The 144179-nt window shown below is 43.3% G+C and overlaps 2 protein-coding genes across 3 annotated transcripts; one reads left to right on the top strand and one right to left on the bottom strand.

The window, feature by feature from the left end:
• Positions 1-43864: 43864 nt before the first annotated feature.
• FGF20 (fibroblast growth factor 20) lies at positions 43865-49698 on the bottom strand. The gene is made up of 3 exons (XM_054990457.1): positions 49404-49698; positions 45762-45865; positions 43865-44110 (listed from the first exon to the last, which is right to left on the bottom strand). Exons 1-3 carry the CDS (start codon positions 49696-49698, stop codon positions 43865-43867), a joined length of 645 nt encoding a protein of 214 aa, XP_054846432.1.
• Positions 49699-76793: 27095 nt separating this feature from the next.
• Positions 76794-136740, top strand: MICU3 (mitochondrial calcium uptake family member 3). Of its 2 annotated transcripts, XM_054990478.1 has the most exons (15): positions 76794-77138; positions 96316-96469; positions 100832-100863; positions 101535-101613; positions 103581-103628; positions 106132-106214; positions 108938-109009; positions 111017-111055; positions 115095-115190; positions 121605-121705; positions 124569-124740; positions 130304-130412; positions 132941-133098; positions 134500-134597; positions 135563-136740. In XM_054990478.1, exons 1-14 carry the CDS (start codon positions 76794-76796, stop codon positions 134566-134568), a joined length of 1557 nt encoding a protein of 518 aa, XP_054846453.1. In that variant the 3' UTR covers positions 134569-134597; positions 135563-136740. The 2 variants fall into 2 exon arrangements, with proteins under 2 accessions (XP_054846453.1, XP_054846454.1); XM_054990479.1 differs by lacking the exon at positions 115095-115190.
• The last annotated feature ends 7439 nt before the right edge of the window (positions 136741-144179 follow it).

Here is a 144179-nt window from a genome sequence, read left to right as displayed (position 1 = left end):
CTGATCGTCCTCGTCACTCTCTTCTGCACCCTCTCAATTTTGTCCACATCCTTTTTGAAGTGAGGCCTCCAGAACTGCACACAGTACTCCAGGTGCAGCCTGACCAGGGCAGTATAGAGAGGGACTATGACCTCCTGCAATTTCGATGCAATGGCCCTTTTGATACAACCCAAGACCGAGTTTGGCTTTCTTGCCACTACTGACTGCTCATATCTAGTTTACAGTCCACTCTTACTCCAAGATCTCTTTCGCATACGCTACTACCCAGAAGTGTATCCCCTATCCAGTATTTGTGCTTCACATTTTTGTGGCCCATATGTAATGCTGTGCACTTATCTATGTTGAATTGCATCCTGTTCACAACCGCCCACTTCTCCCGAGTATTCAGGTCTTGTTGAATTTGAACTCTATCTTCTTGGGTGTTTGCCACTCCTCCCAATTTGGTATCATCAGTAAATTTAATGAGTAGCCTGTTTACCCCTTCATCCAGATCATTGATAAAAATACTGAAAAGTACCAGGCCCAAAACTGAGCCCTGTGGCACCCCAATGGATACCTCCCTCCAATCTGATAAAACGCCGTTGACCACCACTCTTTGGGTGAATCCTCTAACCAGTTCCCTGTTCACCAAACTGTCCTATAGTCCAGTCCGCAGTCTTCCAGTTTACCCATTAGAATGTCAAAATATCAAAAGCTTTGCTGAAATCCAGTTAAATCACATTGAGAGAGTTCCCACGATCCAGTAAGCTCATCACTCAATCAAAGAAAGAAACCAGGTTGGTCTGACAAGATCTGTTGGGGACAAAACCATGCTGACTTCCCCGGATCACTAAGCAGTCCTTCAGATGCTTACAGACTGATCCCTTTCAAATCTGTTCTAATATCTTCCCAGCAACAGAAGTCCAGGAGGCCTTGAAGATGATAGACAGAGGTTCTGCAAGTTCTCTTGCCAAAGAGAGAGACAAAAAGCAAGGAATGCATCACAGCAGGAATTAATATTTGAATATTATTTTAATTCTTTGCCACATAGATTTTGACACAGTTATTTAGAGAAAAATGTTTGTGACTTTTCGACAAGTTTCTGGAATTTATTCCTAAACAGAATTACTAGGCATAAAGTGTAACAGAGTCCCTGAGTCTAAACAATTCTTAGGAACAGAGTATGAGAGCAATACAGCCGTAGAAACAAATACTAACATGTACAGATTCTTTTGGGAGAAGGGAGCTCTCGGTATTGACATCGGGAATGCAAACATTACATTGACAGCTGGTTAGCATTACCACAATGAATTATAGAGTAGCAATGACAACTGGATTGCAACTAGGGAGGGCTTTAAGTAATGAAGATAATTTCCCTCCTTTCAGTGTCTCCAGCTGAATAGTAAAATGTGTCTTAATTTAACTTGACAGGTAGCAATAGTAGAACAGAAACACAATTACAGTATATACCAATGGGATTTAAGCTGACAAACGTCTCGGGAGTGACAAGTCTTCACATGTACCTGAGTCATCCACGCTGCACTATGTTTTGATGTCGTTTCTTCTAAGTTGAATGTCTTGGTTTCCAAATATTATTCACTTCCCAAAGCTTCAGAGGTTATCATCTATTGCACTTTCTTTTAAAAAAAATCTATAGGGGCTTCTTCTACCTACACAACTTGGCCCAGGAGGAGAGTTTGAGACGGTTTAGCATGTCACTTTCTATGGGGTTGTCAGCTCCAGGTTGGAAAATTCCTGGAGATCTAGGGGAGGAGACAGGGGGGCAGGTTTGGGGAAGGGAGGGACCTCAGCCAGGAGGGACCTCAACTGGATATCTGTGCCATTATGTCCACCCTGCAAGGCAAACACACTCACCGGGAGAACTGACTTCTGTAGTCTGGAGCTCAGTTGTAATTTTAGGAGATCTCCAGGTCCTACCTGAAAGTTGGCTACCCTTCTCGTCGCAATCCCCCCACCCTTCCTCTGCAAGTCTCTTCTGCATATTATGTTGCCTGCAGCATCCATTTTTTAAATATTGTTATTCAAGTAATTTTCGTTTCATCGAAGTTCACCTTCCGAAGCTGGGTGGGAGCCATAAATACACAAATAAAAATCTGAGAGATGACAATAGTATTATGGTTGTTGTGGGTTTTCCGGGCTGTATTGCCGTGGTCTTGGCATTGTAGTTCCTGACGTTTCGCCAGCAGCTGTGGCTGGCATCTTCAGAGGTGTAGCACCAAAAGACAGAGATCTCTCAGTGTCACACTGACACTCAGTGTGGACACTGAGAGATCTGTCTTTTGGTGCTACACCTCTGAAGATGCCAGCCACAGCTGCTGGCGAAACGTCAGGAACTACAATGCCAAGACCACGGCAATACAGCCCGGAAAACCCACAACAACCATCGTTCTCCGGCCGTGAAAGCCTTCGACAATACGACAATAGTATTGCCTAGCATTGTGCATTCTTCTCTCTCACCTCAGCTGGATATTGTCCTTTGTTTTCAATGACATTCCATTATAATTACATTTTTTAAAGGGTGTGCTATAAAGATGATGATTCCGGATTTTTCAAAAATTCCAGCCAGATAGTTTGCTCCAGCAAAAACTATACTGAGTTACTTCACTCCAAACCCATTGAAACCAGTAAGTTTAGACTGAAGTAACTCAGAATAGCCCTGCACTGTATGTCTTGAAAGTGCCATAAGCTTACTTTTGCATTTTTTGAAAAGATTATACTGAAAAGTCCAAAGTACCCAGAAGAAAAAACGAAATTATTTGTATTTGACCAGGGCTTTTTTTCTAGGAAAAGAGGTGGTGGAACTCAGTGGGTTGCCCTCAGAGAAAATGGCCACATGGTCACACACACACACACACACACCACATGGCTTGGAGGACAATCTAAACTCCCCTCTGTCTGGAGATCAGGGGGCAGGGCCACCATCCATGTTACCATTTTCAAGAGATGCCGGAACTCCGTTCCACTGCGTTCCTGCTGGAAAAAAGCCCTGTAATTTGACCATTTAAACCCCTACCAACAGATGCAAGATAACCGTGTTACAACATCCCAGACCTGACCTGCCTTCTCCCAATGCTTTAAGTTCTGACTAGAGATGGGCAAAAACCGAAATATGAACCAAAGTTCATCATGAACCAGGCCTTTTTTTTTTTTTTTGGTTCATGAACTGGTAGTTCGTTGGAGCTTAGTTCTGATGAACCACTATGATTTTTAGAGTGGTTTGTATGGTTTATTTTTTGGTTCATCTCTGCAGACAGCTTGGCGTCAATCAATTTGTTTCCTAGGCAATGGGGGATGGGCTTTCTCTAGACCTTCTGCAGCCCTGGAAGTGATGAACTGACGAACCAAATGAACCAGTTCGCAAACCAGGCAAGTCCATGATGGTTTGTAGTTCACCATTTTTCCAGTTCGTGTCTGCCTCTAGTCCTGACCAAATGTCTTGATTGAGAACTTAAGCACTTCACGTACATGTTTCCTTGATGCATAGCACTGAGCTTATTTGTATGCTATATCTTTTATGAGGAAACAAAGCACCCGTTAGACTCTCCTAAACATCCACATTATGAAACGGTCAGCATGAGTAAGAGAAAGGAAGAAAGTCATCAAAGGGAGTTTCATTTGGAGGGCCAAGCTTGGCTATAAATTGGGTTTATTTCATTTATTGCACCCTAAAATTTTCGTGTGCCTTTTTTATGATTTAAAATATGGTCATTGGAAGCATTCAATGAATTCTCCTTTAAGAACAAACGTTAACTGGTAATACAATTGTAGCAAACGTATTCAAATTAACATAACAATAGGCAGCTTCTATGGTGGGAGGAAGGCTTATATAGAAAGAAATCCCTAGAATGGCATAATGCATTGCTGTGTGCTCAGGTTACAGAGACACTTATATCCTTTCACAGGCCCTGAGCTGGCAAAGAAAGGGCCATCCAAATGGATGAGGTTTGCTCTCTCTCTCGCTCTCTCTCTCTCTCTCTCTCACACACACACACACAGAGAGAGAGAGAGAGAGAGAGAGAGAGAGAGAGCTTCCAAAGGCAGTCCTTTCTGTAAAAGGGTGAATGATGGCCATGCATTTATCTGCAAGAAAGCAAATCCCTCTATGCAGGGTCCTGAAGATCAAAGGCAAGGATTAAGCCTACATCTCATTGATGCTTTTCAGGTAAGAGATGGGTTTTGCCCCTTGCATTCCTGACCAAAATATATTTACTTGTTTTTGTGGTGCCCAAAAACCCCAAGCCCCATCCTGAAATGTATTTCTTGGTCTTGCTACAATGTGATATAAAGGTGTTGTCAGTTTATGGAATTCAAGTTTCTCTGATTTCATCTCCCACCCCTTGCTGCAAGAAATCCAAGGTCTCTTGGTTCAAAGGTTCTTTATTGAAAGATTACATTCAAAGTACAGGTGTCCATTAATAATCCAAAGGCATGAAAGCTTCTGGCTGACCATGAAGCTTTGTTGAGAATGACGTGTTAGTTACAAGTTGCAATATATCAAAACCTCCTTCCACTCTCTCCCCCCCCCCCCCACTGCCCAGCTACAGTAGATGCCTGGGAACACGAGGGAAGCTCCTCCAAGGTCGATCTCTAGTCCGGGTAGATAAGGCCTTCCTGGGAACACAGCTGGCTCTCTGTGAACCTGTAGGCAAATAACACTGAAAAACTACAGCATCAGAAAGCATCAGAAAACAATATGGCGTTACTGTGGATAGCAGGCCTGACAGGTGTGATGAAGCAAGGAATGCCTCCAAAATTTTCTCAACACTACTTTCTCCATGCGTTTTTCAGTTCCAAATAATCTGGTCTTGGTGCTGAACTGGAATCGGTGCATCAGAAATTCTAATAGACACACACAGGTGCGCGACCGAGGTCGAATCGGGGCTGGCTCCATGGCCACTTCTAGACCCCCCCTTCTTGCTCTCTCACTCACTTGCCCCCACCTCCCTGTGTGTCCTTCCTTTGCCCATTTGCAAGATTTCCCATCACCTGCAGTTACAACTGCCCACACGCTAGGCTTACCAGGAAGCGCCTTTGTGGTGCAAATTCACAGATTACAATTTCTTGTGCTAGATTTTTTGCAGCAGATCGTAAAATTCGTAAGGCAATATTGCAAACAGTAACTGGTTCCTAATATTAATATTATTTATTTAACCTTTAAAAATTTTACGTCAAATTATTTTAATATCTTACATTTTGTAAATTTATATTCAATTCATGTGAATTGTTCTAAATTATTAGTGCTGGTCCTTGACAGTATTAATAAAGTCATTCATTCATTCATTCACTCATTCAACAGCCCACACTGCATGCACAACCTTTCCCCAATGGTGCTAGGGGGTGGGTGCAGCTAGGAATGCCCCTGCCCTGGCCACCAGGAATGCTGATGCTTTGTGGACCATCCACATGCCCTTCTCCAGTGTACCTGGAACAAGCTGGAACAAGCATACCTGCGGGACCACCTCTCACCATACGTTCCCCGGAGGCTACTTCATTCAGCAGATAAACACTTACTGGTGGTCCTCGGCCCTAAGGAGTTTCACCTTGCCTCAGCGAGGGTCAGGGTTTTCTCAGCCTTGGCCCCAACCTGATGGAATATTCTGTCTGTGTCAACGCGGGCCCATTCAGATTTGTTATCCTTCCGTCGAGCCGGCAAAACAGAGATGATCTGCCAGGCATATGGTGGTTGAGGTAGGCGGGCCACCTAAGGTATTCTATTGGCTTCCTGCCATGGGGGGGAGTATATGCCCCCCCGGGTTCTATAACCATCTGTAACTGGCCACCTGTCAGCCCTGGCTAGGGGATTCTCTCAGACTCTCCACTTCATCAAACATGGTTGTATGAGTTACAGGTCTTTATTAGATAATGCTCCCTCGTAGTGCACAAGTACAGAGTAATTGCCTGGAGTGCCAAAGCAAAGTCTTCCCCAAGAGGTCATAACTTCAGTCCCCTCCTCCCAGTCCAAACAAGAGTCAGTTGAAGTTGGCATGAAAGTCCTGAAAGCAATGCAGAGCTGAAATTCCCAAGGTCTGTTCGCATGCAGCTCCATCTGCACTGATAACACCACTCAGCCCAAGCAAAGCAAGATACAGTGAAGGAGGAAGCTACCCCACTACCCATCCCCCAGTAGAATTACATTTACAGGTATGGCAGGCAGGTTGGCTTGCCTGCCTGACATTATCCCCCCGCCAAATTGCATCTATAAGATCATCCCTCCCTTGGTTTATCAGGATAACGGTTCTGAAAAGTTTCTATGAATCTTTTAGCTTTTACGTCACTATACGTATTTACTTCAGAAAACTGGCGTATACCAGGAGGACTGTGAATTGTATATGTCTATATTTATATTTATTATTCAAGAGATTATTATTCATATTTATAATTATTATATTTATATTATATTTATATTATATATTATATTATATTTATTATTATAGTTATTGGCATGATTATTTATGCACTATAATTTGTTTAGCACTTTGCACTTCAATATATATAAATTTTAAAAATTCTCAAATTATTGGGTGTTAATGAGCATGTACTAAGCCTTACTTCTGGAAAGTTTTTTTCCTCCACCTTAACCCAGCTGGGATCAGGAGCAGAACAGGTGGAAATGCCCATCCCCTCTTCACCCTGCTCGGATCAGGAGCAAAGCAGGTGGCAACACCCATTCCCCCCCCTTCACCTGGCCGAGATCAGGAGCAGAGCAGATGGCAATGCCCATCCCCGACTTTACCCAGCTGGGATCAGGAGTGGAGCAGGTAACAATGACTGCAGCCCTTCACCTGGCCAGAATCAGCTGCAGAGCAGGAAGAAATGCCCACCCACACCTTCACCCAGCTGGGATCAGAAGCAGAGCAGGTGGCAATGCCCACCCCCATTCACCTGGTCAGGATCAGGCAAGGAGCAGGAGACAATGCCTGCTCCCTTCATCTGGCCAGGATCAGGAGCAAAGCATGAGGCAATACCCATCCCCCTTCACCCAGCCTGGATCAGGTACAGAGCACGAGGTAATGCCTGCCCCCAACTTCACCCAGCAGGGATCAGGAGTGGAGCAGGTAGCAATGCCCACCCCCCTTCTCCCAACTGGGATCAGGAGAGGAACATGAGGCAATGCCCGCCTCCCTTCACCAGGCCTGGATCAGGCGCAGAACAGGAGGCACCCCCCCCTTTCAACCTGCCAGAATCAGATGCAGAGTAGGAGGCAATGCCCATCCCTTCTTCACCCAGCCAGGATCAGGCGCGGAGAAGGCGGCAAGGCCCACCCCTTCATCCAGCTGGGATCAGGACTGGAGCAGGTGGCAATGCCCGCCCTCCTTCACCCAGTCAGGATCAGGTGCAGAGCAGGAGTCAGTACCTGCCCCCGCATTCATCCAGCTGGGTCAGACGCAGAGCAGGTGGCAGTGCCTGCCCCCTCTTCATTGGACTGGGATCAGGTGCAGAGGTGGCGGCCAGGCCGCCCTCTGCCTTCATCTGGCCAGGATCAGTGATGGAGGAGGAGGAAATGCCCGCCTGCCCGCCTGCCCGCCCCTTTCTATAGCCCGTTGTATTTTTACTAGGTATATATATATTTACATAATGACATTTCACCCTGTACTTTTTGCATTTCACGGCCCCTTTACCATACTGTTTTTTAAAACATCTACTTTACATTGTGAGGATCTACTCACTGCATGTTACGTAGGCTCTAAAGTGCAATCCAAAGCAGTTGACTTCCATGGATCTAGAGGGGCATAACTCTGTTAAGGATTGCATTGGTAGTCCACAGCAGTTTATGCTGGAATAAAATTTTGCTAGTCTTTAAGGAGCCACAAGACTCCTACTTCTTATAAGCATTATGCTCAAGACAGGAATAAAATCTCACAAATATATATTCCTAAAACAAACCAAGGTTTATACCTGAAATGGGTGATGCATTTTGACCTGTCATCTTTTGATGCTAATAACCCAGTCATAGGATGATATAGGAGGGAATTTTCCAAACAAAGAGAGGCACCCAAAAAATGGAGTTGGTATACTTAATGAAACACAGAACTGTGGCAAATGGGAGCAGAAATCAAAGAGAACCCAGATGGAATTCACAAGTCCTTTTATAGTCTAGGATCAAGGCAATTTCAGTTTTGAAAATGCAGAGACCCCATAATGACCTGCTAATCTTTACAGAGCATTTATATGTTTTTGTTGTCATTTCTAAAAGTCTAATAAAGCTTACAGGGGAAAGGATTTTGGCCTTGGAGTTCAGATGTTACTTTCAGAGCCCACGAGCAACCTTATTGCATACTTACACGTGGCATGAGTGCAAAATGGTTTTTGGACTCTCGAAACGATAGCAAAGTTGAAAGAATGCTACTCAGTTCAGCCACAGTCTAGAAGCAGGGGGAGAAGCAGGGGAAGAAGTTGAGATGTTTCCACACTAGCAGTTTGCTCTAGCATTAACCATTTTTGTTCATTCATTCACTCCTTCAAATGCAATGGTTTGGAATGAGTGTCATTTGGATTCTAATGGGTTTTTTCCCTATTGAAGCTCTTTATTTTTCAGCATTGATTGATGATGTTGGGATTAAAATCATAGAATCATAGAACTGGAAGTATCCCCAAAGGTTATCTAGTCCAACCCCCCGCACAATGCAGGCAATTTACAGTTGCCCCCTTCATTCCCCCAGTATCCCCTTCTCAATGCCCAGAGAAAGGCAAAAAAACCCCTCTAAGATCCCTGCCCAATCTGTCCTGGAGGAAGATTCTTTCCTGACCCCAAAGTCATGAACAGCAGTGGCCTGGGCACATCAAAAAGGGCCACAAGGGCCAAGCATGGGCTCAGCCCTTCCTGCACTCGCCCTCATGATCTGTTTAAGTTCATACGTTTGATTCATGGTCTCATGATGCTGTAAGATTTCTTTCCTGTGATGTTTGTATGGTGGATCAAGTTTTCGCCCCTGAGGAGGCTACATTAACAAAACATCAGGTATCCTGCCACCCCTGTATGTTGGGCGACAAGGGAGAGTCTTCCGACGTCCTGACATCACCTGTACCACCTTGAAAGGAAAACGAAACTTATTGTAAAGGACATGTACATGCAAATATAAGAATATAGCCCTTACTTCGTTTCTGATAGTGTTATACTGTGGAAGCTTACCTGTTGGATGTCTTCCCAGCTTGAGTTGTTTACTGTACCTGTTGAACTTTCTTGTTAATAATTAATGAGGACAAAGATTTTTCAGTGAATTGTTTATTGGTTTATAATGGTCCATGTAATGTAAGTTTATGGATAGAAGGCAGTATGAACTCTATACTCTTAATATATTCAACATATACCTTCACTTTGACCTTCAATGCTTTTTTCATTTATTGGATTTATTTTTGCCTTCCTACACGTGTGGCTTTCCACCTTCTAACCGGTTGTAAGTACATACTGAGGCACAGAAGCCACATCGCTGACAGATGACCATCTAGTCTCTGCTTAAAAACCTCCATAGGAGATGCCACCACCTCCCAAGGAAACCTATTCCATTGAGGAACCACTGTAACTGTCAGGAAAGTCTTTCCTAATGCTCTGTGGAAAACTCTTTTGTTTTAATTTTAACCCATTGGTTCTGGTATGAACCTCTGGAGAAACAGAAAACAACTCCATCCTCTTGACAACCCATCACTATATCGGAAAATGACTATCATATCTTTCAGTCATCTCCTCTCCGGGCTAAACATACCCAGCTCCTTCAACCTTTCTTCATAAGACTTGGGGCCAAGCTACAAGTGACAAATGACACTTGAACGGCAAGTGGATCGAATGGAGAGCAAGTGGAGGGCAAGTGAATAGGGAGGAATACACTTGCCGTTCAAGTGTCATTCGTCACTTGTAGTTTGGCCCTTGGTCTCCAGACCCCTCTTCATCTTTGTAGCCCTTCTTCGGACACATTCCAGCCTGTCAATATTCTTCTTAAACTGAGGTACCCAAAACTGAACACAGTTCTCCCAATGATATCTAATCAGAGCACAGTAAAACAATACTATTACTTCATGTGCTCTGGACACCATACTTCAGTTGATGCAGCCCGAAATCTCATTCGTCTTTTTACCTGCAGCATCACACTGCTGACTCATGTTCAGTGTAGGGCCTACTACGACCTCGAGATCCTTTTCTCATGTACTACCGCCAAGACAAGTCTCACCCATCCTATAATTATGCATTTGATTTTTTTTAACCTAAATGCAGGGCTTTTTTCAGGGAGAACGGAGTTCTGGAACCTCTTGAAAATGGTCACATGGCTGGTGGCCCCGCCCCCTGATCTCCAGACAGAGGGGAGTTGAGATTGCCCTCTGCACTGCTGAGTGGCGCGGAGGGCAATCTCAACTCCCCTCTGTCTGGAGATCAGGGGGCAGGGCCACCGGCCATGCGACCATTTTCTCCGAGGGCAACCCACTGAGTTCCACCACCTCTTTTCCCAGAAAAAAGCCCTGCTCCCAGGAAATACTACTCTCCTACTGTGCGGGAAAAAATGTGATAAAGCATTTAAATATGGCACTTCTGAGAAACTAATTGAATCTGACCTCTCCGGGATAAATCTTTAGAGAGTATAGCAAACCAAAGTATTTAAATTTAGTTCCTTGTTCAATATTAATATTTGTTACTTGCCGTTCTTTTTTCTTTGGCCAACAGTCTCTTGAAAAGACAACGATTTTGGATTTACCTGCATCTATAATGAGTCCTTCATCTACATTGGTAGGAACCAAAACTAGCCAGCATATGTTTTAAGCTGACAGGTGTACGGAATAATAATGCTGCATCATCAACATGAAGTAAGATTGAGAGCTCTTGTCGGTTAAGGATGGGAGCATGATAGATGGATCCTGAGAGGACTTTAACAATATCCTTAATATACAAATTAAAAAAATAGGGGGAAAGAAAAGAACCTTGTTGAACACCTTGATAGGCAGGAATAGAGTCCATAATCGTAATTTCTTTCCATTCCTGCCAGCGCCAAGTTCTGGAAATATTGTCCATAAAGGTTACATATAAATGATTATTTACAGAAGACATATTTCTTTATAAGGTGGGATAAAACAAATGATCAACAGCAAAGTATCCTTGATGAAACCCACTTTGCTCCTCCCTCAAAATTTCCAACTCTTCCATCCATTCTTTCAATTTTAGACTTTAAAAGACCTGAAGAGCAATTGGGCAATACTTCTGTGGCTCTTGTCTATTCCCTTTGTTCTTATAATAGGAACTAATACAGCTTTCTTCCAAACAAGAAAGATACACTCTGAGTTGTTCACAGGCTAGTGATGATGTGGGGAAGGAAGGGTGAGGGGCACAGCAACAAAACACACCCAACGAGAGTGCTGGAGTTAAAAGAGGCCACAAATTTATTGATTTTATAGCTCAAGGAGCACTGGCACTACATGGGGCTCAGATCCGAGCATCAGCTGACAGCTGATGACACCCCCCCACACACACACACCCTCAGACCCTTGCTGGTGGGGAAACTATGGGATGAGAGTTAGAAGGATACCACAAAGATCCACGAAGAGGTGGGTGCCTCTTTGTGGATCCCCTGCCATCTGGGAGTGAGGTGGACCTGGCAGCTCTCCAAATCCCTTAAGGGGATTCCATAATAGGGAAACTGAGCTCCCAAGACCATTCCCTCCAAACAGACTGGTGCCCCATGCCTAAGCCTCCCCCACACAAAAGTTGTGACAAAGAGAAAGCAAGTACACAACATCTCTGCATGGACTCGTGACAATCCACAACCCACCCACCCCAACTGCCACAGCCATGCACAGTACAACAAGCCCCAACCCCAAAGCTAAGGGGAAGGCTGGGTAGGAAGCCGGTCATGAGCAGAATGCTGGAGGGGTGGGGCCAGCCTCCCTTAAGGCCCCTGGCAGGGAACATGAAAGGGAATCCTACCTCCCAGGTCCACCGGCCTTTCCCCACCCTGAGTGGCCAGGCCATCCAGCCCTGATTGGCTGGCCTGGGATTTCAAACCTTAACCGTGTGGGCCCCCTAGAAACAGTCACTGGGAGCCGTGCAGCCACAGACAACATGGCGACCAACATGCATAACATACTGTGATATATTGCAACTATACGTTCTGCAATATCAGAAGAGCCCCCAAAGTGCCCCAAATTAAAGGTACAGCCATTCAGTAGTGTTGAAAATATTCACCATAACTCAATTCTGCACTGATCTTCTGCTGTTTTGTTAATATACAGAACCAGTAGCATTTGGGATGAGAGTCAATGGACGGAGCAATCAGCAAACAAGGTGTGCTGGGATAAGAGCACCAAAATAGCTATACTTGCACTTATAGCTTAGGGATGAAATACCAGGTAGAACAGACACTGTATTTTGCACTCTTTGACTGTGTATGGTTTCAAAGATTAGCTTGTTCTTGAGTTTCACTGTTGCAATGCATTTCATTAGCAAAAATAACTGATGCCTTAGGAATACAAAAACATTTTATGTCCTTAGGTGACAAAGCCTGTAATACAGAATTAAAATGATAAATGCATTTTTTTCAATCTTGAACAAATCAAAAGGAACTATTAATCAATGTTGCTGTTTTGTTCACAATTATTTCACAGAAGCAAGTCTGAAAGCTCACTTTTTCCAGACGACAGTCATCAACCTGAAAAACAAATCAGCTGAACTGGCCTAAACATTGTCACGGTTCATTGCGGTTCATCAGAAATCCCCTCCGACAAACCGCTGGTTTGTGAACCAAAAAATGCCCCGGTTCATGATGAACTTTGGTTCGTATTTTGGTTCGTGCCCACCTCTAGTTCCTACTATCTCATTGCAGGCAGCTCACCAATAAGCTAAAGAGATGCATGAACTTTAGCAAAAGGGCATCAAAAACTGGTGCGTTAACTGTCAAAGAGTGTTCCCTATTCCAGGAGCTGGCAAGGTCATCTGAGTACTCCTGCAGGTCATCTGGAAAGTATCTAGACACATTAGCCTTCGGGGGAAGGGGCATTCAAACTGCAGATACAAAAAGGAGCTGTGAATCCAGCTTCAGTGAGATAATGATCCTTCCATGATGGTGGAATCAATGAATGCATTGGGAGGGGCTGTGACTCAGTAGCAAAACATGTTGCCTGAAGTCCCAATTCAATCTATGACATCTCTAGTTAAAGACTTCAAGTAGCAGGTGCTGCAACTTATGCTTCACTCTGCATGTATTTACTTACAAAATTTGTATGCTGACTCTCCAGACCTGTACCTACCAAGGCTCTGCAGAGCTGGTGCCAGATGTGCTAGGCTAGCAGGACCAATGGTCTAAGTAAGTAAGCTGGCTTCATATGTTCATTCGAAGGCTCCCCAGTTGGCAGATAATTTCCATCAGCAAAACTCAGCAAAAGACCCGGAGAAGGCAAAACTCACTAAACAGAAACTATGATAGAGAGGATAAGTACTGTGATGACCCAATCACATGGGCTTAACATACAAGCCCATCCTCTGTTCCCAGAATAACCCTTCCATACTGTATCCAAAGACTGAGCTAGACTATTGAGGTCAGCATAGCCTACTCCAACTAGCAGCAGCTTTCCAGGGTATCCGAGTCTCTCTACACAAGACTTCTGACATGTTGGGAGATGCGATGGGAGCTGGAAAGGGTAGTTTAAAAAAATAGAGCCAGCGGCAGGGCAAAAGCCTTGCTAGACACTGGAGCTGTGTGAAGGGGCTATGAAATGCCAGAAGGGAAACTTCAGCCCATTATAACCTCTCCAAGTCCAAACCTGGCTCTGGAAGGCAGCTCCAGCCCATTTCCATTCCTTGCTGCCTCTGATTGCGATCGCACACAGTTTTAGACTGGAGAGGTAAAATTAATAATAATAACAATAACAACATTCGATTTATATACCACCCTTCAGAGTGGTTCACAAAGTGTATTATTATTATCCTCACAGCAATCACCCTGTGAAGTAGGTGGGGCTGAGAGAGCTCTGAGAGAGCTGTGACTGACCCACGGTCACCCAGCTGGCTTCAAGCGGAGGGAATCAAATCTAGTTCTGACTGGGGAATCAAACCCAGTTCTCCAGATTAGACTCCTGCTGCTCTTAACCACTACACCAAACTGGCTCTTGCACAAGTACCCTACTACCAAGCCATCCAGCCGTACCCAAAGGCAATCTTCCACCAGCTTGCTGATTTTACAAGTCAGTCATATGAGGTTTATCTAGATTTGAGGGCCTGACTGAATCAAGTGAACTTCTGGATCTAAGGTGCCCATATGACTATATTTTTGAAATGCATACATTAATTTCTTTCAATTGCCTTAAATATTTGCATACCCATAGAGTATTTTCACTTCCTTAACGTTGGTCTTCTTCACCCCTTAATAAATTTTCTTTTTTAAGAAAGAATTGTACTTATAGTTCAAACAAGGCTCCTGCTTGCTGCGTTCTACAGAGGAAGCTGCCCAAGTCTTTTCAACTGATCAGAAATAGGTTTTGTTTTATCCTGTTCAGAATTAACAACAAAGCTGAAGGGGAGGGACTGCCGACTGAGCAAAAAAAAGAAGTTCCCAGCTGAAAACACAAAAGCTGAGATATCAAACAGGAGAGAAACAGCGGTAATCAACACCTGCAATGAACCAGGGGCCAAAAAGTAAGCCAGGGAGTTTGTGAACCAACACACCTGCTCAATGAGCACACTTTAAACCATTCTCATCTCCCTGATTTATGTTCCCTGTTTTGAAAAGGAGAATCCATACTTTCCAAACTTATAGAGCAGCAACAAGGAAAAAAGACTTGTTTGGCATATAACCACCAATAAAGCAAGACTTCACTGGTTTTTATCTGATAAAAATGTTGCAATCAGATGTCAAGTTGCTAAATTCTGTGCACTGATCCTTAAACTACGGGCTTTGCATTTTAAAAATTCGTAACTCTCTTTTTAATTATATCTTTTCTTTGATCAATTTGTATGCTGGTCCTAGGACCGTAATAAAACTGATGATGATGATGAACTGATGATGATCACTTGTTTTCTAGAAAGGAAAAGAAGGCAGGTTGACATGGGTTTTCTTCCCTAATAAATATTTCCTTCTCTTAGTATTTTTATGTTATTTACTTCATTTATCTTCCACTTTTCACCCCCGTAGGGACCCAAAGCAGGTTACATTGTTTTCCCCTCCTCCATGTTATCCTCACAACCATCCTCTGAGGTGGACTAGGCTGAGAGCATGAGAGTAGCCCCAGGGCTTTTTTTCTGGGAAAAGAGGTGGTGGAACTCAGTGGGTTGCCCTCGGAGAAAATGGTCACATGGCTGGTGGCCCCGCCCCCTGATCTCCAGACAGAGGGGAGTTGAGATTGCACTCCACGCTGCCAAGCAGTGTGGAGGGCAATCTCAACTCCCCTCTGTCTGGAGGGGGCGGGGCCACCAGCCATGTGACCATTTTCAAGAGGTTCCGGAACTCCGTTCCACCACGTTCCAGCTGAAAAAAAGCCCCGAGTAGCCCAAAGTTACCCAGCAAGCTTCCATGGCAGAGTGGAGGTTCAAACCTGGGACTCTCATATCCTGGTCAGACACTCTAACCACTACACCACACTGGCTCTCTCATACAATTAAGGTCAACTAGCAAAGGGGGAAATGTTCTGCCCCTCTAATGCAGCTTTTGACATGCAGAAATGGTCAGTTGACATTTTTCCAGGCATGGAACTAAACAACATCCCTCAATAATTGCTGCAAATCAAATGATATTAAAGCCACAGTTAGGGGAACCCCTTTAAAAGCTGGCAATCCTAAGGACAATGTATCCTAGTTGTGCTACACATTTTTCAGCTCTAAGACTTGTGGGCACGTGGCCATGTAGGGCTAAACATGGAGGAGGATCACATCTAGTGATCCTCTAGTGGCCCTTCCCCACTGGCAGACCTCCTGAGGACACCTGGGTTTTTGGCCACTGTGTGACACAGAGTGTTGGACTGGATGGGCCATTGGCCTGATCCAACATGGCTTCTCTTATGTCCTTATGTTCTTATCTCCTGGCTCCCCTGCCAACCACCATGCACGGATTGCATCTTCTCCGCGGAAACTGCATTGTGTACACTGAGTGCATTTACACTGTTTGTTTATAATGGCACTACGCAGAAGACCCCGATGGACAAGCTGAACCAGCATGATGATGCTCGTCCCCCCCCCAGGCATTGAATAGCCCCCCATTTTCATTATCCTCACACCATATCAAGTGACCTTAACGAGGTGGGCAGATACCATGGAGGATCAGACTCCAGACCACTAAACCTACGTCTGTAGTGGGCATAGCTGACTTACGGCAACCCCTAGTGGGGGGTTTCATGGCAAGAAGCTAACAGAGGTGGTTTGCCATTACCTGCCTCTGCAGCCCTGGCCTTCAGTGGAGGTCTCCCATCCAACTACTAGCCAAGGTTGACCCTCCTTAGCTTCTGAGATCTGACGAGATCAGGCTCACCTGAGCTATCCAGGTCAATATTTGTGTAGCGGAAGGAATTTTAGCAGATACAGCTAGTTTTACGGTGATGAGAAAAATTGCATCCATTCCCCCCTTTTCCTCCACCAGCCAAAATGGGAATCGTTCTTTAGCTACCTGAGCAGCATTTTTGCCCTTTCTACATGGTAGTGCCCCATACTTGTCCATTAATATCTAACACTGGAGAGATCGACAATAAGAAGCATTCCCATGCCAGTGACATTGACACCCTTGAAGTGACAGGCCATTGTCACTGGTTTTCGTATCATTCACAATTTCTGTGTTGCCTTCCTGTTCAATCCTTACTAGAAAAGTTGCAGGGGCAATCATGGTGGGGCAGCAACAGCCGAACTATCTTTTTTGGCACTCCACCCTTGTGTAACAAGACAGTGAGCTACCCATGAGCATCCCAATATGCACGGCTGCCATTTTGTATCACTACGGCAACATGCATATTTTCTAGCTTCGAGATACAAAAGTCCATAGCCACAAGTAATCAGGGCTTCCAATAGCACATACCAAGGTTGGAAAATATAAGATATCCTATTCGCATGAAATTGTGACCATGCATCGTAAGAGTATCATGTATAGTATACAGCTGGATCGGGGGGGAAATGATAATAACTGAAAATGGTTACTATGAAGCAGGCAGGGGGTTGGACTAGATGGTCTGTATGGCCCCTTCCAACTCTATGATTCTATGAAGCAGCATTTGTTCAAAGGGACTGGCCATTCATTTCAAAACAAAGTAAAAAATATAGTTATTTATAAGACTCAATTGTGCATTTTTCTTCCTTTTCAAAGAAATGCTAATTTGATACTCGGAGTTGATATTAAAAAATATCAGAGTCCCAGACACATTTACTTGAGGGTACCTCCCAATGATTTCAACTCACAAGCAAAGTGTCCTTTAGCATCTTCCCCTAAGAACTGAAAAAGAAGCAGCTGCATAGGAGATTGGAGTTGCTAAATGCCCTTAGCCACTCGCCTAACCTAGGCTTGAACTTTTGAAGTAGTTAAAGTTTCAATTGGCCCTATAAACACTGCACAAAAGTGCTGACAGTGTGAGGATAATGGTTTGGACACGTTAATAGGTTTTAGTGTCTGATACTTTTGATAATCTGGCCCTAAGTGTCATGGGTCTTCCAGGGGAGATTCCATCTGTCCCATAAAGTTATGTATAGAAACATGTGTCCCTTTGATCTCCTCTGTGAAGAAAATGTACCAAAAATCTTAGCCGCATGTTCATAGCTGCTGGAGTGGGGAAGAGTCTATCACGCCTCGATTGGCAACACTTGTGATGCTTGTGTGTATCAATTATTGCTCTCTTTGCCCTGAGTAAAAAAATGTACCGTGTTGCCAGTAGTATTGCTTTGCATTCTGTATTATTTGACCAAAAATATAATAAGAATGTATCATGCTTGGCATGGGGGCAGAGGTTGAGGGAGGGGAGGAACTAATTAATGTTTCATTTGAAAGTAAATACATGTAAATGGTGACCTGCCAAAAAGACAAGTCCTTTGCTCCTGTCCTTCTTTGAAGGTATCTTTTTCGTGGTCCTTTGGGGTGGGGGGAATATAACAACAACAGAATTGGACTTTCACTTAAAAATTGAAAGGCAGTATTTAAAATCCCACTCCCAAAAGTTGCATTTGGTATTATTCTAATTTTAAATACTGATTTTAAATATTTTTCAATTTAAGCATCAGCCTTCTAAAATATTTCGGTAGGGGTAGGGAGAAGAGGAGAAGGGAATTTTTTCCGCCATTCACTGTCCATTCTGCTTCCCATTTATGCTTTTGCGGCCCCGGGCACGCTGGCAGCAGAGTTCCTCGTGAAGTTCTCCTTAGTTGGATCGAGAGCTTGCAGATCAGTGTAAATCAAATTTCTTGGTATGTGTCTTGCAAGTGGGTGAGAACTGTTGTCAGGTAGGTAATGTTCACACCAAAGCACAATTTGGAAGCCGCATACCTCCACGTGTGAATTGGATACATTGCCTGGACTTGGGAATCATAGCTTGTTATTCCGGAACATATTAAAGAATGTTACGTTTCCAAGAAACTTGTATAGAAATAGAGCCCCAAATTTTGTTCCTGAAGGTAGCAGACCGTCAAAACAAAAGCAGTGAGGACAATGAGTAGGTCTACAATGGGAGGGGTGATCAGTGGAAATTGCTGCCCCCTCTTCTTAAGACTTGACATTAGCAGTGCAATCCTATGGAGAGTTACTCCAGTCTAAGCCTATTGAAGTCAATGGGATTAGACTGGAGTAACTCTCCACAGGATTGCACGGTAAGTCTTTGGAACAGTGTAGCTGGATACATATGCTCAAGTCGTTCCTAAGTTATGGTGACCCTATGAACGAAAGACCTCCAGGAATATGTCCTATTAACAGACTTGCTCAGATCCTGCAAACTGGAGGGTGTAGCTCCCTTTACTGAGTCAATTCATCTCATTTTGTGTCTTCCTCTTTTCCTATCGCCTTCATTTTTCCTAAAATTGTCTTTTTCAGTGACTCTTGTCTTCTCATAATGTGGTCAAAGTACAATAGCCTCAGTTTAATCACTTTAGCTTCTAAGAAGAATTGAGGCTTTACTTGAGCTAAAATCCACTTATTTGTCTTTTTGGCTGCCCGCTCTATCCATAAAACTTGCCTCCAGCACCACATTTCATATGAATCCATTCTCTTCCTATCTGCTTTCTTCACTGTCCAGCTTTCGTATCCATACATAGGAATGGGAACTACCATAGTATGAATTTTAACTTAATAACTGGCCAAAATTAGATGTTCAGAGGCAGCCACAGAATTCCCAATTCCATGTTTGCCTCTGGTAGCATAGAGAGCAGGTACTTGCAGTGAGAAGCAGGAGGTGGGAGGAGATATTTAGCCCTTTCCCTGTCTGCCATTTCCGCTGTATCCCTTCCCCAGCCTTTGTTTTCTCTTTGGGTGGGAAATCCTCTTAGGGCCAAGCTAGCAGTGACGAGTTACACTTGAATGGCAAGTGAACAGACTCACATGAATTCCTCCCTGTTCACTTGCACTCCACTTGATCCATGGTCGAGTGGAGTGCAAGTGGACCGCAAGCGAACAGGGAGGAATACACTGAGTCTGTTCACTTGCCAGGCAAGTGTCGTTCATCACTTCTAGCTTGGCCCTTAGAGCCAGGGAGGTAAAGAGATGACCAGAAAGTGAGAATTGCAGCACGAAAGCTGGTGAGGCAAAGGCTTAGAAACACAGAGCTGGAAGGGACCCAACGGTAATCTAGCCCAGCCCATCCAGCCTTCATTTCTTCCCTGAAGACAGCCACAAACACACTCCAGTTTTGTTCATCAGCCTTCAAATGTCTGGTTCTCTCCACAATCCATTGCAAACTTTCCCCTTCCTTTTCAGTCTTCTTCCAGGAATAGGCTGAGACATAATCACCTGTCTGTAGCCCAAACCAGAGATTTCCCAGTGAGTGAATCTTTGATGTGAATGTCCCACATCCCATTTCTCAACACTTGCTCTACACTTGCTCTTTACTGTTAGGTGTACTTCTGGGCTATCTGTCCTCCCTCAATAGCCAAACAAAAATCAGAGGGGAATTTTTCACATGTAGTTTATCATCACTGCATTAGATGGCAGTGTAGACTTCAAAGCGAAAGTTTGTGGTGGATTGCATTTGTTTTTAGCACACAAAAAATGCGTGTAATCATACAGACTTCTGCCATTCTTATACCCCTTCTGTTCTGTGTCTAAAATAGGCAATGAACTTTGGGAGAAAGTAATATTTCTTGCCATTCATATAGTGAAATTAGGTCTAAGACATCAGTGTTGAAAGGGGAGGGAGGAAAAGCCTATAAAGGAAAAATATTCAGTTGTTAAAGTGATCCATGATTAGTGTGACCAATGTAGGTAATATTATCCTTAGTCTAACTGAACTTCATGTATCTTTAGTTACATCAGAACAAACCTAAGTCTGATTGGTGGTGGTGGTGGTGGTGGTGGTGAGTGCCCTCAAGTCATAGCTAACTTACGGCGACCCCTAACAGGGTTTTCATGGCAAGAGACTTGGGCTTTTTTTCTGGGAAAAGAGGTGGTGGAACTCAGTGGTGGAACTGAAGACCGCACAATGACGTCACTTTGGGTCAGCTGGAACAAGGGGGGAGTTTTTTAAAGTTTAAATTGCCCTCTGTGAAAATGGTCACATGGCCTGTGGCCCCGCCCTCTGATCTCCAGACAGAGGGAGTTTAGATTGCCCTCTGCACCGCGGAGGGCAATCTAAACTCCCTCTGTCTGGAGATCAGGGGGCGGGGCCACAGGCCATGTGACCATTTTTAAGAGGTACCGGAACTCCTTTCCACTGCATTCCCGCTGAAAAAAAGCCCTGCAAGAGACCAACAGAGGTGGTTTGCCATTGCCTGCCTCTTCAACTCTTGCCTTCGTTGGAGGTCTCCCAACCAATTACTAACCAAGGCCGAACCTGCTCAACTTCTGAGATCTGATGAGATCAGGCTCAATTGGGCTATCCATGTCAGAACATGGGTATATAGTATCACATCATAACTGGATCCCTAACTAGGTGGGATCATTTAAAGAAGACTGAAGTTGGGGGGAGGTGTTTTTTAAGTTCCCGCAACATAAGGAGGAAATAGTTACCATTCAGAGAATATAAAGATAGGACTGAAGAATTTTAGGAGCCTCCTCTTTTCATAATTGCAACTTGGGGTCGCAAAGAGAAGTAGGCTAATTCTTAGCTCATCTCTAGGCAATGAGATGTATTATCCTTATTATGTGGGTTCTTTAATTGATTAATCATTCAGTCCACATTTTACAGCTCTATTGAATAAATATTTGCTATTAAGAAAATTGTGTATTGGAAAAATGACTTTCAATTGCAGCACTGGGAATTCCTTTTTGCAAATACAATTAAATACTGCATACCAATAATGGGGGGGGGGTAGGCTCAAGTTGATGCAAGTAGGGATCAGCCTTGCCCTCATGGACTCAAGCAACAAATACAAAGCAACTCAGAGATCAATCTAGGGGCAGGCTATGGATTCAGCCATTTACAGGTCACAGCACAGCAGGTCACATCTGGGAAGGTTAAATCCAAATCAAATTTAAGGTGGAACTCTCTAAAGCTGGGCAGAGGAAGTCAACTCCAGCACAGGCAAATCTTTCTAATTCTGTTTTGTTGACAGCTGCAACAGAACCCGTACAACTGGTCCTAGTTCTGTTGCCGCTGCTGGTTCACAACACTTGGAAGTATTGGTGTATCAGTTCGTGAATGGAGTTCTCCACACTCTTTCTTTTAGTTATTTACCTTATTTCTAGTCCTCTTTTCTGACTGAGACTCAAGGAGGATTGTACAGTGTGAGTCAGTACAGTGAGTTTCAAAGACATTTCAATAAACAATGTAATAGGATGTACAAATGCAAATTGTCAAAGCTTTAAAACTAGCAGGAATCTAATACAGAGTTGAAGAAATGCTGAACAGAGCATAAGCAATTCTAAGACTGATATATTATTAAACAATACAATATTAAACAACATATGAACTAACCAGTAGGATCATATATACAGCAACAAACAGAACACAGTAGTAAAGTCTATAGTCCCTATCCCTTTACTTTTGTATCTCTTTGAGACCACTTCCTTACAGTACAGCCCTCCTATCTGAGTAAAAAGCCCTCTTGAATAATTCAGTTTTGTATCTACTACTCTACTGTATCGAAGGCTGCAAATAGATCCAGGAGGAGCAACAAAGTATGACCTTTGGCTGCATTCAGGCGGAGATCATCAACTAAAGCTACCAGAGATGTCTCTGTCCCATAGCCTGGCCTGAACCTAGACTGAAATGGGTCCAAAGAACCAATGTTATCCAACAAGACCTAGAGTTGGTCAGCTACTGCTCTCTCAATCACTTTTCCCAGAAAGGGCAGATTAGAGATTGGGCAGTAATTGGCCACATCATTTTTGTCTAGGGATGATTGTTTAAAGTTGCGGGTAGATAACTGTGTCTTTGAGTGGCCGAGAGAAGATGCCCTGAGTTAGTGATTGGTTTATGATAGACATCAAGGTTTCATTTATGTGGTTGACTTCAACAGCCAAGATGGGCAAGGATCCAGCACACAAGTAATGGCGTTCACAAGTGCCGGGATCTTGTCAACCTTCATCATTGTAATCGGGTCAAAGTGGCCCATACATGAGCCAGACGGTGCGTGAAGCATTTCTTCCACCTTGCCTATATCACAGAGGGCCGACTTCGCCAGAAGTGCAGCGCAGGGCTGAGATCCTGAAGCTCTGCATCCCGTTGTGTTGCCTCGAATGGGAGGGCTGCATTGTAGGGAGGGGTCTCAGGTGCTTTGCTAATGAGTTAGGGACCACAGACTTCATCACTATGTTGTCTTACATATTATTTATTGCTTTAAATATGTGCTCCTATATACTACCTCTGCTTTATGTTGTCCAATGTCAATCCTAGAAGTGATTATGTTCTGTTCCAGTATTTTATTCTACTTTGTATTGGATTCTTGCTAACACGATGTCTTTTTAAACTTGTATCTATTTACCCTATGGCATTGTTTATGGAAATGTCCCTGATACTGTATGGAACTGTACTTGATAATGATTATACTAAGCTCATAGCGTGTAATCCGCCTTGCGTCTCAGTGAGAAAGGCGGACTATAAATGACATAAATAAGTAAATAAAATAAATCCCAACATATTCATGCTATTTTACCGGCAAAAACTTTGCAAAGGCATCACAGCTAATTGTCATTTCTTGAGACTGTAAAGGTCCAGATCTTGGAGTCAGAAGACGTCAAGATGCCTTGAAACAACTGAGATGGTTGTGAACTGACACAATGGTTGCAAAAAAATAGTGGTTCTTTGCAGCTCTCATGGCTGCTTCAGAGGCCTGCCAATGGACTTCGTAGCATGCTCTATCAGTTTCTGCATGAATTTTCCACCAGTGTCTTTCTAGACACCTTCCAGCCTTCTTTAGGTCACCCAGCTCTATGGTAAACCATGTGGCTGGCTTCCATCCCAAGGGTCGGAGAGGTCGGCGAGGAGCAATGTTTAGAGGTGCTATTGTATTTTGAAAGCCTGTTATACTCAAGAATCCCTGTTTCATAACCTTTTGTGAATTGCCCCCATGAGTCTTTCTTTTTGTGCTATTTGCTAGTTCCTTCCTCTTAAGGATGGAAAAAGGAAATACTTCAAGTAATTAAATTAAATAGTGAATGTGGAGGTAGCCATGAGCATCGATGGCTTTAAAGGGGTACTAGATAGATTCATAGAGGACAAGTCCACCAATGGCTACTAGACATGGTAACTAAAAGGGAGCCTCCACATTCAGGCAGTCCTGAAGAGATTTATCCCCCACCTCAACCCCTTCTCTAGGCGCTCCAGAGGTTTTTTTATCTCATAAGCTGTTGCTAATTTTTTTTTAAAGACATAGAAACCAGTATTTTGAAGAACTGTATGCACAGATGGTTAGATAGTCTCCATTTTTTCAGATGGTTTGAAATCAGACCTCTGTGGATGGAAGATACCAAAAGCTTTTTCACACGTGAGCATAATGCAAATGTTTAATGCCATAGGCAAAAAATATTATGTGGAATCATCACAGAATTCTTAAGATTTCTACCAGCATGCCAAATGCACATGTAACTGTTGTAAGAGTATATGTCACATGCAAACATAAATCTTCCCTTTCTTTCTGTATTCCCTTTTTGTTTTAATAAAATACATTTTTAAAAATAAAAAATAAAAAGATAAATCTTCCAGTATTATCATTTAGTCCAGCCTATAGAATTCATAGCAATCAGAGCTTGACTCTACATAACTAGTGTAGAGTGTAACTGTAGCCAACAATCACCCGTTATCGCTGTAGACTGAGATTGCATATCATCTGACGTCACTTCATATTTTCAATGGGAGACAATTTACACATTTAGTGGACATATAGAGTGATAAAGGACTACTTCAAGCTGGCCTTGAATACTGCAAGACATTGGGAGTTTTATACTCCTTTACGTGGGGGGTTCTGTTGAGAAGTTCCAGTTGAATCCATATTAGGAGCTTCTCTTATAGCCTCTAGCCATGTTTGAAAGGGGTTTTCCTCTGCAATCAGGAGATTACAAGTGAATTTAGCATCACATTTTCACATCTGAAATAGCTTCAACAAACAATATTCGACAGCTACCTTTGGGTGGGGGGCATTGTATGCTTCCTGTCAAAGAACCATAACTGAAGTGAGTCTACTAGTGGATGTACCACCGCATGTAGAGTGTTGCTTCACACACACACATACACACACACAAACACACTCACACCCAGTCTAAGATTTAAAAACAAAAAGTTGCTATCTTACCATTAAACCAGAATTTGGATTGTGGCTTGATAGATTCCATTTGAAGAATGAGAGTCCCTCTACACGAGACATTGACATGTGAAGAACTCACGTCAGGAGAAGCAATGGTATCCAGGAAGCATAGTTTTAAAAGACAGAGCTGTGTGAAGGGGCTGTGAAATGCCAGAAGGGAAATTTCAACCCATTATAACCTCTCCAGGTCCAAGCCCGGCTCTGGAAGGCAGCTCCAGCCCATTTCCATTCCTCGCTGCCCTCTGGTTGTGATCCCACAGAGTTTTAGACTGGAAAGGTGAAATTAACAGAGCCTTCAGGTAGGCAAAGATGAAATTAACAAACCCTCTGAGGAGCGATCTCCACCAGCTCTGTATTTTTTAAACTACACTTCCTAGCTAACATTGTGTCTTCCTACACCTGACAAAGATGCGCCAAGGCGTCTCGTGTAGAGAGGCTCTGAGAATTCATTCATTAGAATGGGAAAAATTCAGGTTTAAAAAACCTCAGTGGTGAAGACAGCTCTCCCGAAAGGACAGTTCTTGAGACTCCACCCACCTGATCCAACCATCTCTGCCCCGCCACTCTAGCTTAGGATGACTTTTTCAAAATAACTATCACCCACGTACCTAAGTGATCTCAAAACAAATTCCTCTATGACTTCGAGTGTAATAGGGTGCTTTTAAGAGGATAAGGGGCTAACTTAAGAAAGTTTTTTTATATAAGCAAGCTGTCGTTAAAAGTAAGTAAACATTTCTGGACCTCACAATCAATACTCATAAATATTTCTGATGCTGACAGTTTCATACACACTAACATATATGAAAGCCATTTGAGGTCCAGGTTACAGACATTTCTGGTAGTTATGTGAAAATCATTGATTCTCCATCAATTTCATGATAGCCCTTTTTGGAATATGGGAAGCCCCCACTGAGCAAAGAACGGTAGCAACAGCCTAGCTCCAACAAGATATTTTTTCCTTGTAGGGAGTGGGACTACTCAGCCACTTTCCTTGGTGTAAGATGGGGTAATAAAGAGTCTATGTGCATGTATTATAACCTCAACAAGATACTTTACGTGGAGTCTGAATGAATTAGCATAGGAGTAGGGGTTGGAAGTAAACAGAAAGGGCCACAAGGACAAGATCTGTAATCTGGAAATCACCTTTTGGGAATGGAACAAAGGTGTTCTAAATCCAGGGAGTTTTGGATTTCCCCTCTTAACTGCCACCACTGCACCATAACATTATATTTCCAGCTGTGTGCATGACTCATTTTTTCCAAAGGCATGTCGCTGTGAAGATGCCACACGACGTTTCTCTCAGTTGCAAACTCCCGTGGATCAGTTGTTTAAGGTTGGATCAATCTTGCCTAATTCTCCTCCTTCCGACAGGCCCCATCCCACATGGCTTTTGTCCAGGGCTTTCTTTCAGGGGGAACATGGGGGAATGGAGTTCCGGAACCTCTTGAAAATGGTCACATGGCTGGTGGCCCCGCCTCCTGATCTCCAAACAGAGGGGAGTTGAGATTGCCCTCTGTGCCGCTCGGCGGCGCGGAGGGCAATCTCAACTCCCCTCTGTCTGGAGATCAGGGGGCAGGGCCACCAGCCATGTGACCATTTTCTCTGAGGGCAACCCACTGAGTTCCACCACCTCTTTCCCCAGAAAAAAAGCCCTGCTTTTGTCCATGCAAGCCCCATGATCATCTTCAACGGTCAAAGAGGAGAGATCCAGAGGAGTTAGCCGTGTTAGTCTGTAGTAGCAAAATCAAAAAGAGTCCAGTAGCACCTTTAAGACTAACAAATTTTATTGTAGCATAAGCTTTCGAGAATCCAGTTCTCTTCGTCAGATGCATGATGCAAACTGGTCAAATACAGAAGAGGAGGGGAGAGAGGGGAGAAAGAAGGGGACATATATCACAAGGGGACAGAATGCAATTAGCGTGGAGGCAATCAAAACATTCCTTTGCTTGGAAATGTAAACATCTCCTTTTGGTGTGCAGTCAGTTTGCCGTATTAGTTTGTAGCAGTGAAAGTATCCAATTCCTATGTAGTATAAGCCTTCAATAACCACAGCTCTCCCTGCCAGCTGCATCTGACTAAGAGAACTGTGGTCCCCGAAAGCCCACACCTGGTGTCACTGGGCTCCCCCAGACCACGCCTCTGTAAAGGGAATCTGTTACCTGTGATAATGTGATAACCGTTCATAGTCTCTATTCAGTCCCAGCTTGACAGAGTCAAATTTGCATATGAATTCCAATTCAGCAGCCTCCCGTTGGATTTTGTTTTTGAAAGGTTTCTGTTGAACCACAGTGACCTTTAAGTCTTTGGTGGAATGTCCTGGTAGATTGAAGTGTTCTCCCACTGGTTTTTGGATGTTTCCATTTCTAATGTCAGATTTGTGTCCATTTATTCTTTTGCGTAGAGGTTGGCTGGTTTGTCCAATGTACAGAGCAGAAGGACATTGTTGGCACATGAGGGCATATATCAGATTGGAGGATGAGCAGCTGTAAGAGCCAGAGACAGTGTAGTTGATGCCATTGGGTCCTGTCATTGTATTCCCTGGGTAGATATAGGGGCAGAGCTGGCATCTGGGTCTGTTGCAGGGCCTGGTACCTGTGCTGGTGACGTTGTAAGTGAGAAGTCGTTTAAGATTGGGGGGCTGTCTGTAGGCAAGGAAAGGTCTTCCACCCAGGACTTCTGAGAGAGAGGTATCATTTTCCAGGATGGGTTGTAGCTCACTGATGATACGTTGGATGGGTTTGAGCTGGGAGCTACAGGTGACAACCAGTGGTGTTCTGTTGTTAGTTCCTTTAGGTTTGTCCTGGAGCAGACTGTTTCTGGGTACTAGTCTGGCCCTGTTGATTTGTTTCTTCACTTCATTTGGTGGGTACTGTAGTCTCAAAAATGCTTGTTGTAAATCTCTTAAGTGTGAGTCTCGGTCGAGAGCATTGGAGCAGATACGGTTGTAACGTAAGGCTTGGCTGTAGACAATAGACCGAGTGGTATGTTTAGGGTGGAAGCTGGAGGCATGTAGATATGAGTATCGGTCTGTTGGTTTCTGGTATAAGGTGGTATTTATTCGTCCATTATGTAGTTGTACAGTGGTGTCCAGGAAGTGTACCTGTTGTGTAGAGTGGTCCAGGCTTAGGTTGATAGTAGGGTGAAAGTTATTGAAGTCCTGATGAAATCTCTCAAGGGCTTCCTTCCCATGGGTCCAAATGATGAAGATGTCATCCAGGAATCTTAAGTATAGTAGTGGTTCCAGTGGATGGGAGCTGAGGAAGCGTTGCTCTAAGTCCGCCATGAATGTGTTAGCATATTGTGGTGCCATGCGTGTGCCCATGGCTGTGCCATTCACCTGTAGATATAAGTTGTCACCAAATTCGAAGTAATTGTGAGTGAGTACGAAGTGACAAAGTTCAGTGGCGAGGTTTGCTGTGGTTTTGTCTGGGATAATATTCCGTATGGCTTGCAGTCCATCTGCATGTGGGATATTGGTGTACAAGGCCTCCACATCCATGGTTGCTAGGATGGTGTCATCTGGTAGGTTGTCAATGGACTGTATTTTCCTGAGGAAGTCAGTGGTGTCCCGTAAGTAGCTGCGTGTGTTGGTGGCATAGGGCCTGAGGATAGAGTCCATGTATCCCGAGACTCCTACTGTGATGGTGCATTTTCCTGAAACAATTGGGCGTCCTGAGTTACCTGGTTTGTGGATTTTGGGTAGTAGGTAGAATCTTCCTGGTCGTGGTTCCTGGGGTGTGTCTGTATGGATGCATTCTTGTATGTCCATGGGGAGTGTTTTTAATATTTTATTGAGTTCCCTTTTGTATTGTTCCGTGGGGTCAGAAGGTAGTATTTTATAGAATGTTGTGTTGGAGAGTTGTCTTTCTGCTTCTTGTACATAATTTTGTTTGTCCATGATGACAACTGCTCCGCCTTTGTCAGCTTCCTTGATTACGATGCCAGAATTATTTTGGAGGCTGTTTATGGCCTCTCTTTCTCCACGGCTGAGGTTCTGCTTTAGGTGTTGTTGTTTGTCAATTATCTCAGCCTGAGCACGTCTACGGAAGCATTCAATGTAAAAGTCCAATGAAGAGTTACGGCTCTCAGGGGGTGTCCATGTGGAATTCTTTTTCCTGGAGTTTTGTAACGAAGGTTGTGTATTGCTGGGTTGGGGGGGGGGCTGCTGTGATGGTGTCTGTTCAGTGCTTTGTTCATCATTTTGTTCAGCAGAGTAGTTGAAGAATTCTTTCAGTCTTAGGCGTCTAAAATAGGCCTCCAGGTCTCCACAAAGTTGTATGGTTTGTGTGGGTCTGGCTGGGCAAAAAGATAGTCCACGTGAGAGGACTGATTCCTCTGCTGGGCTCAGCTTGTAACTGGAAAGATTGATGATGTTGCTTGGATCCAAAGTGTTTTTGCTCTGTTGCAGGCAGGAGTTTTGAGAATTTCTTCTCCTTCTTGTTCTGTAATTCAGTGAATAGATTGCAATAAATAGTTTCTCTGGTTGTGGTAAACATCTCCTAGTTCCCGGTCTGTGCAGAGGGAGTGTTTTTCATGGAAGAGTCTAGTTCAGAGATCTCTTGCTTGATCCATTGTTGCTTGCTGTACATCAGTCCAATGAGGTGAATTAAGAGTTTCCTGGATAAGGTGTTGCATAGTTTCTCACTGTAGTCTGTGTAGTAAGTGGATTTCAATGGATTCCTCACACGAAGTCCCTTGGGTAGAATGTCCAGTCTTTTGCATTTAGAAAGAAAGATGATGTCTGTTTGTATTTGTGCCAGTTTCTTCATGAGGTTGATGGATTTCCTCTCCATTCGGCTGAATGCGGTGCTTTCCATGGTCATGGATCCAGAGGAGTTAGCCGTGTTAGTCTGTAGTAGCAAAATCAAAAAGAGTCCAGTAGCACCTTTAAGACTAACCAATTTTATTGTAGCATAAGCTTTCGAGAATCAAGTTCTCTTCGTCAGATGCATGATCCGAACTAGTCAAATACAGAAGAGAAGGGGAGAGAGGGAAGAAAGAAGAGGACTATCTCCTCCCTTTTTCACTAGCCAAAAAGCTGGTTGGATCCAATCCGCACAATGCAATCCTGTGCAAAATCCATTAACTTTAATGGACTTAGACTGGGATAACTCTACACAAGATTGTACATTAGACCCAAATCACATGTGCATCATAAGGCAGAGGAAAGTTAAAATAGACTTGCTAATCAGTTTTCTTACCTGGCTGTTGATCAGTTCGGAAACATGGATCCAGTGCAGTTAAAAACTTGCTGGTTTTTGCATATCAGATACCAGATACTCATGTAGTAATTGCCTTTCTGTTTTTCCCACTAACAATGCGAAGGGGCTGGAAAGCGCTTTAGGAGGCACATGTGAATTTGGTCTCCTCTATTCTTTTGCATTTCAGTTTGAGAGGGCAATTTCTGAAACAGTACATCTCCCTGGGTCATCTAGGGAAAGGCAGATTTGTGTCTGGCACAAAGTGGGGCTTCACAAACATCCGGAAGGTCCAGCTCTCCACACAGCTTTGCTTCCTTTATAAAGGTAGGAAATTGTGTTTGCTTCTGTCTGCAGCAGCCAGCATGAAGTCAACGGCAATTATCCTGAGTTTCGACCGTTGTTTCCCTGCTCCACTTTTTAAAAATGCATTCAGTGGCTAGCAAGTCAGGCTGGACTCAGATAATGAAACTCATGAAGTGACTTTGGCCTCCGGTCACCTTCCGTCAGCCCAATCTACCTTACAGCGTTGTGAGAATAAAATGGGAGGAAAGAAGCACATTGGCCAACTTGAAGTCCTCAACAGCAGATAGAAGTAAATAGGTGCTATGTAACCTAGGGCTGCCAGACCCTCCCACCCCCGCCCCCACTTACCTGGCCAGCGGGGGCGCGCGCACCTTCCATGCGCGCCCCCCTGCAGTGCTGGGCACCCCCGCGCACAGCAGCCCCAAGATCAGGCCTGTTTTGGCCTGGATCGGGGTCCCTGTGGAGCGCAGGAGCGTTCCTGCGCTCCACAGGGGCCCACAATGGGCCCAATCCGCGCCAAAATGGGCCCAATCCACGCCCGTTTTGGCACAGATCAGGTCCGTTTTGGCACGGAGTGGGCCCGTTGTGAGCCCCTGCGGAGCGCAGGAACACTCCCACGCTCCACAGGGGTCCAAAATGGGCCCAATCCGCGTCAAAACGGACCCGATCCGTGCCAAAACAGGCACGGATTGGGCCCGTTTTGGCGTGGATTGGGCCTGTTGTGGGCCCCTGTGGGGTGTGGGAGCATTCCTGCACTCCGCAGGGGCCCACAACCGGCCCAATCAGCGCCCAAACGGGGGCTGCATGATGACGTCACTCCCAGAAGTGACGTCATCACGCTTGCAGGAGCGTGAGCTCCTCCAAGGTAAGAGCCAGGCCCCAGTCTCCCGCTGGGAGATCGAGGGGACCTGGCAACCCTAATGTAACCCCATTACAATGTATGAACGTGAAAGTTAGACAGTGAAGAAAGTTGACAGGAAAAAAAATGGATTCATTTGAAATGTGGTGCAGGAGGAGAGTTTTGAGGATACCATGGACAGCCAAAAAGACAAGTAAGTGGGTACTAGATCAAATCAAGCCTGAATTCTCCCTAGGAGCTAAAATGACAAAATCGAGGCTATTGTACTTTAGTCACATCATGAGAAGGCTCTCTGGAAAAATCAGTAATGCTAGAAAAGTGGAAGGCAATAGAAAAGAGGCAGACCTAAAACGAGATGGCTTGACTTGATAAAGGAAGCCACGTCCTCCAGTTTGCAGCATCTGAGCAAGTCTGTTAATGATAGGATGTTTTGGAGGTCTTTCATTCATACGGTCGTCATAGGTCGGGGCGACTTGACAGCACATAACACACACACACACATCCTTTCCCCATTCCAAAATACATTTTAACAGACAGAAATGTCATTATTCAGTTATTTACATAGTTATTAGGTTATTTATTGCTGTGCACAGAATCTACCAAAGTTCCATCCGCAAAAAAATAAATATTGAAAACAACATATCTCCGTCCCCAAGGAACATGCAATCTGAAATGATTATTTATTTTACTCTGAGTGAAATGAAAAACTGGTAGGAGACAATAACATAAGAGCAATGAGAGACTGTAACATTTTACAAGACCATTAATATATGTCTTAAATTGCTGCAGTTCCCAAAGTGCCTGGGGCACCTTTAAATGGCCTTCTGCAACATGCTGGCTCATGTCTCCAGACTGAAACTTCTCCTGTAAAGATCACAACGGTGGTTTTTAGCAGCTCTCTGATAGCAAGCAAAAGGGAAGGCATAAGAAACTTGTAAAAGTTAATCATAAAAGTATCTGATGAAGGGAGTTCTGACTCTCGAAAGCTCATACCCTGGAACTCTAGTTGGTTTTTAAGGTGCTACTGGGCTCAAATCTTGCTCTTCTACTACAAACCAACATGACTACCCACCTGCAACTTATAAAAGTTGCATTTTTTAGGCTATGTTCAGCCACTGCTGATTTTTCAGGATGGCCAAGTCTGCAGTGTCTTTCATGTTCTTTTATTCTTGTCTGGATGCTACGCTTTGTGGTCCCGATGTAAACTTGTCCACAGCTGCAGGTATACTCCTGCAGAGGTGAGGGGGTCTCTATTGTCTTTTGCTGAACGTAGCATCTGTTGTATTTTTCTGGTGGGTCAGAATACTGTTTGTAGGCTGTGCTTTTTCATAAGCTTTCCCATCTGATCGGTGATTCCATTGATATATGGGAAAAATAATTTTCCTGTGGGAGACTGTTTTTCCTTAGTTGAGACTAGTTTTCCTTAGTTCTTCCTTAGTTTTTCCTTATAGCCTAACTCAAACAGGACACAGTATCCTATTCCAGGACACTAAAATACTTGACAACACTTCCAACTACTTTGTCAGATTGCACAGGGAAGCCTTTGAAATTCATAAGCATAAACACAATTTCAATAGGAAAGAAGAGACTTTAAGAATGAATAGAGCATGGCTTCCAGCCCTGCAAAACACCAGGCCAACGAAATACTCCACATCCCACAATAGCTCTGCAGAGAAGATTAGCATATCAAGCACCAATCCATATGCAAAAGAACCTCCTCAGGATACAGTGACGCCTCCCTCCATTAGCATTCCACACCCTGGGAAACTCTTACAGGATGACTCAGCCCAAACCCACCTTCCTAAGTTGATATAAATGACCTGCCAACATCTTCTCCACACTGTGACACTGAGAGATCTCTGTCTTTTGGTGCTACACCTCTGAAGATGCCAGCCACAGCTGCTGGCGAAACGTCAGGAACTACAATGCCAAGACCACGGCAATACAGCCCGGAAAACCCACAACAACCAAGGGTGTTTGGGGTTTGTTGCCCTCTTCCTCCTCCTTTGCTTGGCTTCTTCATCCAGATGGGTCTCCCCATCTTCCGAATCACCTTTTCAGCATCCACAGGCAACTCCGCCGGCTGCTTGGGAAAGAGGAAAGCGGGAAAGATTTGCCTCTACCACGGCCTCCTGTTGACTCTGCAAAGGATTCCACCTGTAGCTGGACACACTGCTGAGGCTCAGAGACTGAAAGAGGGTCTCAGCTTAAATCTTGGCTGTTTCCACACAGCCAAAGCCTCCAGAAGATCACACAAAACTCACAGAATGAAGCGTCTTCCTAGCGCGATTTTCCGGCATGATCCCGTTTAATGGAGCGATTTCTGATGTCATCGCACCATTAAAGGGGATCGTGCCGGGAAATCGTGCTAGGAAGGTGCTTCGTTCCGTGAGTTTCGCACGATCTTACAGGCGCATGTGAAAACGGCCCTTATCTTCCCTCAAACTCACTAGGTAACCTCACGGAAGCTATTCTCTCTTTCAGCCTCTGCCAGGCATTGCTAACAGGCCTGGAGAAAAATGCCCCATCCCTTTAAAAGTCCCTTTAATAGAGGCTGATGTGTGGAAATGGGCAGTTGAAGCCTTTCCTGACATGGAGATAAATAACAACACTGGTAGATAACATCCCATTAACCTTCTATTAATGGGCAGAATAGTAGAGTCCAGTAGCACCTTTAAGACTAACCAACTTTATTGTAGCATAAGCTTTTGAGAGCCACAGCTCTCTTCGTCAGATGCATTGATTTGGTAACATCCGAGCAGATGCATCTGACAAAGAGAGCTGTCGAAAGCTTATGCTACAATAAAGTTGGTTAGTCTTAAAGGTGCTACTGGACTCTTTAGTATTTTGTGACTGCAGACTAAGACAGCTAAATCCTCTGGATTAACGGTCAGGGCATTTTTCTCCAAGCCAGAAGGCAACCCTACTGCCATCTGCCACAGGGGGATAATAATACACTGGCCTACTTTACAGGAGTGTTATAAGCAGGGCTTTTTTTCTGGGAAAAGAGGTGGTGGAACTCAGTGGGTTGCCCTCGGAGAAAATGGTCACATGGCTGGTGGCCCCGCCCCCTGATCTCCAGACAGAGGGGAGTTGAGATTGCCCTCCATGCCACTTGGCAGCGCGGAGGGCAATCTCAACTCCCCTCTGCCTGGAGATCAGGGGGCGGGGCCACCAGCCATGTGACCATTTTCAAGAGGTTCCAGAACTCTGTTCCACCGCGTTCCTGATGAAAAAAAGCCCTGGTTGTAAGGATTACAACCCAAAATGTTTGTGAACACTATAGCATAATATAATGCTATATTACCCTGATTCCTTCAAGTACACAACGTACAAAACTAAATAAAAGTAAATAAATTCACTGAGCTAAACTAATATCTTCCTTGTATACTTCCCAGTGACTGTTTTCTTAACTGACAAATCTCTTCTGCTGACTTTTACAGGTTATCTTGCATGATATGATGTTTAAACTCATGCATCTTCAGATCTCTGATAGGAAATCCCCTTCATGCTAATAAATATTGTGTCTGTGGCAGGCAATTGGCAAGCTGTCCTGATTGTGATAGTCCCTGGCTGACAATCACACAAAACTCAGAGCAGAGAATTTATCTTAAAACGTTTCAGCATTCGGATTTTCCTGACGACTCCTTTCAAGTCATTTATGAACAACTTGTGTATGGATCAAAACATGCTAATTTCATCACTGCTGGCCAACTTCATAAAAGAACCCCGTACAAGCATCTGCGTACACTCGGTAATGTTTGAGCAACCAAATCTTTCAGAGAGGCATTGAGGCAATTCCACTAGATAAAAGAGATCCTCTGTTGGAAACAATGGTGTCTTTTTTCACATCGGTTTTGACTTCATAACAAGGGGGATATTCGCCCAGGGCGTCGGTGCTCTGAAGGGCATCACGTGACTAGCTTCCAGGTGTTATTAACAACTGCCAGAGAAAACCATAGAAAAACCAAAACAGGGTTATCATGCCTACTGCAATCTCCATCTAGATCATAAAAACATAAAAAGATCCCTGCTGGATTAGATCTAGTCCAGCAGGTCAACAAATAGATCATAGATGCCAAGGTCTTTCCCTGATGTCGCTTCATAGCACTGGAAGTCAGAGATTAGCTTCCTCTGGGCTTGGAGGTTCCCTTTAATTACCACGGCTAGTAGCCATTACTGGTCCTATCCTTTAAGAATCTGTCTTTTACAGTCATCTAGTTAAATAGTCTAGCTCAAAGAACTACCATGTATTCAAGCTGACTGCCACTGTAATGTTGAGGGTTAGAAAGTAGTTATGATTCCTTCAGATCTTAGTTACTATATATTATTATTTAAAATATTTATATTCCACCTTTTTGTTGTTCGAAGTGCCTGGTAGAGGTATAATCTGGAGTACAAGCACAGCTGTTGTTTATATCCTGCCCTCCCCGCAAGCGGGCCCAGTGCGGGTCACAGCTATGTACATTATTTATTATTATTATTATCATTATCATTATTATCATTATCATTAAGTATCACTCATGATGAGATATGTAGGTTTCCCTTTATTTTTATGCAGATAATGACGTATCATTTGAGCTTTATGCAAATTATCTATCATCCTTTTTTCCAATTTATAAAGACGTGTTGAATTATGTATTATCAAGAATTTGTAGCACGTTATTTACTATTATGTTTATTTATTTACTTCATTTATACCCCACCTTTCTCCCCAACGGGTATGCAGAGCAGCTGATCTCATTCTCCCCTCCTCCATCTTATCCTCACAACAACCCTGCAAGATAGGTTGGGCCGTGAGTGTCTGAGTGGCAGCCAGCTTCCATGGCAGAGCAGGGATTCAAATATGGGCCTCCCAGATGCTAGTCCAGCCCTGGCTGTCTTTATGATTCTTTCTTTACACACATAAGTTCATCCACAAATGCATTCCACATCGCCATTCACTTCCTGTTTCAAAGGAAAAGCACTGCTACAGTCCCTATTTCCAAAAATCCTGAAGGTCCAAACATTCTCTAATGATACAAAGAGAGGGGCCCTAGATCAGTGATGTGGCACGTGCTTGTGTCCCGAAGGCCTGATAAAAATCTCAAAGAGCAAGGCTCTTCCAGTTGGATCAGATAGTGCAGCTCTAGCAGGGCCAGTAGCGTCACACAGCAAAAGGCGTGCGTGTTCATCAAAAGCAGTGCCAATTCAATGCACAGAGATCAAAAGCTGTTCTACCCACATGCATCTGAAGAAATAAGGTCTGATTCACAAAGCGTAGCCCAGGTGAGCCTGATCTTGTCAGATCTCAGAAGCTAAGCAGGGTCGGCCTCGGTTAGTGATTGGATGGGAGACCTCCAACTAAGGCCAGGGTTGCAGAGGCAGGCAATGGCAAACCACCTCTGTTAGTCTCTTGCCAAGGAAACCCTGCCAGGGGTTACCATATGTCAGCTATGACTTGAGGGCACTCTCCACCAGCATGCTGGAACAAATTTTGTTAGTCTTTTTTTTTTTTTTTTTTTTTTTAATATATATATATTTTTATTTCAATTATTAACAAAACTGTTTACAATATGAAATACAACATGGGTAAATTGTTAAAAACTACATAACAGAGAAGGGTAAAACATGGAAAGACAAATTCAAGTTGAATGATCTGATATATTTTGGATTATAGATTCAGGATTGTTTGGTATATTTTATTGGGAGGATATAGATTTTCTTTAGAAATGTATTCAAAAAAAGGGAACCATTTTTCCATAAAATTTGTTGTTTGGGGGAAATTTTCAGCTTGATAGATTCCATCATTGATTTTTTAAATTTTGTTAGTCTTTAAGATGGCCCTAGACTTCTGTTTTAATTACTCAGAATAAGGTGGTAGTATTTTGGACGGTTTCACTGTAAGTGGGGTTTAATAATCTTGAACTTTCCTCGGCATAAAAGAAAACTCACGCATGTAATTAGCTAGCTCGCTGATGATGAGCTAGATTGTTATATACATGGAACTTTTTACAGGCATTTTCCAAAAAACTTACACACCAACCTGACTTCATTCTGAAGTAGTACCATCCAGAATTCTTGTTATCTCAATCTGCTTCCCATCCTTGACGTGCAAGTGCAGAATTAGTTCAAATCTAGAGCATGTTTTTATTCCATCTTTCTTCAAGGAGCCCAGGATAGAATACGCTGGTCCCCGTTCCCCATTTTATCCTCACAACAATTTTGTAATAGGGAGCATGTGACTGGATTAAGGTTATCTGGCAAGCTTTGTGGCACAGAGAGAATTTGAACCTGGGAATCCCAGGCATACCACATATATACCACATTAGCTCCAGGAAAGGAAGTATGAGAATAAGCAACACATCTAACAGCCAGGGTGAGGCCAAAAGTTTTTGATGCCCTAGGCAAACGATGACTTTGGCACCAATCCACCCACCTACATTCAGTAAAGAGAAAAACATGCAGGAGCCCGCAAAAATTGGGGGGGGGGGACTCCAGTGATCGGTGTTAGGCCTCTGCCTTTCCCTTTCCCACCTCCCTTCCAAACACGGTTCCCCTTTGCACCCCTCTTCCAAAGGGAAAGGGGGCTGTAGAAGGGAGGGGGCCAAAGGAGAAGGGTGTTTGGTGGGGGCAAAGGGGAATTAAGTTTGGAAGGGTGGGTAGCAAAGGGGAAAGGCATTTGGGATGGAGATTGGCAAAGGGGAAAGGGGGGTGAGACGAGAGTAGCAAAGAAGAATGGCGAAGGAGGGAGTGTTTGGGAAGGAATTGGAAAAGGGAAAGGAGTTTGGAGTAATGGCAAAGGGGAAAGTTGGGAAGGGGGTTGCAAAGGGGAAACGTGTTTGAAAGTTTCCTTCTCAAACTCCAAAAGACCGTTCCCGCCATGCCCCCCAACCTTGGCAGAGCTGGGCGATGTCACACAAAACTCGCGCGAGAAAGCACGATCCACAACATTGCGGCATGGAGCGGCTTCAGGTAAGCCATCTGGAAACGGCCCTTGTTGCCATGGTGTTCAGGCTCTTCTGGCCTTAGGGCAGCCCAGCCCAGGGAATAGCGAGGGTTAATGCTGAAGTAAATTCTGGGGCAGCCTGCCCCCTCTCCCACACCTGTAAAGAACATTTCACTGTGCTTGCACAGTGAATAGTTCTAGGTTGGGGGGGGTTACCCCCCCCATTTCCACTCTTAGATTTTTCTGCAAGCTAGGGAGGGCCTCCCAACTTTGGAGGGAAATCTTCCTTTTGTTACAGTGGCCCCAATATGTGTATTTAAAATGGCTACTTTGGGGGGTGGGTTCTATGGAATTATGCCATGCCAAGGTCCTTTCCCTCCCCAAACCCCACTTTCTCCTGGTTTCTCCAGGTTTCACCCCCTCCCCCCCAGATCTCCAGGAATTCCCAACTTGGAGCTACCAACCCTAAGTATAGAAGATATGAGAAGTCCAAAATGTAGTATTGCCTTTATTTCTACGGTATTTGAAATGAACAATGCAGAAATAAAGATAAATATTTTCACAGGGGTTTTTTTTCAGACTTTTCATTAATCCTAGCATAATCACGAGGGGGGGGATTAATTTCTGTCTAGTCTGGCACGCCTTGAAAGCCTGCTGCACCAAGTGGCTGCCTAGTTCCCAAACTTATTTGGCCTACCGCCCCCTTTTCCAAAAAAAAAATTACTCAGCAGCCCCCTGGAAATCTACCTTCAAGAAGTGGACAAAAAGATGCAGTGACAAATTTGCACACCCCAAGCAGGCCCCCCCCAACCTAAAGTAATGGGACACTAATTTAAAAGGTCCTTTTACTAATATCTTCCTTTAAAAAAATATGTATTTCCCCCAAATCTTACCTTTTAGATGTTTTCTTCAGTCCAGGTAGAGTCCACCACAATCCACGCAGCCAGGCAGGCCAAGGCAGGCACAGAACAGCAGCAGCTGAAGGCCTGAAGCCAGAGCCCAGCAGCAATACCAGCCTTACAAGGGTGCACAGGCATTTGCAAATGCATGGCTGTGATTGGCTGTGGGGACCCCTCTCCACCTCCCCCTCCCTCCCTCCCCTGACCCCAAGGAAGACCAGGAGAAGGCAAGAAAAGGCTGCTTTAGAAAGGTTCTGGACTCTTCTTTCTTTATGCTTCCACCGCCCCCTTATTTTTATTCAACGCCCCCCAATTGCATCCAAGGCTCCTACCGCCCACCTGGATCATTCCAGCGCCCCCCAGGGGGCGGTATTGCCCACTTTGGGAACCACTGACCTACACGGTTGGGCCAGCTCTGCTGACAACTTTGGACAAAATGAAAGAAAGAGTCTTCATCTGTTGTTTCTATTGGCTGTGCTGCTAAGTTCACTCCACTTAGCATGCTGCCAAAGTTTGGCAAGCTCTCCAGAATGTTTTCCCCGGTCCATCGCTATCGCCACCATCTTGCTCATACTGAACTAAAGCCAACTGGCCTCTCTCCAGCACCTGAGAGTTGAGAAGCAAGCAAATGACACGTCTGGCCCCAATATAAAGAAGACTGGTGAGTGAACAGGCTCCTGTTTTTGATAAGTCAGGGGTGGCTTCGTGAACTCTCTTTGAGAAATTAGTTTAGACCTTGATAATGGCGACAAAAGACACCAGCAGCTCCTTAGAACTCCACAGCTCACAGGTGTTAGTTGTATGTACAACTGCCGCACTGCTTTCCTCTTGTGTATAGATGATCAGAATCAGGGCTTTTTTTCTGGGAAAAGAGGTGGTGGAACTCAGTGGGTTGCCCTCGGAGAAAATGATCACATGGCTGGTGGCCCCGCCCCCTGATCTCCAGACAGAGGGGAGTTGAGATTGCCCTCCGCGCCGCTTGCGGCGCGGAGGGCAATCTCAACTCCCCTCTGTCTGGAGATCAGGGGGCGGGGCCACCGGCCATGTGACCATTTTCAAGAGGTGCCGGAACTCCGTTCCCCCGCGTTCCTGCTGAAAAAAAGCCCTGGTCAGAATTAACCTAAAGCTTTTTTTTCAGAGTCCAGACACAATTGTATTTTGAGAGTGTGGGGAGGGTTTTTCCCCATAACAACCTTCTGTGGATATGTATTCGGGTTCAAAAATGCCATGTGAGAATTAAGGACTGCATAGGATAGTCACTTGCAATTTTCAGGAAGGCAGAAGCTGAAAAAAAACGCTTTAATGGCACGGTCACGGGAATTGCTGCTGTCAGGGCTGCCTTAAACAGAGTTACATCCTAACAACAACTGTGTTTATATACCATTCATCTGTAAATATGGCCATTTCCTAAGACTAGCAAAGGGCCCACTTTTCTAATAGCATCAGCCTTCTCACTTTGTGAGGAACAAGCACGACGCAGTGCGGAGGTCCCATCAACACCTTTCCTGGCACCCGCCAAATGTTTTTCAAAAGCAGAACCGATGGGGGGGTTTGCCCAGCAGGGCTTCTGGTTGGTCACTAAAGATCTGATCTTTGAGAGATTAAAATGCATGAAGAACTGTAGCTTTACTATTGTTAGGCTGCAGTTTTACAAATCAAAATAAATTTAACAGCTGAATACTAAAAATTCAGACACAGGAACCAGTCTCATTGAGTTCACTGCAACTCATTCCCTAGTAAATGTGAATGCAGGAGTACCATTTCGTATTTTTATAGCAAGGATGCAGATTTCAGGGGAAAGAACATGCCTAGCCTTACTCAGTAGGCAAGACTGCTGTATTTCCAAGAAGGTCTTCTAAGATATGAGTGGAAAGCCAGTATTTTCCCTATCAGAAACTTTTTCAGGCCTAAATGTCAGTGCATATATTAGTGACAATGAATTGTTACTGTAAGAAATATGCAGGTGGAATAAAAACAGCCATTTTAAAGTTCAGAAGCTTTTATCCACTTATTTATTTTATTATACTGGCTAGCAACAAAGCCTGTTGTGGGAAAAAATACAATGGGCTCTAGAAAGGGGAGGGGACAGGCGGGCATTGCCTCCTCCTCTGTGCCTGATCCCAGCCAGGTGAAGGCACAGGGTGGGCATTGTCACCTGCTCCCCTCTTGATCCTGGCTGGGTGAAGGCGGGGAGTGGGCATTGCCACCTGCTCTGCTCCTGATCCTGGCCACGTGAAGGTGGGTGTTGGACATTGCCACCTACTCTGCTCCTGATCCCATCCGGGTAAAAGTGTGGGGTGGGCATTGTCTCCTGCTCGGTGCCTGATCCCAGCCTGGGTTTCCCGCCGCAGCACCCCCCTCTGGGGGTGCACCAGGGTAAGAAGTGAGTTGACTGGAACACGCTTACTCTTTTATATAGTAGGATGGTCTACCTTTCCTCCATCACTGAGTTCAAGGCACTGACTAGACCCAAACCTGCTTAGCTTAAACAAAGTATTTTGATCATGTGCCTTCCCCCCATACCAAGAGCCCTTATAAGGATTATCTTCCTGGAATCAAGAACTTTCTTCTTGCCCTTTCTAATTAAGCAGTTCCATGCACATTTTAAAAAATATCCTTTTGAAATGAGATTTTCTAGGAAGATAAAGGAGCCATGGTGGATAAGCTTCACCAACAACATAGATGCCTGTACTGACACTTTTGTATTCTGGTCATTCGTTTGTGTTTCATATTGTCACATTGAGTATGGCTGTTTCCGCATGCTCTTAAAGGGATAGCACACTAACATAATGCTGGCAGCTTTTCCTCATGAATCTAGAAGTGTTTGCGAAATGGATGCGGGCCATTTGGCTTCCCCTTTTTCAGCGCCTTTTCTGGGACTGTGGAAAGTGTGTTCCCCAAAAAGGCACAGAAAAAAACAGTAGCCAAACAGCCCACAACTGTTTTGCAAATGGAGACATGAGGAAAAGCTGCCAGCATTCAGTGAGCGGGGCCGTCCCTTTAAGGGCATGTGGAAACGGCCTATGTATTGAGAATTGGCTTGGATCCTATTATAATTCCCACTGAAGAAGGAGACTTCCACCATTGACACAGCTCTTGCCCACTTTTCCCCTTCTCACTGATGCCCAAACACTGCTTAAATGCTGGTATTGGGAGAAAGGAGACCCCCCACACACACACACACACAACAGCAACAACATAAGGTGTGAAGCGGAAGTCTGCAGCAGGAGACAGGTACCAGCAAAAATTTCCTGCTCCCATTTCCATTTGTTCAAGCCTCTCTGGGGTCCCAGCCATTTTTCCCCTCTCAGAATAAATGGTGCAATTTGGTCCATGATCTTTTCCTTAGGGATTTATACATTTTGCATGCATACCTAACTCAAAATAGTAAAGAGTCCAGTAGCACCTTTAAGACTAACCAACTTTATGGTAGCATAAGCTTTCGAGAACCACAGCTCTCGTCAGATTCATCTGACGAAGAGAGCTGTGGTTCTCGAAAGCTTATGCTACCACAAGGTTGGTTAGTCTTAAAGGTGCTACTGGACTCTTTAGTATTTTGTGACTACAGACTAACACAGCTAACTCCTCTGGATCTATTCCTAACTCAGAAAGCGATTTAATTGTCTCTCACAGCAATCATATGCAGAATCAGTGTGAGGGGGAATGAACCCAGATGTAGATTCCTCTGAATAACAACTCCATCTGATCTGAAATGTGAGTGTTTTTGTTTTTGTTTTGGCCATCAAGTCACAACAGTCACAATCCCATAGGGTTTGCAGGGGAAGAAACATTCAGAGGTAGTTTTGCCATCGCTTGCCTCTACATAGCAGCCGTAGACTTCCTCCTGTTCGGAAACCTGACAAGATTGGGCTAGCCTAGGTTATCCCAGGCTTAATTAGCCTGAGCTAATTAAGGAGGAAGTAACTTTCCTCCTGAAATAATTACATTGTCATATTATTCTTTAAAGAACAACTGCAAAACAGACCAAATAGAATTATATCTTTCATTCCCTTTTTAATGTGCATTTTTAATTCAATACAAATATATAAGAGACAGTCATCGTAAGGCAACTGGCATTGTTTTCCTGTTTGTGACTATTAATCAGGCAATAGTGTGCACATAAAATATAACCCCAAACTATTATCTCGTCATAATGATCTTTCAAGAGATGTTACTCCATTTGTAGTGTTTTCTGATGAAACGTCCCTTTCCTTTGTGCACCGTGAGACTAGCTCATAATAAAATTGGCACCATAAATGGTTTTGGTCGGGGTAAAGGGTTGTACTCTCTTCATAGCCCAGTAAAAAATAAACTCTGTAATAAATAAATACTTAAAATAAATATCTGCAATCTGAAAATGTATAAATTAGGTCCATCCCGAAGGAAAAATATTCTGAAAGAATTTCTTTTCCAAGTTAGCACAGTCACTAGAACTTCATGTGACCAGTCCACTCAAGAGTTCTTTTTATTTTCCCTATCAGCTTGCTATTTCTTCCTTTTAAAAACTATTTCTTCCCGTTTTATATAGTCCAGCTCCACACACTTTATGTAGGTAGTTATTCATGTTCTACAGCAGGAAGGAAATAATCCAAGTAGTTGAGCTCCATTCTGGTACATAAAATTGTCCGGTTTCAACTTTCCCTCATCTACTTGACCAGCACAATGGCGAATACACCTAAAAGACATTGGAACCACTTCACCGTATGGTTCATTCTCCTAAATCCAGGCATTAGGAAATGAAGACTTGTCTACTGCTAAACGGCTTCTTCAAGCCCAGCTTCCTAGATCTCCTCGGCAGTCCAAAGTTCTTTGGGTCGAGACTAAGATTCCATACCCCTTTTATGTTCCACTTCAACTGAATACTAGAACGTCCTTGTAGAGTTCTGGCACTCTTTCAGGATCCACAGGTCTGGGCAAGAAATGAGTGAATTTCTGGTGTCTTTTGGACCGTGCTCCATCTCTGGGGCTGCCATCTTTGTTAAGTGCCACAAAATACCTCCGGCCTGAGTCACCATGCTTGTACACATTGGAGGAGTAAGTGTTATACCAGTTCTCTTCAAATTGTTCTCTGAAGACACATTCAGGGGTGAGCTTCTCCTGTAGAAAATAAATAAAAGGTTAGAAAAGGGAATCAATAAATGGACATCACCTACTCAGCATAAATTTTTTTTTAAGTCCAATATCAGCATTTTACTTCAAAAGCTACTTTTCTTCCAACGAACAGACTAAAAATTAACTGCTTCTGTCAGGTTAATACATCTTCTATACTTCCAGAACAGCAGTGGTATATAAGTAAAGCCATTGCTTTGATAAAAGATTCTCCTTTTACTGAGGATTATTTAGCAGCAAAGAAAGTAGATACCCTAGAACTCCACCTGCTGAATCATAAAGGAGACGCCAGCCCCGTTACCATTGCCTGCATTTATTTATATAGCTCCTTTCTTTTTTCTTTCTCTCTTCCTGAAATTCAGTAAGTGAGCTTAAGGTGTGACTTGTATTTAAAGCTGATATATGAAGAGAGTAGTTACTAAATAACTATACGGTAGAGATATTTGGGGGCTTTGAAATTAATCATAACAAATGTTGCTTCTCTTTCCCACCCCACCCCAAGACTGAACCCATTTTCCTCCTCCAAACTGTCAAAATGTTTTATATCAAATACTGAATGGTATGTGGTGGTAGAGTATGCCCTCAAATCATAGATAACTTATGGCGACCCCTGGTGGGGTTTTCATAGCAAAAGCCTAACAGAGGTGGTTCGCCATTGCTTGACTCTACAACCCTGGTCTTCTTTGGGGGTCTCCCATCCAATTACTAACCAAGGCCAACTCTGCTTAGCTTCTGACATCTCACAAGAGCAGGCTAGCCTGGACCATTCAGGCTCAGGGAAGTTTTGTGTTTTCTTTCTGGCCTTAAACTGATTTTTTTCTGCATCCAGGCAACTCTTTCCAGGTTGACTTCCCTGCAGAGGAACCCCTGTGCATTGGAGGGGATCCCAGGGTTTGTTTTAAGGCAGATGCCCAACTCCCATATCACAAGCTAGAATTTCAGTGTTTGCCCACATCAACGCAGGAGTCAGGATGGAGCACATTTAAGAATATAAACAGTGGATGGGCAACTGTTCTCTGCAGGGAAAGATCCAGGGCTTTTTTTCAGCAGGAATGCGGTGGAACAGAGTTCCGGCACCTCTTGAAAATGGTCACATGGCCGGTGGCCCCGCCCCCTGATCTCCAGGCAGAGGGGAGTTTAGATTGACAATCTAAACTCCCCTCTGTCTGGAGATCAGGGGGCGGGGCCACCGGCCATGTGACCATTTTCTCCCAGGGCAATTTAAACTTTCAAAAACTCCCCCCCTTGCTCCAGCTGACCCAAAGTGATGTCACTGTGCAGTCTTGAGTTCCACCACTGAGTTCCACCGCCTCTTTTCCCAGAAAAAAAGCCCTGGAAATATCCATCGTGGTGGATAAGCTGCGTTTCAGGTAGGCTATCCTTTCACTGATATACTCCTAGTAAACTCCAAACCCGGCTTGAAAATTATTGGAAAATGGCATCAGTGGAACAGATTATTTCAAATAATTAACACCTTCAGTCATTTCACTGGCCAGATGAGTCATCTACTGGCTCCAGGTAAATAATAAAAGAGATGCAATATACTTCTCATTCAAGCCAGTGGCAAAAGTCCCAAGGTCCATAATAAGGCATCAGCTACAACATTCAACACAAGATCTGTAATGATGGCGATACTTACAGAGCCATAGAGGTCTCCTTTCTCATTCATTCCAAGGTAAAGACCGCTGTCCACCCCTCGAATACTGACTAATCCCACCGCCACACTGATGAATTCAAGGATACCTGCATTGAGACAAAAATCAGAGGTTTCGCGTTGTTATCTATGTATGCAGACATCAAGACTCACGTCTGAAGAAAGGAGCTCTGACTCTCGAAAGCTTACACTCTGAAAATCTTGTTGGTCTCTTAGGTGCCACTGTGCTCAAGTCCTGCTGTTCTACTGCAGACCAACACGGCTATCTACCTATTATCAAGACTGGTGTATAAAACACAGTGAAAAACTAATAGTTCATCTGCTAAATACAACCTAATTTCAATATTATAGCAACATCCTCAACATTTATATCTTCCAGTAACAATTATTTCTAGTAATATATTTTAACATCTGATTGATCTGAGGATATAGACCGAAGACTCTTGATCTGCAACTTTGCTTACGCTAAGTTTGCCTGGGTGTGAGTAATGAGTGGATCCGAAACTTTCTGGGAATCCCATTTGTGCTGCTTCCACATAGGAAGGCAGGACATACATATGACTAGTAAATGGAGTGGAGAGTGCCCTCAAGTCACAGCTGACTTACGGCAACCCCTGGCGGGGTTTTCACGGCAAGAGACTAACAGAGGTGGTTCACCATTGCCTGCCTCTACAACCTTGGTCTTTGCTGGAGGTCTCCCATCCAATTACTAACCAAGGCCGGCCCTGCTTGGCTTTTTGAATCTGATGAGATCAGACTCATCTGGGCTATCCAGGTCAGGGCCTGACTAGTAAATAAAACTCTAAAAATTAAGCATGTGCTTAAGTATCTTGGGATAAAATCAAGGGAGGTTAACATTGCTTAACTTTGGCAGGTTCACGCCCATTCTTAAACCATAATAATGATAGATGGATAGATGGGGGGGCATCATTTGTTGATTCTATTAACTATGTGTACTACTCATTGTTATCTTTCAATGGATTGTAGCCATAGCTTTGAATCTCTCATACCTTTATCAATTTTTTAAAAAAATTCTGAACTGCTTTCCATCTAAAGAAAAATAACATATATGCAACTGAGTGCAATTTCTGGAGTTTCAACTAAAAATAATTAGGTTTCTGATGTGCAATGCCTAGACCATTCTTTTGCCAATAACAAATGTTCAGTCTTTCTGTTGCAAATAAATCATCAGAAATTTCTAATATTCAAAGTTCCACTGAAACACACGGGAGGTATTCTGTCTTTCTGATATCATTTTCAAAGACACTCCTCCCCCCCCACCCCCGCAATGATAATAAGCAGGTGATTCAACCCACAAAGAAACCACATCAGACGCATTTACTGAGAATGGAGATAGAATAAAGAAGCCCCTGAAATGTTTGATCTCAATTTCAAACTTTTAAAAAAGTAATTGCTTCATGTTTACATGCTAGAAATTTCCCTTCTGCGCAGGACTTTGTGTTGAACTTAAATGTTCCCTTCCCTCAGAAAAACATCGGCATTTCAAATGTGTTGTAAATCAGTTAAGAGCCTTTTGCCGGGGATTGTTTTGACTATAGGAAACCTGATAGAAAACCTCTTCAATCGCCTATTGTGGCTGTTAATTCACAAAGCACTCGATGATTGCCAACAATGGCAGGTTTCTTTAGATAAGGCCGGCCTACCCTACATTCAGCTCTGTTTGTTTGCCTTTCCAATTCAAGTAACCTTTCCCATTCTCAGGGAAGTCTTCTTTCTTGGTTATTAGTTGCGCAGCTATATTCTAAAGCAGAGTGGCAGATTTTTGAATTTGGGAGGCTAGCCTTGGGTCGCTGTCTCTCTGCTTCTTGACACTGCCAATGCAAGGCCCAAGTGGCTGCTCTGGGCACCACAGCCCACCGAGAGCAACAACACACAACTTGGGTTGGTCTTGTTCCCAGCAAGGCCCAGCATAGGAGGTGGTGCGAGGCATAGCTTAACACTGGTCATCTCCTTCCAGTCCCACATCACTGCATTGTCACAAAGATGTTCTGCAGATATAATATTAGTGAAGCTGACGCTAACTAGCAGTCACTCTGGCTATTGATGGATGCTTAGTTCAATTCAATTGCACTTGACACACGCCAAAATTCTCCTTATGGTTGCAATTCTTGCAAACATTCATATATGCATAAATCCCATTAAAATGCGTGGGGCAGCTGAACAGGCAGCTGAAACTGACGAGCCCTCTTCCTTCCTCAGCCAGAGCGATAAAATCACACATTTCGACAGGATACGCACGCTTTCATACAGTTCTGCTTAGCCTGACCCCTGACTCAGCAAATATGCAAGGCTTCATTCATTAAGTGAGAGGGGCCAGAACTCAGCCCCTTCTGACGCAGAAGCCTTCTCTTCTAATCTGCCTCATACATGACGTATTTCCATGTGGATGACATGTGATAACTGAGGCAGATGTGCATTAGACAGAGCTGTTTGCAAGCCATGGCCAGTCTTAGCTCCCAAAGACATGTATTATTTTTATTATTTTTATTATTATTATTATTATTATTATTATTATTACTGTGCTTATATACCACTCTTCTAGACAGATTAGTGCTGCACCCAGAGCAGTGAACAAGTTAGTGTTGTTATTATCCCCACAATACAGCTGGGGAGCTGGGGCTGGGAGGAGTGGCTCACCCAGGGCCACCTGCTGAGCTCGTGGCAGGAGTGGGAGGCGAACCAGCAGAGTGCTGATCTGCATCCCAACCACCACTACTACTACTATTACTAATAATAATAGTAATAAACTGTGCTTATATACTCGCTCTTCTGGACCAATTAGTGCCCACTCAGAGTGGTGAACAGAGTCATTGTTATTAATATCCCCACAATACAGCTGGGGAGCTGGGGCTGAGAAAAGTGGCTTACCCAAGGCCACCTACTGAGCTCATGGTAGTAGTGGGATGCAAACCAGCAGCCTGCTGATTTGCAGCCCAATCTTTTAACCACTATGCTACAGTAAGCAAGCAGCTCAATGTATATGTGCATGTGGTGGAGAGTGCCATCAAGTCATAGGTGACTTATGGTGATCCTTGGTGGGGTTTTCACAGCAAGAGAATAACAGAGGTGGTTTGCCATTGCCTGGCTCTGCAACCCTGGTCTTTGTTGGAGGTCTCCCATCCAATTTAAGGCCAACTCTGCTTAGCTTTTGAGATCTGACAGATCCGGCTCCACTGGGCTATCCAAGTCAGGGCAATGTGCCTGCAACACCTACATAAGCATTGTATGTCATTTCTGGCGTGGGTGCAAGGGCTACAATGGGAAGTGGCTCTCGGTGGTGCGGGTCAGACGCGCCCCCCCCCCCCTCCCGGTCCAAAGGCCCCCTTTACTTCCCGGAGGCCAGAGCCTTCAAGCCTCGCCTCCGATCCAGTCCCGCCAATCTCGGCCGTTCGGACTGATGCCCCCAGAACCGGAGCTGCCCACGGCCCCTTCTCCCAGCCCGGTCCTGCTCGGGATCACTCCGGTTGTTTTGCCATTCCCCGCTGGACGAGCCGCGTTGCTATACCATCGGTTGCTAGAGGAGGCTTCCGTCGCAGGCGGAGGGGGTGAGGGAGCCGCCGCGGGGAGCGAGGGGAAGGGGAGGAGGGAGGCCGGCGCGAAGCTTACCGAAGAGGCTGTGGTCCTGCCGGGTGCCCTGGACGCTGCCGTCGGGCAGGATCTGCAGGTGGAAGCCGGTCCGGCAGTAGAGCTGCCTCCGGCGCAGGATGCCCTGCAAGTGGGCTAGATCCGGGGCGCCGGGCGCGACGCCCCCTCGGGGGGAGCCTCTCTCCGCCGCGGCCAGGCGCTCGCCGAGCAGGGCCGGCCTCTCCCCGGCGGGGGGCAGCAGGAAGTGGGAGCCCACCTGCTGGCCCAAGCCCTCCAGGCCGCCCAGGAAGCCCCCGACCTCGGCCAGGGGAGCCATGGAGGAGCTGCGCGGAGGGCGAGGCGAGGCGCTACAGGCTCATTCAGATAGCCGCCGCCTGTCTGGGGAGTCTCTCCTCTCCCCGGGCCCCGGGGTGGCGGCGCAGAACAACATCGGCGGCAGGTGCCGGGGCGTCGGCGTCGGGGAAACGGCCGGGCGCGGCGCGAGGCGGCTCTCGCAGGGCGCGCGGGGCGGCCGGCTATATAGGCGCGCGTGCCTGGGCCGGGCGTCTTCCCCCCTGACATATGCTAATGCCCGGGGTGGCTGGCGGGCCGGGAGCGCGCCGTTTGAAACCTTAAACCCGGCCGGCCGCGCTCGCCCGCCTCCTCCTGGGCGCGAGGGGACGGGGGAGTTCCTCCTGCCTTGGAAACACCCGCCGCGCCCTCCGCGACGGGGAAGCGGCGGCCCTTTGATGTGCGCCGGGGACTCGCCGCGCGCCCAGAGCCCCGTTTGGAAGCGGGAGGGCCGGGCTCGCGCGGCGCGGGGCGCGGACAGGTGCAGGGGAAGGGAGGCGGAGGAAGGGCGTCACCCGAGGGCGAGACCTGCTCAGACACACATGAAAGGGGAGCGCGCGGAGCGGAGATCTGACGCTTGGACGCCTCGGCTTTCGGAGCGACTCATGAAAGTGTTACAGCCATTACCCCTCCCCCCCCCTTTGCCTTTTATCACGTTGCTTCCAAGAGGGGTTTTCCCCCCTCCCCCAAATGAACAGGCATCCTCCCCTGGGTTTCCCCCTTCTTTTAAGATTTTTTTTTTTTGGCGTGCATGCTTCATTTATCACAGACAATATGACACATCGGGATCGTGCTGTGTGCAGGAACATCAACATTTAACAATATTGTATATCATGCAATAGGATGGAAGCCTTTTTGGAGCTGTGTCAGGTTCTGGGTTAAGCAATGATGTTTATTGGTAATAGATCAAGATGGGTAGCCCTGTTAGTCTGTCTATAGCAGTAGAAAAGCAAGAGCCCAGTGACACCTATAAGACTAACCAAATTTGTGGCAGAATATGAGCTTTCATGAGTCACAACTCACTTATTCAGACCCTGTGAGATGGACTCACGTTCTAGCTGTATTTGAAGAAGCGACCTGTGACTCACGAAAGCTCATACCCTGCCACGAATTCTGTTAGTCTTATCAGTGCTGTTGGACTCTTGCTTATTTATTGGTAAGTCTGACAATCTGATAAGCCCCAAAGGGCTGGTAAATATCAGGGCAGAGCACCTTGGATAAGTGCCGAAAGATCTCATCCATTTCCATCTTCTACCATGACACAGGCGTGGATATCAGGAAGTAGCCTCAAGACACTAAGATGTCTGACATTTCCTGCTGGGCCTTATAAACCCTTACCAGCTGACCAAGAGAGCTGTGGTTATGCTACAGTAAAATTGGTTAGTCTTAAAGGTGCTACTGGACTCTTTACTATTTTGCTACTACAGACTAGCACGGCTAACTCCTCTGGCTCTACTGTATTCCAGCGACTTCCCTTCCCTGCATACGCTGTAAGGAACGGAAACTAGAAGGTGTTTTCTGCTTTCCGAATAAGGCCTCCGGAGACCGAGGCTGATTGCACACATGCCATTTCAAGTGGGTTTTTTTTTCATCCTCTTTCCCGCTGTGTGTTGAGGTGCATGAGTGAGAGACAGTCTTAAATGTGCTTCTTCCAGGTTTTAAGAACTGGTTGATAATCATGGAGGAAGGTAGAATAATAACCTTTCTCCAGTTTTCCCATTACCCGTGAACAGGAATGTTTTAGCTGATGTGCGTTTTAGCCCTTCATCCGCCATTGTTTCCATAGGGTTGTACACTTTTGGAAAAGTCTTTTTCCTCCACTTTTTAAAATCTCCCCTTCCTTGACAGAAGTGTTCTTTTAGCCATGATCAGGAGTCTTTGTAGAAAAAAAGCTGGGGGAACTCATTAGCATAACTCATTTGCATATGCCACACCCCTTGACACCACCAGAAATGTGTCATTAGCATAACTGATTTGCATATGTCACACCCGCTGACATCACTTATGTCAGCTGTTTTGGACCCAATCCTGGCCATTCAGGGCCAAAATTGGGCTCAAAATGGCAAAAAGGGGCTGAAAATGGCCAAAAAGGGGCCCAAAATGGTCAGGATCGGGCCACTGCTGAGCGGGAGAGTGATCCACCGATCCAGGCTGTTTCGGCCCCAATCCAGGCCAAAAAGGGCCCAAAATGGCCGAGAGTCAGATGGGTGGGGCCACCTGACATGTGACCTCTTTGGGGAACTACTGGAACTACGTTCCTGCGCATTCCCCCTCAAAATAAGCCCTGGCCATGATTAACCAGTGCTGTAATCTCAAGGTTCAAAAATGAAATTTTCGCCTCCCTAAAAGAGATTCCATTGCAACCACTCTGGTTTTGCATAGCACTGGATTTCCTTGCTCAAATAACTTTCTTCACTAACTGCACACAACACGTAAGAGGGGGGGATGGGGGGAAAGTCCCTGCTGGTGCCAGGCAAGAGTTATCACAGGAAAGAGGAAGGAAGACCTAATTGTCAGCCAATTTTTTTCTGCCTTAGGTGAAAAGGAGAGGTAGGCATAGGCACACTCAAGCACTACCGGTGCCGTTTGCATTGTGATTTCAGGTTGTCAACACAGTGCAGCTGAACAGTCCCCAGGCTTGGGGGGTTGTATATGATCAGGGCTTTTTTTCAGGGGGAACGTGGGGGAACAGAGTTCCGGCACCTCTTGAAAATGGTCACATGGCCAGTGGCCCCGCCCCCTGATCTCCAGACGGAGGGGAGTTGAGATTGCCCTCTGCACCACTGAGCGGCATGGAGGGCAATCTAAACTCCCCTCTGTCTGGAGATCAGGAGGCGGGACCACCAGCCATGTGACCATTTTCACCAAGGGTGATTTAAACTTTTAAAAACTCCCCCCTTGTTCCAGCTCACCCAAAGTGACGTCATTGTGCGGTCCTGGGAGCATGCATGCACTTCGTGTGCACGCATGTGGTACCGGGGCACCACCTCCCGCCAAGAGTTGTCCCCTGTGCTGGCAACCCACCGAGTTCCACCATCTCTTTTCCCAGAAAAAAAGGCCTGTATATGAGAGTGTATGACTAACCCAAGGTTATCCAGCAAGTATCCATGGCAGAGCCGGGATACAAACCTGGGTCTCCCACATCTCCAAACTGTCCCGCAGAAGGTTACTGTGGCTGTGCATGTTCAAACGTATAATAATCTCCCTTGCAACCCACTGTTTAAATAAATGAATATTAAGGATTTCATGGAGGGGAAGAAAACCTTTCACGCTTTTAAATTTTAAAAGCATAACTTGTATGTATTTAAAAATTTTAAAAAGACACTGACAAAGCACAAAAGTGAAATTGGGAAGAATGCTTGTCTTATAGGCAATTGTTCTGCACTGCTAGCACAGAGCAGACGGTCGGACAAGCCGGTTTGGGAACATAAAGTCAAAGCAGGCATGCTGGATCAGACCAGTAGTCCATCTATTCCTGCATCTTGTTTCCAACAGTAGCCTGAGGACACAGGGAAGCCCATGCACAGGGTCACCTGTTGGGAGCTCCCCATCATCTGATAATCCCTGTGAACCTGATTATCCATTCAGCTATCATGGATAATGCCTGGCCATAGACCAATTCACCATATATCTGTCCAACCCCGTTTTACATACATTTCAGCCAGCTAGACAGATTTATGGAAAGGCAGGGGTAACTCACTCAAACTGCATTTGAATTATTATTATTATTATTATTATTATTATTACGCGTATATACTGCTCTTTTAGACAGAGCAGTGAACAAAGACAGTGTTATTATTATCCCCACAATACAGCTGGGGAGCTGGGGCTGAGAGGAGTGGCTCACCCAAGGCCACTTGCTAAGCTCATGGCACTGAGTGGAGAGTGCCCTCAAGTCATAGCTGACTTATGGCAACCCCTGGCAGGGTTTTCATGGCAAGAGCCTAACAGAGGTGGTTTGCCATTGCCTGCCTCTGCAGCTCTGGTCTTCGTTGGAGGTCTCTCATCCAATTACTAACCAAGGCCAACCCTGCTTAGCTTCTGAGATCTGGTGAGATCAGGCTCACCTGGGCTATCCAGGTCAGGGCAGTACTGGGATACAAACCAGCAGAGTGCTGGTTCGCAGCCTAGGTATTTAACCACTATGCTACAGCAGCTCTTAGTCTTGGTACTATAAAGCCAACATTTGGGGTAGATAAATGTGGAAGGGTGGTTTCTGCTGCGCTAGCAGAGGGACATGGTAATGTTTAGGCTGGAATTAGCATTCTTTGCAAAGGGTGGTAATGCACAATGGGGATAATTCTCAAGCAATAATTGAGAAACTCTTTAAAATGCACATCGTTCAGCCTCAGTATTCCTCTGGAAAAGAGAGTCCTGGGAATGTTCCCAGTAATCCCATTTTTGTAGCCCTGCTTGTTCCCTTAATAATGAAAAACAGGCAGATTGACACAGATCTATTAATATTAGATCAGAATTACATACCGGGTTACACCAATACTAGGCTGTTATATTGGGTCACACGTTTAACTCAGCGCTTTAGGAAAAGGAGAACTAAGATACTGATATGCATCTATTATTCTCGACACATGGTAATCATGCTTCCATTGAAGATAGAAAATAGAGTAGATATGTGCCTAGGTGTCTAGATATTGTATACAAATTTATATATAGGTATATAATTCTATAGGTAGGAAGCTGTTGAAAAGTCCATGTTGAAAAGTCCATGAGTCTTACTGAGAATCAAGGCAGTTTATACAGTGTGAGATAAGAACAGTCAGTGAAGAAGAGTGGAGAGTGCCCTCAGGTCAGAGTTGACTTATGGTGATCCCTGGTGGGGTTTTCATGGCAAGAGACTAACAGAGGTGGTTTGCCATTGCCTGCCTCTGCAACCCTGGTCTTTGTTGGAGATCTTCCATCTCAAGGACATTTCCATGGGGTAAATAAATACACGTTTACAAAGACATAGCATTAGCAAGAATCCAATACAGAGTTGAGGAAATGCTGAAACAGAACGTAAGCAATTCTAGGACTGACATTAGACAACACGAAGCACAGGTAGTACATAGGAGCACATATTTAAAGCAACAGATAGTATGTAAGGCAACACAGTGGTGAAGTCTAAGGTCCCTAACTCATTAGTGAAGCCTCTGAGACCCCCTCCCTACAATACAGCCCTCCTGTCTGAGTAAAAAGCCTTTTTTGGGATGCTTTTTGCGTCGTTTGCAGAAAGCCAGGAGAGTGGGGGCTCTCCTGAGCTGCTCAGGCAGGCGGTTCCACAGAGTAGGGGCCACCACAGAGAAAGCCTGTGTGTGGGTTGCAGTTGATTTTGCCCATGTGCACTCATCCTTCTGCCTTACTTGAAGGTAAGTATAAGAATATCCCCTTTACTGAAAGGCTTTGTACTTGCCAGTCAAGGGAGGTGGACACCATGGAACATATGTTTTTTTCATGCTTGCACTATAAGGTGGCACGCAGTGAGTTAATCACCCCGTTGTTCAGAAAAAAACTGGATCTCTCAAGAAAACTTAAACTTGAGTTTCTTTTAGCAGACAAAGATCCAAACATCATTTATCAAGTAGCCACTTTCTGTATGGAAATACTCAGTTTAAGAAAATTTCATGATACTTAGATGTTATATCAATTTTAAACTGTTTTAAAATCTTTTTATTCAAATTGTGAAATTTCTTAAATATATATGTTTCCTGTATGTCTGGTCTAAGGACCGCAATAATAAAATCATCAATCATTGCCCATATGCAGGGTGGTACCTGCAGGAGACCCTGTTCAGATGAGCAAAGTTGCTGTGGAGGAACACAGGGAGGGAGGCGGTCCCGTAGGTATGCCGGGCCAAGGCCATGAAGGGCTTTGTATGCGATAACCAATATCTTGAACTGAGCACCCTAACTGATAGGTAGCCAATGGAGTAACTGCAGGATGGGAGTGATGTTCAAGCTCCTGCTCGCTCCTGACAATAGAGCCACAGCGTTTTGCACTAACTGGAGTCTCCTAGTGCCCAATTTCATTCATGTATTTATTTATTTATTTTTATGTCGTTTATTGACATAATGACATGTATTGACATGTCACTGAGTCTACTGCCAATGAGGCCCATACAACTTTTTATATATAAATATACCTGAGTGTCAAGGGTTGACTTCCAAAAACATGCAGTGTGCTTCAAGCAAAAGATGGCCCATTCCAGCAACACATGAGTCCTAAGATATATATATAATTTGAGATTCACTTCATTGAAATGAAAAATATATTAATATACAAATACATAAAGCATGTTGCCATTGTTAACAAAATGTCCATGCGCAAGACGGATTACAATTCTTACTGGATTCCTCTTCACAACTCTATGGAGTAAGTTGTTACTATACCCAGGGCTTTTTTTCAGCAGGAACGCAGTGGAATGGAGTTCCATAACCTCTTGAAAATGGTCACATGGCTGGTGGCCCCACCCCCTGATCTCCAGAGGGGAGTTGAGATCGCCCTCTGCACTGCTCCAGCGGCGTGGAGGGCAATCTCAACTCCCCTCTGGAGATCAGGGGGCAGGGCCACCAGCCATGTGACCGTTTTCTCCGAGGGCAACCCACTTAGTTCCACCACCTCTTTCCCCAGAAAAAAAGCCCTGACTATACCCATTTTACAAATGGGGGAAGTAAGGTGGTAAGAAAGTGATGCTACAGGCCATTTCACGGATCCGTGGAAGTTTGACCCAAACCAGTACTGTCCTTTGAACCATACTGGCTCCCTTGACATGGACTCAAGTACTGTAACACGTATGCTTACCAGCTTCAATGCACTGTATATTGTCATCTAAATGAATGTTTATTTCCCTATCAAAGATTTTACAGTATTAAATCTTGAAAGAGTTGAAGGAAAAAAATCACTCCGTGGGATAATAGTTTTGTTTAACTAACAAGAACACTCTAGAGCAATAGGAAAGAACAGGAGTTCTTTTTTTTTTCATTCGCTTTCCATGTGTCTTTTCAGTCACCATGTAAATCTGAGAGATCAAATGGATTTGGCTCCTTTGCTTTATTTGCTGGAGAGCATTTGGGGCTAATTAATTGGCAGGTGGCTTGAAGCAGGTAATGCTACACCTTTTCATCACAGCAGTCCTAAGTATTGCCCTGTGTGCACCTGAGTGATTAAAAAAAAAAGTTTGTTGAAAGCAAGTGATTTATTATGGAAGGATTTAAAACCCCAAATTGAAAATAATGTTAAATACAATGATCAGATAAATCATCTCCAAAGGAGAGAGAGAGAGAGAGAGAGAACTGGCGGACTTGTTGGAAAAGCTGTTGCACATAGATGTTATATAAGTTTACCTTTCAAACAACGGGGGCCTGTCATGTGGCTGGACCCAAAAAATCCACCATAATCGAGCTTTCAAAGCACATCTGTGTAAACATTATCACGTCAATGTAAAACATCAACCAATGGGCTTTTTCTTTGAACCAAATCTTCTTAATTGCAGGGCTAAATCAAAGAACCAGATCAAAGATGCAGAATCCAAAGAAGAAGCAGTGGTGCAAGTAGCCTGCACACTTATGTCTTAGAGATAGCCTTTTAAAAGTCTGAAACACAGATCTAGTCTTTTTTTTTCATGTAATTGACACAAATATTGGGCGGGGCACAAGCAGCACCAGTGCAGCAGCATAGTACAAAACACTGGGTATGTAAACTGAACCAAACTTGAGAAGAGCAAGAGTCCAGTAGCACCTATAAGACTAATAAAATTTGTGGTAGGGTATGAGGTATCCGAGGATATGAAGTATCCAAAGCTGTGACTCATGTAAGTTTATATCCTACCACAAAATTTGTTAGTCTTGTAGGTGCCACTGGACTCTTGCTCTTTTCTACTGCTACAGACAAACATGGCTACCCATCTTGAATTAAGAGAGAGATTATCAGATACAGAGTGTGCAAATATTTTCCAAGTTTGCAACAGAAGTTTATTTATGTAGATATTTATAGCTGACGTCTCCTCAGTGAGGACCACAATGGCTTGGAGATGGGCACAAACCTAAATATGACCCAAAAAAACCCATGAACCAGGCCAGTTCGGGGTTTGCGAACCAGGGTTCGTGGAAGTTCCTTTTCATGGAACTTCCATGAACTGTATACTGGTTCGTTGGGTCGTATTTACAGGGGCAGTTTAAATAGCCATTTCCCCAGGGAAGTGGCCATTTAAACTGCCCCTTTAAGGGACTTGCAAGGGCAGGTCCCTTTAAACTGCCCAAACCCCAGCCCCCCTATCTGCCTACCCCCCCAGCCCCAGCCCCACACTTCCCTTCCCCTGTGGTGCGGTGTCCTTTGTCTCCTCCCAGGAGGGGCGAGAAGGCCATTTTCAACCACCCTAGGAGGTGGAGGAGGCCAAAAACGGGTTGCCCCTCCCGGGAGAAGAGGAAGGATGCCGTGCCGCAGGGGAAGGTAAGTGTGGGGCTGGGGTTGGGGGGTAGAGGGGCTGGAGTTTGGGCAGTTTAAAGGGCCCTGCCACCGGCAGGTCCCTTTAAACTATCAGCTGGCAGGTGGCGAGGGGGGATCCCCCCTGCCGCCTGCCAGCTGATAGTTTAAAAGGACCTGCTGCTTGCAAGGCAGGAAAGGGCCCTTTAAACTGTTAAAAGCCCCTTTCCCTGCCGCTGTTAAGGCCAGAAAGGGGCATTTAAACCCCACGAACCACAAACTGGTTCATAACTGGTCCAGTTCTGTGGTTCATGAAACCCACAAACCTCCTGGTTTGTTTTGTTCCGTGCCCATCTCTAGTTGCAACCTCAATTTCCTCCCCTTCATTTTTATCATCACAGCAACCCTGTGAGGTAGGTTAGGATGAAAAAGTGACTGTCCCAAGGTCCCCCAGGGAGCTTCCATGGTAGAGCAGGGATTTGAACCTGGGGCTTTCAGATCCTACTCTGACATTCTTAACTATTATGTTTTGGTGGTGGCAGTGCCTTGATCCCAAGAAAAAGCGCAAGCTGAATCCACCATTTATCTTGAGAGTCAGTTTGGTGTAGTGGTTAAGAGCAACAGGACTCTAATCTGGCAAACCGAGTTTGATGCCCCACTCTTCCACATGAAGCCAGCTGGTTCACCGTGGGTCAGTCACAGCTCTTTCAGAGTTCTCTCTGCCCCAGCTCACAGGGTGATTGTCGTGAGGATAATAATAACACTCTTTGTCAACCACTCTGAGTGGGCATTAAGTTGTCCTGAATGGCAGTATATAAATTGAATGTTGTTGTTGTTATCATCATTTACCTGCTGTGCCAGCCAAGTGATCAGAAACACAGAACCCATAGCTGAAAAAGCTTAAAATCTTTCCCACTTAGGACTAAAACAGAATTCATGAGGAAGACCTCCAGATAACTATGAGCGGGACCACAAGTGACGCCTGACACAGGTTGGACACTTGTCAGCTTCCCTCAAGTTTTGATGGGAAATGTAGGCAGCTTGGCGGAATGTTGGACAAGTGACAGCTGAAAAGTCCATTGGACAGCAGTCGGAGAGCCAAGCTGCGAGACCAGGACGCCTACATTTCCCATCAAAACTTGAGGGAAGCTGACTAGTGTCCAACCTGTGTCAGGCGTCACTTGTGGTCCTGCTCTGAGTCTTCTAATTAGCCATGTGGAGCTGCTCATTTTAAAAGGAAGCGGAGTCAATGTAAATTGCTCTCCCCTCAAGCTGTTATTAAATCCAGCTGGAGAATATCTAGTCACCATGAGGTAGACTGCAAAGTCTTTATGGCAGAGGGGGCTACCTTGTGCAACTTGCTCTGTGAAGTGTCATATATGTTGTGGGAAAAGTAGGGCTAGTGCCAGAGTTTCTGGCGCCTGAGGCCGGGGGCAGCTTCAGGGCTGTTGCAGCCCCCATGCGCGCGCAAAGCACACGCGCGCACCCGGACTGCGTGATGATGTCACTGCGTGTGACATCATCACGCAGCATGCTGCTGTGAGCCGGCCCCATTGGTGCAGCAGGCAGCTGGGATGGAGTGTGGGAGGGCTGGGAGACTGCCCACTCAGACTGCCCAGCACTGCCGCTGCCAGCACACACTCCTGCCTGGGTATAGCAGCTGCTGGCCAGGCGCTGCAGACAGCCAGAGTGGCGTGCATAGGTCCTCCCAGCCCTCCCGTTCAGCCACCAGCGCGGTGCACACCCCTGCCCCAGTGCCCCCTCCGGTGCCTCAGTGCTCGAAGCGGCTGCTGGACCCACCTCCATGGACGCATCAGCCATGGGGAAAAGATAATCCAGGTTATAACTGGTGATGTGGCCTAATAATGGATAACAATTTTAAAATACATAGGAAATGTGCAACTAAAAACGAGACTTGGGGGGAAAAAGAAATATCTTCGGGATAGGGTTGCCAGCTCCAAGTTGGGAAATTCCTGGAGATCTGGGGGGTGAAACCCGGAGAAACCTGGAGAAAGTGGGTTTTGGGTAGGGAAAAGACTTGGCATGGCATAATTCCATAGAGACCACCCCCCAAAGTAGCCATTTTCTCCAGGTGAATTGATGTCTGTGACCTGGAGACCAGTTGTAATTCCTGGAGATCTTCAGCCACTACCTAGAGGCTGGCAACCCTACTTCGGGGACACTTTGAACAATGGAGTCCTGCCTCTTGTGACCCTTCACAAACAGGAACAGGCTCAAGCTAAGGCCTGTCTTCAGAAGGTGCCATTGATTTCCAAACTGAGGGCATGAATAAGAACGCTTTCTTAGTAGGTTCAGTCTAAGACATTGTGGGTGGGACAGGTGAAGAAGCAGGCATGCTGGGCCAAAAGCATTCAGCTAACCGCTTGGATTGATCCTGGATCACAATCAGAGAACTAATGAGGTTATCATCACAGCATCCATATTCCATTCCAGCTGAAGCGCCCAATAATCTTCAAGGTCAGCTTTCTGTGGGTATCATTCAAAACAGTCCGAATCCTATCTACACCATTCCCAGGGCTTTTTTTCAGCAGGAATGCAGTGGAACGGAGTTCTGGAACCTCTTGAAAATGGTCACATGGCTGGTGGCCCCGCCCCCTGATCTCCAGACAGAGGGGGGTTGAGATTGCTCTCCGCGCCACTTGGCAGCGCGGAGGGCCATCTCAACTCCCCTCTGTCTGGAGATCAGGAGGCGGGGCCACCAGCCATGTGACCATTTTCTCTGAGGGCAACCCACTGAGTTCCACCACCTCTTTTCCCAGAAAAAAAGCCCTGACCATTCCTAATAAGAAACTTTTCCTTAACCATAGATTTGCAGGTTTGACGGAATTTGGAGATTAACGAATCCTCTCTTCTTATTGGATAATAAGCAGCTGGAACATTACAGTGTGTAATTAATACAATACACCAATACAATGCTTCTAAAATTGCTGTCAGTCAGATTTACGGCAATCATGCCAAAATATTCTATGAAATTAGTATCAGTATGTTTGGAACAGAGCAAAAGGTGGTGGGGGGGGGAACCATGCAAAACAACCTGGCCTCTTCCAGGCACAGCCTTTCATGTCTGAGTTCAGAAGCAGTTATACTGTTTTATCAAGTACCGGGAAAAACACGATAAGGACCTTTTTTCACCTGTTTGCACTAATCACGTGACAGGAAAAGATAACTCCAAAGTTTTGCTAGTCCTTCTCTGATTCTATTATAGAAAGTTAAATACATTTTAAGAGTTTTTTTCCCCCCAAGAACACATTATTCTACTTTAAGCATACATTGCAATCTAATCATTTCCCTTTTACTTCCTAGAACGGCATTTTCAATGGTGTTGAATAAATATATAGGTAATCCAAGTTTTTTTTAAAAATTTAAAATACACTCCCAAAGCAAAAGACTATTATGATTTGCACAGGCAATGCAATTTCGTGCCAGTTTTCTAAGAACTGCATATGCTCTTGAAGATTGTTCAGCAGTTTACTTCAGTCCAGAAAAAGGAAATATTTACGGTTTTCCATAGAAAAGGAGTTCCTTGTTTGTGGAGTGGCAGGACTCTGTCATATAGTAACAACAGAGTGTCCTCAGGTGGTATCAGAGATCATAGGGGAACAAAGGGAATGTGACCGTTTTCTTTACTGGAAAATCGACATATACCTTTAAGAGGTTGAATGTGCCCACCCTAATATCAGTATTATTTCTTTCTCCTTTTATTTTTACCCAGAGGCTCTGAACAGATCTTCCATGCTCACATTCAGGTATTTCCTCACACGTATATACATCCTTGACATATAGTGCTATGCCTTCATCCTTCCTTATTGGTCTATTTCTTTGAAACAAGTTGTACCCCTCAATCCTAATATTCCAGTTGTGTGTCTCATCCCACCAAAGTCATAGATCCAGAGGAGTTAGCCGTGTTAGTCTGTAGTAGCAAAATTGAAAAGAGTCCAGTAGCACGTTTAAGACTAACCAACTTTACTGTAGCCTAAGCTTTTGAGAACCACAGTTCTCTTCGTCAGATGCACGAAGAGGCGAAGAGAACTGTGATTCTCGAAAGCTTATGCTACAGTAAAGTTGGTTAGTCTTAAAGGTGCTACTGGACTCTTTTCGATCATCCCACCAAGTTTCAGTAATGCCTATTAGGTCATCGTTCCCTTCCTGTGTTAAGACTTCAAGTTCCCCTTGTTCATTTCCCATACTCTGCGCATTAGTGTAGAGACATCAGAATCTGTGGTTGATGTGCCTGGAATGCTTCATGTTTGTCTTTACCTGAAAATTAGTGGGGCTCTGCACACCATTAGCACACTTCTCACCAGTGATTGTTTTCTTTCTAGTTTTGGATTTTTTTCTCCTTCCCCACAGGATTTAGTTTAAAGCCCTAATCAGATTTGTGAGGCTCCTGCCAAACTCATCTTTTCCTATCCTCGTGAGGTGCAAACCATCTCCCGACTGAGGAGCTTTATCTCTAAAGTGTAGTCCATGGCCCAGGAAACCAAGCCTTTCCTGATGACTCCATCTTCATAGCCAGATATTTACTTCCAGTATTCTGCTCTCCCCTCCTAAACCATGGCCCTCAACAGGAAGAAGTGACAAAATCGCAACCTGGGGTCCCAGATCCTTCAGTTTTCTACCCAAGACCTCATAGTCTCTTAATACATTCTGGACTGTGCTGGGCAGTCATTTGTTCCAACACGGATGAGCAAGAAGGGATAAAAATCTGAGGGTCTGAGTCTGTCCAGCCTTTCTGTCATAACCTGGATACATGCACCTGGTACACAACATACCTCTTGAGATGACAGGTCTAGTGGGTACACTTCAGCCTCTAGCCCTCTCAGCACCACCACACATCTCCTGATTTGGGAGGCAGAAGCACAAGCCCTCTCATCCACAGGGGCCTGAGAAACCTCTTTTTCACTCTATGGAGCCTTGGATAGCAGTTCTTGTTCCAGTAGTCCAGACTCCAGAGTCATTCTCTATGGGGAATCTGGAATCGATTGCTCAGTAATAAAGGATCAGAATGCCTCCTGATTTTCTTGCTTCTGTGGGTCACATTCTTCCATTTGCCCCCTTCCTGTTGTCGGTGCTCTCCCTTTTTCTGAGATACCTACTATTGCTCTTCCTGTTGTCCTCCTAAGAGTGCTTCATGTGTTTTTTCCCAAAAACCCTTCACCTTCCCTGAGAAGCTGGAGTGCAGATAGGCATGTCTCAGGCCCTTGTATCTTCTCCAGTAGAACTATCAGCTTACATTTGATACAAGGGTAATTTCCATTGCCCGCTGGTAAAAAGACGAACGTGGCACAGATTTTGCAGGTTCCTATGTCAGCTTCCTCATTAGCCATGTTGCTTGGATCCATATAAGCAAGGCTTTTGTTCAGCAGGAACGTGGTGGAACAGAGTTCCGGCACCTCTTTAAAATGGTCACATGGCCAGTGGCCCCACCCCCTGATCTCCAGACAGAGGGGAGTTTAGATTGCCCTCCGTGCCACCGGCCATGTGACCATTTTCACTGAGGGTGATTCAAACTTTAAAAAACTACCCCCTTGTTCCAGCTGACCCAAAATGACATCATTGTGTGGTCTTGAGTTCCACCACTGAGTTCCACCACCTCTTTTCCCAGAAAAAAAGCCCTGCATATAAGAAGTGGGCCAGACTTTCCTGCACTCCCCTCAAACTCCCCTGCCAAACTCCCAGACAAAATGTTAACCTATGTTTTATTTCTATTCCATTGTGCAGCAAACAATTACTTTATTTACTTTTTAAATAAAACAAGACTTGCAGAAGAGTGACTTGGCTGGTAGTTACATGGCTGAACTCTACTTTGAACATAAAATTTTCTAGCAATTTTTAGTAAGAAGGCAGTTTTATTACTTTATTACCCTTTACACTTTAGCTGTTTCAGAGTTATAAAACCAAATATTTAACTGTAGAGTCAAATCATCAAAGAAATGATTCCTTCCATGGTCCAATACAGAAAAGATTGTCTCAAGTTATAAAATCTTTGTCTGCTGCTATTCATATTCTATCATGGTGTTTTGCAAAACTATGGCAATTATTGATCTGTCCCAGTGTCTCCTTATCAGACCACTCATTCAGAAAGCAAACTTGGGAGGGAAGGTTCAACTCAAACTGTGTTGGATACATACGTTACATCAGGAACTCATAGATATTTTGAAAGCAATAATGTGATCTCTTTCTAAATGAAACATTACATAAGAATCAACTATTCAGTTTTTGCAGAGCTATAGCAAGGGATAAGCCCCAACTGAAATCTGGGGTCCTTCATGAACCCATCAAGAAAATGTTGAGGTTAAGCAAGCCTGTATAATGTTGTGACCTACCCAGTGAATGCAGGTGGCCCTGAGCTATGTAGTATAATCTGCTAGTACCTGCCAAATATCCTGGTTTTTTGTATCCCAGAAAAGCAGCATAAACCTAATCAAGCCCCAGAGGAGCTATCATACATATCTGGTGTGTTCCAATCAGACTGGAGGGTTACAAATTATATAAGCCTATTAGGTAACATTTCTACGTGGACACACTTACCCATCTTTTTAAAAAAAATCTATCAGAGAATTCCAAACCGATCCTATCCAAGCCACACAGTTACGTCTGACCCTCGGCTACTCCTTAGATCGTCCCCCTCCAGGCCTTTCTGTCCTATAGCGCGTCAAGAGAGATCCGCAGAGACTCGCAGTGAAGTTTTTACAGGGTAGTTCACCATTGCTTTCCCCAACCCAACACACTTAGCCGTATGACAGCCATGAATGGTAAGTCATACGTTGCCACCCCCTTGGCACTTTGAGCCTGTGTGGGATAAGGGGGGAATTCCAAACATTGCATCAGAAAAGGCTACTTTTTAATGGAACCAGTAAATATCCACATTACAGGTGACTCAAACAGTCCTCTTAAAGAAGGAATGTTAGAACATAAATAGAACATAGAACATGTTTAAATAAATACATTTACATCCAAAAACATCACTTCTTTCTAACACAAAAGGATTTCCCCCCCAAATGTGTCTAGATGCAAGGTAACTCCTGTATGTGCAAAATTATATGGGAAAGTGTTTATCCTGAGAGTTCATGACTACATTCAAAAGAAAGCTACCTACCTCTTCTGGAATTACCTCAACAAATATATGGAAGTGAACCTGTGAGCTTTATTCTGTAAACAGCATCTCCTTTCTATAGCACAAACCAAGATCTATGCTAACAAGATAGGTCCTCTGTGACAGGCCTTTTCTTCAAACTAAGAAGATCTACACTGTCTCCTATAATTTTGGGGAACCAGGTTTGTTTTGAAATGGGAACTTTTCCCTCAGTTACTAAATTTTCTGATGGTAGTAGTATGAAGGCTTTAAATTCACCGCTGTGAGGTGATTTTTATATCATGACTGAAGACTACAGAGATCACTGAGGCAGGAGGTTCAACAAAACAACAAAGAAAATGTATTCGTGTACAGGTGGTTTTTAAAGAACAACAATCCAGATAATCACAGGAGACGCCTGGTGAGGCACTTAAACTCAAGCTAGCAACAGCTTCAGGTTGTGATTGAAATTCCTTTTAATGCTTGTGGTTACAAATAGGCTTACACTGCCTCATCGCCAGAGACAGGCCTCACAACTTTGTCCTCTTCCTGAGGTAGAGGGTTGCCAGCCTCCACATGGTGGCTGGAGATTTCCCAGAATCACAACTGATCTCCAGGCCATACAGATCAGTTCCCCTGGAGAAAATGGCAGCTTTGAATAATGGACTCTATGGCATTATATTAGGGATCCCAGACCCCTGGTGGGGGCGGGGAATCCCCCACTCCCCACACCCCGCCCCCACTTACCTGAGCAGCAGGGTGTGTGCGCACCTTCCTTGCGTGCTCCCCTGCGGCGCAGCACGCTCCTGGGAGCCACAGCCGCCGGGATCGGGCCCGTTTTGGCCCAGATCAGGGCCGCTCTGGAGCACGGGAGTGCTCATGCGCTCTGCAGTGCTCAAAATGGACCCGATCCATGGCAAACCGGGTCCATTTTCAGCAGCTGCAGAGCGCAGGAGTGCTCCTGCGCTCTGCAGCGCCCCAAAACAGGCCCATTTCAGTGCAGATCGGGCCCGTTTTGAGGCACTACGGAGCACAGGAATGCTCCTGTACGCCGCAGCGCCCAAAACGGGCCTGTTCTGCCGTAGATTGGGCCTGTTTTGAGGCACTTCAGAGCGCAGGAATGCTCCTGCACTCCGCAGCACCCCAAATGGGCCTGTTCTGCCGCAGATCGGGTCCATTTTGAGGTGCTGCAGGGCGCAGGAATGCTCCTGCACTCCGCAGTGCCTCAAAAATGGGCCTGATGTGCAGCAGAACGGCCTGTTTTTGGCACTGTGGAGCTCTGCAGTGCCCGAAAACGGGCCTGCCCAGGGGTCGCGTGATTACTTCACTCCTGAAGTGACGTCATCGTGCCTGTGGGGGGGGGGCATGTGCACTTTGCGTGCGTTCACCCCCCTCTCCCAAAAGGTAAGTGCCAGGCTCCTGTCCCCCGCCGGGAGGTTGAGGGAGCCTGGCAACCCTACATTGCTGAGGACACTCCCCTCCCCAAATCCCACCTCTCCAGGCTCCACCCACAAAATCTCCAGGACTTTCCCAACCTGGAGCTAGCAACCCTACTGAGGCAGAATTAAACCACCCTGTCCCAGTACCAGGCAGAGCTATACATAAAACTGTCCACTTTCTTGTTGAGCCAGATCTGAACTAATAGCCACTGTATTTCCCTCCAACATTCAATACTCCCTCTGAAAGGTGACTGGATGCTGGGGTAGGGATGAAACAGCTGAGTGATTTGTTCTACCTTTCAGGGGCAGGACAGCCTCCTGTCCATCATATCTACGGGACTGTCTCTCCCTGTACATTCCCCAGAGGCCTTTACGCTCTACAGACCAACATCTGCTGGTGATCCCTGGCCCCAAGGATATTCACCTGGCCTCGACCAGAGCCAGGGTCTTCTCAGCTCTAGCTCTGGCCTGGTGGAACATTCTCCCACCTGAGATCCAGGCCCTGCGTTACTTACTACAGTTCCACCAGGCCTGCAAAATGGAGATGTTCTGCTAGGCCTATGAAAATGGTTGAGGAGCTGGTGAACTGTCCTGATGGTCCCTTGCCTAGTCTGTTCCATTTCTAAAGCCTGAGATCTGTTGTGCCTACCCAGGGTGATAGGTACTTAAGTTACTTCTCTGCCACATTTGAGAGGTCCTTGTTGGACTGTATTTTATTGTTTTACTGTTTTATATGGTTTTTAATGGTATTTTGTAGTATTTTGTGGTATTTATACATTGTGATTGTTGTAGTATGATGTTGTGTGACCCGCCTTGAGCCTGCTTACAGGGAGCACAGGATATAAATCCAATACATATATAAATAAATAAAAATGTTTAAAATACCCTCATATCCACTAGTTCTCCACTGAAATCTCCCTGAGGAGATTAGCTGCATTTCCCATGCAGTTCTAATGCTAGTGGATACGTAACTATCTTTAAATGTATTGTTTATCTCCTTTCTCATACTACAGTTCTGAGGATATTAGATGATGAAAAACATTAGCTGTTAACACAGCATCATTTCCACTGGATTTGGCTAAGGTTTGTTCATATAATCAATGGGTATGTAGCTTGAGATTAATGTAACTAGCAAGACAGCTTTATACTTAATTTTATTTAATTTTTTCACTTTTTAAACAAATTGTATAGAGATCTAGAATATATCTTAATGCTGTTTTCGCTATACTGTAGAGACTGAAATAGAAACAGATATGTTACATAAAGTAATTGTTGGTTCATTAAAGAAGTTTCTGACAGTGATACTGGAACATTCACTTCGTTTCATGAGAGTTTGAGTGTTGGCACATAATATCTTCAACCAACCTGGAATCTTAAACTTACTGTGCAATTAAAATGAACTTGTGTTCTTAAACAAACATCTCAATGGGAGGGTCTGATGAACATATCGACTTAAGTAGTTACAGATGTGCATTTTTTTTTCAATTGAACAAAAGCTTAGCCTCAAGGTGCTACTGAAAAGTCATTAAATTCATGACTGAAGACTCAAACTTCAAGGAAACATTCAGCACAGATATCTTTTCATTTGTACATGATTAGAAATGATAAATACAGATCTCAATTTGAGATTTTAAAAATAGCCAATAGGAACTATGAAAAATAATGTACCTATATTTAAAAAATCCAAAAATACCACAAGGTAGGTGGCCATTTCATGAACGACAGCAGTTGTCACTGAGAACCAATGTCCATCTTCAAACATTCCTCCAGCTACCATGAGCTCCCCATCTTAATTGCATGGCTACAGAACATCAAAACAGTGGTGAAAAAGACCAGTGCTCCCATTTAAGATCCCTAGTAGCAGGGCTTTTTTTCAGGGGGAATGCGGGGGAACGGAGATCCGGCACCTCTTGAAAATGGTCACATGGCTGGTGGCCCCGCCCCCTGATCTCCAGACAGAGGGGAGTTGAGATTGCCCTCTGCGCCGCTTAGCGGCGCGTAGGGCCATCTCAACTCCCCTCTGTCTGGAGATCAGGGGACGGGGCCACCAGCCAAGTGACCATTTTCTCCAAGGGCAACCCACTGAGTTCCATTACCTCTTTTCCCAGAAAAAAATCCCTGCCTAGTAGTGATCACAGATCACAGAACAACAATGCTGATATCATCCAACCTGGCTGAAGCTCTGAAGAGGACAAAAGCCAATGACGCTTCTGCTGCTTAGTTGTGTAATAATCCATTCTTTGGACACAGCATAATTACTTGGATAGAGGGAGCCTATATAGATAAAGGGCAGTTCCTAATTTAGGGACTTCCCATTCTCAAATTCTGCCCAAGAGTCAGTGTGGTTACAGTTACAGTGTTGGACTAGAGCTGAGGATAGCTGGGTTCAAATCTCCAATAAGCCATGAAGTTTACTGGGTGACCTTGAGTCAGTCACGCTCTCAACCTAATCTGCCTCAGAAGTTATTGTGAAGATTTATGGTGTGAGTGTTTTTTCCCTTCTTAATCTAGTGTTTTTTCCCTTCTTAATCTAGTTAGCCAGCTGCAGTCTTTCCTGTGTAGAAAGATGTGGCTGCTATGATGCATGCCCTGGTTACATCTAGATTAGATTACTACACTGCATTCTACATTTGGTGTAGAGGTTAAGAGCACAGGACTCTAATCTGGAGAGTCCACTGCTGGCTGCCCCGAAAAGGGGTACAGTAATCTATCTGTCCTCTACTACCTCCCCTTTTTGTATGCTGATAGGCAGGAGTGAACGAAGCACTCTCTGGGGCACATACAGGGAGAGATGGTCCCTTAGGTATGCTGGTCCCAGTCCGTTTAGGGCTTTATAGGTCAGAACCAACACCTTGAACCGGATTCGGAATTCTACTGGGAGCCAGTGAAGCTGCTGCAAAATAGGCGTAATGTGTGTCCTACACAAAGTTCCAGTTAGGACACGCGCAGCAGCATTCTGGACCCGTTGAAGTCTCCGGATCAAGCCCAAGGGCAGCCCTGCAGAGAGCAAATTACAGTAGTCCAATCTGGAGATGACCATTGCATGCATCACTGTTGTTAGGCCCTAGGCCAAGAGGTAGGGCGCAAGTTGCCGGGCCTGACAAAGGTGGAAAAAGGCCGCCCAAGCCACAGCCACGATCTGGCCCTCCATAGACAAGGAGGAGTCCTGAATCATGCCCAAACTCCTAACCGATGGTACGGGCACAAGTGGTGCCCCCACTCCCAAGATCGGGAGAAGGATCCCCGCCTCCGACAGCCCACGGCCCAAGTACAGGACCTCTGTCCTCGCAGGATTCACCTTCAGCCTACTCTGTTCTACCCACCCAGACATGGCCTCCAGAGCTCTCAACAGGGTGTTGGGGCAGAGTCAGGTCGGCCGCCCATCAACAGATAAAACTGGGTGTCATCTTTATGTTGATAACAACCCAGTCCGAAACTCCACACCAACTGGACGAGGGGGCGCATATAAAGATTGAACAACAGGGGAGATAGTATCTTCCCCTGTGGGACACCGCACTCCAAAGGATGGCGTGCAGACAGTCTCTCCCCCCACACCACCCTCTGTCCCCGACTGCGGAGAAAAGAGACAAGCCACCGCAAGGCTGTCCCACGAATCCCCACATCAGCAAGGCAGTGGGCCAACAACTCATGGTCAACCGTGTCGAACGCTGCTGAAACATCTAACAAAATGAGCAGCGCTGACCCGCCCCAATCCAGGTGCCTACAGAGATCGTCCGCAACACTGTCTCATCCCATGGCCCGAACGGAACCCAGACTGGCATGGGTCCAGGACAGAGGTCTTTTCCAGGAACACCTGTAGCTGATCCACCACCACCCACTCAATCACCTTTCCCAGGAACAGGAGGTTCAATACTGGGCAGTAACTGGACAGGTCAGTGGGGTCCAAAGATGGTTTTTTCAAAAGAAGGCTCCCTATGGTGTCCTTTATTACTCTGGGAAAAACCCTAGAGCTCAATGATGTATTAATAATGACCTTCAATTGGGACCCCAACCCATTGGCACTGGCTTTCACCAGCCACGACGGGCAGGGTTCCAGGGAGCACGTAGTGGGCCTCACCAGCCGCAGGATCCTGTCCACCTCCTCCCGGGAGACTAGGCTGAAGTGATCCAAAAATGGGCTGGAAGACGGCCAAGGGGCCTCCAATTCCCTTACTGTACCAATCGTGGCCAGCAGATCGTGATGGAAAGATGAGATTTTATCTGCAAAAAAGCTCCCAAAAGCCTCACAGCTAATACCTGAATTTCCAATTTGACGGTCTCCCTGCGATAGGGAGACCAATGACCAAACTACCTGAAACAATTTTGCTGGCGTGAGCTTGCAGACGCTATGGACGTGGCAAAGTATTCCTTCTTTGTCACCTTCACCGCCACCTCATAGGCTTGCATAAACACTCTATAAGATGTTCTTGCCTCTTCGCCCCGATTCTGCCGCCACGCTCACTCTAGCCATCTCAGTTCCAGCTTCATCAAACGTAGCTCCTTTGTATACCAGGGAGCCAGTCTGATGTGGGGATGGAGAGGACAACGGAGAGTGATTTCATCGATGACTTTCAAGAGTCGGTCATGCCAGTCCCCCACCAGCTCATCCAACGAACCACCAGGGGGCATCAGATCCCGCAGGGCATTCTGGAAGCCAATTGGATCCATAAGTCTCCGCAGGCGAGGATAAATCCGCTCATCGCCCATGCAGGAGGGGGCCAGCACACGCAGACGAGACCTCAGGACATGGTGGTCCGACCATGGCACCATTTCAATAGTGTCCAGGTCCACCTGAATCCCTGCCCCAAAGATCAAATCCAGCGTGTGGCCTGCTTGATGAATAGGAACTGAAACAAACTGGGAGAGTCCCAGTGCTGCCATGGAAGACACCAGGTCCGTAGCTTGAGAAGAGGCGGCATCATCAACATGGACGCTGAAATCACCCAGGACCAACAGTCTAGGATGATCCAACGCCCACCCCAATACCACCTCTAACAAGCTCGACAGGGTAGCTACTGGTGCGCTAGGTGATCGGTACACCAAGTAGATAGCCAAACTCTCCTCAGCATCCCATGCCAGGCCAACACAATCAACTCTAATCTTTGGAGCAGGGAGTGTCCTGAAGGAGAAAGACTCTCAAATGAGTATTGCCACCCCACCCACCCCAACCATCCATCTGGTACTGATAAAGGACCGAGAACCCTGGGGGAGCCAGCTCTTTCAAGGCGACCGTCTCGCCCTCCCTCACCCAGGTCTTGGTCACGCACACCTGGTCCACTCCTTCCGCTGCAATAAAATCTTGCGCCGTTTTGGTCTTATTATTAATGGACCTGGCATTGCACAATATCAGTGCCAGAGGGGGGCTACACCTCCTAGCCCCAACTACCAGCATGCCTTGGGATGGGACACAAGTTGGAAGGGCACCGAGCCCTACCATGTCTCCGTGACCTTCCTTTCCACCCTTGCGTCTCACCGCCATACCTCCCTCAACCCCAGAGCGCTGGGATCCCCAGCCCCACCCCAGTCTCCTCCCTCATATCCACCACCCTCCACAAATCCAACCTCACCCTTCACAAATCCTTGCTTTGTAAACCGCTCTGAGTGGGCATTAAGTTGTCCTGAAGGGCGGTATATAAATCTATCATCATCATCATCATCATCATACGTGGGGCTGCCCTTGAGAAGCATTTGGGAACTTCATTTGGTGCAGACTGCTGCAACTAGGAGTAGACTGTAAGGACTATATTACTCCAAACTTGGCCCATCTACACTGGCTCTTGTTTCCAGGCACAATTTAAGGTGCTGGTGTTAACCTCCAAAGGCTCACATGGTTTGGGACCAACATATCTGAAAGACTGCCTACTCCCTTATGAACCTACCCAACCACTGCAGTCATCTTTGGAGACCCTGCTTTGCGTGCTTCTGCTTTCTGAGACCTGGAAGGCCTTCTCCGTCATGGTATCCAAACTTTGGAACTCTCTCGACAGGGAGATTCATCTGTCCCCTTCTGTTGCCATCTTCCACCAGCAGATGAAGACTTCTTTGTTTCATTTGGAATTCCCTCCGTGATTTGTCCTTAATGCCCAACGTTTTGTTTGAATCATTGTTTTTATGTCTTTGTTATGTTTTTCAGCTCTGATTTTAGTGTGTTTTCGCTGTTATCATTTTGGTATGTTTTAATCATTTTAAAATGTGGTTTTATTATGTAGATTTTAAGTTACTAGCCACCTTGGAAGCCCTCATGTGGGCAGGAAGGTGGGGTATAAATTGTATTAAATAAATATTGCAAATTCTGTGCTAGGATCTTAATCTCAGGCACATGTGGGCTTGATTAGGATTGGGACCACAACACATGAGGGGAAGGGGGCTTCAGTCTTCCCTTTGCACTGTTTTCCTGACCTGAAATGGCCCTGGGGCTGCAATTTGCCCTTTCATGGGATCCAAATTGCCTTAATCAGATGATCTAGATTTCCCCAATGGGAAAAACAGTGCCCTCTAGGAGCCAATTCATGTCAGGAAAATGGCACAGGAGGAGACTTAAGCAGGGCTTTTTTTCAGCCGGAACACGGTAGAACGGAGTTCCGGCACCTCTTGAAAATGGTCACATGGCCGGTGGCCCCACCCCCTGATCTCCAGACAGAGGGGAGTTTAGATCGCCCTCTGCGCTGGCACTCTGCACTGGCCAGCGCAGAGGGCGATCTAAACTCCCCTCTGTCTGGAGATCAGGGGGCGGGGCCACCGGCCATGTGACCATTTTCACCTGGGGCAATTTCAACTTTTAAAAACTCTCCCCTTGTTCCAGCTGACCCAAACTGACATCATTGTTTAGTCCTGAGTTCCACCACCTCTTTTCCCAGAAAAAAAGCCCTGGACTTAAGCCCCCGCCCTCACACACCATCATCCCAGTCCAAATCAGGCCTGCACATGCGTCAGATTAAGTCCCCAGCATGGAACTTTCACTTACCAGGGAAGACCTGAGGGAAATGTAACATGCAGTTAAGCTATTATAGACTACACTGCAGTCAATCCAGGCCTTGTTCTGAACCAGCAAGACAATTCTTCGACTCTAATAGGGTCAGATAGCATAGCACACCAGGAGAAGGAAACAATGGTGATTGCATACTATCTGTGAAACTTAATCTCCCTCCCCTTCCTCCATGGAGCTCCAGTGTCAGGGCAGCATATATTGTTCTCCCTCCATTTTATCATCACAACCATAGGAAGCAGTATAAGGTGGAAAGGGTGTGACTGGCCCAAGTTTACTGAATGACTTGATGAATGAGTTGGGATTTGCACCTGGGTGTCCCAAACCTCCCAACATTTCTAAAATGAAAACAAGGAAAGGCTTTTCATCGCCCCAGTTCTTATACTAAGAGCCATATCCTCAGAAAGGCAACAAATAGCCCATCCAGCTCAACAGCTCCTGCCCTGTGTGAAATAGCAAGCTGTTTGCTACATGGTTCGTTAGTGTTCATGAACCTGCATTTATATGGGGGTATACTAAAGACAGGTATTCGTTCTGCTTGCTAAGATTTTAGTAGCTTGAAAAGTTGATGGAAGGATCTCAAAGTATAACTAACAACACACACTATACATTTTAAAAGGGCATCCCCAAAGAGCAAAAACAGGGACAAAATATGGTCAAGTGCTTAATAGTAGGTAAAAAAGGTAAAGTCATTACTGACCCATGGGGGAATGTCACATCTCGACATTTTCTTGGCAGCAGCAGCGGCACCAGGGTTTTCGGCGCCTGCGGCTGGCCGGCCAGCCGAACACCCGCACCCGCGCACATGCACCGGCCTACATGATGACGTCACGTGTGATGCATCCCAGGGCGCACGTGTGCACCGCCAGCCTGATTGCTGTGGTGGGCAGCTGGGAGGGTGCGCAGGTGGCCTCCAAGCTCTCCTGTTCGGTTTCCCTGCGCTGCCGCAGATGCCTTCCCGCCGCTGCTGAGCCCGGCTGGGGGAGTGTTCTGGTGGCGCCGGCGGCTCGGAGCAGGAGGGCTAGGAGGCAGCAGGTCTGTGGCGCACACTGTCGCCCCCCACACCTCCTCCGGCGCCCTCTCCAGCACCATGCGCCCTGAGGCCACCACCTACCAGGCCTCAATGGGCGCGCCGGCCCTGCTTGGCAGACTGTTTGTTATGGGGTAGTTTGCCATAGCCTTCCCCAGTCATCTACACTTTACCCCCAGGAAACTGGGTACTCATTTTACCGACCTCGGAAGGATGGAAGGCTGGGTCAACCTTGAGCTGGCTACCTGAACCCCACTTCCGCCGGGATCAAACTCAGGTCGTGAGCAGAGCTTGGGCTGCAGTACTGCAGCTTACCATAGTAGAAAGAGAAAATGAGGAAACTGCTTTACACTGAAGGACTGATTCACATGTGACAAAGTCATGTGGCCACCACAAGGACTTTGGATCAGTTCCCAAGGACATGGGGGGGGGCTTATTTGGATCAAGACCATGGTGCATGGAAAGGAGGAGCTTAAGCCTTCAATTTTTCTCAAATGAGATAGTCTGGAGGAGCCATTATCTGCCTCATTGGGGAAATGTATATGTACTCAGAGAGCAAATAGTGGCTCCCAGAGCTGTTTCACATCAGGAAAGTGGCACACAGGGGACAGCTTAAACTCCCTTCTCTTGTGTGCTCTGGTCTCCATCCAATTTGGGTCCCTACACAAGTGGGAATAGAGTTCCCAGAATACAACTCTAGACATACATCTGTTGACGGTTCAAGCATCTGGCATACGGAGTTTGTAATGTATGCATCTGCCGAGAGTCAGGCCATTAGTATATCAAGGCCAATATTCCAACCAATGTCCTTCCCTGGATAGCCCAGGTGGACCTGATCTCATCAGATCTCAGGAGGACTTGAGGGCAGGATGTCATTTCATTTGCCCTGACCTGGATAAGCCCAGGTGAGCCTGATCTCATCAGGGAAGCTAAACAGGATTGGCCTTGGTTACTAATTGAATGGGAGACCTCCAATGAAGACCAGCGTTGCAGAAGCAGGCAATGGCAAACCACCTCTGTTAGTCTTCTGCCATGAAAACCCCACCAGGGGTTGCTGTAAGTCAGCTATGACTTGAGGGTACCTTCCACCACCATTCTGACAAACAGCACCTCTCCTGTCGAGGTCCTGCACGTGAACACATGTTGAGTCAGTTTGGTGTAGTGGTTAAGAGCGGCGGGACTCTAATCTGGAGAATTGGGTTTGATTCCCCAGTCCTCCGTTTGGGTGACCTTGGTTCAGTAACAGCTCTCTCAGCCCCACCCGCCTCACAGGGTGATTGTTGTGAGGACACACTGTAAACAGCACAGACTGGGTGTTAAGTTGTCCTTAAGGGTGGTATATAAATTGAATGTTATTGAGTTAAACTGAGTCAGACCTCTCCATTGTCACCTCCTACCTGCATCGTTTTAATTGGAGAGTCCACCTATGACCTTCTGCATGCTCTTTCATGGTCAGTGTTGTCTGCTCGGACTGCCAGCAGCCCTGAGGGGGTCTCAGAAATAGGAGTCTCCCATCCCTTTTGAACTGAAGACATTCTTATACACATCTTATACACATCGTGTTGCTTCAGTGAAGTACATAAGGAGTACATATTTGCTTCATGTTGTCTAATGTCAGTCCTAGAATTGCTTATGCTCTGTTTCAGCATTTCCTCAACTCTGCATTGGATCCCTGTGGATGCTATGTCTTTGTAAACTTGTATTTACCCTTTGGCATTGTTTATGGACATGTCCTTGACACTAATTGTACTAATCTCACACGGTGTAATCCGCCTTGAGTCTCAGTGAGCAAGGTGGACTAGAAATGACATAAATAACAATTCTGCCTGAAACAGATGCTCTAACCACTAAACATCCGCTGCTTCTCGGACTAAACCCTGGAAAGAAGAAGGGGGGGAATACACGTGAGGGTGAGGCGACGCCGAGGGAAACAGGCCAACGCGCCGTCAATAAATGTCAAGTTTAAATAGTGACAAAATCTGCCAGCGCGGAGGCTGGGCGGGCAGCGGCGCGAGAGGGCGGCGGGTTGGCAGCCCGGCCTCTCCTCTCGCGAGACTTGGCCGCCGCCGCTTCGCTTTGGCTCGGGCTCTGGCTCTGGCTGCGCCGGGCCGGCGCGATGGCCGCGCTGCGAGGTCTCCTGCGGGGTCGGCGCTGCAGCCTGCCCGGCTTCGGCGAGCCTGCGAGCGGCCGGCGGGCGCGGGGCTTCGGGGCCGGCGGCGGGCGCGGCGGGGCGCCGAGCGGGCTGGGCGTGGCGGCGGCGGGGGCTGCCGGCGGGGCGCTCGCCTGGTTCCTCTGCCGGCGCTTCCACGGACGGCCCGGCGAGCGGGGCTCGGAGGAGCGGCGGCCGGCGCTGGGCGGCGGGGCCTGCCGGGCGCGAGGAGGAGGAGGAGGAGCCGGGGAGGCCGCCCGGGGCCGAGGGCTGCTGCCCATCCCCGTGGCGGCGGCTGCCAAGGAGACGGCGGTAGGTGGACGGGAGGGGCCCCGCCTCGGCCTGCCCCTTCTCCTCACCCTCCCCAAGGGCGGGACTGAAGAGGCGGGCGGCCTCTGGGGAGGCTCCCCGGGAACGGTCGCCGGTTACCTCAAGGTTACCAGTGTGAGGGGTCCTGCGCCTTGGACAGGCAGGAATGTGGCGGGGTTTAAGCGAACATAATTTAATTTATTTTCAGTTTATCTTCCGCCCTCCCCACATTTCGAGCAGGCTCAGGGCGGATGAGTGGTGGGTAATTAGTAGTGGGTAATTAGTAGTGGGCTGCTGTTGAATTTCTCGCTGCCGTGCCAGGGTTCAAAGGGGTGCCTTCCATGGCGATACATCAAAATAGGTAGCAAGGTTAGTGGAAAAAAGCAGGAGTCCGGCAGCACCTGTAAGACTAACAAGATTTGTGGCAAGGACGAGTTTTTGTAAGTCACCCATAAGACTTAACAAGATTTGTGGCAGGGGATAAGCTTTTGTGAGTCACAGCTCACAAAGATAATTAATTGCAATTATTTTCTTTTCTACTGTTGTTTGAAAGATGAAGGGAGCTGTGACTCGCAAAAGCGCATACCTCGCCACAAATTTTGTCAGTCTTGTAGGTAATGAGTAGTAGGTTGAAGATTTGTGGAATTTCTTTCTGCAGTGCAACTGTTAAAAGTGGTGCCTTCCATGGAGATAGATCAAGATGGGTAGCTGTGTAGCAGTAGAAAAGAGCCAGAGTCCAGTTGCACCACTAAGACTAACAAAATTTAAGGTAGGGTATGAGCTTTCATGAGTCACAGCTCACCTATAACACTAACAAAATGTGTGGCAAGGTATGAAGCTTTCGGGAGTCAAAGCTCACTTCTTCAGATATCAGTATCTGAAGAAGTGAGCCGTGACTCACGAAAGCTCATACCCTGCTACAAATTTTGTTAGTCTTATAGGTGCAACTGGACTCTTGCTCTTTTCAGCTGTTAAAAGTGCATCTCTATCAGCATATAAAGCATCAAGCATCCTTTTGTAGAAACAGCAGTGATTGCAGAGCTAAGCCTCTTGTAGGGCAATCCCCTCCTTTTCTGCCAGACAGCCGGCACATTGCTTGAATCAGCATTTTGGAAGAGCTTACCTTTCCTTTTATTCCCTTAGAAGCTCATTGATTCATAAATCTTGAGCAGCAGAAAATACTTATTCTTTATTTTTGGGGCTGCATGGTCTAAAAGGACTGAGACATATTTTTCAATTGTTAAGGTGAATTTAGGTTCCTTATTGTTTAACCAAAGCACCAGGATTTCTGGAGTATAAAGGGACGGTTGGTTAATTAAAGGTTTAATATCATGAGGATCAGCACCTTGAATCATAGCTGTTGTTGGGGAAGGGGTACCAGATGAGCGGAGAAAACTCCCATCCCTACGTGCAGTAGCCTTGAGTGTCATTTCTCTGCCTGACTTTCCTCCCTCTCTCTTGTTTCTTCTGTTCTTCGCAAATCACTTGTTTTTCATAATCTGTTAAATAGGTTACTTCAAGCTTTATCATTTTCCCATGTGGGAATTATTTCAGTATAGGAAAATAAAAAACAAAGCTTGCATATGATGCTCAAGTTGCGCAAGTCCTTATATCTACCCAGGCTGGAACGTCATGAATGGCTAAAGCATCCTAATGTATTTATACTGCATGCATAGAAAACTAGATGTGTGTGATGGTTGTATATAGTTAACTATGTGCAGTTGTCACGCTTATTCTAACATGAGACTTCCATGTGGAAAATTCAGTATATGGTCCCAAGTGTACAGAGTTAAAATAAAATTTAAAAAAGAAAACTTCATCTGCCATTATTTCTTTTCACATTGAGATATCATCAGATTTTTAACATATTTTGTACAGCAGTTTACATAATGTAAAAGAAGCTTGCCTGTCTCCAGGGGTGGCGGGCCTATTGAGGCCAGGTAGGCAGTGGCTGCAGGCGCGGGGTGCCGGAGGGAGCGCCAGAGGAGGCTCGGCGGGCGGGAGCGCGCGCCACAAAGCACCAGCCTCCTATCCCTCCCACCCCGCGCCGCTGCCGCCACCAGCACAAGCCCCTGGCCAGGCGCAGCCACCGTGGGCAGGCATCTGCGGCGGTGCAGGCAACCGAGCGGGAGAGCTCGGAGGCCACCCGCCACAGCAATCGGGCCGGCGGTGGTGCGTGCGCTCCCGTGATAACGTCACACGTGATGTCATCACGCAGGCCGGTGCGCGCGCACGCTCGTGCGCGCGTGGGGGCACCCGGCCAGCCGGCCGCGAGCGAGGTAAACCCTTGCTCCGCCCCTGCCTGTCTCAGAGCTATGAAGCAAGTCATCTAGTGGTCCTTTAATTTTTAAAGTGGTTTATAACACCTTGACTGAATGGCCCAGGTAGCCCAGTTTTATCAGATTTTGGCTGCTATGAAGAGTCAGCCCTGGTTAGTACTTGGACAGGAGACCACCAAGGAAAACTGAGGTTGCTATGCAGAGGCAAGCAACGGCAAAACCACCTCTGCCCATCTCTTGCCTTGAAAATCCTGTGGGGTTGTCTTAAGTCGGCTGTGACTTGACATACCTCCCACTCACTGCTGGTAACAGTGTGTCCACGTTTTTGTTCATAATAATAAACATGATAATGAATATCTCTGGCAGTTAGGAAGAGGCCTGATTTTCCATGTTATAATAATAACATTTGATTTATATACCGCCCTTCAGGATGACTTAACACCCACTCAGAGCGCTTTACAAAGTATGTTATTATTATCCCCACAACAAAACACCCTGTGAAGTGGATGGAGCTGAGAGAGCTAGAAGCTGTGACTGACCCAAGGTCGCCCAGCTGGCTTCAAGTGGAGGAGTGGGGAATCAAACACGGCTCTCCAGTTTAGAGTCCCACGCTCTTAACCACTACACCAAACTGGCTTATGATTCTTACTGTGAAATATTAACATGTTTACATTACAGATATCCAGTAGTGGAGATAATTGCTTGTCAAAAGAACTGTATTCATAACTCTGCATAGGTAAATGCATGTCAAAACAGGCTGCAGTATAGGCAACTGCAAATCCCAGCCTTGCCTGATTTAGGTTATTCCACAGCTTTGGATACATTTTGCAGATCTTTATCATTGTTTGCTGATTTGTCTAGAAGCAGTCTATGTGGAGTACTAAACTGTGGTAACTTAATCTGGGGAAAATGTTGTGTTCTACAGTTAACAGATTAATTATAATAAAGGAAAAAGCAGGGATTGTCTCATTTAGATTGTCCACCTTTATGGTGGGGATGATTTCAGCTCTACCAACTGTGTTGATACCTTGTCCATCAAAAAGCAGATTGAGATGGACAGGAGTAAAATTTAGTAAAAAATGAGTTAAAGTTATGTCAAAGCTGAGTTACATTACAATAAACGATCACATCTCAGAACTGACTACTATCAGATTCTGTTAAAATAGAAAAAGAGGATTCCAAAGAAACTTCAGCGAAACAGAAATGTTGCATTGGAAGGAAGCCCCACTCTCTCCCCTGAATAAATGCTCCTCTTCAGCACTATCCCTCCTTGTTCAGCTCTGTAGTGTGCTGAAGAGACCAAAGTGTAGCTGTAGAAGACGCTTGGGATGCTTCCCCAGGCCCAAGCACAATTTCACTTCCCTCCCATCCCCGATTAATAGAATAAGGATCACTTTAGCAAGGCTAGGAAGGAATATTTGTCCTCTGTTTCTCTGCCTTCAGCAGAGAAACTGTATGTGCAAAAATGTTTGCAGGTTCGTGTTTGTTTAAAGTTCACAAGCAGTGGTGCACATTTGTTGCAACAGACTAACATGGCTACTTCTGTGTCTCATGAAACTGTACAGGCTTGGTAGTTTACTCCAAGAAGGCTACTTTGTGTTCTGCTGGGCTCTCTTATTAGCAGAGCCACTGTAATGTAGTGGTTAAGTGGTTGGGTTGCGAATCAGTACTTTGCTGGTTTGAATCCTGCTGCCGCTGCTATGAGCTCAGCAGGTGGCCTTGTGTAAGCCACTCTTCTCAGTCCCAGCCCCACAGCTGTATTGTGGGGGTAATAACACTGACTTTGTTCACTGCTCTGAGTGGGCACTAATCCATCTAGAATAGGAGTATGTAAGTGCATCATCATCATCATTTATATTTCTAATCCGCTCTCCCTGCAAATGGGCTCAGAGCCGAATACAACATATATAAAATATATAAACATGTTAATTTATTATTATTATTAAATGCTTGTCTCAGACGGAAGGGAAAAGTGATAATAATATGACACAATTAGAATCAGCATAAGTAATAATTCAGATTGTAGGTTTTCTACATTCTGCAGAAAATTAACTGAGGCTGCGGGAAGAGATACCCTGGGAAATGTGAGAGCGTAGGACTCTGATGATGTCAGCAGTTCTGTGAATAGTCTCAGGTGACCAATGTACTAATATGGCAAGGGGGCATTCTAGATTTCACACAGTCCAAAACAGTCCAAAGCTCCTGTTGTTCTTAGATGAAAAGCAAACAAAAGAGCCAGCCCCAGGAGTTAGTATCAAAAGATAGAATGGCAATGCATTAGGGTCTACTTAGGTGGTGGTTTGTTCTTAGATGAAAGCATCGGCCTGTATAGTACAGTATTTAGATTGCTGGACCAGGACACAAGACAGCTGGGTTCAAATCCCCACATGCAGTTCACTGCATGGCCCAGGGCCAGTCACCCTCTGTCTGCCTCATCTCCTTCTCAGAATTGCTTTGAGAATAAGATGGAGAAGGGGAGAATTATTTATGCTGCCACAATCTCTTTGGAGGAGGAATAGACTAAAAAAGTAATAGATACCTTCGGCATTTATGTTTATAGATTTTTTTTTTGAAAAAATTAATTTATTTGTACAAAGCAACACCCCCAACTCTAGTAAATCTATACATAAACTTCTATAAAAGGTCTCCAGATATCTAAAAACAAGTCCATATGTAATTGCCATCTATATGCGATATGTTCAAATGTTGACAAGTTCATAAGAGAAAAGAGTCCAGTAGCACCTTTAAGACTAACCAACTAAGACTAAGTTCATATGGTTCTCAATCCAATGAGTTATGGGAAGTGGGCTTTTGTCTTTCCAGTGTTGTAGTGTAAGTCTTTTAACGACTGTAAGGGCACAGAGGGTCCATTTCCATTGACCATTGGTTAGGTTCCATGAGGTAGGCAAATATTTGAAAAATGCATAAACATCCTCAAAAATAAATAAATGTTTTAATACAAAATGAATAAGAGTAATGACTTCCTTCCAAAAGGACCAAATAACTGATCACATCCAAAGTGTATGCTTATGATGCGCATCTTGTAACATACAGTGCCAACAATTGGACACTGTATTTAACCCTTTACTAAAAAGGCGCTGTGGAGTCCAGTATATACTCTAAACATATTTTTTTGCTGAATAAGTCACAACTTAAGATCCATAGAAGCAACAGGTATAAGACTTAAAGCCATGTCCCATTACTTTGGCAGAATTGAACAATCTAGCTCACTATTCCATTGATCTTTGAGACTCTGCATATTGTATTTATCAACCAGCATCAAATATTTATGAACAAACATGGTTTTCTGTGTTGATTCAATAAAAGTTTCTGGGTTGAGGGAGATTCTGAAACATTCAAAGCTGAAGGACTATATTTAAACACCAACAAATGTTGCAATTGTAAATATTTCCTTTCAGCAAAAAGTGGCAAATCATATCAAGACCTCAGCTGAGAAAATGACAAGAAATCATCATTGTCTATTAGTTGATCTAAAGTAAAAATCCCCCTGTCTGTCCAAGCCTTCCATAAAGAAGATTTCCTCCCAATTCTTATATCTGGATTGGCCCATAAGAATGAGAATGGGTCAAACTGATATTGTCATGATGTTATGTGCCATACTTCTCTAACTGCAGAAATTGCAGGAGGAGCAGGATCCATTTTAACATAAGTAGATCCGAATGCATTCCATTTTAAGAGTGGCTCCAAACAAGAAACCTCCAACAGAGCCCAAGATGGATAATCCAATTTAGAGCAATCCTAGTAATTTGTATAAATTAACAGATATACCAAGGGATTTTTTTTCAGCAGGAATGCGGTGAAACGGAGTTCCGGCCCCTCTTAAAAATGGTCACATGGCCAGTGGCCCCGCCCCCTGATCTCCACCGACCATGTGACCATTTTCACCGAGGGCAATTTAAACTTTAAAAAACTCCCCCTTTGTTCCAGCTGACCCAAAGTGATGTCGTTGTGCAGTCTTGAGTTCCACCACTGAGTTCCACCACCTCTTTTCCCAGGAAAAAAGCCTTGAAAATACCTAATGCTATAAGATCAAGAAAGTTGCATCCCCTTTAAAGAAATCCAAGGTGGTGATGAACCCCCCCCCCCCTTAAATTCTGAAACAAAGTATTCGTTTTATGACTATACCTACAGGGTATATGGAACCGGATTGCACTCAAAACATATATAATCCAAGGTACAATATTCATTTTGAGTGTATTTACTTTACCCCTTAATGACAGGTTTAAAGTTGCCCATCTGCCCAAATCCAAGGATATATCAGCAATCATCCTGATGGAATTCAGCATAACCATGTAGTTAATATTTCTTGGAATCAATATTCCAAGATAAGTAATGGCATCTTGGCACCATTGAAAATGTCCATCAGCAAATACATTCTGTGATATATTGTCTCTCCATGGCATCAACTTTGATTTTGTCCAGTTAATTGAATAACCAGACAAATTACCAAAATCAAACTCATTAATATGGGAATGGAAGACTGAACCCAACAAATAATGAAAGGGCCAGTTTGGTTTAGTGGTTAAGAGTGCTGGGACTCTAATCTGGAGATTAGACTCCTCCACTTGAAGCCAGCTGGGTGACCTTGGGTCAGTCACAGCTCTTCCAGAGCTCTCTCAGCCCCACCTACCTCACAGGGTGTTTGTTGTGGGGATAATAATAACATACTTTGTAAACCGCTCTGAGTGGATGTTAAGTAGTCTTGAAGGGTGGTATTTAAATCAAATGTTATTATATAACATAAACATAGCTTTGGGGATATGTTTATGGAGGCACTGTATTAGTAATGCTGGAACAAAATAAAGATCACAGCTGGTCTGTGACACGGTAATATTGGCAGGTTCAGATGTAAATCAATATAGTATCTCATGATTTAATTTAAGATGATGAACTTGTTTTGGTTCTTCTATGCTTTTGCGATGAAGTTGGTAGAAACAAACACAAATTCTTGGGTCATTTTAAGCATATATATTGAGAGAGGTTGTAAAAAAAAGTCCCTAATTAAGTGGATTTCTGACACTAGTTTAAATTACCTTGGTAACAAATATATTGTGTTTGAGTAAACCTAAGCAACGAATAGTGCAAGGATTGTGAAATAACTTTGACTCTGAAGGCACTAATGTGCTACGGTACTTGTTTACACATCATGTCTACTGGTATTTGAATGAAATTCCTTTATTGGATTGGGAAAATGCACTCCTCTGGAAACAATGTGAACATTCAGAATTTCTTGACATATTAAAGGAAAAAAGTTTGTTCATAAAGGAGAAGAAGATAGATGATCAAAAGTGTACCTGATGTCTTAAAATGTTGCTTGGTTTCTAGCAGTATTAATGTAATATTATATGCTGTGGATAAATCTGAGATTCTCTAGTGTGCAGCTGTAGGCCATCTTTTTCCCCCTGGAATTCGTAGATCTTTATGTGAATATGTTGTCAAGGCCTATTACATTTTGGGATGCGTAGTAGCTTCAGTGTGGGATGTTTGAATCACTGTAATATAAACATTTGTACTTATATACTACATGAGTTAGTTGGGGTGAAAGAACTAACAACTGCAACATTACAAGTATTACATAATATTGCATAATAACGTGACCAATATTACATAATAATGTGACCAAAATACAAACTTAATAGTGCATGCTGAGCATGTAAATATGTAGAAAACATACCAGGATTTGATATGACTGTCATTTTTGGAGATAGATTCAGAGTCTATCAGTAATCTGATATTTGACTGAAATTCCTCTCTCGTTCAAATCACAGCAGCAAGTGTAAGGTTAAATTTATTTCTACTTGCTGTATTTCAGAATATTTATGTAAAATCTTAGAGCTAAGGAGGATCAAATAGCAGGACTGCTGGTACTCTGTATATACTTCAGAGTTTGCTAAGCGCCAAAACAGTTTTGTCTGCTTTGGGATTTTCCCACACTAAGAATTTAATGTTTAACCTCTTGGCCACCCAGGAAGCAAACAAAATTATACCACTTTTATCTACTTGGGAGCATATTATGTTAGCCTGGGGCCAAGTAAAACACAACTTTTAAACTGCTTTCTTTTCCTTCAGTTGTATAAAATCACACTAATTTCAAACAAACTTACTTGGCATCAAGGAATGTGAAAATTGCTCATTTAAAATAAAAATCTCTTACAACATTGTTAGATAAAAGCAATCTGAATTTGGCATGAATATGAATATACTGTATCTTTTTGTTAACTTCCTATGGACTTCTTGGAAAATGTATTATCAGTGCTTAAATTCTTAATTGAGGTATAAAGCTGGCTTGTCTCTTCACTATTGAACTATAACTCTTTGTACCCTATAATTTGGATCTGTGCAGTAATATATTTATCCAAAATGGAGTGCCAAACTGTAGTTGCAGCTAGTACCTTCGTAATATGTCAAGTTTATCCATGGTTCACAATGGTTTAATCTGAACCTTAATTGAATTATTGATCCAATATAGAAGTAATGCATGATGATGTGATTAATTTTGGATAGTAAATGTTTGATACAATCATATGCTAGTGTTTATAGAGGAATCAAAAGGAGTATATTGTTTAGACTATTAATAATGGGTATAATTGTGGAGTTACCTCTTTAGGGCATCTTGGCATCGGTTTGCATGCAGTAGATCTTTTGTCTGATGTTCAGCCTTTTCTCCATGGGAAAATCACTCTTTTTCCCCTTTAGAGCGGAAGCTTCTGTATTGCTGACCTTAAGGAAACATGAGACCAATTCTTGGCAATGAACCATTTGTTTCTTCTTTAAAAAAACAAAAACCTAGGGATTAAGTGATGTCATGCTTTACTTGAATTTAACTGAAAATGAGGCAAGGCTGTTGTTTTAAATGATACTTTAAAATGTATAGGAAAGAGTTTCTGACAGTATCTACTTAATGAGAACAGAGTTTAGTTGTGTTTAATCTAGCAATATACATATTAAGAATATATAAAATCTTGCTTAATTGGTAAAATTTCACAAAGTGTGTTAAACATTCAAATTTTAATAACTGCATGATCTTTTTCTGGACCCAGGTCCACAGTCCTCATCCAAGGATGAGCAGGGTGAGTCAGAGACCACTCTGAGGGAAGATCTGGATTCCCTGGGGGGACCTGACACCACCAAGACCCCCTCTAGATCTAGTGCCCCTGGATCCGGGGCATCAGTTAAAGGATGTACCCCTGCTTAGCTCCAGGCAATACTGCCAATGCTACAGACTCTGGTGTAGCCAGCCCCTGTCATTTAGGGCCAGATCCCAGACCACCATCCTCCATGTCCTCCCCTCATCCAGCGAGAGCTGTAGAGATGGTGGGCCCATAAGGAGGCAGTTCAATATTGATGAAGCACTAAACATACAGTGCTTTGCAAGATTGGGGCTGTTAGCCGAGGCTCTGGAATGGCCAGCAGCCCCACTGTTACCAGGTCAGGATGAGAAGGAGCTGATGCCACCCTCCAGAGGTGGCTGCACCATGAAGCTAGATTGAAGGAACTGGAGTTGCAAGCTCTCTCTTTACAGCTGCAGGAAAACAAAGCCAGAAGAGCTCACTCTGCAAGGCAGTCAGGGGGAGAGGCTGCCCAGCCCACTGCACCTCAGCCTGGCACTGGTAAAGTGGTCTTTAAGCAATTACCTCAAGTTTTGGATCAGTTAGATGTGGGATTTTTTGTGTGTGTCATTTGAGATGGCTTGTACTGAGCAGAATATTCCAAAATCGGACTTCTTACGCATGTTGAAACCCCAAGCGAGTGGAAAGCTGTTAGAGCTCTTAGCTCCTGCTCAGCTTGGTTACTTTGATCAGAGCTAAAGCTACTGTGCACTTTGGACTGTCCCCTGAACTCTGTAGGCTATTGGTTGGGCAGATACAATGAGACCAAGGGGAGGCTTGGGGAGGCTTTGTAGATCACTCTAGATGCCTCCTCAAGAGGTGGCTGGAGGACACAGGCGCTCAGGATCCTGACACCATTATTGACTTGCTTTCATGGGAGAAACTGCATGATGCTTTACAGAGCTCTTTAGGGAGAGAGTGGAGGCAAAGAACCCCCATGATGCGTTGGCAGCCTTGGAGCTGGCTGACCAGATAGTGATGAGTTGGAATTTGGAGGGCTGGGAGGAAAGGCTTGTCTCGGGCAGACCGAGGCAGCAGCGATATTTGCACCCCTCAGAAGCTTCCAGCCCAACCCCAGCGCACTCCACTCCAGCAAGCAGCAAATCTGTCAGCTTGGAAAGGGAGAGGACACTGCTGACTGTTTTGGCTGTGGGAAGGAGGGACACCTTAAGAGAGACTGCCTTGTGAAGGTGTATCCGGGAGCAGCCCCAAACCAGCCAGCAGCAAACGGCATTCTCCTTTGTACATAGGGAGGCAGCCAGCTAGAGAGGAGAAAATTTCCTCCCCAGTAGAAGAGGAAATTGTGATGAGAGGCAGGGTTGTAATGGCCAAGAGAGATACCTGTCCTGATCTCAATCCATGAAAGCCATGTTCCGCCAGATTAATATCTGACAAATGAATGTGTGTATGCACAACCTTTTGAGAGTGAAGTACACAAGCTCTGGAAGGCCGGAATGGGATGGTGGGATGTTGCAGTTCACATCCACCATCCTGCACCATTCCTACAGGGAGGCGACCTGACTATCACCAGGCGTCAATGCTATCAGCAGGCGTAAAGCTGCAGCTGGGGAAGGTGAACAAGGGGACCCATTGGCAAGGGAAGTGGAGGAGCAGGACCTGTGCACTGTGTTGTTATTATTTATATATTTATTTAATTTATAGCCCGCCCTCCTAGTAAGTGAGCTCAGGGCAGGTTACAACGAGAACCAGTTTGGTGTAGTGGTTAAGAATGTGGGTCTCTAATCTGGAGAACTGGGTTTGATTCCTCACTCCTCGACTTGTAGCCAGCTGAGTGATCTTGGATCAGTCACAGCTTCTAGGAGCTCTCTTAGCCCCACCCACCTCACAGGGTGTTTTGTTGTGGGGATAATAATAGCATACTTTGTAAACTGCTCTGAGTGGGTGTTAAGTCATCCTGAAGGGCGGTATATAAATCGAATGTTGTTGTTGTTATAACAAAAACACAGGCATAACAATAAAATCACAAATCTTACAAAACATTTCAACAATTTACCTGCTCAAAGGGTGAAGGTATGGGTTGATATCCTGTGGCTGCTCATGTGTGGGAGGCAGATATAGTCTGCCCACAGGTGGGAGGCTGGCAAGGAGACTCATTTGATGGATTTAATATTGGCCTCAACCTAATGCCTGGTGGAACATCTCCGTCTTGCAGGCCTGCCAAAAAGATGGAAGATCTTGGTGGGCCCGAGTGTCTTCCAACAGAGAGTTCCACCAGGTCAGGGCCAGGACTGAGAATGCCCTGGCCCTGGTTGAGGCCAGTCGAGCCTCCCTGGGGCCAGGGACCACCATGTGACTAAGCATTCACTACTACAAGACAAACAAGTTAAGGCAGCCACAAAAAATGCTTTCTGCAACCTCTCTTTAGCCTGGAAGATGGCTTCTTATGTCAACATGGCCAACCTGGCCACCTGGATCCATGCTATGGTAACATCAAGACTTGACTATTGTAATGCATAATTCATAGGTCTCCTGTCTAAGTTAACTAGGAGACTCCAATTGGTGCAAAACCCTGCAGCTCTGCTGTTATCAGGAATGATCAGGAGCATGAACATCACTCCCATCCTGCAGTCACTCCATTGGCTACCTTTCAGTTACCATTCTCAGTTCAAGATATTGTTATCACATATAAAGCTTTTCATGGCCTGGGTCTGGCATACCTATGGGACCACCTCTCTCCCTGTGCTCCTCCATGGCAGCTTCACTTATCTGAACAAGGTCTTCTGCAGTGCCACCCTGCACATGGGCGAAATCAACAGCAGCCTGCACATGGGCTTTCTCTGTGATGGCCCCTGTCCTCTGGAACGGCCTGCCTGAGGAGGTCAGGAGAACCCCCACCCTCCTGGCTTTCTGCAAATGATGTAAAACCGAATTATTCAAAAAGGCTTTTTCCTCAGGAGGGCTATATTAGAGAGGGGTCTCAGATGCTTTGCTAATGAGTTAGGGACCATACACTTCACCGCTATATTGCCTTACATGCTATCTGCTGCCTTAAGTATGCACTCCTGTGTTGAAGCATAAGCTGCCTGTGCTTCAGGTCTTATCCTACTGCATAGTTATATGTTGTCTAATGCCAGTCCTAGAATTGCTTATGCTCTGTTTCAGGTAATGCTATGTCTTTGTAAACTTGTATTTATTTACCCTATGGCATTGTTTATGGAAATGTCCTTGATATTGGCTGTACTAATCTCGAATTGTGTGATCCACCTTGAGTCTCAGTGAGAAAGGCAGACCATAAATGACACTAACTAACTAACTAACTAACTAACTAAATAAATAAATAAATAAATAAATAAATAAAATGGCGGTGGTCGGGAGAGAGGAGCAACTGGCATGCCCTCAGCAGCCTGCAGTTCAAAGCACCCACCAACCCTCCACAGATGAACCCACTCCAGGAGAGGAGCTAGCGGTGAAAGTGACCTCTGGTGTGGAAAGGAAAGTGGGTGAGGATCACAGGGTTGAGGAACCTGCCAGCACTATCCCAGTGAAGCCAAGTGCACTCCCTTCCACAGAATCCAGTCCAGACTTTGCACAGCAGCAGAGAGCTCATCCAGGCTGTGATTTGGAGCATCTTTTCAGCCAGCGCCTGCAGAGCTGTCCGAGGTACTTCGGACCAGTTTTCTGATTAGCAAAGGGCTTCTTTACCCTGAAGAGTCACGACACCAGCTTGTTGTGCCAGCTGTTTACAAACAGAAAGGTCAGAGCAACCCCTGCCAGACTTCGCTGTCTTCACCACTCCTTTCAAAAGGGTGGCCACTGATGTGTTTGGCTGTCTCCCACAGGCTACCCAGAGAGGGAATAAATTTCTTATGGTTCTGGTGGATCGTGCTACTCGTTACCCCAAGATGGTTCCCCTGGACAGGATCGACACTAATTCTGTGACAGTTGCCTTCATTTCCATATTTGGTCACCTGGATTGTCCTAGAGATAGTGTGATGGACATGGGGCCATCGCTAGTGCCAGGCTCTGTGGAGAAGCTTTGGCAGAAATGGGGAGTCAGGCATCTAACCTCTGTTCCCTACCTTCACCACACAAATGGCATCCCTGAGACTTTGGGGGCTATGCTGCAGAAATATGCTGACATGCACCCTAATGAGTGGGGCAACAGCCGCTCCTTTTTGCTTGTCCCTCCATGCTCCAGGCCAGTTTAGGCTTCCCCCCTTTGAACTGCTCTTTGGGAGTGAATGCTGGAGTTGCTCAGGGATCAGTGGAAAAATGCTCCAGTGAGGGAGCCTACTTCCATGGCATTCTGTGTTGATTAGTTGCAAAGCTCTCACAGAGAGGTATTAGTTTGGCCTATGAACATTTGGCCTCTGCTCAGTGGGACCAGAAAGTCTGTTACTCTTAAAGGGCAAGGGATCATTCTTTTAAAACTGGTGACTCAGTAATGGTGCTAAAGCCTCTTAAGGCTAATAAAATGGAGGCTTCCTTGTTTGGCCCCTGCAAGCTTGCAAAAAAGGTGGGCCAGGTTACCTATCTTATTTCTTCCTCTGAGGGAGAGGGCCCCCACAGACTTTGTCTTGTCAACATCCTGAAGCCGTTTTTTTGAGAGGGAGCTGCCTGCTTCCTCCTCTCTCCTAAGTGAAGCTGATGGGAGGGAGCAACTGCTGTCCAAGGTGATGTGTTGTTTTAACCGTGTAATTGCCTAACTGCTTTATGTACTCTGTATTACCAATGACTTGTATACTGCAATGTATCTCTGAATTGTGCTGAGGAAACATGCTGCTCTTAAAATCAGACCCAGCCTCCGGCTGCTGCACAAATTCCTGTTCCCGGGGAGTTTGTAACTGCCAAAACCCAGAATAATATCTTAAAAAATGAAGCATAGTTGTATTTAAACCCTACTTTAAAAGATATAGCTGTGATCTTGTGGCTAGAGGGGAACAGGCCCTTCCAGACTACTGACTGAGTGTTATTGCTGGAGAAGTTAGTGAATGCCGCTGTAAAAAATGCTTTCTCTGCTGAGCATGTAGTTTGGCTCACTGCCCAGCTGATTTAGCTCTGTGGATTCAGACAACTTGAAAATATCAATTGGTGCATAATGTTTACTGTTGGAAGCTAGGCAAAATTAACACATTCCACTGATCTTACAGCAATTCCATTCATTTCAGATTAGTTTCAGGGCTCAGTTCAAGATGAAGATTATTTCCTATAAAGCACTTCATAGTCTGAGACTTCACAAATTTGCAGGATCTGCCTCTCCTGATGTGCTCTATTGCAATTGCTCCATTCCTCTGATCAAGGCAGGTAACACTGGTATCTGCCCATACTCAACCGTTCTCTGTAATAGCCCCTACTTGGTGGAATGGCTTGCCTGATGCCATTGGGAAGAATTCCACATTGTTGTCATCCCAAAGATTATGTAAAACAGTTATTTAGGAGCTGTATTTATTTATTTATTTTTACATTATTTATGGTCTGATTTTCTCACTGAGACACACTGAGTATGACAATACAGTCAGTTTAAAAGCCATTTCAATAAACAATATAATAAGGCATATAAATGCACATTTGCAAAGATTTAAAACTAGCAAGAATCTAGTACAGAGTCAAAGCAATGCTAAAACAGAGCACAAGCAATTCTAAGAATGACATATTTAAAAACTATCCAGTAAGATCATGCCCCTAGCACAAAAGTTTAGGGACCGGATGCATCCGTAACAAATGCAATATTTTCAGTGTCATGTGAGTTGCCTTGAGCAGGTCTCTGGAGAGGCAGCTTCTATAGCTCCTGCTGTTTGCTTCATTATATGCTTATAAACAATCTTACACAATCTTTTTTGGCTGCATATGTGTAAAACAATACAGTTAAACACCTACAGATACTTACTTTAGAACTATTATTAGCTGTTACAAAATTAAGCATCTTTCTAAACATATCACAGAGCTATCAGTTTTTTGGTAGAAAGATTGCATTCTTTTGTGAAAACTTCTAAAATGGATAGGTTTGTTTACAGTTTTATTTATAGCTTCGTGTCACCTTTGTAAATGAATATTAAACAAAAGTTAAAACCTGTACATCAAAAGCTTTTAAAAGCTTTTTTAAAAAGTGAAACAGCATCAACACAGTTCTAAATACAGAAAGAAAGACAGCTCACAATTTACTGGCTTGCAGCAAAATTGATCCAAAAGGTTTTAAAAAAACCACAAAACCATAAGAAATAAGAAACCCATATAAAAATAAGTATCAATTTTATGAATATATCTACAAGATATATGGAAAGGAATTGCATATAAAATAGATGTAATTTGAGGTACAATATTCATTTTGAGTTAATTTACCCCATAATGAAAGGTTTAAAGTTGTCCATCTAACCAAACCCAAGGATATATCAGAAGTCAACTTGTTAAAACTCAGCATAATCATGTACTTAATATTTCCTCAAATCAATAATCCAAGATAAGTAATGACATCCTGACCATATCAAAAACCTCCATCAGCAAATACATTCTGTGATATATTGTCTCCTGGTGGCATCAACTCTGATTCTGCCCAATTAATTTAAGAAACGGACAAATCACCAAAATTATTAATCAAGCTCATTAATATGAGGCTGAGACTCTGAAATAAATAATAAATGATAATCTGCATATAACATAATCTTGAATTTTAAAGAGTTAGGTATAAAGCCTAATAGCACACGTCAGAGGTGCCAAACATCTTGAATAAACGGTATCAATTATACTGCTGTGATGTTATTTGTAGTTTAGTGCTTCAATCTGAATCCTGTACTTTGGCCCATTTTTTGTCACAGCAACCCAAATAGATGTTGTGTGGAACTCAATCTGCAGGTGTTGTAGCTTGCAGTTGTTTTTCCTGTTTAAAACCTGGTAGCACTGGGAACTTGTCTCTCGGTTCCACAGCTGAGGGTTTAGTTAAGAGAGACTGGTGGAGGCATGTTGCCCTGAGTAGGGGGGTTTCACTCTCTAGTTTGGGTGTTTTGCTTCTGACCTCCCACTCAGGCTCAGTAACTAAAGGAAGTTCCTCAACTACTCCATTGTTACCTGTTTTTTGCCAGTGCTTGCTTGGAGTTGTAGTAAATGTACAGGGCCATTACCGTGTTCTCTAAGATCGCATACTAGAAGCTGTACAGTATTTACTCAAATGCAAGATTAGGGGTTTTTTCCACTGATATGCCATCAAAAACAAGAGGGGGTGAGCTTATGTTTGAATGCATGTTACAGTTATGTCCAGTAATAATCTTTTGTGTTTGTTTAATGTTTTTAAGGGGGTTGTCTTTCTTTTGAGCCAAAACGGTAGATAGCATTTCCCTGCACATCTCCCCTACATGACGGTACCCTTTGGCCTCTACCAATTGCTGCAGGAGCGCACAAGGTCTCCTCTTATATTGGCACAGGGAGTTAATTGCCTACTTCTGTGCTGCCAATTTTGAATTTTGTGTTGTTGGATATCTACTGCCGTAGTCCTCTTGAGAAGAAAACTTGAAAATGTGTGTGTCACCAGACTTAAGTAGTTCAGAAACTTTGTAACCAATTTTAGCCCACTTTCCTTCAGGCAAAAGATGGTAGTAGAAGTAAAACTAGCAGCTGTCTTCTACCAATTTCTAGTATTTTATTAATAGTGCAGTACAACAGAACTTCATTTAAATCATATTTGTTTTAAAAAGTTATAGAGCTGAAATTGCTGTCGATGCAAATACACAGATTAGTAAGGAAGGAGATTGTATCAGCTGATCAAAATTCCTTGTTCCAAATGTATGAAAAAAGGCCACACTCTTTTCACGCATAGGAGATATTCCTTGCCTTTGGATTCCTTTTCCTGAGAGATTTCTCCTTGCTCAATTCCCACAAGTTTATTTCATCTGAAGTAGTTTCAATCAGAAAGAGAATGGATTGCATATAATGGAATATTAGGGAGTTGGTTTGGTGGTCACCTGCTGAAAGGAAGGAAGGAAGTTGAAGGATGCTTCTTTCCAGGGCTTTTTTTCTGGGAAAAGAGGTGGTGGAACTCAGTGGTGGAACTCAAGACCGCACAATGACATCACTTCAGGTCAGCTGAAACAAGGGGGGGAGTTTTTAAAAGTTTAAATTGCCCTCAGCGAAAATGGTCACATGGCCGGTGCCCCCGCCCCCTGATCTTCAGACAGAGGGGAGTTTAGATTGCCCTCCGCGCCGCCCTTGGAGGCACAGAGGGCAACTTAAACTCCCCTCTGTCTGGAGATCAGGGGGCGGGGCCACTGGCCATGTGGCCATTTTCAAGAGGTGCCGGAGCTCCGTTCCACCACGTTCTGGCTGAAAAAAAGCCCTGTTTCTTTCTCTCTTTAAATAGCTTCCCACTTGGTTGAGTTTTGTATTTTGAAGACTGATGATGTAATTGCATAAAACATTTTCTCAGAGGCACTTAGACCACTGAAAATTAAATGCATTTGAAAGTTGCTGTTGAAAAACCTGATATATGAAAGTTTCAGTGGAGCTTTGTTAAATAATTGCAAATAGTATTAGTGTTTTAACAACTTTGTACTCCTAAAGATCTAAATAACCGTTGCCACTTGATTGTGAGAGCAGATTAGCTGAAGATACAATGATTGATGTTATTTTATACACTGAAGAGCTTTCAGAAGTGCAATTTCTGAACAGCTTATTCAAGAAGATCCATTTGATTTCCATAGGATTGGTTTGGGGAAAGTGGTTTGATTTAGTCTGAATACTCTATCCTTATAATGATGATTAAATAGGTGGAAAGTTCTTAAACATGAATGCATTAGTTTCAAAGCTTTTTATTGAGGGAGGCTTGCTTATTTTAAAGAGAAATTAATTCTGAAAGAAAATGGCTGTAGTTGCCAGGCTATGTTACATTAGTTTTTGGAAAATCCTGTTAAGCAACCTAGTTCTGAAGACTTATACAGGTGAACTAAGATCTGTTGTTCATAACAACAAGATAATGGCTTTAATCGGAGATTCGTGACAGCGTGCTCGAGAGAAATGGCTGTGTCCAGTTTTGTAAAGGTGCTGAGCTATAACATGATACAAGATCACTGTAAGATTGCCAAGAAGATTAGTAAACAAAAGTCTTAAAATCTTTTGATAGGGATATGCTTTCATGAAAGTTTTTGAGGTTTGCCGCTAATTACTAAAAGATTTGGATCAGATAATCTCCAAAAGTAAGAATAGAAATTGAACACTTATTGACTCTTACCCATTACCTCACTGATGCTTTTGTCCTTTCCTGGATCTCATTGCATGGTCTGTCGGGTGTGATTTCCATTTTGTTTCACACAAAAAACCTTTGAATGTGCATAGCTTGGGCACACTTTTGCCATCTTTGTTCCCAAGCAGCACGCATTTCTAGCAGCCCTAATTCTGATACTTGGTGGGAGCAAGTTAGTAAATCCTTTCTGTTTCCTATTTCATATGCTGGTCTAGGCTACTTCCTTTTAAGTTCTTTCCTGGCCAACAGGACATGGGCAAGTTTTAAAAATGTAACTAAACTACACATCCTTAACGATAGATGACACCTAATATCTTTTGTCACTCAGGCTATGTATACTGTGAAACAGACTACATATACACCACTAGCATATGTTTCTTGAATCTAAATACACTAAATGTAATATGCAAGAGGGAGCCCAGGGAAAAGAATTACATGATTAAAGAATCAGGTTGTGGCACTGGAGGTAAAGAGAAGGTGAGTATGAGATAGGAGAAGGTTATTGGGGAGAGCTAAAAGAAACACAATCATTATAAATCAACAGCTTATACTCTCTTTTTATTATTTGTTTTGTCTTTTAAAAGGGCACAGAGAACAGATCAGATTATGAAGATTTAGGTCTTTATGCAACATCCCGGGAGCAGCGGTTTCGTATGTTTGCTAGCTTAGAATTTGAAGGGCAGCTGTTCATGACACCGTATGATTTCATTCAGTCTGTTACAAATGATGAACCAAGAGGTAAGTATACTTGTCCACCCCCTTGCACATCAATGTGGCTGCTACTGGGTATGTTCATTAAATGCCGTACATTTGCTTTATTTAATTTACAGCTTACCTCTTTATATGGGCTCAGTTAAGCTGTCATACATTTGTACAATGAATACAGGAGTCCTTAAGATTTTAGATACTGAGCCCTGATGAATTAAGGATTATGTAAAATAGAAATAATGTTGGTTTCATGATTCTTGGGAGGCTCACTTAGATTAGCTCTCTAAAATACTTTAGAATCTTATGTGCAAAATAAATTATTATGCTAATGCATACAATTCTGCCATTTCCGTCCTCTGCCGTTATAGATGTTTTCATAACTTTATCTGTGATGCTGTCAGAATTGTTTTGGTATTGTGAAGATACATCCTTTTTGAATCATGTGTCTTAATAAATTGCACCTTATAAAATGAGTGAGTCACTTTGAGCATCTTTTACAAAGAAATAAAAATGAAATAGTGAGAAATAACTATTATTCTGTTAAATGGTTAAGTTATCTGCAGAGATAAGCAGATTCCCACAGTTCCATTTCAGCCAAAGATCTTTTGAAATATACAAACTTCAGCAAAGCAAATATTCAAGAAGTAGAGGGGTAACAATCTACCCTTCCCCCCCCCCCATTTTTTTCTCCCTGGCATTTTCGGACAGTGGACACTGAAGGGAAAAATTTCTAATCCAGGCACTTAGACATGGCCTTAGCCCCATGGCACAGAGTGGTAAGCTGCAGTACTGCAGCCCAAGCTCTGCTCATGACCTGAGTTTGATCCTGGCAGAAGCTAGGTTCAGGTAGCCGGCTCCAGGTTGACTCAGCCTTCCATCCTTCTGAGGTCGGTAAAATGAGTACCCAGTTTCCTGGGGGTAAAGTGTAGAGGACTGGGGAAGGCAATGGCAAACCACCCCGTAAAAAGTCTGCCAAGAAAATGTCGTGATGCAACATCCCCCGTGGGTCAGTAATGACTCGGTGCTTGCACAGGGGACTACCTTTACCTTTTCAGCCTTAACCATACTGCTCATTGAGAGTTCCTTGTAATGTGATTCAATCTGATGAGCAGTGTGAGGGCGTGGGGAACTTGTTTTGATTTCAGAATCCAGTCTAATCAAATTCGCAATCACCTCCACTTTCCTGTTTGCATTATGAATCACAAAAATCAGGACCAACCTAGAACAATGGATTTGCTTTTTCCCCAATATTTTTCCATTTTTAAAAATATTATATTGGGAGTTGAACATTTGAGTTGCTTGAGACTGTAGAACCAGTATTTTTACAAAGGTTGAACTGTCATAAGAATTCTGTGAGCTAAACTATACGAGACGTATTACAAGAGGATGCTCAAGTGAAGGGAGACACAATGTTAGCTGGGAAGCATAGTTTGAATTTCACCTCTCTCTACAGAGCCAGGAAATACCTCTCCTCATAGGGTTTGTTAATTTCCTCTTTGCCTCCCCAAAGGCTCTGTTTGTCAGTTATTAACAAACCCTCTGAAAAGTTATCTTTAAGGGCTCTATAGAGAAGTGAAATTAACATACCCTCTGAGGAGCTATCTTTGCCGGTTCTGTCGAGAGATGTGAAATTCAAATTATGCTTCCCAGCTAACATTGTGTCTCCTTTCACTTGAGTGTCCTCATGTAATTTGTCTTGCGTAGTTCAGCTCTGAGTGAAGACGGACCTCCAGAAGGCTTTCAGGTTTTCTCTGAAATCAAAAAGCCCTGTGGTAGCCCTTCTACTGCTGTATTAAAAAGCTTCTGAGGTTTGTTCTGGACATATTTTAGGCAAATATAGATACATCTGTTGTGGGGGAGGAATTTCCTCTCTTAAAACCAGCTTCTTCTATCCTCCATGGCTAGCTAGCCCTTTGTCACATTGGCCGCATCTCTCATGCCTCTGGTTTTATCATGGTACCCAAAGGTAGAACAACACCCTTTTACCCATCCCTGGATGTCAGTTTATAACAAACAGCCCAGGAAAGTGTAAGTTTATAACAAACAGCCCAGGGAAGTGCAAATGGTTTCCTGCCCTACTGAAACAAGAGATTTTCTCAGGCTGGCTTTGAAAAGGTGAATTACAGGCCATCTTAACATCTAAAAAGCCTGCCAACATATGCCCTCATCATAACAATGTTAATTTTTGAATATAGGATTTTCCGCACAGGTTTTTCCATTAATTCTAGCACTATACTGCTTTGATTTATCCCCTAGTTTCCACATGCATTTTTTGCCTTTAGTTTTCACTTTGGATTTTTTGTTTTTTCCTTATTTTTTTACCCCAATCTTTTCCGGAAGCTGATTTTGAGTAATTTTTCCCCTCATGTGTAATGTTTTGTTCAGTTTTGTTTGTTTTGCACACTCCCACCCACCTCCCACCCACTTTCTGATGATTAGATGTTCATCATAGTCAAGCCACTTCTCTCTCTTGCCTTCCTTTCCCCTCTGCTAGTTTTTTCTTTTTAAAATTGACATTTCACAGCATTATATCATCCTACCATTGTAACAATACATGCAACAGATTATCTGAATTCCAATCTTTCAATTTTTTTAAAAAGTAAGTCACCATTTCTACTATGGAGATACGCCTTTTCCTTTATATTTCTGCAAGGGAAGGGGCTAGAGAGTTCTTTAAAAAATGAAACCTGGGCATTGAGTGAATCCTCTGAATGGATTGTTACAATGGCAGGTCAGTGTAATACTATGAAAATGGTTACAAAAGCCCTGGGGGCACAGGGGTGGCCACTTTTGGTGCCAGAAAAGCAGTGTGGTTTGAAAAAACAGGACTTCTGTTGCTCTGGACTGAGTCCCAGCAGAGGTCGGTTTGCCTCATCGGTGTCAGCCTCCGCCTCCTAGCTCTGGATCAGGCCCAGGCAGGGCTCTCCGGTTTTGTCGCCAGAGGGGAAACTTAGGTAAGGGTGGCGGAGCTGCTCCCCTTTTAGGCTTCCCTGTGTAAAGACTTCCCCATGTGTTCATTTTTGATCTCTTTAAAAAAACTAGTCCTTATATTGATAAAAGCCCATGCAAAAAAAGAGTGGTGGCGCTGTGCAGTCACTGATGATGCTACCAATGATGACAGCTGTTTTAGCAGTTGGAGCTGTATTTCATAACATCACCAAACTAGAACTGTGGATTAAGATTAAGATGTCCTGCTTGTGCATCAGTGTCAGTTTCAGAGGAAAGGGTACAACAATATAAGGGCAGAAGTGACATGGCCTCCCTCTTCATTCCTCATGCCCGTCTTTCTTGTCACCAAACGTCACGTTATGATTTTTAACTTGTAGTGGTCTGCGTTCCCTTGTCCTGACTTTGACTTAGAGTCACACTTCAGATATGAGGAACATATTTCTAAGAGGCCCCAGTTTGGATCGGGGCCTCTCGGGGAAGGGTCTCCCCCCAACACCATTTTCCTGACCCAAAACGGATTCAGGGAGCGGTATTTGCCCCGTTAAAGACCTACATATGTCCCATCAGTACATCTGCATCCTCTCAACAGGAAGGCTGAAGCCCCTCCCTCAGTACTAGAGCCTGATCTGAGTCAAGGCCCGGAGCGCCCAGGAAACAAATTCCTCACACCTGGCATGTGACTTTGTGAATCAAAGTAACACATAGTTAGCCTCAAGAACTGTGCGCTCGGAGGGATATTGATAACAGTTTCAAATTACAATAACTGTATTGCAGGGTGAGCTCAAGATCATGTTGCAGACTTGTTGCTTCCTTTACTGTGGCAGTTAACGGCTCCATTTATATGTTTTTCCACCTTCAATTGAGTGATGTCAAAATTCTGCATGTTCTGCTGTCCATATCCAACTGGTTGAATTTTAGCATAGATTTTATTAAAGCTTCAGTATTGAACAGGGTAGTTTTACGTAAGCCAGGCAATAATCAGTGATGCACTTTTGTAATCACGTCATGCATTTTTGGACTTTGTGGGCAATCCAGACTCCTTTCAGATACGTATCCTCATGGACAAACTGAATAGTAAACCTGAGAGCCTATGAATAAAGTCTGCTCTAGTTGGCGGTCACTTTTCTCTGACATGCTCCATATGAAGTGAAACGAAAACTAGACACGCTCCTGCCCCTGAGGAGTATATTTTCTGGTAGTTCCTACTTAAATTATATTCATTTCAAGTAGATATTCCTAGGACTGTTAGTTCAAATGACATTTGACAGACTGATATTTTGTCCGAAATATTCATGAAGTCCTGCTGAGTACTATTCGCTTATGAATGATGCCTAAATTTATTCAAATCCAAGTCTTAACTAATTTCAAAGACAGATTATAAAAGATAAATAGAGGTAGGAGCATAGTGTTTTGTGTAAATAGTTATTTTTGTCTTCCTTTTAGGAAAAAACCAATGGAAGTCCCTTTCAAAACAGGTGAGTTTCAGGTCCCTTTTGTACAGCAGGAAATTAATACAAGTACCCCTAAAAATACAACAGCCTCTGTTTTAGAGGTCCCCAATGTGATGCCTGTTGACATCTTACCTGTTGCCTGCGAAGTGTTTTTAGAAGTGGGTGGGGCTTTTACCCAGTAGAGTTTTTGACTGGCCACTGGAAATCTGATTGGCTGTGCAGATATTTTGAAATGTTGCTTTGACAGGAGCTGCCACCACCGCACAAGGATCTTCACTGTGTGACTGAAGATAAGTTGTGTGCATGTAAGAAAATACTTTAAAACAATGAGTTCTGTTAAGCAGAGTTTTTGCCTGATTTGAAATGTCAAAGGGTAACTGTGTTAGAGTTATGCATAACCTCACACCTTTACTCTGCAGCCTGTAGCAGCCATATTGTGGTTGTGCCCATCACTCTGCCTCAGAAAAAAGGTTGGAGGCCCCTGCTGTGCTTGGCTGGTGGGTAATGCTCTGCTGCTTAACTTGGGACTGATGAATTGTTTGCTGGTATTTTGAAGTGTACATTTCAGCCATCTTGTAGTATTAGAGTAAATCTGACTTCTGTCCTGGTTGTTGTGATCTCCACCTCATCTTTAATCTAACCGAATCTTTATTATATACTTAATGCCATCTTCTTTTTTTAATTAATATTTTTAGGAATTGAATCAAATACTTATAGAAACTCCACCAGTTTGGAAAGGATCATCAAAGCTCTTTCGGAATCTTCAGGAGAAAGGTATTGAAGTGTATTTGTTTTGTAATATCTTTGCTACAAATCCGTTTGGCTGTGGAAATGGTACTTTCAGTTTTAGTTAAATTCTTTTTTCTTCTCTGTCATTCTGATTATCGTAAGTGTGGTGCAGCTGCCAGGTTCCCAGTATCATAACCATGGCTGGCTTGCACCTTCCCCCTGATGAATCCCTTTCTGGAGTCAAAGGCACCTGCCCCAGAAGCCTGGAAGTGCGGCCTGACGGAGCCCTTGGTTCTGAGGCTCTTTCCCAAAGGCTTTCTCTCCATGCCGGGCTGAATAAAGGCTCCTCCCCTTCCTTGGCTGTGTCAGGAAGTGCTGCTTAACAGAGCCCTTGGTTCTGAGACTGAGGGGCGTTTTCCCTAAAGGCTTTGGCTGCCTCCCAGCCTGAATAGGTCCCTCTTCTCCCTTGGCTGTGTTAGCTCTGAGGGGAGACACCCGGAGGCATAGCTTAACAGAGGCCTGGGACCTGAGGCTGAGAGGCTTTTCCCCAAGGCCTTTGGAAACATGCCTGCTTGCCTCAAGGAATCCCTCCTCCTCCTCCCAGGCCGTCCCTGGTTCCCAGGTGAGGTCCCAGGAGGCAGGAGTGAATGCAGCTTCTAGAAAGCTGTGGAAATTTTTTTCACGGCTGGCCTGAACATGTGCAGTGCCAGTGTGTGCCTGCACAGAAGACCACTCAGTGAACAACAGTTAACAGGCAAGTGCAACCCTGTTTTCCAACTCATTCAACTGCAAATTGCCTACAGACTTTAGGTTTTTCTGTGCTGCAAGGCAGCATTTCCAAAATCTTTCCCATAACACTGAAACCGGTTGTCCAGAACGATCAGTCTATAGGATGTATGTAGTAATATAGACAAAAACAGGAATGCATTCAAGATTTTCTAGATACCTGCTTTACTGCATGAAAACTCTTTTTGATGTTCCTTTGCTTTACAATGTAGAGCGTGAAGCTCAAACAATTATCTTAAGCTGAAGATGTAGAGGTTAACTTATTGTCTGCATAAAGATTTCTTATATCTTTTTCTGTGGCTTATCAGTCATTTTATAAAAGAAAAAACTACATTTTGAAGACAAATGACTTGAAATAATGGTATGGCATAAGAAAGAAATATAATGAGTTAAGCAAAGCAGGGAAAGATGCGTGATTTAGCTTACCTGAATGAAACATTTAATGCAGAACATTAAAATCTTGGATGCTGTAGAATAGAGACAAACAAAAAAAATGCAGGTCCAGTTTGCCACATTTGTGTGGTTGTGCTATAGAGGAGAAAAAGAACGAAGCTTTGTCAAGTAGTCTCCTGTGCTGTGGATTTCTGTAGCTTTTTGGACGTACAGTTCTTAGTTCATGCTTCTGTTGAATCCCGGTATTAAATGTTTCACAAATCTGGAATGTGTCCCTGCTCAGGATTTCCAAATAAAAGGACTGAAAGGTCCTTACGAGAAAATATGGTAAAGGCATTTATTTACAAATATTATAAATAATAAAATGTTGAACTCAGGCTAATGGAATTTGTAGTATTTGTTTATCAGAGAAACGTATCTTAGAACTACACTGCTAGGCACTTTTACATTATGCTCTTTAAGCTAATTTTTGACACAAATTCTAGAGAAGGGCTAAGATTTCTCCCGTAACATTAACTTCTACTACTACTACATTAGTAGAGTTACAGCTTTAGTAATTATAACCTATTGGTCTTGAAAGATATTTTTTTATGAATATGGGAACTCTGCTGGGGTGCGTAGAGTGCCCGTTCACATGGGAAGGAAGAGTTCTACGCGCCTACTTCTGTTGGGAGCTGGACAGTCATCCATCTGCAGCCTGACTCTTGCTTTGTAGTCTTTTGTATTACCTTTAAGCAAACTATAAATTATATATTTAATATACCTTCAAAAATTCATTTTTAATGTTTGACTGAAGAAAAATATCAGTTAACTTGTTGACTTACTTTTTTCAGGTGTGATTTCTTATACAGAATATTTGTTTTTGTTATGTATCTTAACAAGTAAGTACTCAGAATTTTTAAAAAGTTGCATCGATTCCTACATATCGAGCTATTGTATGTTTATTAACGCTTGCTTCAAGATTTGGGGGGATGGGAAATTTTCACAATTTGTAATTTGTAGTTTATCTTCCCCTGTTGAAGTAACTGAATGGGAAAGTTCACTTTGATGGATATCCTAGAAGAAGTACTAAAAAGTCCTTGATTCACAATCTAATTTACATGTTTATTATTTTGAAGGAAATGTAGTATGCTACAGTGACTCTTGCCCTTTCTCTCTTGCTGCCCATTTTGCCTGGGACCACCAGTATGATTCCCCTCCCAATTTCCTTCAAATCCTTCCTCAAAATCCATGTTTTCTGCCAAGCTTTCAGAAAGTCGCTCCAACCTTCTGCAGAAACTAAGCCTATGTTCATGCAACTAAATAAAAATCTGTTTCCCCCTGCTTATCCCTGCCTCCACCACTACCCCCTTCCCTCCTTGTATTGTTTCTCTTGTCTTAAGTTTTAGATTGCAAGCTCCTTGGAGTAGGGACTTGTTTTCTTACATTTCATGAAATGCCAGGCACATTGATGGTGTAACAGAAATAAAAATGAAACTGGCTCTGTGCTGTCATTTTTATGTGGCAGGATGAAATAGCAAAATGGGTTCCAGGCTTTCTCATTCCCAAGTTACAGGTTGGTCGAGATGTATGTTTGGTGCAGTCATCTCTATGGGCCTACTGCTTCACAAAGCAGGTGGGAAATTCAATTTCTGAAAGTTTGCTTACTTTTATTTAAAGAACTTATACTGCACCTTTCTGACTAATCAGGGCCACCAAAGCAGCTGATAATTAAAACAGACCATAAAACTCAAACCAAAACAAAAATATATGTGTAAAAATGAAGATACAATATTTAAAATGCATGGCAGAAAATGTTCTCTCTATTCAGAATCTTTTCATATATGGACAACGACACCTACCCAACTCTGAGTAAAGATTGCTGATTAAGACAATTCTTCTGCAGAAGATTCTCTTCCTAGCAGGCCAGGTCAGGGGAAAGCAATTCTAGCCCCAATTAGTCAATTCCATTTCAGCCATTTCTTTATGAAGAATCAGAAGGGAAAGTACGCCAGCTGTCCATAGAAAGATTGTGGATGGGGCTGTTCAGGACAGCTGCCTGATTATGGAAATTCCTGAAATTCCTACAGCTAAGATGGTACTTCCACTATACGCAGGGACCCGCCAGAACCCAGCCTTTCATCAAGAACTGATAAGAAACCACTGAGCAGGTATGGAGTGGCTTAGTGGCTATAGTTTTGCCTATAGAAAATTGATATTCCAATCCCATGTAGCTCTAGGCTGATTCTGGTGTCCTGTTTCCCCACTGCTTTGCTCTGGCCCACTAGAGTGTCTTATGCCAATCCAGTCCAAATTAGAAATAGTTGTGATCGTTCCATTAAGCAATCACCGATCTATGTTTGATGCTCTTTTAAATGGTTTTATTACATTTATCTCTCCTGCTGCTGCTGTTTTGTTGTTTCACTATTAGGGGGGGGGGATTTTTTTTACATTGTTACAAGTTGCCTTGCAGATAATCCTGTGGAAAGGTGGGCTATAACTAAACTGCCTCAGTTGCACAGGGGATGGGTGGCAAAGGTCTGATTGTAGTAGCACACGTGGCTTGTGGATAAGATGTGCATCTCCTTCTCCATCCATGGCTTATCTACAGCTTCTTTCCTTGAGTATTTTTTTCTCAGTTGAGCTCTGCTGGAAGTAACCCAGGCTGCATGCATAATGTTTGAGGATAGAAACGTGCTTTCCAGAATTCCTGAGATGAAAATATACACAAAAAATGCTGTTTGGGGTTGTTAATGTGGTTTTCTAGAATGTTGCACAAATTTGGGATTCTTAGGCGTTACAAAACACACACCAAAAAATCCATGCAGTTTTTTGTGTTCAGATGCTAACCATTGGCAACAGTAGGCATCTGGTTTTTCTTTGGTTCTCTCTATTTCTCGGGCAGTGGCCCAGGGCAGGTGGCTCCTGGTTGGCGCAAGTCAGGTGCAGGGTCAGGCAGAGCTGCAGTTCTGGCTCACTCCTTCTCCTTTCCTCCCTCCTTTGTGGGGGTGGGGCCCTTTTTCCCTCTAAAAGTAGGGTGGCTGGGAGCACCTTGTTCAGGGGCCCTTAGAATGGGATTCCTTGGTCCAGTTTGCTTGAAATTTGGGGGGGGGGTGGTCTTCAGTAGACAAGTAACACTAGTTCCATTGGGATTTTGGTATCATTTGGTTTGGTATAATTTATGCCCTTCTCGAAATCTAAAAAATGCCATGCTGTGGAAAGATAAATAGCAGACGTGGGGGGGATTCAGTGCCTTGCACTTACATGCCTCTTTTATTATTTGAAATCCAATGACTGGGGCAGTTTCATGTTTTAACATAAGGAACTGCTGCCTTTATGTCTACTTTGATCCTCAGTGTATGGGTTCAAAAAAATCATCATATCTTTTTCTTTATTCCTTGGCAGAGCCACATGCTGGTTTTAGAATAGCTTTCAACATGTTTGATACAGATGGAAATGAGATGGTGGATAAAAAAGAATTCTTGGTGGTAAGTGTATCAGAACTTGTTTTGTGCAGTGGTTAAGAGTGGCAGAACTCTAATCTGGAGAACCAGGTTTGATTCCCCACTCCTCTTGAAGCCAGCTGGGTGACTGGGTCAGTCACAGCTCTCTCAGAGCTCTCTCAGCCCCACCCACCTCACAAGGTGATTGTCCTGAGGATACTTTGTAATAAGACACTTTGTAAACTGCTCTGAGTAGGGTTAAGTTGTCCTGAAGGGCAGTATATAAATCTATTATTATTATTATTATTATTATTATTATTAACTCACCCTTGTATCCGTTTCTTCACTTTTTTAATTATTGGTGTCTTATGATTAGTGGTTTGCTAAGCAAATTGGATTTTATTGTAGTATTCTTATAATCATGTGCTGCGTTTTTGTTTTTTACCTTAGAGAAGTTCATGAAAAAGCTGTAAAAGTCCTCATACAATTTATTGCTGGTAGATAAACTGTCTGAACAGGTTCTGGATCCCAGCACCCGAAGCACCCACAACTTCTTTATTCTCATTTGCACACTTCCCCAGCTTTTCTGTTTGGATCCCCCGAGTGCTGCTTAGGTGGCTTCATGAAATTAGAAATATAAGGGTGGCTAGCTAACAGCAACATGGATGCGAAATATCAGGATTGCAGCAATGAAGTCTTGCTGCCACAAACAATGTGTACATCAGGAAGGAGGCAGTTGGAGAGACGGGAGAGTAAGAAGCAGGGCAGACGGAGGCAGCCCAGAAGGATTTCCCATGATCCATTGGGAGACTAGCTGGCAGGGGTGTTAGGTTAGAATTAAACATCTAAAATGTAGGCAGCTTATAGATTAAAGTAAAAAAAAAAAAGAAGGAACTTAAGGAGTTGCCTAGCAAAACTATCCAAGAGAGTCTCCCAATGTCTCTCTTCTGTTTCTGGAAGACGCCTCTTTTCTTTGCATTGGCTGAGAAGGTTCACCACCAGTATTGACCACAGGCCAGAGGCTGTTGACGTGAACAAGGGCTTCTGTTTTAAAAGCATAAGACATTAGATGGGGCTTCTGCTCCACGTTACTGCCATCAGGAACAGAGAAGTCCTGGGCTGTTCCCTGTCTGACATTAAAGACCTGAGAACAAATATATTGGGCATTCGTAGGGGAGAAAAAAGGAGGACATAAGTGTAATAAATAAATAATAGATTATTTCATGGTCGGTATGATAACTTCTAATGTCTTTTAATCTCTATGGTCACTGACATTTTGAATTTTTTTTCTCACAGAAATGGTTAAAAAAATCTAAAATATGTATTAAAAAACCCAAATACTTAAACACGTCATAAATTAACAATATTAATTTTATTCTGTAATTTAGATGACAATAGGACTTTAAAGCTGTGCCTTTGTATAAATAAAACTAGTATAATCACGTCAGTAGCAGTGCCCTTAGCATTCCTTTTTATTAGACTTTCTCACATAAAGAACTTGAAACATGACAAATACAACACCCATTTTTTATGTATGCAGTACCGCATCCAAATTATTTAACCTATGTCGTCAAATCAGATACTTTACAGATTTAGTTTTTTATCCTATTTTATTTGCTTATGTCATAGGTTTGAGGTCAGAAAACAGAAGGATTTTGTTCCCTTGATACAAAAGATGTTGTTTTGTCCTTTCTGCTTTCAACAATCAATCCCATTATTTTGTTTCAGACAATGTTCCTATGAAAAGTGCTCTCAGATTAATTCATGTTCGCTGCTGTGCTCATTGGTATCCCATAGCACTTCTTTTATACAAAAGGTTCGTTTCCAGAAGTTCAAATGAGCCTTATTGATGAGAGCAACCAGATCTTCCTCCCCATATCTGGTGAAAAGGAAAATCAAAGCATGAATTAGGGTTTTTTTAAAAATATCTTTTTTTTTTGCTTTTTCAGTTACCATCACTCTTGTTGCCGTTACTTGATGGCTTGACCTTTTTGCTATAGATTTACACTGAAGTCAGCCATTTCAAACATTTTAAAAGATGTGGTACTGCCCTCCTGGGACTTTGCTGCTTCAAAATGTGAAGTGGGGGAAGGTTACATATTTGAAGATTCCTTATGTCAAAAGAAACCCCTCTACACCTGGAAAACTAATATGCTAAGGAGGATTGTAGGCCAGAACTATTCTCCTTGAGGAGATAGCTTCTCGAGTGTCATAAATTCTTGAGGAAGTAACAGTGAAATATACAACCCCATCTACCATTCAGAAGCGGTACTCTTCCAGGAGAACCGTCCAGCATTAGTGGGAGTGGGGGTAGGGTAAATATTTAAATCAGCTCCAAGGCTTGTTGTCTGTCATAGAAGTTGAACATGTAATGGACTTTCTGAATCAGTAATGCTGTGGTTCATTTCCGCATGTCCAGTTGGCTCTTGAATTGGGGATCAGGTATGCAAGAAGCTACTGATCAAAGTAGTTGAGGTTGTTGCTTTTGTTCATACAGCGTATAAATGCTGCTGAAGATGGATCCAACAGTGATTTCTGCCGACCCTGAAACACTGCTCCTGGGAAACAGGGAGCCCCCGTGAACAACATGCAGGGGGAATTGGAGGGCCACGAACTTTGCTGTTTGTCTTAAGCCAAATGCAGTGAAATCCTAAGCAGAGTTACTTTGCTGAGGATATCACTGTCAGTTCATCAGCCCATGTCTATAACAACAGGCATAAGTTACATACACAAAACAACTATAGAAGATGCAATTGATTTTGTTGTAGTTACAAGAGATATTCAGGAAGAAAAATGAGAAGAAAGAAAGAAAAGGAGATGAAGAGAAATGCGCCATGCTGGTGGGTATCACTCAAACAAGTTGAAGGTACAGTCGTGAGTTTCTGGCTCTCTGCCCCAGATTGCTCGAGGCCTGTTTTCAAAGAGATGAGAGTTGTTAAGCTGCCATTGATAACTGCAAGTAAGCATCTTCTCTTCTGAGGAACATGAAGCTGTGCTCTCATGCTTTAAATAAGAAGGAAGTACTTGGGAGGAAACTAGGATGCCTTGGCCAAAGAAATGCACCATGATGCATAAGGAAGGGCAGATCCACTGGGTTCTGCTCAGCCAAGTTCTGCCACCAATATGGATAACTGGAGTTGTTTGGACCTCCCTTGTATATTTCATTCCAGCAAGAGGTAGGTAATAAACAGTGCAATCCTAAGAAGAAAAGTTACTTCAATCTAAGCCCATTGACGTAAATGCTTCAACTCTGCTTAGCATTGCACTGAAAAGCTCGCCCTGTGCTGGATGCGAAGGTAGTGCTGTGTTAAAGCCCCACCTCTCGTAATCCATGGGAAAGTGTGGAAGGTAAAATCATACTTCTCTGTTTCCCAGAAGGTTTCCTCTACCTCTGAAGTCCAGAGCCCGCCAGAAAACAGCAGGAACTGAGAAATGGCTGCCCTGGTTGTAAACCGTGGTTTCTGCATGGATCCAAATCCATGTTGAATGTTACTGTTACAGTGTCCATCAGATCAATCCTAGGCAGAATTATATCCTTTTAAGTCAATTGAAATTAGTAGGTTTAGAAAGGAATAACTATGTTTAGGATTGCACTGAATGAGATTTAAATGAGTAGTATATAATTGAGTATATAATTCTCAACACAGGCAGATCTGTGGATACTTAAATCCAGAGACCTGAGCCATGAATAGACAGATCTTACCACGAAGCTGAAAAATGCCTCAGATTTGCAGAAAAATCTGAAATCTAAAAGAAAAAAATATATACTGGGGGATTAAAATGCTGCAAAATGATAGAAGCAGCACCTGTAGCTTTAAGAAGCATTTGCTCTCCGTGTCTGTTGCTAGATGGCTGCAATATTATTGCCGACCTTCAAAGTTTGGTTTTTCTGTGTAAAAGCCGGGGGGAGGGGACCCTTTCAAAGCCTGTTTTGCCCTTTGAGGAAGGACTCATCAGGGCCAGGCCCGGCAGCAACCAGTGGGCAACTTGCTACCTACCGGGCCTGGCTGCTAGCTACTCTCCAACAGCAGCCACCCCATGAAAGCCAGTGTGGGGTAATGGTTAGAGTTTCAGACGAGGATTTGGGGGATACCTGTGTTCATTCTGCCATGGAGGCCAATTGCTCACTCTCAGTCTAATCTACCTCACAGAGCCGAGGTTAGGATGAAATGGAGAAGAATGATGGTAAGCTGCTTTGGTTCTCCATTGTACAGAAAGGCGGGGTATAAATGAAATGATAAATATAGCTGAAGGTGAATGGCGGATAAGCAGGTGGGAAGGGGAGAAGGAAACTGAAAGATGGGAAGATACGAGGATTTCCAGGAGCAGGGAAAGAGAAAATAGTGTGGGGAGGGGGATACAGGGGGAAATGTCCCTCCCTCCGGAAGTCCTTGTGGGTTCCCCACCATGCAGTTTGGTCCAGCCAGGTGCCCAGCACCATACAACTAGGCCATGGTTTTCCTGAGTAGAGGCTGCTAGAGGGAGAGAAGGAGGTTAAAGCTGAAGACAAGGACAGATAAAGGTAGTTTGGCTGGTAGGTGGGAAGGAGAGAAGGAAGTGGAAAAGGGAAGAATCCACAGGTGGTTCAGGGAAGGGAAACCGAGATTGTAGGGGAGGGGAAATTAGAAGCCCACCACAAGTACTTGCTGGTCCCTCACCTGTTAAAATATGAATGTTAAGGCTTAATATCAATGTTAAGGCTTTAGTATAAACTAAGCAACTTTATTTTGAAACTATTTTATAACATAAAATGAAGGCTGATATATCTTAATCTAAAATGTTGTCTTCTTTCTCTTGTTATCTTGTGAAATGAAATTCTTCACTTTACCCTTACTTCCATGTATCAGCGTCTTCAGCTATATGGATATCACACTTCTACTAATACCGTATGTACTATGGCTTTTTTAACTGTATGAAGTATATTAATCTATATGATAAAAACTTTAATAATGACTCACGGTATTCACTTAAAACAAAACTTTCCAGTTATGACGTTCCCTCCTCCTCTTTCCCTCTCCTTTGACCTTAAACAGCAGAAATGGCATCAGAAGCTTTTCTTAAAATTAAAAAGTAACTATTTTATTTATTTTAGAGGGGAACGGTCAGGTGAAATCAGAGGTTGAAAATTTCTGAGGTAATTCAACATAGAAATCTGTGAAGGAAAATCAGAACATGCACAGACTTCAGTTCTTATGCTCTTCACACATACTTAAAGGCTTCTCTTTTGAAGCTTTGGTTCCCTTGTTTCCCTCCAAACATTCTAGTATACTTCCTTTTAGTATTCTCTGTCTCGTCTGGAGTTAGGAATGCTCGTACCCACTTTCTGGTACCCCAAGCCCCCTTTCTTCACACACCAGTGCTTTCCTTCAGTCATTAACTAAATCTGAAGGTCTCCACAGTCAGTTTCCAACCACACCCGACCAGGGAACTCTCCACTCTCCAGAGCTACCTCCCTGTTTGACTGGGATCTTCTCCTTAGAAGATCTATCCCCTTTCTTTGGTCCATTTGAGAGTCTGCACCTGCCTCCCAAACTTTCTTGCCAACTTTTCCCCAGTTCTCCTGTCAGTGTTAAAACTGCTTTCAGTTAGGACTCTGTCTCCTAACTCTTCACACTTGATTTCTCTCAGGTAGGGCTGAAAAAAGCCCCCTCCTCTTTCCAGCTCATGCTACCTAATCTGGTTCCTTGGAGTAGCCTGTCTGTGAAGGATTAACCCTTAACAGTCCTTCAGCTGTTTGTACAACACTTCCAGGCTTTTAAAAAGTACAGTCCGTCACACCAGTATAGGTAAAGGAGATTTTATATTGCAATTTAAAAGATCCATTCTTTTTCTGTAAAAAATTTGAGACTGCAGGAGAGAATATATACACTATCCTTTCTAGCCAGTTTTTCCACCAAACAAAATTCTACTTTTACCCCATAACTAGAACAAATTTCTACTATTGGTGATTTAATCCTTTAATATCACAATTTCTTCCTCAAATCTATGTGAACTAATGATTATTTGATCTGTGCTAATACTATACCATATAGGACACAACATGCTTACTTATGAGTTACAGTTAGAACAGGGACACTCCTTTCTCATTCTTCGTATTGTACTTTAAAGAACTGCTCGGTGAATGCAGCTGGCATGTGATGACTGTTTTTTATGACTGGCTAAACTGAAAATGTGTCATAGCTAATTACTGTAATATAATCTATATGCAAGTAAAGCATGCATAACTGAAAAATACTAACAAAGTAGTATTGATTTGAACAAAATCAAATATTGAAAGAGTTGATATGGATATTATTGCTGATGTGTTGGTTTTCTCTGCAAAGAATGATTCCTCTGGTTGGACTTCCGTACAAATGCATTCTGAGGGTGGTTTAGTCAGATGAACTGCTTCTCTGTAAAATGCAATGCATTTGCCTGCGAATTCTGTGATGAGAATTTCAGCAGTGCATGCTTCTACAGCAAACAGATAATGGCATCTATCCAGCCGTGCAGGTCCTCCAGTGACATTTCTGTTCACAGAACAGGGCCAGTAGTTTCCACCAGTTCGCCCCTCCCATTGCAGACCTTCACTTTCCCCCCCCATGTTGTTCTTGAGGATTTACTGATCCCCCAGGAACAAAAATTTTAGTGTGATGAGGGGGCTGCAACAGCAGGGCACGGCACTCGTTTTTCTGTATGAAGTCTGTAGACACTTGGAGAGATACCATTTTGTGCCACTGAAATCAGCCAGGTTCAAACACAGGATTACATGGCAAATCAAAGATGTTTTCCTTTAACAAAATAATTGCTGTGGTAGGATTCTGAGGCTTATATAGACAGAAGAACTGCTTCTCTGTTCATACAACACATTTGCCTGAGAATTCTGTGATGAATTATTATGGCACTGAGCGCCTCAACAGGAAAAAGAACCATGCAGTTCCTCCATCTTTTCTGTTTATGGATCAGGGGCAGAAATCTTCATCAGTCCCCCCCCTCCCCTTCCACTGCAGGCCTTCACTTTCATCTTGGGTCCACACCGCACTGAACCAGATCCTTATTTTTCATAAAATAGTTCATAAGTAATGAATTGTTGTACTATTCTTATACTAGTATACCCAGTGATAGAAGTTTGCAGGGACTTCCTGACCACAACCAAAAAACCATTCTTTACAGAGGGAAGTTGTCTGGTCCAGGACTTGGTCTCTGTTGGGCAAGTGATCTACATGGTCATCTGTTACACAGGTGATCCTGAAGCTTTCTCTGGAGCCATCTCGAGGGGAGGGGAGGGGAGGGATTCATGAGCACAGCTGTGAACGTACAGCTCCCCAGCATTCTCCCAGTTCTTTGCTTCAGGGCGATCGTCTCTCCCTCCCCTCCCTTTTGGTCACAGTCATAGCTGAAGGATCTGGCCTAGTGCCAGACTGACTCTGCTTTAATCTTTCCAAAGATATATACTCTAAGTAGAAAAATAGGTCCAAAATTGCAGCAAGGACTTCATACCGTATGGGTTAATACAGCCAGTGATGTCATTTTGTGCACACACGGTTGGAGTTTCTATTGAAATTAATGGTGCTTATCAGTTCATATAATATAAATTTGGAAATTTTCAGGAGAGTGACACAGTGTGGGAACATGTACATCAGTAGCTTCACTCTGTGTCATCTAACATGTCACTACAGAAAACCTAAAATAAGAATATCTTTTCTTAGCATGTAATGAAAGATAGCTTTCTTGCCTGAAGAAAAATATCTACATTAGCTAGAAATTTTTGTGCAGTATGTATAATATTAAAATATTCTTTTTATCTGTTTTTTGAGATAATTTGTTGGCTTCTGATGAAAACATTGAGCACAATCCAGCCCAAATTAAACACAATTACATTCTTTTGATTTTGAAAGAGAAAGTTAAACATGGGCTTCGCTCCTTGCCATAGAACTTAAGGCACTTAGACTTGAGTATACCATGCGCATAGATATTTTTAGTGAACAAGTGTAACATTCCATGCAGTGACTCCAATCCAGAGAAAGTTAATTGTACTTAAGTTACTTTGAAATCAGAGAGACAGGTTAGTCAGACTATCATACTTTGTAAACCGCTCTGAGTGGGTGTTAAGTTGTCCTGAAGGGCGGTATATAAATCGAATGTTATTATTGTTATTATTAATTACAATGAAAATTATATGATGCCTGTAGCTGAATTGGGTCCACAATATGAACTTCGATGTATTGTCGAAGGCTTTCACGGCCGGAGAACGATGGTTGTTTTGGCTTTTCCGGGCTGTATTGCCGTGGTCTTGGCATTGTAGTTCCTGACGTTTCGCCAGCAGCTGTGGCTGGCATCTTCAGAGGTGTAGCACCAAAAGACAGAGATCTCTCAGTGTCTCCCATCCAATTACTAACCAAGGCTGAATCCTGCTTAGCTTCTGAGATCTCTCTGAGAGATCTCTGTCTTTTGGTGCTACACCTCTGAAGATGCCAGCCACAGCTGCTGGCGAAACGTCAGGAACTACAATGCCAAGACCACGGCAATACAGCCCGGAAAAGCCACAACAACCAATATGAACTTCACTGAAAAAGTTCTGGTCCATACATGGTCTTATTGGTCATTGAGGTATGAAAGTGAGATCCAAAAATCAAATACGCTTTATTAAATACTTAAGTGTTTAATTCAGTATTGTAATTCCACATGCAAAGATATATTAACAACCACTTTGAGTGATCTTTCTTACAAATTCACATCACGATGAATAAGTGGGGACATTGCTGCTTTGGAAATGGCACTGTTACATAATATTCTTTGTGCAGGAAGAAAGGAAAAGGTAATCTTATATGTCTTTCTTCTTTCTAAAGATTAGTTAGCAAAGATATACAAATGTATGAGCTGTTCTTAGTAATTACTCCTTGATTTCCCTCTCCCCCAACACCTATGCTTTTTAAAATTCTGCAGGTGCTTAAAACAGAAGGAGAGAACCTTGTTCCAAGAAGCTATTGGGATACTCTGAGACGTAGCACCAGCCAGGCGCTTTTTTCGGACCTAGCAGAGGTATAATAAAACCTCTGTGTGGTCTATAAGCATTTATGTCCACTTACCTTTTTCATGTTCCTTCCTTTGTTTTTCTCCATGTCAACTGTTCTTCTTTCTTTCTAACTTGTTTTCCTGTAGCAATTCTGGTCTTTTGTTGTTCATTTATTTCTTCTGTTGTTCATTTATTCATTCATTTCTTGTTTGTTTGTTTATAAGTGTTGTCATAAGTTTGTAAGCAACATTACTTTCAGCTGCTAGTTTTGTTTTTTTAGTTTAGTAGATGTGGAAGAATGAAGTGTTATGTTCCCCATCCTTTAGATATTTGACTACTCATTTTTATAAAAATTATTTCTTCATTGTCAAAGAAGTCCTACTGGATGTAGACATTAAAAGAATGTCTAGAAGTTTATACTAGAAAAGTCTGAATTGAACTCCATACATTCCCTTTACTGAAGCATCCATTGACAAAGCGCTCTGATGAAATTAGCACCTTTCCCTGCTAATACTAATTTTTCACTGGATTAGCTCACACCGAGGATGATCAGCATAGAACTCTTTGTTTAGGAGGTACTGAGCTGTTTTAATCCTCAGCCTTTTTTTGGACCTGGATTGTATTTAGTCTTGAGATGTTTATTGGGTTGGATACAACCCGTTTTTCCATGGATAAAAAGGAGATGAGCATGCAAAAAGACTAAGATGAGTATTACGGGACGTGCACGGATAACAGCCGTTGTGGAATGCAGACTGTAGTAAGGAGAATTGGACAAGATAGAGTGAAAAAGCTGATTGGATCCAACCCATTATTTTATTATTGGTGTTTTAATATAATTGAATTTATAAGCAAGATATTTTTTTCTTAAAAATAAGTACATAAAAGAGATAGTTAAGGCACATACAGCTATTTTTAATCCAGCCTTTCTTAACATTCCCTCTTGTACTCAACTGTTGAAGCAGAAAACAGCAGCAGTTGAATGTGGGGATCCCCACAATGGATTGGAAATGTGTTTGAAATTAGCTTTGACTCTTAACTGCTGATAGGTTAAAACTCTGCTTAGTGAATCTGCAGAGCTCCCAGCTAGAAGCAAGGTAATTTATATTTCATCACTGTCTCTTCTTGTGCAGGCCCAGATGGGACTGTGCACGTGCAGGCCAGTCACAGTGAAAAGGTTACAAGCTTTTGAGCTGTGTAAGGGGGCACCTCCTCCTCTCTGTGCAAGCATGATACATTTCCCACCAAACAACATGTGCCTAGAGGGGAGGCGCCTACCTATTCCCTCCGTTCTCTTTTACTGTCGTCGAAAGAGGTTCTTTTGTTGGTAGCCAAGTTCTCACCGTTGAGATACTCCTCTTCAATTAATCTATAATTGAAAGTATGTCTCAAAAATGACTATTTAGGAAATGCTTGCAGTGTGACACTAAGATGCCATATACCGATGAACATAATTTGTGTTTACTCCGTCTGGTTGAGTCCCACAATATGGTAGGATATAGACACTGCCAGCAATTTACACCCAAGGCCAGAAGCAACAGAGCATCTAGACTCAAAGCAGCCCTCTGGGAGAAGGTCTTTTCTGGCTCTGATACTCCAGCGGGCAAGTTATCTGCTGTGCTGGAGCCGCACCCAAGGTCCAAGGTAAACTCCTCCTCAGTTCTATCCACAGCGCTGGACGGCTCCAAGGGCCAATTACCAGTTCTGATGCAAGATCAGTCTTGGAATTGGTCACTGGTTCCATTAGTCTTAGCTCCTCCTTGGAGCCACCTCTTAGGAAATCTAACAGCAAGGCTAAGCATCCTAAAAGATCAGCTTCCTCCTCATCCTCCTCATCCTGCCACAAGTAGAGATGTCATTCGGTCTTGGCCCCACTCCTGCCTGCTGTGGGGAGGAGGCAGTCAAGCTCTGTAGTACGCCTTTTCTGCCTCCAACACCTTTGCCCCATGAAGGTGAGGAGAACCTCTTCTTGGCTGAGGACATCATCCATGACACACCTCCAGCTCCACCCTTGATTCTGAGCACTTTTAATATCTTAGCTGTTCAAAAATAACTATCATTAAAAGCATCAGCTGCTTAGCCTTTTCAACCAATACTGCCTACCTTGGTTCCTTGGCTGCCCTGCATAACCTCGTCTTCTACCCAGATGGTTTCACGGCAGGATTTTATGACTTAGCTCTAGTATATGATGACTGCTTTTCCCAGCTCCGACACCAGTACTGACCAAGTCCTTGGTTCCAGCATTGGATCCAACACCTCGGATCCAGCCTGCCTTAGCCTTCTTTTCTGAATCAGAAGTCGCCTCTCACTCAGACTTCACTGAACTGGCACTGGACCCTCCACCAGAGGATTCACTAGGAGACATCTTCATTGCCTACTGTGGAACAAGTTAGCCAAATGTCCAGAGCTCCAGAGCAAGACATTTCTGCATCAAAACCGAAACCTAAAATCAAGGTACTTCATGCCTTGTATTTGGACATCCCTGCAACTATGGCCACCTCAGCTGTGGAAGGCTTGCTTGACATTGTGTGGAAGAAGCCCACTTTGATACCAGCTACATCTAAAAAAGTGAATATCTGTACAAAATGAAGCAGCAGGACTGTGGACACTTTCTAGGTGGATGGTGGCAACCATCAAGCTCTTCTACAATCAAGCTGAAGTTCCATGCCCACTTGACCAGAGCGCAAGCTTCTTCAGTGGCCTTTTTGTGCGCTCCCCCACTACATGAGCATCTTGCAATGATATGGTGGGAAGCCCCTTGCGAGCAATTATTAACTGTTCCCTCCTGTTGGGCCAATTTCCTAGCTCCCACAAGCAGACAGTAGTGAGACCTCTGTTGAAAAAGCGTTCCTTTGATAAAGGAGAGCCAGCAAATTACCTCCCATTATCAAATTTGCCTTTCCTGGGTAAGGTCATTGAGAGGGCAGTGTCTAACCAGCTTCAGTGGGTTTTGAATGATATATCAGCTCTTGATCCATTCCAGTCTGGCTTCAGGCCAGGCTTTGGGACTGAGACTGCTTTAATAGCTCTGGTTGATGATATCCAACTTCAGCTAGATAAGAGCACTTGTGCTGATTTTATTAGATCTGTCAGCAGCATTTGATACAATTGACCATTTGGTCCTGGTCGACCACCGAGCCTCACTGAGTAAGAGCTACTGCCTTGCAATGGTTTGCCTCTTTCTTCCAGGGACGCTCAATGAGGGTGGTCGTTAGGGATGAGGGTTCATCTTGACAGGAGCTACACTGTGGGGTTCTCGCAGGGATTGATTAATCCAGCGGATGTTGTTAGGAGGTTTGAGACTGGAAGCCACCAGTATGCTGATGACACCCAACTCTACCTTCTACTTGATAAGCAGCCAGAAGCAGATCTCTCTTCCTTGGCCCAGTGGCTTGATGCCATAGAGGAGTGGTTGAGGGGTAGCTGGCTGAAGTTAAATCCTTTGAAAACTGAGTTCCAGTGGCTAGGAATGACTTTGGCTGTGGGGAATTTGTCACTTCCATTACTTGATGGATCCCAGCTTTCTACTGTGGACTCTGTGAAGAGTGTAAGGGTTTGGCTTGATTCTAAGGTGTCCAATGGTGGCTAAAACAGCATTTTTCCATCTTCACCAGGTCTGACAACTTTCCTCATATCTTTCTCAATCCAACCATACCACATTGATCCATGTGACAGTCACTTCTCATTTAGACAATTGCAACACGCTCTACATAGGGCTACCCTTGAAGACACTCCAGAGACTTCAAGTGTTGCAGAATGCAGTTACTAGGCTGCTGAGGAAGACACCATGGTCAGCTCATATAACACCGATTTTGAAGCAGCTGCTCTGGTTACCGATTAGCTTCCAGGTGCAATTCTAGGTGTTGGTCCTCACCTTTAAAGCCCTTCATGGTCAGGGACCCTCAAACTTTCAGGTCTGCCTCCCCCATTATGATCACACACACTCCTGCCCACTTCATTCATCTTCGCAGGACTGTCTGGTGGTTCCTGGCCCAAGGAAGGCACAGATCCAGAGGAGTCAGCCGTGTTAGTCTGTAGTAGCAAAATCAAAAAGAGTCCAGTAGCACCTTTAAGACTAACCAACTTTACTGTAGCATAAGCTTTCGGGAATCACAGTTCTCTTCGTCAGATGCATGGAGGGCAAGAGGAAACTGGTCAGATATATACCCTCCCTTCTCCACCTATATATCTGACAAGTTTCTTCTTGCCCTCCATGCATCTGATGAAGAGAACTGTGGTTCTCGAAAGCTTATGCTACAATAAAGTTGGTTAGTCTCAAGGATGGCATGACATTCTTCCACCAGAAAGAGGGCCTTTATGATGGCGGTGCCCCCCCCCTTTGAAATGCACCATCAGAAGGCACTCGTGCTCAGCAGGACCTGTTGTTGTTTTGGAAACTCTGTAAGGCAGAACTATTCCGATGTGCCTTTGCTATCTAATGCTCTTTTGTGAAGTGGAGCAAATTGCTGTGCTATGGTTAAGAGCTGTGGGACTGTAATATGGAGAGCCGGGTTTGATTCCCCACTCCTCCCCTTGAAGCCAGCTGGGTGACCTTGGGTCAGTCACAGCTTCTCGGAGCTCTCTCAGCCCCACCCACCTCACAGGGTGATTGTCGTGAGGATAATAATAACATACTTTGTAAACCACTCTGAGTGGGCGTTAGGTCGTCCTGAAGGGTGATATATAAATCAAATGTTGTTGTTATCATCTGCCTACAATTTTTGTCTTAATTGCAGGGTTTTATAGACTGGGGTTGGGACTAGAGTAGTTTTTAATGATTTGTATTAGGCTGTTTTATTGTGATTTTATCAAATATGCTATTTTTGCTTTTAACTGTTGTAATTGTGAACCACTTTGAGATCTTATGAAGAGAAGTTGTATAAAAGTATCCCTTGTTAAAACTGTTGTTCACAAGTATCCTTTTTCACCCCATTTGTCTGGTGATTGCCTATCTTGTTCAATAAAACAGTTTGTTTTACTCTAGCCCAACGGGTTATATGGCCACATCCTCCCCAATAAAGGGATGCTTCTTGGAAGGGTGAAGGAAGGAAAAGATACTCTGGGCCTTCCTTAGCTGAGCTCCCAGCCCAGTGGTGGCAATTGGTATAAGGCCCTTGGCTGCTCCAAGGCTAAAGGGGGGAGATTGCAAAGGGGTATATTTGTGGGGCTAGAGGGCTCCCCAGAAGGGATGCTTTTATTAGCTAGGCTCCCACAAGGCCCTCCCCCCCATGATACCTTCATATCTTGAACTCTCAAGAACGATCACTCACTTTAAATAGCTTTTCAGAATGGCTAGGTATATTAACATATTTATTTCATTTCCCCATATTTAGACCTTTGAATTGACAAGATAGATGTTCTGCCTTTTCAGATGCTCTTTATTGTTACTACTTTTCACAGACATATAAAAGCTTAACTTAACTCACCTTTCTGAGGCAGATGAGTATCACTTAAAAATGCTTAGAACTCTGTTGTGAATATTAGTATTGTAGGGATGTGAAATGCATTCCTGACGATTCGGAAATTTTGAAGATCAAAAGAAATTGCCTTAGTCACCCAGGATGACCCAGGATAATACAAGTCTTAGCATGCACCATACATCTGCCTTGTAAATTGACTTCACACCACTCCAGGAATGTGCCCAACTGCACTCAAAGGGTTTTGAAAGCTATAGCTGTAATGGTCATCTGTCAGTTTTATTTGCCTGAATCAAATGTGACCTTACTTCAAAATCTTTTAGGCCCTGATTATTTAAATGCCCAGTAGATTGAACTTGCATCTTTAGGAGGACAATATTTTATTAGTTAAATAAGAAAAATACATATACTTTGAAGGCATTGGGATGGTTTTTGACTCTGTCCAACAGTTAATTTCACCCTTACTCTGTTCATTCGTGGGTTTTTTCCTCATAGAAAGTGGAAATTTTGACATTTTTGCATGGACAGGTTTTTGCAGAGAGATAACAGCACGGTGTTGAAACCAAATATGCCACTAGCAAGCTGAGGTAGGCTTCCATTGTTTTATTTTCCCCATTAAAATATTGCCTTCAGCTTTTTTGACGTTAAAGGTGTTAGGAGAAAAAAGCAGCTGCAAAGATGTTTTGACTTTCCGTTGTAAGAATGCTTTTAAAAATATATACACTTATTTTCACTGCCTTAATTTTTTTCTTATTCATTTCATTTATCATCAAAATCTCTGCTTTAGTTTATCACCCTTGATCATATCATGTCATAGCATTTTTAAAAATTTTGTTGAGCTAAACCATAATTCACAGTTGACTTGTATATTATATAACCTGACTAATATACTACTAACTAATTTTGCAGATAGCATGAATGCATTCAGTCTTGAAAGCATTTTTTCAAAGCAAAATATTTATGAACTTTGTTTTTTCTGCTAAATTAACTGCAGCTTTAACTGAATTTTACTTTGGTAATTTTAAGCGTGCAGATGACATCGCCAGTTTACTGTCTGATACTACACTGCTGATACACTTTTTTGGCAAGAAAGGAAAGGCTGAACTTAACTTTGAAGACTTTTATAGGTGATCCTTGTTTTTATATTTTGCGCATCTAAAAATGTTTGTGTATGGAATATGAGAAATACTGCATACTCATATATTGTCTGAATGTGTTATCATTTTTTTCCAGTCATTAAATAGTTTCTGAAAGTATTTTTCTAGTCTTACTGTGCTTCAGCGGAATACAACACTGCTAATGGTACATTCAGGTGTTAACTTAACCAGTTATTAATGTGCCTGGAAACATGAATGAGTGTGGGATACACAACATGAATCCTTGCAAACTGTTTTCTGAATGACACTTAAAACCTTCAGGTACTGTTAACAGGTACACATTATGAAGGAAAGCAAATTTGGATGTATCGCACAAGGTGTTTTTGCAAGTATTTAGATAATACATAAATTGCTCCTGCAAGGAGATCTAGCTGAAAAATGTGATAGTGGAATAATATTTCTGTCTTTGAAATACTATTGCCACTAATGCTCTTTTACATTATGTCAAGAAGAAGACTGTTGGCAGTGTACCAGTGGTAGGGAAAGAAAGGGCAAGACAGATTATGGGTATAGTGGGGGAGGGAGGAAACAAGTCTCTATTTCACATTCTCTTTATGTCAGATATGTTGGAAAGGGAACCTTCAGGGCAGGCTTTTGTGATCCCCCCCCCACCCACATGCAGTGTTGCCTTTGCACTGCTCTTCATTTTTTTCTGTCATATATTTCTAGATAGTAAGCAGTTTGATACATAGATTCTAAATAGGGTACTAGAATTCAACTATTTTAGTTTTTTGTAGACTTTGTCACCTCACAAAGCAGTCGTCTCTGTAAGTAGGTAAGTATTAGAGATGGGCACGAACCGGGAAAATGGCAGTTTGTTGCGGTTCGTGGTTCATTGCATTTCACGAACCACAAACCAGCATGAAATTGCCCAATCGTGAACCAGTTCATTTGGTTCGTTAATACATCACTTCCAGGGCATCAGAAGGTCTACAGAAAGCCCCTCCCCCTGTTGCCTAGGAAACTGATTGGCGCCCAGGCTGTCTGCAGTGATAAACCGAAAAGCGAACCAAATGAAGCGGCCTAAAAATCATTGCGGTTCATTAGAAATGCCTTCTGAAAAACCATCGGTTTGTGAACCAAAAAACGGCCTGGTACGTGACGCACTTTGGTTCGTATTTCAGTTCGTGCCCATCTCTAGTGGGTATATATTTCATGAATACAGAGCAGGAATAGTTGAGTGACATAGCCAGATGGCCAAGCTACAGAGGAGATTGTTAAGCAGAGCACAAATATTCCTTATAATTCTTTCTTGAGCCCTTGAAAAATGCTACAGCAAGCATTGACAAAAGTTCTTTGCCTCTAGGAAACAGCCCCATAATTTAGGAGCCAGACTTGTTTTTCAGCCTTCAGGAATTACTGGTACCCCAAAAGCCCACCCTTTTCAAAGTCTCTCATAATTGTATTAAAGCTATGACAAAAGTGCTGTAGTATTTAAACATAGGGATAACCCTAGTTGCCATCACCACAACATAAAGCTAATGTGTAACTATAGTTTAACTTCACCCTAGTCTCTCATAATCTCATTAAAAAGTTCTGTTTAACTGAATACTGGAGCCAGTGTAGAAAGCAATTATTTAAGAAATGAATTAATCTGCTACCACTGAATGGTATAGAGTTAAGTTTAGATTTAAACAAGTAATGACAAGAACTTCATGCACATTTATTTTTGTGTCATACAACAAACCTTTCTGTTGTGACATGAGAAACAAGTTTTGGGTTGGACTTCACTCAGTCTCAGCCAATTCTCTTCTTTCTTATGGACCCTATTCTACACAGCTTTTGCCCATGCAGGTACCATGATTCCAAACGTAACCTTTTATTGGTTAGGAGAGACTCTTTCCTCCCTTTTGCACCGATGGAAAAACTGGTTGGGTCCAACTCTTTAAACTTGCACTGAGAATTGTTGAGATACATAAAATAAAATCGTTGCTGAAATAATAGGCGCTGCTTTTCTAAGTGCAGTGGTGGCCTGGCACCTGGGATTTCCCTTTGCTGCAGATTAAATACAAAGTTTTCAACATCAAGGTCAACTCTTGTATTGTTTGAATATAAAGTTGGCATCAGACTTGATTTTTAGCACCATGTTATACTTTTCAAATGGCCTGGGTATGCAAAATCTTTAAATGTTATAGATATGTTTAAATCTGAATCGATATTAATGAGCCAGGCAATAATTATAAAATGTTATTTATTTTTATTGCATTATATTTTGGGGGTCTTTTTATATAACCAAGATGTTCAAGGCAGTTTCTGGGCAGGAAAATTTGTGGTTTTATGCTAGATAGTATTAAAGGTATTGTGCCTTTTAAAAGAATGAAAGGTGGTAATTTATTATGGATCACATTGTAGCACTGCTAACTTTATTTTGCTTACTGTTAAACTTTTTTAGCATTTCTATGTGGAGTCTACTTAATTTGCTAACGCTGTGTATTAATCTATGCTTCTGTTTCACCACAGTGGTTTCATTAAACTAGACAGCAGCAGTGGTCCCATTTTATGTGCTGATTATATGCATGTTTACTCTGAAAGTAACTCCAATAGAATTCAGTAGGACTTACTTCGAAGTTACGTTTCACAGAATTGCAGCCATAAACATATAGCAATAAACCTCTAAGGAAAGTTTGGAGGGGATTTAGATTCAGATGCAAACTGTGTTCTACCTGCAGTAATAGTCTATAGTCGCCAATACAGCATCAAACCAAACATCTGTTAACTGTTACTGTAACTGATATTGAATAAAATTACTAAAGCAAGGGCTTGAACGTTTTCTGTTTTTGCTTTTTTGTACTAATGGACTCCTAAGAACGTTACTAATATTTTTCTACTTTAGGTTTATGGATAACCTTCAAACTGAAGTTCTTGAAATAGAATTCCTTTCCTACTCTAATGGTATGAATACTATCAGTGAGGAAGATTTTGCTCATATACTTTTAAGATATACAAATGTTGAAAATACATCAAGCTATCTGGAAAATGTGCGTTGCAGTATGCCAGAAGAGCAGGTAAGTTTTCACGCTAGGAACCATTCAGTTGTAAATTTTGCATTCTTGATTATTGCTGTCAGTGTTCGCAAATTAAAAACCATTTACTAGAAGTCTAAATTCTTTGAACATGGTGACTTCTGTAGAATCCTAAGCCATATGGGCTTTAGAAAAAAAGGTGGGCAAGGGGTTACTCCATATTGTTGTAGTGGGAAAAATGGAAGTGTGTGGATGGATTCTGCTCCCTACTTAGGTCCTTTGTATTTCAACAGGGCTTATGTATATTCTGGATGGAGTATACATGTAGAAACTAAAACATGCCCGGGAAATAATCAGAATAATGTTTACGGCTCAGATCTTTTACCCTCAAAGGTTATGAATTTCAGCTCTTCCTAATGGCTCATTACAACAGAATTAAAATGCAGTTTGATTTATTTATTTCAGTTTATGTAGGGTTCATCTTCGTGGCTTTTGTGCAGTCCCATATTGGGACTGCGTACACCAGCCATGGAGAAGATTTCCAGAGTTTTCTAGAAGACTAGGCGTACTCCTCCTCCCTTTGGCACTTTCCCTCCAAAAACAGCTTTTTGCTTCCACAAAGAGAGGATCTCTATGAGTGTTCTCTGCTTTTCCCTCACCACCTCCGTGTGGCTGAGAATTATTTCTTTTAAAAGTTTTAAAACAATAGTCATTAGCTACATATAAAGAAGAAAAGTTTCTGTCTTTCGTTTCATTGTTATGGCTTAAGATAAACCTCTTCAAGATGCTGGAAAATGCCAGCCTGATTAAAAGCACCTTTTCCCTCTCTGGCACCCTTGACTACCAGAGGTGTGGCCTGTCAGAGCCTCCACACAACGACTTTTTCTTCAAGGCTGTAGCTTCCCGCCAGCTTGTTGTCTCCCTGGCACCCTGGATTACCAAGGGCTTAAATCCAGACGTGTGGCCCATCTGAGCCTCCTCACAATGGCAACTGAGTGCCAGCCTCATTAAAGGCACCTGCCCCCTCAGTTCTGAAGGGAGAAGCCTGGGGATATGGCCTGACTGAGCCCTCAGTTCCAAGGCTCTTTCCCAAAGGCTTTGTCTGCATGCCTGCCTGACTGCCCCTCCTCTACTTGGCTGTGTCATCTCTGAGGAGAGACACCTGGAGTTGTAGCTTAAACGAGCTCTCTGTTCTGAGGCTGAGAGGCAGTATCCTCACACAGCTCTTCCTTTGTAGGTTGGTAGAGGCTATCATACTCTCTCTTGAGTACGTGATTGTTCAGTGTCCTTTAGCTAATATGGCTCTCTCCACCAGAGTGCTTGTACTTTGGCAGGGACACTTTAGAGAGCTCCCTGCTTCTTTAGAAGCACCTCTAGATGAATGGCAATGAAACACTAAGCATCTGTTGGGAAGTTGTTCCTCCATAATCTCTCTTATTTGGAGAGCTTCACACCTCCCTCCTTCAGTATGTGAGCTTGTTATTCTCCCAATGTAGGACTGCACAGAAGCCCTAAAGATGAAAACAGGGTTGCACTTACCTGTAAGTTTTGCTCATCAAGTGATCTTCGGCGCAGGCACACATCCCTCCCTCCTGCCCCACTGTGACCTCTGGAACCTTAGTTTCTGGGAGGTCCCTGGCAGTGGCATGGAGAGAACTGAGGAAGTAGGCCCCTCCTCTTCGTCATGTGATGTTTTTGACAGGAAAGCATGAAAATAACAACAACAACATTCAGTTTATATACCGCTCTTCAGGACAACTTAAGAGTGGTTTACAAAAGTATGTTATTATTATCCCCACAACAATCACCCTGTGAGGTGGGTGGAGCTGAGAAAGCTCTGCAAGAGCTGTGACTGACCCAAGGTCACCCAGCTGGCTTTAAATGGATGAGTGGGAAATCGAACCCAGTTCTTCAGATTACAGTCCCATCACTCTTAACCACTGCATCAAAGGTGGGAGGGGCACTCCTAGTCTAGAAATCTCTGGAAATCTTCTGTGTAGCTGGCTTGCATGTGCACAGTACCACTGTGTGCCTGCAGAGAAAACCACTCAGTGAACAGCAGTTTCAGGTAAGTGCAACCCGTTTTCTCTCACATGATTGCTAACATGTTGAAAGTAAGGTTCCACCTAACAGCTGTGTGGAATGCAGAAATTCTGCAGCTGACGGTTTGCTGATGTGTTGTTGGGGGAAGCTTCAGCTGTTCTCATCGCAGTTCTATTAAACAAAAGGTTGGCAACCCTCGTCTTTCCACCACCACTCTTCCCAATAGTGTTGCTGACTTAGACAATTTGTCTGCTTAATATAAAATGCTATTGATGTTTTTTGATGGCTGAATTCCAAATTATAGACATAGGTGGCAATGTACTTTGTTGGAGTCTTTATTTTTTGATTTTCAAAAGGAGACATAACGTACCCAGAATAATCAAGTGTTTAATTAACCAACTATTTGATGACAACAGCACAAATTCACTTCAGTAATTTTAGGGATTATACTTTGATCAGATCATTTCATTTTTAAAAAATACAAATATAATTGCAGTGTGAAAACAATATTGTTTTAACCATTCATACCATTCACATCATTCCTCCTATTTCTGCCTGAACAGAAAGATTCTAAGAGATGGGCAAATATTAATGCTTTTTATCTAGTTCTCTAGTAGTCTTAGCAGTCGAAGGCCATTGATGAGTGAGTGGCCCTTATCAGTGTCTGTCTGGCAGTTTTCAAAGCATTTGAGCAATTGCATAGATGTTAATTTATTTGTTAGGAATCAAAATCCTTAGCAGTGAGTTTGAGCATTAATAAAATCTAGTGGGAGCTGAGTGCAAACCAATAGGGCTGATGTTGCTGGCACTCTTTCAGGGAGGGGGTGCTTTAGATGTAATTTATTTTGTTTGTTTGCAGAAAGGATCAGATGTAATTGTTTTAGAACTGCTTGTAAACAGTTTGACTTTTTTTCCAAGTGGCTATTTTTTTTGTAGTATTGACATTTTGCCTCGTGGAGCTTTAACAAAAAAAGAATCGGTAAGCATCACTTAGCAGTTAACCTTAAAGTGGCAGCCTAAGAGCTTGTACTGAAACAACCACCCAGAGTGGATTGATACCAGGACTCAGATCGCATACTCAACAGCTATAGAATAAAACACAATACTACGCAGAAACATGAATGCGTGTGTTAACAGCGGCACCAACCAGTTCTGAAAAAGGAAATACACAAATCGCCCTTACAAGATTAAAGAGGACATGACAGCACTTATACTAATGGTTGTCCCCCACCTACTCTGTGGAAGCAGGCAGAAAGGCATGGACTTAGGGAAAGAAGAAACATAATTGTGCTTTGTTTTGCTTTTTTAACATATGTGTTACTTCAGTTTTTGTGCCTTAGAGCAGTAGGTGGCAGGGAAAAAAACTCAAAAGGCTCTTCTCTCCATCAGTAGTGGCCCCATTTGTTAAGGGAAACTGGGTATTCTTTGGCTGTGAGATTTTTAAAAGGCTTTATCAATGGGTGGAAATGTGATACAAGTCTGGGTGGCTCATGTAACACTGGACTGTCTCTTTCACCCCCATTTGGAGGACATGAGGTGTCCTTTCTGTGTTCCCTTTCTTTACATTGCTGTTGTTAAACTCATGAAAGAGACGTTCTCAAGCTGGGGCCATCCGAAAGCCTTGTTGTTGCAGTTAAAAATTTGCCTTTGGTAGGTTACAAGTGAGAATTGGGAGGAACATTGATTATATAATGTGTCACACAGTCCAGAGGCTGGCATACAAAGATACTTCAATTAGACTCTCCAAGGTACATTAAAAGATTTAAAATTTAAAATAGAGAAATTCGGAGGAATCCAGCTATAAGTCATAGTTGCAACAGTAATTATACCAGGAGAGCTCTACTTCCCTGGAGGAAGTGGTCGTTCTTGATGACCAGAGATGACTGGACTAGCCTAGGACCACTCGTATAAGAAAGAAAAGGCATAAATTAGTTTTTCCATAATCTTAAATTTTGGATACTTTAGTTTGAATTGTGGTGTTTCATAACTGGTTCAAATTAGTTTTATGGTTTAACCATCTGTTCAGGTTACTTTGAGTACCTTTCATGTAGCTTTTCCAGTTTGCCAGATAGATATTACTGCATATTATTCACAGTAAACATTGTTGACCCAAGCCCTCTTTGAAAACAAGTGTTTTTCTTCCATGCTAAGTACACACCAATACAAGGAAGTGTGCCAACACAGCTATTATTATTATTGCAGCACAAGTAAATTATACAATCAATATAAACACAACAGTTTCGATTCCATTCAATTCAATGTGGCTGCAAACTTGTTCCAATAGACTGAGAGAGTCAAGTCCCATATATTAACGGAACCTCTTTATCACAGGCTGCAAACGGTGCCAGTTGAAGTTAATCGGTGGCGTCCAAGATTTATGAGCTCCAAGGTGGCAACGAGCTATACCGGTCTATTCCTTTTGGCTCGTTTCAAACCCAGTTCTTCATCAGGCCACCAATGTCAGTTAATCAAAGTATTTCGTATCCAAACTCAAAAAGCATTCTGGTTTACATTCAGGTTTACATTTAGAGATCCAGCTCTCGAGTTAGGTCTATTGGAACAAGTTTGCAGCCACATTGAATTGAATGGAATCGAAACTGTTGTGTTTATATTGATTGTATAATTTACTTGTGCTGCAATAATAATAATAGCTGTGTTGGCACACTTCCTTGTATTGGTGTGTACTTAACTATTGTGGAAGTGTAATCTTCTCCCTTTGTTTTGGTTTGGTTTTTCTTCCATGCCCCAAAATCGTGTGATCTGTTTAGTTTAGCTAAAGTCCTGTCAGTACTTCTGTAATCATTTCAAAAAGCTGTCAGAACGCTCTCTCTGATACTCAAAATAAAAAAGCAGTACCCATCTTCAGAATCAGAGAGAGGGGAAAGAGTTAATTTTCCCTCAGATGCACAAATAAAATTCTCCAGCATTTAAGAAAGCAAATATCAGTCTACCCTTACATTCAAAAGGCTGGATCCAGTCAACTTTTCAACTGGAGAGAAGGGAACAAGGGAGTTCTTTGGCCACCAAAAAAAAGCTACGCTGCGGATAATTGGATGAAAGCTGTGTGGGGTGGAGGCTGTACTAAGGATGAAAATTAAGCAATATGTAGTAGGAAAGCTTTCTGGATCCAACCCAGAGGCTTTAACTGAGAAGCCTTACTGCAGACCAGCCAGTTTCAGGTTGAATGGTTTTAATTTATGCATTTCAGTAGAAATTTCAAAATATTAGGACCAGGGGGAGATCTCTGAGCTTTTTATTTTAATTGTTCCTAATTTCTTTATCTGACATTTCAGTTTAATCTCAGAATTACTCACGTTTAAAGTAATTATCGTGTATAGCGGTTTAAAACATTGAGCAATGTGTAAAGCTTCTGTCCGTTTGGTGGGCTCCAGAGAAAGACCGCTGTGCTACTGGGAAAAAAACTCTTTTCTCCTGTTTGGTGCAGATTTGTAGTAAGAGGAAGGAATTGTCTCCACCCCTGCTTGCTTCTTACCATGTGTAAGGCTACTATTGCTAGTTAAGCAAGGCTGAACTAACACGGGCATTTTTCTTAATTCAACAGGGTATTACATTTGATGAATTCAGATCATTTTTCCAGTTTTTGAACAATCTAGAAGATTTTGCAATTGCAATGCAAATGTATAATTTTGCAAATCGTTCAATTGGACAAGGTAAAAGTGTCTAACTTCAGCATTTCTTTTTTAAAAAACAATTTTTACATATGGTTCTGAGACATTTGTGACTATCACGTGCAGTTGGTTCCGACTCATGTAGAAAATACTGTGTGGTAATGTTAGAAATATTCATCCTTCTTGCTTCCCTACCTCATAGAAGTTCCAAGATTAACAAGAGTAAGGCTACCCAGGAGACATAATACATCTAACAGTAACCAAGCTGTTTTCCACCAGCTAATAAATACGTGTAAGTTAGAGCTGGCTAGCTGTCTTGCGGTGTGTGTGTGTTCTTGTTTCAGGGGAATAACTACTGATCTCTTTAGAGCCACATTTTCTCCATACTACTATCTGATTGCAGTTCCATTGGGTTTCCCCACTACCTTTTCTTTCCTTTGTTCGCTCATGGAATTTACTTTGTTTTGGGAGACATAGCCTATACAGGCCAATTCTAAGCAGAGTTACGCTCCTTTTGGCCTGTTGACATCAGTGGATTTAAAAAAGTGTAGCTCTTTAGGATGTGACAGATTATTTCCCACAGTCTTACTTCTGGTGGATTAAGAATTTGAGCATATAATTCCTTAGGGTATAAACTCTAAAGGGCAATCCAATACCTCTTCTACTCAGTGTAGACCCTACAGTGCATATTTGATACTTGTTTTAGAATTCACATTTTTCAAATTTAATCACTGCATTAGAACCAACTATTCTAGCACCTACTGGTACTAAGCACTTTGATCCTGCTGCATCTAGCTCCACTTACTGGACTCAGGTAACGTTACGTCACCATGCTGTGTGACCCTGTGGCTGGACTATTCCAATGCACTCTACATGAGATATTCTTTGGAGACAACCAGGAAAGTGCAATAAATGTAGCAGCAGTCCTTTTAATTGGATCTGGTCACATTATACCTATGTTAGATAACTACATTGGCTGCTAGTGTATTTCCTAGCTCAGTTCATAGTGCTGGTCCCTTTAGAACTCATGTAACTGAAGGACCACCTCTCCTTAAATGAATTGTGTGATAATGTGACTGTTTCCAAGGTTGTGTGCTGTACTTCCTTTCTTTGAGGAAGTGAGATCACCCACAATCTGCGTTAGGCCCTTTTCTGTAGTACTGTACTCCTATGAAATATACTGCCCTTCACGTTGAGGGCTGGCTGCATTGTCTCTGTTGTCTTTTAGAAAAGCTTGTTCAACCAGAACTGTTTCAGAGATCCTTTCAATTTATTTACTCGTTTTAAGCTGGCAAATTGTGGTTGGCTAACAATTTGAGATTTTAAAAATGCATAGAGCCTTATACAAAATACATTAAGCTACAATGAAAAAATATATAGAATATATAATAATATATTTAAGTTGCATGGGAAATATAAGCAAAATATATAACATAACTGAATTTCATACTATTACTCCTATCCCTCAATTAATCTGTTATAAAAAGGAAAGGAATACTTCTAGATAGAATATCTGTTAACATATTTTTGGGGTTTGGGAGGGAGGTTCAGCACAAGGTGAGACTTTAAACAGTTTGTATTCAACATATTCAACCTCACAATATTTGGTATATTAACTTATTAGCTTAGCTGCTAGTCTATTTTAATCTTAATTGTACGTTCTACATTTAATAAATTGATCTATTGTGTATATAGAAAATTCATCCACTCATACAAAAAGAGCATAATAAGAAGAATAATATTGAAGAACAGTAAGTAACAGAATATATAAACTTCAAAATAAATGTTCCCCTCCATCTCCATTTTGTTTTTAAACAGCTGAGCTGGACAGGAAAGGCAGTATAAAAATGTTTCAAAGAGAGAAAATCTTCATTTTTCGTTGCATTTCTAGCATTTAAAATGGAGAGCCTATACTTAACTGGTATCTAAAACCACAATAACAGTTTATAGTTCCTGAATCAATTTCACAGCATCTTCAGTAATTAACACTGGGCACATGCATGCAGTGACTCAAAGGAAGCCACGACCGTCAATTTGCAAGACCTGAGCAAGGCTGCCAACGATCAGATACTTTGGAGGTGGTTAATTCATAGGGTCACCGCAAGTCAAAAGCGACTTGTCAGCACGTAACACACATGCATGCAGGCCAATATATGCCAATGTACATATGAAGCTGTTTTACACTGATTCAGACCATTGGTCCATCTTTCTCAGTGCTGAGTTTCTCTAACTGAAGATGGATGGAAAGGGTGCACTCTGTAATAGGGCCGTATATCCTCTTATTTCATGTGCTTAACAATAGTACACCTGAGGAGCAGGAACAATGGGTTAAAGAAAGAATTTGGATAGAGGTAGTTTCAGGTAAGTAGCCATGTTGGTCTGCAATAGAACAGCAGGATTTGAGTCAAGTGGCACCTTAGAGACCAACAAGATTTTCAGGGTATAAGCTTTAAAGAGTCAGAGCTCTCTTCTTCAGATACAAGTTCGAGTGGAGATCCCTGACACTAAGTTTTTGAATGATGATCAAGCCATCGCCATCATATGTGCCGTGTGTTTACTTGCCTTTTTAGATGAGTTCAAGCGTGCTGTATATGTTGCTACGGGTTTGAAGCTTTCAGCGCATTTAGTGAATACAGTCTTCAAAATCTTTGATGTAGACAAAGATGATCAGCTGAGCTACAAAGAATTTATCGGTATTATGAAAGACAGATTGCATCGAGGATTCAGGGTGAGAGTACAGATGATCATTTAATCACCAATAAATTATATCCCAATTGTGCTGGGATATAAGTACTTAACATTGCTGTTTCCGTAACAATTTCAAATGAGGTTGCATAGATGGTAAATTTTTTTTAAAAAATGAATGTTGTCTGTTACAATAAGCATTAACATTAGTCTTATTGTTGAAATGGTGCTCATTCTTTAGTCAGGGTTACTATACGTGAAAAAAAATGCTCGGTTATTGAACCAGTGTTGAGCTTTTCCCTCTTATAGCCATGTCTAGAGACATAACCTGATCTAGCCTACTGTCCATCAAGTAGGTCCTCAGTTCAAAACTGCTTGCGTGGTCGCCATAAGTCTGTTGCAATTTGATGGCACTTTACTATTATTATTTCTTCATTACAATTTATGGACTGTAGAATTGCTGTCTCAAATTTCTTGTAAGTCAGTCACCTCTACGGGTAGTTTTAAAGGTTTTATCTGTTGCCTGACTGCCCTCTAGAGACAAGAAATGGATTAAATTGTAATCAGTGCAAATGAATTTTATCACAAAGTAGTTCTCTGTAATTCCATATATATAATAAATTCCTGCATTTAATTTCCAGGTTTAAGTGATGTGCGTCCTTCTGTGACTATCAAAAATGCAGTAAACTTATGGGTGGCATTTACTTTAAAACCTGAAATAGAAGATTTAATATTTTAGGTTAATAATTAAAACAAAAGAATCTTTGCAGGCAGTCCTTTCTTAAGTGAACCAGTAAGGCTTACATCTTCCTTCAAATGGTAATTTCCTTTTTCGTATTCCAAATCTTTTTTTAAAAAAGTGTAATAATATAGTTGAGGAGTTAAGTGATTGGAAAATAAGACTGTATTCATAATCTATCTATACCATGACTCTAAAGAAATAGGAATACATTGTTCTTTACTTCTGAAGATACAGCTCTGTCTTGCAAATATATTACTTTTGAAATAACTTACAGCGCAGGCCTAAAAAGTAATTAGTAATCTTAATTACTTACAGTGCAATCCTGTTTAGGATTGCTCTGCTGCTCATCTTAATTTAAATTATCTTTCCTTTACATGATCTGGTATGTTCAACTGCCATGCTGTGAATGGAAAGTCAACAATGAACACTGCTTCATAGAGTTTTCTTTTAGATGAAGATTCCACATCTTTATTACAAAACATACATTTTATTTCTTTCTTACCAAGATACAAACTCTCGGATTCTCGGTGTGAAAAGCAATAATTGTCTTGTAGACAGTTGCAGAACTTTCTGTGCTGTGACTAATGTACAGTATTTGCCATTTCATCTTAGTCTTTTATATTTTAATGTTGCTCTTCTAACACTCACTTCTGGCTGCATTCACACTGGCTGCAAACTCACACTTTGTATTCTGCTTCTTAGGGGTACAAAAGCATACAGAAATACACCACTTTCAAATCCTGTGTGAAGAAGGAACTCAATAGCAGATAAAAATGGAATGTCTTTGCTGAACAGTGTTTGTAAGTTTACTTAAAAGAATATTTCAGTGCTTCAGCTTTTCAGTGGAACGTAGTGCCTAATTAAAACATTCGTATAATCCACCTTTAGACTTTTTCCTGAATTAAAAAAAAAAAAACTGGAGGGAAGGGATTAAAAATTGGATAACATATTGTTTTTCTATGTGCCGTTTTTGCATGTAGCATGTGTTAGCATTTCAATTTTAGATTACAGATTATGGGGGAAATTTAACATTTTTCAAAATAATATGCTTTATTTTGGTTAATATAACCATGTGACCTGGTTCATATGTTCCTAGAGGCTGCAACCCTAAATATTATGTTCATTTGAGTGCCATTAATTTTAGTAAGAGGACGAGACTGTTGTATTTATGCTTGTTGGTGGAAACGGTGTTTCTTTTAGCTAAGACAAAACAGTATTATTTTGAGTGAGCTTTAGTCTGCAAACATGAAACAAAGAATATTGAGACACGTAGGTAAATTTTAATCGCATGACAAAAATGCTATTTGTCCAGAGATATATATGATTTATATGGAGATGCAGCAATCTCGCCTGCAACCTTCTTGCTCAGTGTCTGGGGATTGAGGAACAAAAAAGTTCTCTTATTTAGTCCTATCCCATGTAGATTCCTAAGAACCAAGATATTTTTTTCTTACTATAAACTTTTGGCTTAAGAAAAAACGAAAATTAAAATGTGATTTTTTAAAAAATCTATCTTGAAGTGGACTGAACTAGGATGTCTTTCTTGAACTAAGGGTTAAAATAATTACCCATGTATTGGAAAGGAAGGTGCATTTATAGGAGATCTTTTCGCTACTTCTACACAGGCCACAGGAATGTTGGATTGTTTTGTTTTAAATATACTTGGTGATGGTGGCTGCCAAAATTTACGTAGCTTTTATGAATCATTTAGCATTTCTTAATTTTTCATGGATGTCTTTAAGACTGCTCTTCTTTCCTTTAACAGGAAACCCCAAGTACATTTTGAAGGACTACTATGTTTGTGTGATAACTAACAAGCAAGCACTTCAGAAAGGTTTGGAAGTTTTGAGATCTGCTGAGCTGAACGCAAAGACAATTCCACCTTGGATTACCATAATTGCACTTTTTTTTTGCCTTGGAAAATATGAGGAAAGAGAGCAGTAAATAAGCCAAACATCTACCATCTGTAACCATGTACAACATTTCATCATTTTCAGCTACAATCCTGCAACTTGTCTGCTATCATTATAAGCTTTATTCATTTTATTAGGATGAGAGACAGTGACACGGAAAGTCATCCTATTAGGATTTATTTTTTATAAACAGCCATGTGTTATATTTAAAGAACACTTTTACAAGTAGCAACTGGATCTGCACCCACATGGCAGTTTCAAAAAGGTTGAAGTCCTGTTTATCACCTGTTTGGTGAGGAAGAAAAAATGCCAGCCTTTCACTCCCTTTTCCAAATACCTATGTGATAGAATTTAACCTTTTCTTTCTTTCCATTTTTAAAAGACTTGGCATGCACCGTGCCAGTTATTGGTACAGTGAGGAACTACACTTGCGGCGTCCAACTGGGGATAAGCCTGCTGCATGTGCAATTCCCCAGGCTGTACCTCGCTGTTTCACTTTAAATGTATTGGTTACAAAAGTCTGTAAAAATGTGAATGTATTCTAGGAATGTATTTTTAATTGTGTGGTATTTATTTTGTTTTCAAATAACAATGCTTTTGCTTAGTATATTTTTACACTAGTGAATGTGCCTTTAATAACAGCCGTGGAAAAACTGTTTCCATGAGATGTTATAATAATGTGAACATATCTTCAGTAGGAAATGGGAGATGAAGCTTGATTTGTACCAGAAGACAATAACTTTATAGCAGAAAGCTATAAGGGGCTGGATCCAGACAAATTTTTCTGCTAATGGGAGGAGTAGGGTAATTTCTACCAATTCCTTCTTCCTGATGCAAACTCCCAATTTGCCCCTTGTCCCGAAGAAACAGCATTTTTGGGAGATGGGTGGGCTGCAGCAGGAGGGGAAGATGCAGGAATATTCTGTTCCATTGACAGAAGTGCCCTGCGTGAACAGAAAATTTAGTCTAGTTCAGGACTTTTTTTCAGTAGGAACACAGTAGAACGGCGTTCCGGAACCTCTTAAAAATGTTCACATGGCCGGTGGCCCCGCCCCCTGATCTCCAGACAGAAGGGAGTTTAGATTGCCCTCCACGCCAGCAGCGCGGAGGGCAATCTAAACTCTCCTCTGTCTGGAGATCAGGGAACGGGGCCACCGGCCATGTGACCATTTTTGCCGAGGGCGATTTAAACTTTTAAAAACTCCCCCCTTGTTCCAGCTAACCCAAAGTGATGTCATTGTGCAGTCCTGAGTTCCACCACTGAGTTCCACCACCTCTTTTCCCAGAAAAAAAGCCCTGGTCTAGTTCCAACCCAAGATTTTGAAATAATGTAATTTAAGAAGTTCTTACAGTGCAGCTTAATGTTTTAACAGTTGGCAAAGGAAGTTTATGATATATAGTTAGATCTATGATCTTTTTTTTTAATAGACTATCTGTAGGCCACCTAAACACAGCTATTCTTATTTAATACAAGTGTCTCCAATTATCAGATCTGTTAAATTAGTAATTCTTTTATGATTATGAAAATCATTGTCTTAACTGTCTTTACTTGCACTCAATAAGTTGATTCATATTTGCTGCCTTTTAATGGTTTATTTATGGACAGTATTGCAAAAATGAAATGTGAATATTTCCTATCCTATTTATTCATTCCATGCTGAAGAAATATATAATGTATCTTCTTTTTAAAATTTCTTTATATATACCAGCAAATCTATAAAAAATAATCCTTTTGACATGTAGTGCATGGCATAGTATGCAGTCTATTATTTAGAAAGATGCACTGTATGTATGGGTAACGCATGCAGAACTAAACAGTTTTAATATTTCCTCCTAGTTTATTTTTAATTTCAACATCGCCAAGGGAATGCAGTGGCTGTCATAGTTGCTATTCAGCCATAGCCGATAAAAGTGCCCTGACTTTATAATACTAAAACTATAATTCTTTGCACACTTACCTGAGAGTAAATTTATTTCTGACTAGACCCGCTTAGGATTGCATCGTAAGTGAGAAACTGCGGAAGACTGTAAGCAATAAGCTGCTAAGCCCATAGCTGCTTTTTAAAAATACTTGTCTTATATTATAGGGGATGGATATTTAATAGACGCGACAGCTCCTGTATGCATTAATAGAGCATAATTTCACTTCTGCCTGTGCTGTGATGTCTGGTTCACACTCATATCACTGAGGCATCGCTCCATAGGGTGGAGGAATGGATGTTCGCCCTATTCCCAATGAATATATGTAACCCACACGCTTTATTTGGGCTTGAGAACAAGATTTGTTCTCATTTTTTGAAGGCTTATGTGAAAACTGGTACTGACTTCCAAATGGAATGCTCAGTCGCTCTCTCTGTATATTGTAGAGAATACATAGAGAATCCTTGACTACATGAATGTGGGATCCAGCCTTAATCTTTCTAAACATACACAGATGTTTTTCTAAATATGTAAGATTCAATGGAGTTAACTACTGATTTCAGTAAAAATTGAAATAGCACTGAGGTTTTGCATTGGCTTGGAGCCAGAGATCCTAATATATAAGCAAAGAGCGCTTCCACTCATATAATAAGAAGGGGGGGATTGCTGTTTTCCCAGCCTTTCTGGAAGTTCCTATGCTTCCAATAAAGTCTCCAGAGGGTTGGCAGAACTCCAGGCTTGCTTTTCAGAGGGCTGCAAAAGGAGAAAATTGATGCTGCGCTGCGTGAACAGAAGAGCCATCCAGTTATTGCACATGCAGGCTGCTGAGCTGCATACCAATATACAGGATTACATCCATAATTTGCAATAGCTTTGCAGTACTTTCACGAAACGTGTAAATTGAACTGAAAACAAAGTAATTGACAACTTTGTTTCTGTGTGATTCTGGTTAAATACCAAGAAATGGAATATAAAGATTATCTAGATATATGTTATGCATCCAATCATGTACTACTGAATTGCAGAATTAGTGATACGTAGCCTGCTTTTGTCTTTTTAGTAATAGAAGAACTGTATAAAATTAACTTACGCTTTTTCCCAAACAATGTACATTTTTACATTACTACTGAGATTAAAATTACAATGTCTAAGCTCATAAACTGCTTAGGTGATAATCATTTTTCTCTGGTGGTCCTGGGAGTGGGGCAGTCCTCATTTTTGGGATATAGCTCTTCCTCTCTGAAAGCAGGAGCAGTAAGATGATTTGATCCTGGAGGGGAGGGGCTCATCCTAGGGATTGCCAGTCTTTCTGGCCCTGCCTTTCAAGCAGGACATCTTTGGCAGCGTTTTGGCAGAGTTTTGCAGAGTACAGCTATCCTAATAGAAGAGAAGAAAGGAGAAGATTCAGGAGGGCTCTGCCACGCCTGTCCCCCCAGATCGTCTTGGAGTGGCGTCGAGCCTTTCAGCCAATGGCCCTAGGTACTCCTAGGTCCCATTACCACAACTGCAGACTCCCGACAAGGTCCCCAGCCTTCAGGCCAGGAGGACCTCCCACAGATGACCCAGAGAGCACAGTTGAGCCCATGGCAGCCTGTCTGAAGCACTGGCACTCACAGCAGCTCCCACAGTCCTGGAAGGAGCAAGTTCCAGTAACAGAGGAGCAACTCCAACCCTGGCAGGCCTGACTGAACCAATGGTAAAACTGATCTAGTGGGGGCGTGGGACAGAGAACACATGAAAAGGGGAGAAGTGCAAAAAACCCAACAACACCTTAAAGCCAAATGGCCCCAAATAAAGGAAACTCCCAGGACCACCAGAGAATGAAAAATTGGTTTTCACTTACCATGAAGCTTTCTTTCTTTGTGGTCCAGGAGTGGGGCAGTCCCACCCACCCAAATTTTCTCAGGGACAGCTTCTAAAGAGTATGGCGGTCTACTGGAGAATCAAGATGGCAGTTTCCTCCCACTGGCATTCAGGGGAGAAGACCTTGGTCTGAGGTACTGAATGAGAATAACCTGGGTTTGTGAATGTGTAGATACCTTAACTGTTCATGGTGTTTTATAACCAAAGAGCATTCAGGGGAGTTTTTCTCTATCAGTATCATCGTGGAGAGTCAAGGCTTGGGAATGGACTAGCAATTCCTGGGACAAGCCCCTCCCCTCCAAGATCAAATCAGCCGACTGACCTTGCCTTTGGAGAGGAAGAGCTATGTCCCAAAAGAAGAGTGCAAACAGAGAGACTCTATAGGACACACGATTATCAGTGTCAGATAACAAAAACGCAATCTTCTCGATTTCAGAGTGTGTTTGTCACTGATAGGATTCTAGCCAAAAAATTAGCTCTGGGTACACTATATAATGGACAATAAAGTAGGTAGTGGGAAAGGTTCTCCACTAGGTAATCCACAAATGCAGGTGCGATGTTCCATAGGGATGTGAGAATAATGCCGTGCCAAAAGAGCTGTCTGCATCATCTGAAAGCGCAGATCAGCGAAGGACACTCTGAGGTTGTAATGAGAAATACTGGCTAGGTAAGGGGATCTTGAATGGTCAAATTTGATTCGTTTATACCAAGGAGCTGCCTTAGATTTTGATATTGATAGCCAACTCATCACTGCATCTGACTTGTAGATCCACTCCTTAAGTAGGAGGTTGGTGGCTGAGACCCCTAACAGGTCATCCGGGATGGTATACCTTTGGCAAATGATGGATAGAAAGCCAGGGCGTGTGGGGTCTTTGGATAGTAAGTAATTTACTGATCGGCAATTTAAGGAGTCAGAACTGGAAAATTTGATCCTTTTCCAGTATTTTAAAACTGCAAGGTGTACCCGTGCCCTAAGGGAGGGGAGTCCTGTTTTGGCCCTCATCAGGGCGGCAGGAGTGCCTTTGGGTAAAGCCAAAATCCGTCTCAAGAATTGGTTTTGCATTACCTCAAGACTGGTTTACATTCTGTGAGAACTGAAGACTATTGCAGGTGGGTCTCACCTTCATTGCAAAATGCAGTCCCAACGTTAAGAGGTTTTAAAGATCATAATGGGAAGAAAAAGGTTGGGCAAAATAGAATCATTGGCAAACAATCTGATTGACAGATGGGATCTTCCAGGCTGGAGCTTCCTTCACAAAAGTAAGTAACTGTTGCAGTTCTGAACAAAATGAAGAAGCAAGTAGATAGGGAAGACGAGGTATGTGCATGCAACAGAAGAAAAAATGGGTGCTCTCTGTCCTTGTGATGAGTGTGTTTGTGTGTGTGCGTGTACATACACATGGTTGTGTGCACCCACCTTGGCTTTGCTTCCTTGTGGCCTTCTGCATTTGTTTTGACATACCTGCTATAGATTGTGGACTATAAATAACATAAATAAAATAATAGATTCACTTGATCTGCAGTTTGGGGAAATATCAGTAAACTACATTCTGAGGTGACATAAGCCACTGTTACATTTAGCTCCTGGCCCTTGCTCAGGGCTTTGTGGAGACAACACTGAACAGTTGTTGGTTTTTTAAAAATGCCTAGTACATAGGGGTGCCATTCCCCCGCCTGGGGGGTGGGATCCCCTGCTCCCACCATTCACCCCACACTTACTTGACCGGTGGGGGGTGCACTTCCTGGGGCATCCTCCAGGCAGCGCTGCACACTCCTGTGCTCACAGTGGCTCAAATCACGCCCCACAGCGAGCCTGTTTTTGGCCGAATTGTGCCCCTCAGTGAGTGCAGGAGTGCCCTTCCACCTGCGGGGCTTCCCTTTGACCCACACGATTTCACTTCCTGGAAGTGACATCAGCATGCAAGCCAGGAGCGTCTATGCATGAAGAAACAATACAGGGGCGCAGCAGGGCAAGTGCCGGGCTCCCAATCTCCCGCCGGGGAAGTCATGGGACCCAGCAACCCTACTAGTACATTTCATTTGAAATGTGGTGCTGGAAGAGAATTTTACGGATACCATGGACCACCAAAAAGACAAATAAGTGGATTCTAGATCAAGCCTGAATTCTCCCTAGAAGCTAAAATGACAAAACTGAGGCTACTGTCATACTTTGGTCACCTCATGAGATGACAAGACACACTGGAAAAGTCAACAACACTAGGGAAAGTGGGAGGCAGTAGTAAAAAAGGAAAGTGTAAAATGAGATGGCCTGACTCAATAAAAGAAGCCATGTCCTCCAGTTTGCAAGATCTGAGCAAGGCCATTGATGATAGAACGTTTTTGAAGGTCTTTCATTCAATGGGTCACCATAAGTCAGAAGTGACTAGACAGGACATCACACCCCCACACCGTTCTTCAAGGACTGGACAAACTAAAGACAGCACGGGATGATCATAGAGATCTTCTCTATGATCATGGTACTATAATCTCAGAGGCAATATCTTAGGCCACCACTAGGTGGTCCCCAAGCACTAAATGCTTAGGGTTTTGCTGAAAAAAAAAAAGAACGCTTGAGCTCTTTGGGCCAAGCTACTCCCTGACCCAGAAAGGGGGGGGGGGAGCTGCCATCTGACGTCTCTGAATTTTTAAATGAATTTTGTTTTTAATAGCAGGAAGTTTTACAACCTTTTTTATTTAATAGAAAAGTTACAATGCTTGCAACTTCATTCATGTGGCCTACAACTTAGCATGGATATGTAAAATTTCTGGAAATTTGAAGCCATGGGGGAAAATCTCCATTCCCCCCCCCCCCGAGGATCTTTTTCCCTAGAGAAAAAATGTAAATTTGGGAGGAAATTGAAAACATGTACAATACATACTTTCTTATCAATCCTGAACTTATTTTACTGATTAATAACTAGAGAGAGAGAGATTATAGATACAGATATATAGTTACTTAATTACTACATATATGTAATTATATATTTATTTACTTTATTTATACCCCACCTTTCTCCTCAATGGGGATCCAAAGCAGCTTACCTCATTCTCCTCTCCTCCATTTTATCTTCACAACAGCCCTGTGAGGTAGGTTAGGCTGAGAGAGAGTGATTGGCACATTGTAACCCAGTGAGCTTTCATGGCAGAGCTGGAATTTGAACATGGGTCAACCAAATCCCAGTCCAACACTTTAACCAATACACCATCACAGGCTCCCAATTGTTATGATAGGATGGAGGGAAAAGATTACTTTCCCTCCTGGGTCAAGGTGTAATGTTTTACATGTAATTAAGTTAGAATATTTTTTCTGCTGATTAATATGGGCTTTTTAATATATTCATTACTGTGAGTTTAAATGCAGGCTTCTGAGGGAAAAAGGAGGTCTGGATGGTTAAGAGTGATGGGGCTGTAATCTGGAGAGCCGGGTTTGATTCCCCACTCCTCCACTTGTAGCCAGCTGGGTGACCTTGGGTCAGTCACAGCTCTTCCACAGTTCTTTTAGCCCTACCCACACCACAGGGTGATTGTTGTTGTGGGGATAATAACAACAAGCTTTATAAACCGCTCTGAGTGGGCGTTAAATTGTCCAGAAGGGCAGTATATAAATAGAATATTATTATTATATGGAGAGTGATTGAATGTTAGCTGTACCCTAGGGGGCGGAGTGAACTGCAGGCTTAGGGCCAAACTACAAGTGACGCCTGACACTAGTTGGACACTTGTCAGCTTCCCTCAAGTTTTGATGGGAAATGTAGGCAGCTTGGCGGAATGTTGGACAAGTGACAGTTGAAAATCCGTTGGACAGCAGTCGGAGAGCCAAGCTGCAAGACCAGGACGCCTACATTTCCCATCAAAACTTGAGGGAAGCTGACTAGTGTCCAACTAGTGTCAGGCATCACTTGCAGTTTGGCTCTTAGTCAGAGCACTGAGTAAAAGTATTAATTCTGGCTAAGCCAGGCAAACTGTATGGAAACCTGAAAGGTGTCTGTTTCAGTCAAGTTCAGTGAATCTGTATGGAGATCAAAAAAATTCTAAGTCAGACACATTGTGTGTGAGCCTGGGATACAGTCTGTGAATCTCAGAGAGAGGTTATTCTAGCTAAATCAGGAAAACTCTGGAAGTCTGAAAGGATCCCAAATCTGTCTAGGTCAGGCAAGCTATGTGGAAAGGCCTGAGTGAATCTATGTCTGTGCAGATGAGAGGAGCTTTTATCCTGTCAGTGGATATCTATGTAGAAAATTAGTCTTTGTGACTGGGTCTGTTAATATATAACTGTTTTTGAAACCACCAAGCTTAAATACTATTTTGAAACCAATATGTTTATCAAAACCCTGCAACAATCACGCATATATTCTTATAAATATATAGAATTTTACTTCTGTTTAAGCAAAAAGTTCCCTTTTCCCCTCACAATCACCCTTATCTTCTGACTGTTTTGTCAAACTACTATCTATAACACGAACTCTTACAATACCAGTTAAACAGAGGAAGTCTAATGGGAAAGTCTTGGTGACAACAAAAATCCTTTTGAGGGAGTCAGAGAAGCAGCAATAAATAGGACAAAGAGGGAAAAGGGAAGGTGTTCTCAAGGTATAAGCCTGAGTAAAGTAGAGAACACCTGAAGCTCTGCATGTGTGGAAATAAAAGGAGTGTTGGTTGTGACCAGGGTCTTCCTGAGGCGAAGGT

Source organism: Eublepharis macularius, chromosome 10 (assembly GCF_028583425.1).
Source record: "Eublepharis macularius isolate TG4126 chromosome 10, MPM_Emac_v1.0, whole genome shotgun sequence".
NCBI classification, from domain to species: domain Eukaryota; kingdom Metazoa; phylum Chordata; class Lepidosauria; order Squamata; family Eublepharidae; genus Eublepharis; species Eublepharis macularius.
Note: the sequence above shows the minus strand (reverse complement) of the source record. Positions and strands in the feature narration are given on the sequence as shown.

Bases quoted from the DNA above. Each gene is read 5' to 3' on its own strand.
- FGF20 (XM_054990457.1), bottom strand. From the start codon at position 49,698: ATGGCTCCCCTGGCCGAGGTCGGGGGCTTCCTGGGCGGCCTGGAGGGC. The intron at 45,866-49,403 runs GTAAGCTTCGCG...GTCTCAATGCAG, and splicing joins GCAGGACCACAGCCTCTTCG to GTATCCTTGAATTCATCAGT. The intron at 44,111-45,761 runs GTAAGTATCGCC...TATTTTCTACAG, and splicing joins AAGGAGACCTCTATGGCTCT to GAGAAGCTCACCCCTGAATG.
- MICU3 (XM_054990478.1), top strand. From the start codon at position 76,794: ATGGCCGCGCTGCGAGGTCTCCTGCGGGGTCGGCGCTGCAGCCTGCCC. The intron at 124,741-130,303 runs GTAAGTTTTCAC...TTAATTCAACAG, and splicing joins GCAGTATGCCAGAAGAGCAG to GGTATTACATTTGATGAATT. The intron at 133,099-134,499 runs GTGAGAGTACAG...TCTGCTTCTTAG, and splicing joins GATTGCATCGAGGATTCAGG to GGGTACAAAAGCATACAGAA.